This window comes from Wickerhamomyces ciferrii, contig 00097 (genome assembly GCF_000313485.1).
Source record: "Wickerhamomyces ciferrii WGS project CAIF00000000 data, strain NRRL Y-1031 F-60-10, contig 00097, whole genome shotgun sequence".
NCBI classification, from domain to species: domain Eukaryota; kingdom Fungi; phylum Ascomycota; class Saccharomycetes; order Phaffomycetales; family Wickerhamomycetaceae; genus Hansenula; species Hansenula ciferrii.
The window spans coordinates 1-137705 of record NW_011887643.1 but is presented as its reverse complement, the minus strand read 5'-3'; the positions used below and the strand labels follow the sequence as shown (position 1 = coordinate 137705).

At 32.0% G+C, this 137705-nt stretch overlaps 61 protein-coding genes across 61 annotated transcripts; 36 read left to right on the top strand and 25 right to left on the bottom strand.

The window, feature by feature from the left end:
• Positions 1 to 89: 89 nt before the first annotated feature.
• Positions 90 to 773, bottom strand: TLG1 (Tlg1p; the record flags this gene model as incomplete). Its single annotated transcript, XM_011275924.1, has 1 exon — positions 90 to 773. One exon carries the CDS (start codon positions 771 to 773, stop codon positions 90 to 92), a length of 684 nt encoding a protein of 227 aa, XP_011274226.1.
• A 304-nt stretch (positions 774 to 1077) lies between these two features.
• SDC1 (Sdc1p) lies at positions 1078 to 1482 on the top strand (the record flags this gene model as incomplete). The annotated part of the gene is made up of 1 exon (XM_011275923.1): positions 1078 to 1482. The coding sequence occupies one exon, from the start codon at positions 1078 to 1080 to the stop codon at positions 1480 to 1482; it is 405 nt and encodes a 134-aa protein (XP_011274225.1).
• Positions 1483 to 1761: 279 nt separating this feature from the next.
• On the bottom strand, positions 1762 to 3294 carry UGO1 (mitofusin complex protein UGO1; the record flags this gene model as incomplete). Its single annotated transcript, XM_011275922.1, has 1 exon — positions 1762 to 3294. One exon carries the CDS (start codon positions 3292 to 3294, stop codon positions 1762 to 1764), a length of 1533 nt encoding a protein of 510 aa, XP_011274224.1.
• A 326-nt stretch (positions 3295 to 3620) lies between these two features.
• Positions 3621 to 5396, bottom strand: BN7_3529 (Laminin subunit beta-4; the record flags this gene model as incomplete). Its single annotated transcript, XM_011275921.1, has 1 exon — positions 3621 to 5396. The coding sequence occupies one exon, from the start codon at positions 5394 to 5396 to the stop codon at positions 3621 to 3623; it is 1776 nt and encodes a 591-aa protein (XP_011274223.1).
• A 423-nt stretch (positions 5397 to 5819) lies between these two features.
• On the top strand, positions 5820 to 6636 carry BN7_3528 (60S ribosomal protein eL27; the record flags this gene model as incomplete). Its single annotated transcript, XM_011275920.1, has 2 exons — positions 5820 to 5850; positions 6233 to 6636. The coding sequence occupies 2 exons, from the start codon at positions 5820 to 5822 to the stop codon at positions 6634 to 6636; spliced, it is 435 nt and encodes a 144-aa protein (XP_011274222.1).
• Positions 6637 to 6908: 272 nt separating this feature from the next.
• On the top strand, positions 6909 to 8321 carry DIA4 (putative serine--tRNA ligase DIA4; the record flags this gene model as incomplete). The annotated part of the gene is made up of 1 exon (XM_011275919.1): positions 6909 to 8321. One exon carries the CDS (start codon positions 6909 to 6911, stop codon positions 8319 to 8321), a length of 1413 nt encoding a protein of 470 aa, XP_011274221.1.
• A 575-nt stretch (positions 8322 to 8896) lies between these two features.
• Positions 8897 to 18931, top strand: TOM1 (E3 ubiquitin-protein ligase TOM1; the record flags this gene model as incomplete). Its single annotated transcript, XM_011275918.1, has 1 exon — positions 8897 to 18931. One exon carries the CDS (start codon positions 8897 to 8899, stop codon positions 18929 to 18931), a length of 10035 nt encoding a protein of 3344 aa, XP_011274220.1.
• A 366-nt stretch (positions 18932 to 19297) lies between these two features.
• Positions 19298 to 20770, top strand: PRP3 (U4/U6-U5 snRNP complex subunit PRP3; the record flags this gene model as incomplete). Its single annotated transcript, XM_011275917.1, has 1 exon — positions 19298 to 20770. One exon carries the CDS (start codon positions 19298 to 19300, stop codon positions 20768 to 20770), a length of 1473 nt encoding a protein of 490 aa, XP_011274219.1.
• Positions 20771 to 20888: 118 nt separating this feature from the next.
• HSP10 (Hsp10p) lies at positions 20889 to 21343 on the bottom strand (the record flags this gene model as incomplete). The annotated part of the gene is made up of 2 exons (XM_011275916.1): positions 20889 to 21190; positions 21337 to 21343. The coding sequence occupies 2 exons, from the start codon at positions 21341 to 21343 to the stop codon at positions 20889 to 20891; spliced, it is 309 nt and encodes a 102-aa protein (XP_011274218.1).
• Positions 21344 to 22835: 1492 nt separating this feature from the next.
• Positions 22836 to 23459, top strand: SFM1 (protein-arginine N-methyltransferase SFM1; the record flags this gene model as incomplete). The annotated part of the gene is made up of 1 exon (XM_011275915.1): positions 22836 to 23459. The coding sequence occupies one exon, from the start codon at positions 22836 to 22838 to the stop codon at positions 23457 to 23459; it is 624 nt and encodes a 207-aa protein (XP_011274217.1).
• Positions 23460 to 23559: 100 nt separating this feature from the next.
• Positions 23560 to 25917, bottom strand: DDL1 (putative carboxylic ester hydrolase; the record flags this gene model as incomplete). Its single annotated transcript, XM_011275914.1, has 1 exon — positions 23560 to 25917. The coding sequence occupies one exon, from the start codon at positions 25915 to 25917 to the stop codon at positions 23560 to 23562; it is 2358 nt and encodes a 785-aa protein (XP_011274216.1).
• Positions 25918 to 26594: 677 nt separating this feature from the next.
• Positions 26595 to 26930, top strand: GRX8 (glutathione-disulfide reductase GRX8; the record flags this gene model as incomplete). The annotated part of the gene is made up of 1 exon (XM_011275913.1): positions 26595 to 26930. One exon carries the CDS (start codon positions 26595 to 26597, stop codon positions 26928 to 26930), a length of 336 nt encoding a protein of 111 aa, XP_011274215.1.
• Positions 26931 to 27039: 109 nt separating this feature from the next.
• AHC1 (Ahc1p) lies at positions 27040 to 28407 on the bottom strand (the record flags this gene model as incomplete). The annotated part of the gene is made up of 1 exon (XM_011275912.1): positions 27040 to 28407. The coding sequence occupies one exon, from the start codon at positions 28405 to 28407 to the stop codon at positions 27040 to 27042; it is 1368 nt and encodes a 455-aa protein (XP_011274214.1).
• Positions 28408 to 28845: 438 nt separating this feature from the next.
• RCF1 (respiratory supercomplex assembly factor RCF1) lies at positions 28846 to 29451 on the top strand (the record flags this gene model as incomplete). Its single annotated transcript, XM_011275911.1, has 2 exons — positions 28846 to 28886; positions 28950 to 29451. 2 exons carry the CDS (start codon positions 28846 to 28848, stop codon positions 29449 to 29451), a joined length of 543 nt encoding a protein of 180 aa, XP_011274213.1.
• Positions 29452 to 30901: 1450 nt separating this feature from the next.
• VPS29 (retromer subunit VPS29) lies at positions 30902 to 31827 on the top strand (the record flags this gene model as incomplete). Its single annotated transcript, XM_011275910.1, has 2 exons — positions 30902 to 30949; positions 31096 to 31827. The coding sequence occupies 2 exons, from the start codon at positions 30902 to 30904 to the stop codon at positions 31825 to 31827; spliced, it is 780 nt and encodes a 259-aa protein (XP_011274212.1).
• A 726-nt stretch (positions 31828 to 32553) lies between these two features.
• ARD1 (peptide alpha-N-acetyltransferase complex A subunit ARD1) lies at positions 32554 to 33201 on the bottom strand (the record flags this gene model as incomplete). The annotated part of the gene is made up of 1 exon (XM_011275909.1): positions 32554 to 33201. The coding sequence occupies one exon, from the start codon at positions 33199 to 33201 to the stop codon at positions 32554 to 32556; it is 648 nt and encodes a 215-aa protein (XP_011274211.1).
• Positions 33202 to 33705: 504 nt separating this feature from the next.
• On the bottom strand, positions 33706 to 34454 carry TRS31 (TRAPP subunit TRS31; the record flags this gene model as incomplete). Its single annotated transcript, XM_011275908.1, has 2 exons — positions 33706 to 33947; positions 34010 to 34454. 2 exons carry the CDS (start codon positions 34452 to 34454, stop codon positions 33706 to 33708), a joined length of 687 nt encoding a protein of 228 aa, XP_011274210.1.
• Positions 34455 to 34811: 357 nt separating this feature from the next.
• BN7_3515 (uncharacterized protein) lies at positions 34812 to 35903 on the bottom strand (the record flags this gene model as incomplete). Its single annotated transcript, XM_011275907.1, has 1 exon — positions 34812 to 35903. The coding sequence occupies one exon, from the start codon at positions 35901 to 35903 to the stop codon at positions 34812 to 34814; it is 1092 nt and encodes a 363-aa protein (XP_011274209.1).
• A 289-nt stretch (positions 35904 to 36192) lies between these two features.
• Positions 36193 to 37647, top strand: BN7_3514 (uncharacterized protein; the record flags this gene model as incomplete). The annotated part of the gene is made up of 2 exons (XM_011275906.1): positions 36193 to 36247; positions 36317 to 37647. The coding sequence occupies 2 exons, from the start codon at positions 36193 to 36195 to the stop codon at positions 37645 to 37647; spliced, it is 1386 nt and encodes a 461-aa protein (XP_011274208.1).
• A 96-nt stretch (positions 37648 to 37743) lies between these two features.
• On the bottom strand, positions 37744 to 38709 carry GUK1 (guanylate kinase; the record flags this gene model as incomplete). The annotated part of the gene is made up of 3 exons (XM_011275905.1): positions 37744 to 38162; positions 38246 to 38326; positions 38703 to 38709. 3 exons carry the CDS (start codon positions 38707 to 38709, stop codon positions 37744 to 37746), a joined length of 507 nt encoding a protein of 168 aa, XP_011274207.1.
• Positions 38710 to 39255: 546 nt separating this feature from the next.
• Positions 39256 to 41055, top strand: NHX1 (bifunctional K:H/Na:H antiporter NHX1; the record flags this gene model as incomplete). Its single annotated transcript, XM_011275904.1, has 1 exon — positions 39256 to 41055. One exon carries the CDS (start codon positions 39256 to 39258, stop codon positions 41053 to 41055), a length of 1800 nt encoding a protein of 599 aa, XP_011274206.1.
• Positions 41056 to 41176: 121 nt separating this feature from the next.
• NDC1 (Ndc1p) lies at positions 41177 to 42988 on the bottom strand (the record flags this gene model as incomplete). The annotated part of the gene is made up of 1 exon (XM_011275903.1): positions 41177 to 42988. The coding sequence occupies one exon, from the start codon at positions 42986 to 42988 to the stop codon at positions 41177 to 41179; it is 1812 nt and encodes a 603-aa protein (XP_011274205.1).
• Positions 42989 to 43438: 450 nt separating this feature from the next.
• Positions 43439 to 44866, top strand: RAD52 (recombinase RAD52; the record flags this gene model as incomplete). The annotated part of the gene is made up of 1 exon (XM_011275902.1): positions 43439 to 44866. One exon carries the CDS (start codon positions 43439 to 43441, stop codon positions 44864 to 44866), a length of 1428 nt encoding a protein of 475 aa, XP_011274204.1.
• Positions 44867 to 45086: 220 nt separating this feature from the next.
• Positions 45087 to 46190, top strand: UBA3 (NEDD8-activating protein UBA3; the record flags this gene model as incomplete). Its single annotated transcript, XM_011275901.1, has 2 exons — positions 45087 to 45097; positions 45317 to 46190. The coding sequence occupies 2 exons, from the start codon at positions 45087 to 45089 to the stop codon at positions 46188 to 46190; spliced, it is 885 nt and encodes a 294-aa protein (XP_011274203.1).
• A 182-nt stretch (positions 46191 to 46372) lies between these two features.
• BN7_3508 (uncharacterized protein) lies at positions 46373 to 48964 on the bottom strand (the record flags this gene model as incomplete). Its single annotated transcript, XM_011275900.1, has 1 exon — positions 46373 to 48964. One exon carries the CDS (start codon positions 48962 to 48964, stop codon positions 46373 to 46375), a length of 2592 nt encoding a protein of 863 aa, XP_011274202.1.
• Positions 48965 to 50037: 1073 nt separating this feature from the next.
• USA1 (Usa1p) lies at positions 50038 to 52497 on the top strand (the record flags this gene model as incomplete). The annotated part of the gene is made up of 1 exon (XM_011275899.1): positions 50038 to 52497. One exon carries the CDS (start codon positions 50038 to 50040, stop codon positions 52495 to 52497), a length of 2460 nt encoding a protein of 819 aa, XP_011274201.1.
• A 1181-nt stretch (positions 52498 to 53678) lies between these two features.
• On the top strand, positions 53679 to 54275 carry BN7_3506 (peroxiredoxin; the record flags this gene model as incomplete). Its single annotated transcript, XM_011275898.1, has 1 exon — positions 53679 to 54275. One exon carries the CDS (start codon positions 53679 to 53681, stop codon positions 54273 to 54275), a length of 597 nt encoding a protein of 198 aa, XP_011274200.1.
• A 283-nt stretch (positions 54276 to 54558) lies between these two features.
• Positions 54559 to 55197, top strand: HNT2 (bis(5'-adenosyl)-triphosphatase; the record flags this gene model as incomplete). The annotated part of the gene is made up of 2 exons (XM_011275897.1): positions 54559 to 54612; positions 54733 to 55197. 2 exons carry the CDS (start codon positions 54559 to 54561, stop codon positions 55195 to 55197), a joined length of 519 nt encoding a protein of 172 aa, XP_011274199.1.
• Positions 55198 to 55388: 191 nt separating this feature from the next.
• On the bottom strand, positions 55389 to 55820 carry FYV4 (mitochondrial 37S ribosomal protein mS41; the record flags this gene model as incomplete). The annotated part of the gene is made up of 1 exon (XM_011275896.1): positions 55389 to 55820. One exon carries the CDS (start codon positions 55818 to 55820, stop codon positions 55389 to 55391), a length of 432 nt encoding a protein of 143 aa, XP_011274198.1.
• A 250-nt stretch (positions 55821 to 56070) lies between these two features.
• On the top strand, positions 56071 to 56908 carry MED6 (mediator complex subunit MED6; the record flags this gene model as incomplete). Its single annotated transcript, XM_011275895.1, has 2 exons — positions 56071 to 56451; positions 56516 to 56908. The coding sequence occupies 2 exons, from the start codon at positions 56071 to 56073 to the stop codon at positions 56906 to 56908; spliced, it is 774 nt and encodes a 257-aa protein (XP_011274197.1).
• A 299-nt stretch (positions 56909 to 57207) lies between these two features.
• Positions 57208 to 57980, top strand: CPR5 (peptidylprolyl isomerase family protein CPR5; the record flags this gene model as incomplete). Its single annotated transcript, XM_011275894.1, has 2 exons — positions 57208 to 57529; positions 57637 to 57980. The coding sequence occupies 2 exons, from the start codon at positions 57208 to 57210 to the stop codon at positions 57978 to 57980; spliced, it is 666 nt and encodes a 221-aa protein (XP_011274196.1).
• Positions 57981 to 58292: 312 nt separating this feature from the next.
• Positions 58293 to 58795, top strand: TAF9 (chromatin modification protein; the record flags this gene model as incomplete). Its single annotated transcript, XM_011275893.1, has 2 exons — positions 58293 to 58482; positions 58563 to 58795. 2 exons carry the CDS (start codon positions 58293 to 58295, stop codon positions 58793 to 58795), a joined length of 423 nt encoding a protein of 140 aa, XP_011274195.1.
• A 453-nt stretch (positions 58796 to 59248) lies between these two features.
• BN7_3500 (uncharacterized protein) lies at positions 59249 to 61436 on the top strand (the record flags this gene model as incomplete). The annotated part of the gene is made up of 3 exons (XM_011275892.1): positions 59249 to 59277; positions 59381 to 59507; positions 59574 to 61436. The coding sequence occupies 3 exons, from the start codon at positions 59249 to 59251 to the stop codon at positions 61434 to 61436; spliced, it is 2019 nt and encodes a 672-aa protein (XP_011274194.1).
• Positions 61437 to 61535: 99 nt separating this feature from the next.
• BN7_3499 (glycoside hydrolase family 76 protein) lies at positions 61536 to 62882 on the bottom strand (the record flags this gene model as incomplete). The annotated part of the gene is made up of 1 exon (XM_011275891.1): positions 61536 to 62882. One exon carries the CDS (start codon positions 62880 to 62882, stop codon positions 61536 to 61538), a length of 1347 nt encoding a protein of 448 aa, XP_011274193.1.
• Positions 62883 to 63999: 1117 nt separating this feature from the next.
• BN7_3498 (amino acid permease) lies at positions 64000 to 65673 on the bottom strand (the record flags this gene model as incomplete). The annotated part of the gene is made up of 1 exon (XM_011275890.1): positions 64000 to 65673. One exon carries the CDS (start codon positions 65671 to 65673, stop codon positions 64000 to 64002), a length of 1674 nt encoding a protein of 557 aa, XP_011274192.1.
• A 5890-nt stretch (positions 65674 to 71563) lies between these two features.
• ALS3 (putative agglutinin-like protein) lies at positions 71564 to 73048 on the top strand (the record flags this gene model as incomplete). Its single annotated transcript, XM_011275889.1, has 2 exons — positions 71564 to 72568; positions 72791 to 73048. 2 exons carry the CDS (start codon positions 71564 to 71566, stop codon positions 73046 to 73048), a joined length of 1263 nt encoding a protein of 420 aa, XP_011274191.1.
• Positions 73049 to 73387: 339 nt separating this feature from the next.
• On the bottom strand, positions 73388 to 75844 carry BN7_3496 (putative threonine-rich GPI-anchored glycoprotein; the record flags this gene model as incomplete). Its single annotated transcript, XM_011275888.1, has 4 exons — positions 73388 to 74047; positions 74180 to 75375; positions 75475 to 75673; positions 75737 to 75844. 4 exons carry the CDS (start codon positions 75842 to 75844, stop codon positions 73388 to 73390), a joined length of 2163 nt encoding a protein of 720 aa, XP_011274190.1.
• A 463-nt stretch (positions 75845 to 76307) lies between these two features.
• BN7_3495 (uncharacterized protein) lies at positions 76308 to 78791 on the top strand (the record flags this gene model as incomplete). Its single annotated transcript, XM_011275887.1, has 1 exon — positions 76308 to 78791. One exon carries the CDS (start codon positions 76308 to 76310, stop codon positions 78789 to 78791), a length of 2484 nt encoding a protein of 827 aa, XP_011274189.1.
• Positions 78792 to 79440: 649 nt separating this feature from the next.
• BN7_3494 (uncharacterized protein) lies at positions 79441 to 80028 on the top strand (the record flags this gene model as incomplete). The annotated part of the gene is made up of 2 exons (XM_011275886.1): positions 79441 to 79615; positions 79691 to 80028. 2 exons carry the CDS (start codon positions 79441 to 79443, stop codon positions 80026 to 80028), a joined length of 513 nt encoding a protein of 170 aa, XP_011274188.1.
• Positions 80029 to 80458: 430 nt separating this feature from the next.
• On the top strand, positions 80459 to 81976 carry BN7_3493 (putative monooxygenase; the record flags this gene model as incomplete). Its single annotated transcript, XM_011275885.1, has 1 exon — positions 80459 to 81976. One exon carries the CDS (start codon positions 80459 to 80461, stop codon positions 81974 to 81976), a length of 1518 nt encoding a protein of 505 aa, XP_011274187.1.
• A 630-nt stretch (positions 81977 to 82606) lies between these two features.
• BN7_3492 (Alkanesulfonate monooxygenase) lies at positions 82607 to 84106 on the top strand (the record flags this gene model as incomplete). Its single annotated transcript, XM_011275884.1, has 1 exon — positions 82607 to 84106. The coding sequence occupies one exon, from the start codon at positions 82607 to 82609 to the stop codon at positions 84104 to 84106; it is 1500 nt and encodes a 499-aa protein (XP_011274186.1).
• Positions 84107 to 84395: 289 nt separating this feature from the next.
• On the top strand, positions 84396 to 85919 carry BN7_3491 (Flavin-containing monooxygenase; the record flags this gene model as incomplete). Its single annotated transcript, XM_011275883.1, has 1 exon — positions 84396 to 85919. The coding sequence occupies one exon, from the start codon at positions 84396 to 84398 to the stop codon at positions 85917 to 85919; it is 1524 nt and encodes a 507-aa protein (XP_011274185.1).
• Positions 85920 to 86023: 104 nt separating this feature from the next.
• On the bottom strand, positions 86024 to 87100 carry RNQ1 (prion domain-containing protein RNQ1; the record flags this gene model as incomplete). Its single annotated transcript, XM_011275882.1, has 1 exon — positions 86024 to 87100. The coding sequence occupies one exon, from the start codon at positions 87098 to 87100 to the stop codon at positions 86024 to 86026; it is 1077 nt and encodes a 358-aa protein (XP_011274184.1).
• A 609-nt stretch (positions 87101 to 87709) lies between these two features.
• Positions 87710 to 89128, top strand: MIC60 (Mic60p; the record flags this gene model as incomplete). The annotated part of the gene is made up of 1 exon (XM_011275881.1): positions 87710 to 89128. One exon carries the CDS (start codon positions 87710 to 87712, stop codon positions 89126 to 89128), a length of 1419 nt encoding a protein of 472 aa, XP_011274183.1.
• Positions 89129 to 89527: 399 nt separating this feature from the next.
• On the bottom strand, positions 89528 to 90460 carry BN7_3488 (Rab family GTPase YPT52; the record flags this gene model as incomplete). Its single annotated transcript, XM_011275880.1, has 2 exons — positions 89528 to 90187; positions 90401 to 90460. 2 exons carry the CDS (start codon positions 90458 to 90460, stop codon positions 89528 to 89530), a joined length of 720 nt encoding a protein of 239 aa, XP_011274182.1.
• Positions 90461 to 90717: 257 nt separating this feature from the next.
• Positions 90718 to 94350, top strand: SCP160 (Scp160p; the record flags this gene model as incomplete). Its single annotated transcript, XM_011275879.1, has 1 exon — positions 90718 to 94350. One exon carries the CDS (start codon positions 90718 to 90720, stop codon positions 94348 to 94350), a length of 3633 nt encoding a protein of 1210 aa, XP_011274181.1.
• Positions 94351 to 94749: 399 nt separating this feature from the next.
• On the top strand, positions 94750 to 98496 carry AIP5 (Aip5p; the record flags this gene model as incomplete). The annotated part of the gene is made up of 1 exon (XM_011275878.1): positions 94750 to 98496. The coding sequence occupies one exon, from the start codon at positions 94750 to 94752 to the stop codon at positions 98494 to 98496; it is 3747 nt and encodes a 1248-aa protein (XP_011274180.1).
• Positions 98497 to 98720: 224 nt separating this feature from the next.
• On the top strand, positions 98721 to 99179 carry SLM4 (Slm4p; the record flags this gene model as incomplete). The annotated part of the gene is made up of 1 exon (XM_011275877.1): positions 98721 to 99179. One exon carries the CDS (start codon positions 98721 to 98723, stop codon positions 99177 to 99179), a length of 459 nt encoding a protein of 152 aa, XP_011274179.1.
• Positions 99180 to 99939: 760 nt separating this feature from the next.
• On the bottom strand, positions 99940 to 100650 carry CDC34 (SCF E2 ubiquitin-protein ligase catalytic subunit CDC34; the record flags this gene model as incomplete). Its single annotated transcript, XM_011275876.1, has 1 exon — positions 99940 to 100650. The coding sequence occupies one exon, from the start codon at positions 100648 to 100650 to the stop codon at positions 99940 to 99942; it is 711 nt and encodes a 236-aa protein (XP_011274178.1).
• Positions 100651 to 101450: 800 nt separating this feature from the next.
• Positions 101451 to 103054, top strand: ARP4 (Arp4p; the record flags this gene model as incomplete). Its single annotated transcript, XM_011275875.1, has 2 exons — positions 101451 to 101490; positions 101565 to 103054. 2 exons carry the CDS (start codon positions 101451 to 101453, stop codon positions 103052 to 103054), a joined length of 1530 nt encoding a protein of 509 aa, XP_011274177.1.
• Positions 103055 to 104049: 995 nt separating this feature from the next.
• HEL1 (E3 ubiquitin-protein ligase HEL1) lies at positions 104050 to 105705 on the bottom strand (the record flags this gene model as incomplete). The annotated part of the gene is made up of 1 exon (XM_011275874.1): positions 104050 to 105705. The coding sequence occupies one exon, from the start codon at positions 105703 to 105705 to the stop codon at positions 104050 to 104052; it is 1656 nt and encodes a 551-aa protein (XP_011274176.1).
• A 412-nt stretch (positions 105706 to 106117) lies between these two features.
• Positions 106118 to 108358, bottom strand: IML2 (Iml2p; the record flags this gene model as incomplete). Its single annotated transcript, XM_011275873.1, has 1 exon — positions 106118 to 108358. One exon carries the CDS (start codon positions 108356 to 108358, stop codon positions 106118 to 106120), a length of 2241 nt encoding a protein of 746 aa, XP_011274175.1.
• A 670-nt stretch (positions 108359 to 109028) lies between these two features.
• BN7_3480 (Increased rDNA silencing protein 4) lies at positions 109029 to 111206 on the bottom strand (the record flags this gene model as incomplete). Its single annotated transcript, XM_011275872.1, has 1 exon — positions 109029 to 111206. The coding sequence occupies one exon, from the start codon at positions 111204 to 111206 to the stop codon at positions 109029 to 109031; it is 2178 nt and encodes a 725-aa protein (XP_011274174.1).
• Positions 111207 to 111819: 613 nt separating this feature from the next.
• On the bottom strand, positions 111820 to 112587 carry BN7_3479 (CAP domain-containing protein; the record flags this gene model as incomplete). The annotated part of the gene is made up of 1 exon (XM_011275871.1): positions 111820 to 112587. One exon carries the CDS (start codon positions 112585 to 112587, stop codon positions 111820 to 111822), a length of 768 nt encoding a protein of 255 aa, XP_011274173.1.
• Positions 112588 to 113522: 935 nt separating this feature from the next.
• On the bottom strand, positions 113523 to 114488 carry BN7_3478 (CAP domain-containing protein; the record flags this gene model as incomplete). The annotated part of the gene is made up of 1 exon (XM_011275870.1): positions 113523 to 114488. One exon carries the CDS (start codon positions 114486 to 114488, stop codon positions 113523 to 113525), a length of 966 nt encoding a protein of 321 aa, XP_011274172.1.
• A 9243-nt stretch (positions 114489 to 123731) lies between these two features.
• On the bottom strand, positions 123732 to 125222 carry DBP5 (ATP-dependent RNA helicase DBP5; the record flags this gene model as incomplete). The annotated part of the gene is made up of 1 exon (XM_011275869.1): positions 123732 to 125222. The coding sequence occupies one exon, from the start codon at positions 125220 to 125222 to the stop codon at positions 123732 to 123734; it is 1491 nt and encodes a 496-aa protein (XP_011274171.1).
• Positions 125223 to 126288: 1066 nt separating this feature from the next.
• Positions 126289 to 128220, top strand: BN7_3476 (Toll-like receptor 13; the record flags this gene model as incomplete). The annotated part of the gene is made up of 1 exon (XM_011275868.1): positions 126289 to 128220. One exon carries the CDS (start codon positions 126289 to 126291, stop codon positions 128218 to 128220), a length of 1932 nt encoding a protein of 643 aa, XP_011274170.1.
• Positions 128221 to 128473: 253 nt separating this feature from the next.
• On the top strand, positions 128474 to 130417 carry BN7_3475 (uncharacterized protein; the record flags this gene model as incomplete). Its single annotated transcript, XM_011275867.1, has 1 exon — positions 128474 to 130417. The coding sequence occupies one exon, from the start codon at positions 128474 to 128476 to the stop codon at positions 130415 to 130417; it is 1944 nt and encodes a 647-aa protein (XP_011274169.1).
• A 514-nt stretch (positions 130418 to 130931) lies between these two features.
• On the top strand, positions 130932 to 132860 carry BN7_3474 (uncharacterized protein; the record flags this gene model as incomplete). The annotated part of the gene is made up of 1 exon (XM_011275866.1): positions 130932 to 132860. One exon carries the CDS (start codon positions 130932 to 130934, stop codon positions 132858 to 132860), a length of 1929 nt encoding a protein of 642 aa, XP_011274168.1.
• Positions 132861 to 133171: 311 nt separating this feature from the next.
• Positions 133172 to 135112, top strand: BN7_3473 (uncharacterized protein; the record flags this gene model as incomplete). The annotated part of the gene is made up of 1 exon (XM_011275865.1): positions 133172 to 135112. The coding sequence occupies one exon, from the start codon at positions 133172 to 133174 to the stop codon at positions 135110 to 135112; it is 1941 nt and encodes a 646-aa protein (XP_011274167.1).
• Positions 135113 to 135604: 492 nt separating this feature from the next.
• Positions 135605 to 137497, top strand: BN7_3472 (uncharacterized protein; the record flags this gene model as incomplete). The annotated part of the gene is made up of 1 exon (XM_011275864.1): positions 135605 to 137497. The coding sequence occupies one exon, from the start codon at positions 135605 to 135607 to the stop codon at positions 137495 to 137497; it is 1893 nt and encodes a 630-aa protein (XP_011274166.1).
• Positions 137498 to 137705: the final 208 nt, after the last annotated feature.

Genomic DNA, 137705 nt, shown 5'->3' with positions numbered 1-137705 from the left:
GATTACAAAGCAGTATACCTATATTATTTAAATTACTATTAAATTACTATTTATTTCTCTAAAGTTCATACATTTCATACATTTATATATCACACGACAATCACTAGCACCAGAAGCACAATCAATGCTACAATGAGAACACCAATACAACAATCACCAGCTCTTTCTTGATTCTTTCTTATAACGTGTTCAACTTGTCTCATTCCACGTCCTAATTTACCTCCAACTCTATCCAATTCAGAATCAACTTCATCAATAATATATGCCTGATCTTCTAATTCTTCACCCATGGTTCTAGCTTGTAAGTTAATGTTTTGCATTGTGGTATATACACCATCTAATTGATCATCTTGTTCTCTCATCATTTCTTCTTGTTGTAATTGACTAAATTTATTATAATCTTCATCAACAACACCATTTGCTTCACCTGATTTCCCGTTTTCATCTGTTTCATCATACCTTATAAAAGGATTATTACTATTCCCATTTTTACTTGACCATTGTAATTGTAATTGTTGTATTGAATCTTCTAATTTTTTAACAATTGATTCTCTTTTATTTATTTCTGTATTGCTAATTTGGAAAAATTCTGGATCTTCTTTACTTGATTGAATAGATTCTTTTAAATCTGATATAGTTTCTTCAAGTTCACTTATATTATTATTGAAATCTGATCTATTATTTTCATTCACTATTGTAATTTTTTTTAGAAATTCTTCTAAATTTGTAATTTGATGTTGAGCATCTTCAAGTACTTCAACGAATGGATCCATATTTATATATTTATAGTTGAGAAGTGGATTGAATTTGGTAATATAATTATTATGATCTTGAAAAGAATGTATTTATATTGAAATAGACCTGTTTTACTAGCTTGAACTACCCTTTCTTAGTAATTTTGTTTTCTTCTTTGTTGTTGAAATTCCCTTTAAAATTGAATTTCGTGGAGTTTTAAAAATAACAATTCGCGATTTTTTTTTGACTTTTCGCGCTTTTATAGTTTATAATTTGATAAAGTAAACAATAATTTTGACATAAACATTTTTGTGAAGAATAGACATATTTTACTAGGGAAAGATGAGTACAAGCGGTGATATCGAGGTCAAGGATGCTCCAGTAGAGGATAGGGCTAGTAGAGAATCAACAGTTTCTGCACCAATCGAACAAACACCAACACCAGGTCCAGCTCCAATACAGAATGAAAAATCTCAAAATCAAGAATTACAACAACAAGATCAAATTCCTCAAATATCAGTTCCTCAACCTAAATCAAATACACAATCACCACAGATAAAAAGTGAGGAAATCTCATCAAGAAATACACCTGTACCTCAAGTACTTCAATTCCAAGTACCTAATGATCAAAAAGTTTCAGATATAGTTGGTGGTGCACCAGTAAGACAATGGTTAAATGAACATGTTACACCAACTTTATTACAAGGTGTTCGTAAAATTTCAACTGAAAGGTATGTTATAGAGTGAATTTTAACTGTTTGGGGGAACGTTACTAACAATTAATAGACCTGAAGATCCATTGAAAGTTCTTGGTGAATATTTAATAGAACAAAGTAAAAATAAAACTAATGATTCATGATCAATCTTTTTTTCATATATAGGAACAATCAATTAAATGTGCTATAGATTTTCAATCAAATTAAATCATCTTGTATTATAAATTATATATATATATATAATAGTTAAACTCCAAAAACAAATTAAAAGCAAATTCAAAATAAATCAATTAATGAACGTTATAATCTTTTAAAACTTCTCTTCTTTAAAACTTTGATCATCATAATTTTGTTGTAAGAAATTTAATCCTAAACTTCCAAAAAGGTTTAATAAACCAACTCTCCAACCTCTAAATAATGCTTCAATACCACCATTTGGACCTGGATGATGATAAATATCAAATAATGTTTTGAAAAGACCTGAATAACCACCAAATCCAACAATTAATTGGTCTTCATTTCTAATCTTTAATGTATTACCATCTTCTGATTTTTTCAATAAAAATGCAACTTGAGCTCTTCTATATAATGTTTCAATTGGTAATCTAACAAATAACTCTAAAACAGATGAAACAACACCAATTGTACTATTTAAAACTGGTGAAGCATATGAATCAATACCAAATTTAACAACAATTAAATATGGTGTAAATTTCTTAAAAATTGTATTTGCTAAAGTATTCAAAATATTTGGTATAATTAAAGAAATTGGACATGTGAAATATTTTAAATCCCTGATAGAATTTCTAATACTTCTTTCATTATTATTAATTGAAGAAACAATCAGTTTAGTCTTGATCAAATCTAATGGTGCTAGTAATAAACCTGTTAAAATTGAAGCTGTAATTGATAATGCTAAGGTTGTAGTAGGTTCTGGTGAATGGGCAACATCAACGAAAAATGGATCAGGAATTTGTAAAAAAGGTGAAATAAATCCTGTAATCCATGCTTCTAAAGTTGATGATAATGCATTGAATATAAAAGTTGCATTAGTTGCTCTCCATAATCCTCTTGTTCCTTCTTTTGATAATAAACTTGACATAACATCAACAGTATTTAATGAAACTGGTGTGATATGATTTGGATTTTTTTTACGTAAAGGTATTGGTGATGGTGTTTTTTGACTTCTTATTGGAGATGTTTCCACTTTACGTTTAATTGTTCTTGTTCTTCTTGATGGTTCTGGTTCATCATCTTCATGTTTAGAACGGAAATAATAAACTTCATCATCATGTTCATCATCATCATCATCGTCATCATCATCATCAGCTTCGTTATTATCATTATTATTTGTAGTATTAAAGTTTTTCTTAGTTCCATTGGATTGTGAATTAACGCTTTGAGAACCCGTTGTTTGTATATCACCAATTTGTAATAATAATCTAGCAACTTCAAAAGGTTGAGCAATTAAACATCTTAAATAACTTTTAATCAATGAATTTATTAAAGATTTGATTAATTCACTAACATTTTGTAATTCAAAATATTCTGAAAATTCTAAATCTGAATACATATTTTTTTTAATATTTTCATTATATTGATTTATCCGTATTAGATTCTTCATTGATGATTTACCATTCCCACTAAACCCTTTAGAGACACTTCCTATACCCAATGAATTATTGATTGATCTTTTCAAATTGGAAGAACTGACGATTTTGGAAGCAATAGTATTCCCATGTTCATCAACAACACCAATTCCTGGTCTATAAATTGCAGGACCTCCAGCATGGAAGGTTTCTGAATCATAATATGGTCTTAAATTCTTTGTTGATTCAGCCATTTCTTAAGATTCAAATCTAAAGCATATAACAAAATAATATGTCAGAAAAATCCAACTTTTAAAATCAATTCTAGTCAATATATTTGGCTTAATTCTAAGGGGGGCAATTTTTGCTTTATCAAGTGTAGTATTGTGATTTTTTTTATTTACCTAAAAAATTCAAAATCAAGACCAAAAAAATTCCGTAGGACATAAAGTGTTATATTCGCGAACATTAACGTCAATTATTAACAACAAATTTACAATTAGATTTAATACAAACAAATAATATTTATTAAACTCATTAAATCATTAAAATGGTAAGCAAACATTGGATCAAGTGCAGTTTATAAGTTTTCTTTTTCTTCAAATTGGTCAAGTGTATCAAATTCGTACTTCTTTTTGGATCTTGGTGTCAAGTTCCCTTCGTTAGTATTTAAATATGAATTTGTACTCATGACTCTAGTTGATAATGGATTCTTACGTGGACTATTTGCTTTTGACGGTGAAGGTTGCTCATTGGCCAATTTCGTTATAGCAGCAGCACCGTATATGTTTTTAATTTTATTCAGATTTAAATTTGATAATTTGGATTGGAACTCTTCATAATCAGAAGTTAATTCTTTGAACTCATTAAATCTTTGAATATAAGCTTTATTCAATGCTTCTAATTGAGTTTCAACTTTGACTTTCTGTTTTGTCAGGTCCAATAACTCACTTTGGGTTTCATTTTTGGATTTTTCAGTTTCAAGTTTTGATATCAACTCTGAAATTTCTTTATCTTTTAACTCTAGTTGTAATTTTTGATTTTCTTGTATTTGAGATTCTTTCTCTGATAAAGATTTGGATTCAAAATGTTGCTTCAACTCATTGTGTTTGGTATCATAATTTTCAAGTGATTTCTGGAAAGCTTCTTTTAAGAAGGAAGTTGATGTATCGATACCTTTATAATTTGTAGACATTTGGTCATGCGTGCTTTGAATTTGTTCCAATAACTTCTCAAATGATTGTGTGCTATTATCTGTCAATTTCTTTATTATAGAATATTCAAATTCTTTGAACTGTGTGGTGTCGATATTTAATGACTTTTGTGACTCTTGAATCTCAGCAAACTTAACTGAATGAAGTTTATTTATTTCTTCAATTTTCTCTTGTAATGAATCAACTATTTTGCTATTATCAGATTTCAAATCTTTAACATCCTTTTCTAACTGATCCATGGATGGGAACTTCAAGTCTTTTAACTCTTTGGATAAGTCATCAGTTCTTTGAGCGCCTTCTTTCACAAGTTCAGCGACTGGACTTTCTTGAATCCTTGTCTCAATTTTATTAACTGAATCAATCAATGTATCCTTTAAACTATCAATCGATAGATTTAATTTATTAACATCTGGGCCGCGTTCAAGTCTCGATTCTAAGCCTTGAACAATCTTTAGTTGGTCTGATTGATATGATTTGATTAATTCTAAAGTCTTGGTTAAAGCATCTATGTTGGTATGTAATTCTTTGGTGAATTCTTCATTTTTCGACTGTGAGTCATCTTCAAGTTTCAGCTTCAAATGATCAAGTTTTTCTATTATACCACCATTATGTTCCAAATGTTTTTTATGTTGAGCCTGAATAGATTCTAAAGCATCAGAAACCAATTTTTCTACTTTATCATTATTATTACTCTTCTCTCCAACAACTGGTAATGTGGACTTGACATTTTGTACCAAATCTTTTAAATGCGTATTATTATTTGAAGATCTTTCAACTAAGCTTTCTAGGTCTAATTGTGTTTGCTTCACCGAAGTATCAACACCAACAACAAGACTTCTCAAATTACTTTGACCATTGATTATTCTTTCCAACTGATGTTCAATCTCTGTATTATCTGGGATTGTTGCAAATTGTAATTTACCAACGGAGTTTGGACTCAGATTATTCTTGTTCTTGTTACCTGTTATCCTTATCATTTGAGGTGATGCTGGTAATGGCGGAGGATTTCTGCGAGGATCACCACTATCCCACATACTCTTGCTAGTTGGAGAACCATTCAAGGACTTGGTTGGTGAGCGAGGTGGTGGAGTCAAGTTTGGATCTTGGTTTTCTGAGTTATCAATTTCAATCTTATCAGTCATTTTCACGATGTGGCTTGTACTTCTATATTGAGCTTTATATCATTCAACAGAAAGTATACCGTTTTAAGTTATCCTAGCACTTGACGCTGTGTTATAAATCTGTAGTTTTCCTTGACTTATTTTGCATTTGTTGATGATTTTTCTGAAATGTAAATAAAACGATTCGAAACGTAAACAAACAAATTCGCGAAGGTTCACGAAAACCGACCATAATAATCACGTGAAAGAAATTTTAAACCTCGGAAATTCTCAAGCGGTCGGGTCACACTTGACTGAAATTTTTCATGCGTAAATCTGAACACCAGCGAAAAACTCAGAATGGTTAAATTTTTCGACGCACTTTTGATATTTTTCACTAGTGTTAAAGGTATAGCTGTTTGGTGCTAGTGTTTGAAAGAAGTATACAAAACTCAACAAGTAAAGATGGCTAAATTCATTAAATCTGGTAAAGTTGGTAAGTAGAAGCCAGGTATCACTATTGAACACCCATATTCCCAAATCCATAAGCAAAGTGTGATGTTTGAAGGGCAGAATGTTATATTGAAGATAATTTTTTTTCACCATCATAATGAAAAATTTATTAAAAGAACCTATGGAGACAGTCAAATCACAACAACTCAAAAGTAATGATTGTAATGTGCAATGTTTAATACTCATGAACCAAGAGAGTCTACTAAGGGAAAAGAGAGACCAAGTTTGGAAAATTTTGTTGTAGATCTAGGTTGTGACTAGTAAAAGTATTTATAATATGGTAAATCAACAAACAATCATGAAGATACAGTAATAGGAATTAAATAATCATAGCTATAGGATTGGAGAATGGTGAAGTTTATCAGAACTCTATACTAACAAAATATTAGCCATTGTTGTCCGTGGTCGTTACGCTGGTAAAAAAGTCGTTATCGTCAAAGCTCACGATGAAGGTTCAAAAGCTCACAAATTCGGTCACGCTTTAGTTGCTGGTGTTGAAAGATACCCAACCAAAGTCTCAAAAAGAGCTGGTGCTAAAAAAGCTGCTAAAGCTTCAAAAGTTAAACCATTTATCAAAACCGTTAACTACAACCATTTATTACCAACTCGTTACACTGTTGATGTTGAAGAATTCAAATCAGCCATCACCACTGAAACTTTCGATGAACCATCCCAACGTGAAGAAGCTAAAAAAGTTGTTAAAAAAGCTTTCGAAGAAAAATACCAATCTGGTAAAAACAAATGGTTCTTCACTAAATTAAACTTCTAAGTTGAGTTTTGTTTCGTGTGAAATAGAAAAAAAAAATCATCATAATACAATTTAAAAGTTCTAATGAGTTTCTTTGAAGCATAACATTGTAGATATACTGTAATTTGTACGATTAATGAAAGCTGTATTGCGCTTTGGTTTTGGAGTACTAGGGTATTGGAAAGTTCACCCGCGAAAATTTAAAATATTACGATGCCCTAAAATTTTGGAATATATAGGTGCAACTCCATACTTGAGTATTAGATCTTGTATATCTTATTACAGTGTCGACAATGCTCGGAAGAAGATTGATTCCTAGAATTGAAAGAAGGAACCTACTGAGGTGGAGTTCATCTAACACCAACTCTGAAGTCAAAATTGCAAATTCTGTGATTTTGAAGAAACCAGCCTATGATCTTAAAGGTATAAGTGAGAATCTCGATCAATATATTGAAAGTTCACAAAGAAGAGAATTACCAGAAAATACTCTACAAGAAATTAAAAAAACAAAAGATTATTATGTAAAAGTCAAAGAATTAACCAATCAGTTAAAAAAGCTACAAGCTGAAAAGAATATTTCTCAAGTGGCTTTGAAAGAGTTAAGAACCAAGAACGAAATTGGAACTTCTAAATATGAAGAGCAGTTAAAAATACAATCAATGTTGAAGAAACTTGAAAAGGAAACAAATGAGAAAATCAAATCAGAAGAGCTAACATTATACTCATTAATGGAAAATTTCCCAAATAAAATTCATGAATCAGTCAAAGATGAACAAGAATTAATCAAATACCTTAATCCTAAAGAAAAGTATGACCAAATAGAAGCTTTAGAACATAGCAAAATAGCACAGGATTTAGGGATACTGAACCTGAAAGCTGCCTCAAATGTTAGTGGTGCTTCATGGTATTATTTGATTGGTGATGGTGCATTATTAGAACAAGCATTAGTCCAGTATTCATTGAGTCTTGCCAGAAAAAAAGGTTATAAAATGGTCACTCCTCCATCCATTGTTAGAACAGAAGTTTCAAATGCATGTGGATTCAAACCAAGAGATCAAAACGGCGAAGTTCAAACTTATGAATTGAAACATGATAATTTGGTATTAACAGGTACTGCTGAGATCCCATTAGCTGGTTTAGCCATTGAAAAAGTCTACAAAGAAGAAGAATTACCTGATAGAGTTGCTGGTGTGAGTCGAAGTTATAGAGCTGAGGCAGGTGCTAGAGGTAAAGATACAAAAGGTTTGTATCGTGTTCATGAATTTACTAAAGTCGAGTTGTTTGTTTGGGCTACAGATAAACAATCAGAAGCTGAACTTGAAAAACTGAGAGAGTTTCAAGAAGAGTTGATTCATTCATTAGGTCTTTCTGCTAGAGTATTGAGTATGCCAGCTAATGATCTTGGAGCCCCAGCTATCAAAAAGTATGATATCGAAGCATGGATGCCAGGAAGAGGTAATTGGGGTGAGTTGACATCCACATCAAACTGTACAGATTATCAGTCAAGAAGAACACATACAAAATACAAAAACAAAGAATTGAAGAAAAACTTGTTTGTCCATACTTTGAACGGTACTGCTTTAGCTGTTCCAAGAGTTATTGTCGCAATAATTGAAAATTTCTATGATCCTTCCACAAACAGGGTTTCCATCCCAAAAGTTTTACAAAAATACATGGATGACAAAGAGCACATAGAATTACAATAGTATCACCTTATATATAGCCCCTTCAAAGCATTTAATTTGTATATAACAATAAAAATTCATTAGAAAGATCAGTTAAGTATGTACCGGCAAATGGTGATGTTGCTCGGACCACCTCGCAGATTTTAACCCTGAAAATATGCTTAATATTTTTTATATAGGAATTTAGTAATGCTATAGTAGAGCAACAGCAAAAAGCTAATACAAATCAAACAATTGACATCAAAAGAGTTCACGATTGCATTATCACTAGTTTAATCACAAGATACTCTCCATATTCAGAGAAATCATTAAGAATAACTGTGAATTTTCTGTTTTCATTGAAAGCGCTTCATTTCTTGTTAAATAGTGTTTGAAGGAGCTAACAGAATAACTTTTGCCATCGTTACGTATTGATTCAATACCAACACATACTTTAACTCAATTATTTATTATTAAAACATTTGAACTGATCCAAATAACCTATTCCTTTATTTAAACTATTACCTTTTGTGCTTCTTAAAGTTTTAGATTAGATTAGGTGTTGCTTGGTTTGCTGAGGAATTTTTGATCTTGTGTTAGGTACATTATATGAAAATATGTTGATCACTAAAAGACAGGAGAAATCCATTCAAGACATTTCCAAACCTTTGGAAAGCATCATCAAATCAATCAAAGACGCTTCAAATGATGAACTACCGAAGGTTTTGCGTGCTAATTTGACTTGGGATACATCAAAAGGTACATTGTTAACTTGGATTGATATCTTGAACAAATTTGATTCCATTTTAGAATCAGTCGTCAATAAATACAAATTAGGGGAAGAACAAGCTAAGCTAGTTGTTATGGATAATAAAGATACTGAATTGGTCGTATCAATTCTTGACTTCACTTACATGTTATTAGATAACTCTTCACATAAATCTGCTTATTCAAGTTCACACAGACTTTATGACCTTTTACAATCACCAACTATTCCAGTCATTAAAGCTGTTTTGAGATGTTTTGTCATTTTAGGTAAGAAGTATTCAATTAAATCAATGAGAAGAGGATTTGTTGCTACTAGAAAAGTTTCAGATAGAGTTTATCCTTTGGCTTTACTTTTACCAGCTTCAACCGTCGCAACAAGTACAACTAATGAAGAGAATCGTTCATTGATTGATTTCATCAAGGAGACTGCAGTGGTTCCAAAGAAATGGAGAAACATTGAACATACCTATTTTCCAGAAACTGAATACAAAGAGTCTGTCCATACAGAACCATCTCCAGTTCAGAACTCACCATCAGTTAAGAAGGTTAGAAATCAACAACAACAACAAATCTCACCTACTAAAGGGAAGAAACAACAACAGCAAAAAGGTTCAGATAAAGATCAAAAGAACGGAGGTGGTGCCGCTGTATACTATTTACCAGAGTCTGAAATTCGCAAGTTATCATTGGAGCAAATCTTTGATAAAGGTGTTGAAAGATTACCAAGTAAAACATGGTATAAATTTGCCCTTAAAGCAATTATGACCAAGTCATTCAACACAAACTCATATGAAAATATAAAGTTACGTCAAGATTTAGTTATCATCAAACTTTTGGCTATTTCATTATTAGTTTCTGTTAATAGTGAATTTGAAGTTACATCAAGAATCTTTGAAGCTGATCCAAACTTATTACAGTCTGCTATTGAATTAACCAACTTACAAAATCCAGTCCCATTAGAAATTAGAATGGCTGCTGTTATTTCATTAGACTGCATTTCGTCATTGAAGACTTGGTCAACTGAGATTCTAAAAAGTTATGGTGGTAGTATTTCCCATGGTCTTTTATTACAAAACGTCAGATACATCATTAAGCAGATTAAAAATAAAGATACAAATATCGATGAAGATTTTAACACTTATTATTTGACAGTTATTTCAAACTTGGCAGAAGTAAAATCATTAGGTGCAACTTTGGTATCTGCTGGGTTGATTCAAACACTCACTGAATTTTTACATTTGGAAACTGACTACAAGAAAACAGTTGCTGGTGCTACTCATTTATTAAATACTGTTATCTCAACATCATCAGATTATGTGACACTTTTCAGGGAACTCAATGGGTTCAATACCTTGATTGGTATTATTGGTTATGAAATTGAATTTGCTTTAAACAATCCAGGATACGGTGGTGGTCCTCCAAAAATCACAGCTGTGCATTATTCAATCAGTTTTAAACAAGCAAATTTGATAAGGTCTTTTTTGAAATTTGCACATAGTTTGATTCAATCAGAGAGTGGTGATAGAGTAAGAAACCTCTTTGACTCCCCATTATTAGGCCATTTAAATAACATTTTACAAAACACCAACGTTTTTGGATATACTTTGTTGACTTTGGCCATCAATACAATCTCTGCCATTATCCATAATGAACCAACTTCATATGGTATATTGAAAGAAGCTAACACAATTGATTTGATTGTTGATAATTTTGAAAAATACTTTGGTAAATCATCAGAACTTATAACCGCATTACCTAATGTTATTGGTGCCATTGCTTTGAATACTGAAGGTTTACAAAGAGTCAAAGAAAGTAATTTGATTCATAAATTATTCAAAATTTTCGATAATAATGATTACGCTAAAGCTTTGGTCGTGGATGATGCATCTGATTACTTCGGCTCTACAATTGATGAATTAGCGAGACATTATCCTGACTTGAAACCTATTATCATTAATGAAGTTGCAGAACTTATCAAGAAACTACCAGGATTTGCCAAGAGCCATTTACCAACTCCAAAGATTTACAAATCAGAAGCTGGATCTTTTTATCATTCCAAAGAGGACGAGGTTGTTGACAACGAAGAAGGTTCAAATCAAATTGATGCTTGGGAAACTTTAGATGAAGCTTATATTGTTGAAAATGCTATGGTTTTCATTGGAAATCTGATTCAATACAGTAATGCTTGGATCACTATAATGGATAAATTACCTTTCGAAGACTGGTTGCCATTGCTCACACTTCCAAACTCATCATATGACTACGTTTATTCCAACAGTATGTACCCAGTCAATGGTATATTGAAGTACTTTGATGATGAAAGAAGGGAATATGCTCCTAGAATCCTTATTAGTGAAATTCATAAACAAGTTTCGTCTTTTAAAGACTACATCGCTTCCAATGAATCAAAATCTTTGTTCCAAGTTTATGATGGAAATGCTGAAAAATCTGATGATCTTCTCAACAGAATGATTTCTGTTAACAATATTTTATTTGCATTTGTTGACGTTTATTGCAACCAAACTACACTTTCTCCAACTAGGGTTGGCCAATTGGCAAGATTTTTTAGTGATAAAGAAGGATTGGAATTGTTAGAATTGCTAGGACAACTTTTGAAGCGTGTTACATACGAAGAAGAGGTTATTCGCTCAACTTTACCTGAAATTACATCCAAAGAAACTATTCCAAATATTGCTGACGAAGGAATTCCACCTCTACGTATAGTGGCTGGTAAGGAGAAACCACAACCTGTATTCAACAAAACAAGTGCAAAGTTTAAAAATACACTTCAGGTAAGATTTTTGGGTAACAGAATTCATGGATCCATTGCTGTTATATTCAATACGCTTTTAAGCCTGACAAATTCAGGAAGACAAGAGACTACAGTGGATTCGTATAGAGGATTTAGTGTTTTGGTTACAACAACAGTTACTAAAATCTTGAGTGACTACTTGGTATTAGATACTAGCTTGACAGCATCCTATCAGTTGGTTTTGATAGATACCATATCATATGCTTTAATGGATGCAAGCTCTGGAAAGATTTTAACACTCCCTGCCATCACTTTTATGCAAAATGAAGGGTTCATAAGACAACGTGACATTCTATTACATATTTGGCCTCAATTAGGGAATTTAACTGAAACCCAAATCAAAGAACTCACAGAAGCCAAACATACAATAGATACTTCTGAAAGTATTGTTTTGGAAATTGTTACTCATATTTTGGATCTTTTCAACTTGATAACCAATTTTGAATTATTGACCTCTGTTAGCAATGGACCATTATACTATGAAGGTGATTTACAAGGTGCAGTTAATTTACCAGTACATAATTTATCTGTATCATTTTTGACACAATCAAAATTACTCGGATTTGGTGCACTTTCTGGTATCTTGGATGAAGACCAGTTTGCCTCTATCGATGAAGGAGTGAAATTACCACCATCAGTTGTTTCTGGATTGATCAAATTAGGAAAGCAGCTATACAGTACTGCTGGTGAAAAAAACTTAAACTATACAGATGGTTCGTTGTATAAATTGGATTGGAAGCAAGCTAAAGATTCTCATAATAGAGTGGAATATCTTCAATCTCTTGGGTTATCAGAGGAAGTTTCACTTAGAATTGTTAATCAACATGGTGGTGACTTAACAGTTTTAGAAGAAGAGAACTTACCCGAAGGCTTAGGATCTCCTGATGAATGGAAAACTGCCGTTGAAAAATCCAAGGAGTTGAAATATAATAGACCTACACCAGTGTTGGTTTTGCCTCAATATGCTGATAAACATACATTAACAGATCTTGAAGAGGCTCGTCAATCAAAGAGCGACTATTTGCTAGATCAATTTTTGTTGATTGCTCAAGTTTATCCAGAGACGGTACAAAGTGTTTCTGAATTTTTATTGTCTTCATTTTTGGGCTCATCAAAACATAACGTTGTAAATTTTGAAGCAAACATATTACGTACTGTACTTGATTACATCTATTCATTTGAAATCAAAAATGAAAATTCACAAGAATTATCATCAATGCTTAAATTATTTGGTCTATTACTAGAAAACGATACAGTTTATTTTGGTGCTTCATCAACTATGAAAAATTTCGCAAGCTTCATTATTGAGTCACTGAAACCTGAGTTTGCTGATTGTGATTGGTTTTCTGAGGCCATCTTTGCTCTACATAGAATAATTACTGTGACATTACTGCCTGATTATGAGAAAGTTGATAAAGATATTGCATTTGCTCTTCCAAAGCCTCCTCAAATCACATTTGAACTTGAGCCTACGCTGAGAGATGATTTGTTCAAAATTTTAATAAGTGTAAAGGATTTGACAAAATTCAAAAGTGCACTAGCTGTAACAAGGGCGCTACTTATCTTCTCAAGAAACCCTGAAAGATCTAAAGAAATTTTAAAATCAAATCTCATCCAGTTAATTGTCAAAGTCATTTCAAAAAGCAAGTATTCGGAGGATGAGAAACCATATTCACTTGAATTAGCATTCTCTTTACTTGTCAGAAGCTGCTATGAGACTAAAGACGTTATTTTATCTCTTATTCAAAGGGAAATCAACAGACAGTTCACTTCCAAGAGTCGTTCAGATAATAGTAAAGAAAAGATTAGAGATCTTGTCTCATTGGTTAAAGATCATGCTGGTGTGATTTTACGTTTCCCAGAACTTTACATCGATGAACTATCCAAAAACACCAGATTCAATGACTTTAGTATACCATTGAGAAATTTAAATGTTCGCTATCACCAAGAAAAAGAAGAGGACGTTCCAATGGTCGATGCTGTTACTGGTAATAAGGATGTAAATGAAAAGTCAACAACATTAGATGACCAAACCGGTATTGTTCATTTATTATTGACAGAATTAATGACAACAGCAAAAAAAGATTGGACAACAGAGCCACCTTTATCTGAAAAAGAGCTTGAAGAACAAAGAAAAGAAAAGGAAAAGAATGAAATGCCTAAGGCTCCTAAAGTGGACGTAAACAAGAATGAGAACTGCAGATATATGTTATATTTGTTGAAGGTTATTGTTGAGTTGTTGGCTTCATATAAACAATCGAAATTAGAGTTTTTGACATTTTCCAAGAAGCAATTGTTCCAAACAGAAGCAGATAATGATATATTCAAACCACGCTCAACATCTTTAAACTTTTTCCTCCACCAGTTGATTCAAGGTTCTGTTACAGATTTGACTAAGCCTGAAGACATTAGAAAAAGGGCAGTTTCTGAATTGGCATCAAAGGCTATCGTTGCATTCATTTCTAGTATTGATCAAAGTGACTTGAAGGCAGATGCAAAAAAGGTTGATCCTGATATGACTTTCATAAGAAAGTTCACTGTTGATTCCATATTGAAGGTTGTTAAAGACGTCACTCTTTCATCTCAAACAATGAATGTTAGATATAAAAAACTTATCTCTGTTAATAAAATAATTCCTTCGTTACTTTCTACTTCAAGAGAAAAACTAGTGGAGGAAGGTACTGTTGAGTTTGATGGATTTCATATGGCCAAGAGCATGATTGATGCAAGCATACCACAAGCATTGACAGGTGTTTTAACTGAAATTGATGTCAATTATCCGGAGTACTATTTTGTTCTAGATTCAATAGTCACATCACTACAAGTTATATCTAGTGCCAAATCAAAGTTCCAAGATTTATTCAAAGAATATCTTCCAAACACAGGTGCTGATGAAGAAGAACTAGAAGAAGATGAAAATGATTTCAAAGAGGAAACACCAGATTTATTCAGAAATTCTACATTAGGAATGTATGACGTTGATGAGATTGATTCCGAAGAGGATATGAGTGATTATGATGACGATTTTGATGAGGATGATCCAGATAGATCCTTAGAGATTGTTTATAGTGAGGATGATGATGAAGAGGATGAAGATAATGACGAGGAATTGATCGATTCTGACGGTGAGGAAGTCGCCGAAGTTGAAGATGCTGACGAGATCAATGAACATGGGTTTGAAGACTTTGAAATGGAAGATGATATGTCAGAAAGCGAAGATTCAGGATCTGGCTCAGAAAGTGGCTACTCAGATGATGATGAGCATATGGAAGATGGTTCTGATGTGGAGTTAATTGCTGATTACGATCATTCTGGTGTATCAGATGATGAATCAGAAGAGCCAAGAGCACATAGAAATTCAGCCGGTAGATTTATTGACGTTCTTGCTGAGCAATCTGATTTGGAGTCAGAACTTGACGAGATGGTAGGTGATGATGAAGATGGTGTTGACTTAGGAAGTAGTTCCCCTTCAGGTAATCATTTACACGAGGGTAATGGTAATCTTGGGTTATTTTTAGATGCAGATGATGATGATAGCAACGAGTCAGACCTTGACAGTGATGAAAATGATTTAGATCCTTTCAGTGCTCTTCTTTCAAATCCAAGAACTCACAGAAGATCAGCACGTCCACATGATCATAATATTCGCCCTGCAAGGGTTGTTATTAATGCTCAAGACCTTGGAAGCTTAGATCCTGCATCTATACGTGAAAGTATTCAGAGAGCCACCGCAAACCTCACATCACAACAAATGCGTGGAATGCCAGATCTTGGTCAGTTTGAAAGCTTGTTGAACCGTGAAAGTCTACGCAGAGTGCTACATCCTGGTGGTGTACTCAATAGATCTTCTGAGTCTGAGATGACCTTGAAGTCGACTAAAGAAAGATGGAATGAATTAAACACTTTGTTCTTCGGTAAATCACCTCAATCTTTGAGAGTTATTCCTTCTATTATCAACAGAATTTTTGATCCAAGTGAACAACTATTTCATAAGAAGAAAGCAGAGGAAGATGAACGCAGAAAGAAAGAAGAAGAAGAGTTGAAAAAGAAAAAGGAAGAAGAGGAGACTAAAAGAAAAGAAGAAGAAGCTGAACGCAGAGCTTCTAGAGCAGCTGCAGAAGATGATGAAATGGAAGTTCAAGATGCTCACAATGAAGAACGTGAACCTATTTATGTGATGATAGGGGATCGCCAAGTTGACATTGCTGGCACAGATATCGATCCTGAATTTTTCGAAGCATTACCAGATGATATGAGAGAGGAAGTTTTCACCCAGCATGTCAGAGAACGCCGTGCACAAGCTACTGATTTAGGAACTGGATCTCGTGAGATTGACCAAGACTTCCTTGAAGCGTTACCTGATGCTATCCGTGAGGAAATTTTGGCACATGAAGCCATAAATGCAAGAGTGGCACCTGTAATGGAGAGTCTTAATGCAAATGCTAATCGAGCACAAGAGGCTACAGGTGAAACTACAGAAAGAACTGATGAGCCTGCAGCACGTACAGGAAAGCAAAAGACTTTCTTCACGCCGCTTGTTGACAGATTTGGTATTGCGTCTTTAATTCGTTTTGTTTTTGTTCCACAATCATTTCAAGGTAGAAGATCTTTGTATGATCTTTTGGGTAAAATTTGTATTAATAAACAGAGTCGTGCTGAAGTTTTAGGTTACCTTATTGCTATTTTACAAGATGGTATCAATGATCAACAATCTTTAGAAAAGACTTTCCATCAAATATGCTCAAGAGCAAAGAATACAACAATCAACTTGAATACGGGTTCAAGTGCAAAACCTTCAACACCAAGAACCCCAAACACACCACAAGCAAAGGGTAATACAGCATTGAACCATTTCCCAATTAGGGCTACACCATTTATTGTTTCTGGTCAAGTTCTTGAGGCTTTACAGTACCTCTTGGAATCAGATCCTCATTTAAGATATTATTTTTTGAGTGAGCATGAACCGATCATTTTGGCTAAAAAGTCTTTGTCTGCTAAATTTAAAAAAGAGTTATTAGGAAAACATTCAAAATATCCATTGAACTCCCTTTTGAGTCTCTTAGATAGAAGTCTGGTCAAAGAGAAATCTGTTTTGATGGATTTGTTATCAAGAATAATCCAAATTACTACACGTCCATTGAATGCCCTCAAAAAGGCCCAAAATGAAAAGGCCAAATCTTCTGATGAAAATAATGAAAAGCAAAAGAAGAACATTGATCTTCCAAGCGTTGCAGATTCAAGTTTCAGTAATGTGGTTACTATTTTAACATCGGATGATTGTTCCAGTAGAACATTTCAACAAACTTTAAGCGCAATGCAAAACTTATTGGTTGTTGATTCCAGTCATAATATCTTTGCTTCAGAGCTTTCAGATTATGCATCAAAGCTTGGTAGAGTTATTATTTCAAACATTTCTGCACTTGTTGATGAACTCAAAGCATACACAGTTAATGATTTGGATGCCGAACTTATGTCAAAATTCACATCCTCAAGTTCTGACCAATCAAAACTTCTAAGAGTTTTAACAGCTTTGGATTATCTCTTTGGAAAATTAGAGGAGAACGATACAAATCTTAAGGAATTGACAGATTTATACAAGAAGCTAGCATTGGGTCCACTATGGGGTGCTTTGAGTGATTGCTTATACTTATTGGAGGAAAATAAAAATATAACGCATACAGCTACTGCTTTATTACCATTGATTGAAGCTTTGATGGTGGTTTGTAAACATAGCAAAGTGAAGGAGCTTCAAGCTAAGGATGCTATCAAGTATGAGAACAAGAAATGTGATTTCGCAAATGAACCAATAGAAAGTTTATTCTTTTCATTCACTGACACACATAAGAAAATCTTGAATCAAATGGTCAGGTCTAATCCTAAGTTAATGAGTGGTCCATTTTCTATGTTGGTGAGAAACCCAAGAGTTTTGGAGTTTGACAACAAGAAGAACTACTTTGATAGAAAGTTACATTCAAATGAGAATGAAAAGCAAACATTAGCTGTTTCTATTCGTCGAGACCAAGTGTTCTTAGATTCATATAGAGCTTTGTTTTTCAAATCTAAGGACGAGTTCCGTAATGCTAAATTGGATATCAGTTTCAAAGGTGAAGCAGGTGTTGATGCAGGTGGTGTTACAAGAGAATGGTTCCAAGTCTTATCACGTCAAATGTTCAATGCTGATTATGCGTTGTTTTTACCAGTTGCTTCTGATAAAACAACATTCCATCCAAATCGTACCTCATGGGTCAATCCAGAACATTTGTCATTCTTCAAATTCATCGGTCGTATTATTGGTAAAGCTATTTATGATAATTGTTTCTTGGACTGTCATTTCAGTAGGGATGTTTACAAAAGTATATTGGGACGTATTGTTTCGTTGAAAGATTTAGAAACCATTGACTTGGAGTATTTTAACTCATTGATGTGGATGTTGAATAATGATATTACTGACATCATCATTGAAACATTTGCTGTTGAAACTGATGACTATGGTGCTGTTCAAACTGTTGATTTGATCCCAGGTGGTAGAGATATTCCTGTTACAGAAGAAAATAAACAAGACTATGTTCGTTTGGTGGTTGAATATAGACTTCAAAAGAGTGTTCAAGAACAAATGGATAATTTCTTACAAGGTTTCCACGAAATCATTCCAAAAGAATTGATTTCCATTTTTGATGAGCAAGAATTAGAGTTATTGATTTCTGGATTACCAGATATTGATGTTGATGATTGGAAAAACAACACAACTTATGTTAATTATTCACCATCTTCTAAAGAAATTTCTTACTTCTGGAGAGCTGTTCGCTCATTTGATGCCGAAGAACGTGCTAAGCTACTTCAATTTGCTACTGGTACCAGTAAAGTTCCATTGAATGGGTTTAAAGAGCTTGGTGGGTCTGGTGATAATTCAAAATTCAGTATCCATAAAGATTTTGGTTCAACTGAACGTCTTCCATCATCTCATACTTGTTTCAATCAAATTGATCTTCCTGCATACGACTCATATGAAACTTTGAGAGGTTCGTTGTTACTGGCAATTACAGAAGGTCATGAAGGTTTTGGTCTAGCATGAACAAGAAAGAAAAAAAAAAGACTTAATTAATCATTGTATATTAAAGATTTATAAATAAGATATTGTAATGTGTATTTGATGTTGAAGTAGCTATCATTTGACAGATATAGACCCAGTACAGTGATCATGCATCGATAGGTGAATCATAGTTAGAGTATGTGATCTGACCTGCAAGATATTCACTCAATGGACTTATCATCAATAATAGTCTTTCTTTGATTTTGTATTGTTGTATTGTATTGGTATAGCGCGAACTTGGAGCTGTTATTTGTAGCGGCGTTAATTTTGAAAAAAGTATAAGCATACAAAATTATTTTGATGCGATATAAATATTTCCTATAGTCAACACAACTTGGTCCGTTGAAGATGCCACCTAAAAGACCACTTTCAACCTATATCAATGAAGAAGAAGATAATGCGAAGAAGCAGAAGAATGATCGTGAAGATAGTCCCAAATCTGAAGCTATAAGAAGAGCAAAAGAAAGAATTGCACAGTTAAGAGAACAAAGAAACACTCAAACAACAAGTCCCACTTCAAAACCAGAAACTACTACTGCCTCACATCCAAAACCCGAGAAGCCTGCAAAGTTATCATTAAGTGAAAGAATTGCTATAGCTAAAGCTCAATCTCAAGCTAAAGTCAAAAAAGATGAACCATCAAATAATGTTGAAAAAGGTCGTGGTTTAAATGTTGAATTACATCCACTTTTACAAGGAAAAGAAGATGTTCCAGTGAAGCCAGTAGATAATCCTAATATCAATAAAGTTAACAAAAGAGGTTATAAAGTGAATCCTTATCTTGCTGATCTTGATACTTCTAGGAGAAAACGTGAATTGAAATTTAATGAATCAGGTAAATATATTCAACAGGCAAATGAAGTTAGAAAGGAACAAAGATTAGCTGAATTAAAGAAAAAGATTGAAGCAAGTACAAAGAAAGCTGGTTTAGAACCTGATCTAGCTCTTGGTGAAGATAAATATAAAATTGAAAAACCTCCACAAGTTGAATGGTGGGATATTCCATTACTTATTGAAGGTGATTATAATAAGATAAATTATGAAGCCATTTCACCATATATACAACATCCAGTTCCTTTAAATGCACCATGGGAACGTCATTTACCTCCATCCAAACCAATGTATTTAACAAAGAAGGAAATGAAGAGAATACGAAGAAATGATAGAAGTGAAAGGTATAAAGAACAACAAGACCGTATAAAATTAGGATTAGAACCAGCACCACCGCCAAAAGTCAAATTGAGTAATCTAATGAGTGCCTTAACAAATGAAGCTATAAAAGATCCAACTGCAGTGGAAAAAAGAGTTCGTAAAGAAGTTGAAGAAAGAAGATTACAACATATAGCTACAAATGAAGAAAGAAAATTAACTAAGGAACAAAGACATGAAAAAGAACAAATTAAGTATGAAAAAGATTTATCAAAAGGTTTCCACACTGCAGTTTTCATTATTGATCAGCTTGTACATCCATCTCATAGATTTAAATTGGATACAAATGCTAAACAATTAAATCTTGTGGGGACTATGTTATATAATAATCAATTTAATTTAATCATTGTGGAGGGAAGTGAAAAAAATATCAAATTTTATAAAAAATTAGTATTAAATAGAATAAAATGGACAGATGATGTTACAGTGGAAGGTATAGATTATAATTTATCACAAAACAAATGTGAATTATTATGGGAAGGTCAATTAAGAGATTTACATTTTAAGAAATGGTCACAATATCATGCAGATGATGAACAAACTGCAATTGATTACTTATCAAGATTTTCAGTTGAAAACTACTGGAGAGAAGCAAAGATTAAAAGACAATGATCTCCTCTTTTATTGTGTTTATACTCATGAATTCATGTTCTCATATATAAATTTATTAAAAAATAGTTATCTGAGTGCTATTTACATGTAGATTATTAATTAATATGGTTAGTTAAATTTAATTAGCTTCTTCTCTAATTTTAGCTAAGATTTCTGAATCTCTGAATAAGATAAATTCATCTTCACCAACTTTAATTGGAGAACCACCAAATGGAGGAATTAAAACAAAATCACCTTCAGCAACACTTGGAACAACTTTTTGACCATTTGGATCGGTGAAACCTGGACCGACAGCTAAAACTTTAGCTTGGTTTAATTTTTCAACATTTTTTTCTGGTAATAAAATACCTGAAGCAGTTTTAGCTTCAGCTTTAACACGTTGAACTAAGACACGGTCTAATAAAGGGACAATTGATTTAGCTGATTTTAAAAGGTTTGACTAAGCACATGTTAGTATGAACAATAATATAGAAACATATTAAGGGAGAGGATATAATATTGATTGATTCCCGAGAATTCTACCAGTATGTATCACCCCTCCATTATCAATTGAAATCTTGTAATACTCACCATTTTTGTATTTGTATGTGTATGTTTATCTGATGTAGATGATTCAAAAAGTCAAAGATCTAAAAGTAAATCTGGAGGTGATTCAGCATCTTTATATCAAAAGCACCAATTTTTCCAAAAAAATTCGAGAATAATCTAAGCAGACAGTATAAAAGAAACAGGGGCCCGTAACCACAAATCCGATTTCCGATTCCGATTCTTCATGTCAATTTTCACAGTGTCGATTGGCATTTTCGAAAAGCCGGGTAATGCTAACGGGATTACATAATCTTAAATTCGCGGGCTCGACTTTGGAACGGTAATAGGGTGAATTTATATGGGATTCAACAAGAGTGTGTCAATGATTGTGAGTTCAATTACACGAGAAACATAATAGAATAACACAATGGTTTCATATTACACTATCTTTGGTAAACAAGTTGCTTCTCACTGGGTAAGTGCTGTGAAAATTGGACTTCAATTGATGGAATTGTATCGTGTTGTGAAGTGGATTGTTTAAGGGTATTTATTATTATGGTATATTGGAAAAAATCTTAAATATTTTGATCAATTGAATGAGTTTAATGATAAACTGAAGTGATATACTAACAATTTTGAATCAGGTTGCTATCTCAACCTTAACTTTAGCAGGTGTTGGTGCTACTTTACCAGGTTATTTACCAAAATCTGAAAAAGCTGCTACTCCAGCTCCAGCTCCAGCTCCAGTTGCAAATAAAGAAGATGATTTAGATGTTGAAAAATTAGTAAAGTGAGTATTTAAGTTTATAATTTGGTGTTATTATCAAGTCTTAGTTACTAACCTTTTTCAAGTGACTTTTTAAAAGAACAAGATGCTGAAGCAAAGAAATAGACTTGGTTATCATATATATATTATATATTCACATTAATTCATACGAAAAACATACTTTTAAAATTTAAAGAAACAATCACAATAGAATTGTGAGAGATAAAATCATTAATTCAAAATTTACTATACCTGATATGACAAAAATTATATACACATTCATGATTATGTTTTAGACTAATTTTGATATATTGTAGGAGGAACCTTGTTTTCATAGGGCAAATATTCAAGAATAAACCAACACAATGAAACATGATTGTATATTTCGAGAATGATAATAGGCTTCGAAGAGCCAATGTGGATAAAGAGTTGGTATATATCAAACGTTTCGATTCCACATACCTATTTCTTGATCGTGTAACCAATGATTAATACGCATCGAAATCAAACAGGGAAAGAGCCATGGTGTATTGTCATATGTCCAAAACAGTATTAAATTCAACGATCTTATATCTATATTAATTTCTTGACTTATACTAGATTAATTTGTTGATGTTCTAGTATTGACTATATTTTTATGTCACTGCACTTACGTAATTGTTGTAGAGATGAGCCCGAGCAGGAAAAAAATTATATCAAAACTATAAAGCTTTTAATCTCTTCAACGAAAACTTTTGCTATCTATCTATATTAATAAAATATAATCCTAAAATGAAGTACGTTATTGAACACATGGAAGCTGGTTTCACAGACTGGGTTATTTTAGAATATTCAACCATCATTAAAGAATTAGGTAAAGAAAATTTAATCTTAACTTCATTACCATCAGGAACTACAGATGCTGATATTCCACAACAATTAAAAGATCTTGGATTACAATGGACTACAAAAGAAGTTACTGACATTGGTACTGAATCATTACCTATTGTTAAAGAAAGAGTTTGTTTATTAGATCCATCTGCTGAAACTGATTTAGTTGTTGAAGATTCTAATAAATTTGATTATTTTGTATTTGGTGGTATCTTAGGTGATCATCCACCAAGAGATAGAACTGGTGAATTAAGAAAAAAATATGGTTTCGTTGGTAGAAGATTAGGTTATAAACAAATGACAACAGATACTGCTATAAGAACTACACAATTAATTATACAGAATAAAACACCATTTGAAGAAATTAAATTTATTGATTATCCAGAATTTAGATTTAATAAAATGGAAGCAACTGAAATGCCATTCCGTTATGTTTTAAATAAAGATGGGAAACCAATCTTACCAGATGGTATGTTAGATTTGATTAAAAAAGATTCAGAACAATCTTTAGATGATCTTCTATAGGTATTTGTATAGTAAAAAAATTACATGATTAGATGATTTAATATGGAGTACATTATTTTATCCGTATCTATTGTATTGTATTCTATATAATTTGTCTATATTATTGATCCTTGTTTTTATTTTTACCCTTTTCCACTAATATTTTTGCACTTTTTTCCTTAACCCTTTCATGTTTTGCTAAAATTTCCTTCAATATAAAACCTGCAACATTTTCATCTTCAAAATAACTTATATGAGCACTAATTGAAGAAATTATACTAACATCAAAATAACCTTGTTTTAATTCATAATCAACTCTACCATTATAGTTTAAACTTGATAATTTTGATAATTGTTCATCAGTTAATTTAATTTTTTTCAATTTTAAATTATGATCATCATCTTTCAAAATATCTGGAGTTGCTGATTCTGATGCTGTTTTTAACATTTTTTCAACATGTTTACTACCAACATTTGCAGTAACATTTGACCAAGCATCTGCAGCTGTTCCAATAAATTTATTACTTAAATTTTCACTTAATTCAGCAAATGATGATAATTGTTTATTAAAATTTTCAATTAAGAATGGAATTGATTCAGGTTGAAATTTTTTAAATTCTGGAGAAATTAATGGTTCAACTCTATAACCAACTGGATCACAAGGATGGAAAACATTATAAAAATTTTCACATCTTGGTACTGAAATTTTTTCATTTGAATTTTCATGTAATTCAACTGAACCGATGTTTTTTCTTTTTAATAAATTGAAAACACCAATTGGTGAACCAAGTGCAAAATAATTATCAACTTTAAAATCTAAATGCTTTGAAGTACGATCTTTATGATCTTTTGGGATTAAACTTTTTGGTTGTTGTGATAAAATATCAAATGAAATTGCCGAACCTAAAGAATGACCAATTATACTAATTTTACCATTAAATGAAGGATTTCTCTTTTTAAAAGTATGATATATTTGATTTGCTTCTTTAGTAACTTCATCCAAGATTTGATTAAAATATAATGGTTCATAATATAACAAGACATCCAAAATAACTGAACCTAATAAATTTCTTAAAGGTTTCATTTCTTCCATTGTAATATCATTTAATGTTGGTAATCTATAATTTCCCTGATCATCTCTATCTTCAAATGGTTCATGTGTTGAGAAATCAATCTTATGTCTCCAAGAAATTGGTAAAACTTGAATACGACAATTTTTATCATTATTTAATAATTTTTGAAAATCTTTATTTTCTTCATAAACTTTTTTAATATTTTTACGTAAAATATTTATAGTATGAATAAAATTAACACCTTGGAACCTTGTACCTAATGATTGACCAATTCCATGAACACAAAAAATTAAATGATCAATTTCTCTACCTTTATCAGTTGTACCATCTTCTTGATCAATATTATAATCTTCTTTTATTTCAATTTCCATAGCTTGTTTAGTATTATCAGAATCAGATTTATCAGTGGAAGTTTTAGTCTTTTCACCAAACATTTGAGATAATTCTAATTCAAACATATTTGAAAGACTTAAGGATGATGATTTTTCATCTTTAGAATTTTTTGATGAAAATTCTTGAAATCCTCTAATAACTCTATTTGCACCTAAAGCAGGACCATTTTGTAAACCTTTTAAATAACCAATTTGTAATTTCCCACCATATAATTCATTTAAGATATAAGCAGTTTTATCTTCACTATAAACAACTAATTTCCCTTCTTTAAAACCATGTAATTCATGAATATCTCTTTCACCATCTTCATTTTTAACTGATATATTATTATTTTCCGTGTCTTTAGGGTCAATTGTACGATTTTTTTCAGGAACTTTCTTATAATAAGGTTTAAATTTAGCATAACCTCTTTCTAATTCATCACTTAGTGATTCTCTTAGTGGGTGACCATCAGCATCAAACCAAACACCACGACGAACTTCATAAATAGCACCATCCCAATAAACGGGGTACATTTTCCTTGATACAAGATCAACTTCAAAAAGATAATCCTCATTAACGGGTATTTTGAATTTATCATTTTTTGTTAAAGTTTCATTATCACCATTATGTTTATTTAATAATTGAAATTGTTTTTCAATTCTATCAGAATCAAATTCTGTAAATGCTGCAAATTTTTTAGCTTCATCTTTTTGAACATAACGATATTCTTTTGGCATTGATATTGGATTATCTGTAGCATAGAACCAACGTGGTTTTAAACTTGGAATATCAGATTTGGGGAGTTTTGGTTTTGATTCTTCTGGTAATTTTGGTGATGATGATGATGATGGAGAATCATTTGTAGATACTTCACGGGTTCGTTTAGTCATTCCAGGACAATGTTTCTTCTTGATGAATGAGAAAGATCTTGTAGTTGTTTGATGATGTTTAAATTGATGAATTGTTGATACCTGGGGTAGCTTTACCGCCCTAATGATTGCTGTTTCTGTGAGCAGAGGTCTCAATAGCATGTCTTTTGATAGTTCAGTAGCAGACTTGATTGAAATGGTATCAGCAGTATGGGTATCCTTGCAATTGAGATTATCCGTTGTTTAAATAGCCGCGGTGATGTGTTGTTGATTAATTGTTTTGGTTTGAATTTATCTGTCAAAGTTGAATTTGAATTCTAGCCCAACCAGGAAACGTTGAACTCAACTCCCAACAATCAAGATCTAGACAGAACAGAACAGCAACAACGTGAGAGATGTGGACAGGGATTAGAAGGGAATCAATGGGAAACAACAAGTGATACTTGTAATTGTTCAATTGAAAGGTATCGTTCTTTATATATTCTTGGTCATTTACCTTTGACCTTTGTATTGAAAGTGATCATGGATGTAGAACGTGTTAATTATGTACTAGGTGAGGTTCCATGAGTTTCTGGAGTCAAAGTAAATATTTTCAACAAAGTAACAAGATTATAAACATCAAAGGGAGCGAATCAATCAAAACAAATAAACGATTAATATCTTAATTCTCCACGGTGTTTAGTGCTTTAGTGTTTAGTGTTTATCATCATCAGGTCCCAGCTTAGATCCAGCTTAGATATGACACATGAAAAATACTAAAATTACTTTGAAAGCCACAGGAAAAAACTTACACTTCAACACAAACATCTAATAAACTAACAACCCACAACTTATAAACAATGGCATCTCCTTCTAATTTAAAAAAAGCTCAACAATACATCGATTCAAATAAATTCTTTATGATTTCAAAATCATGGTGTCCTGATTGTCATTATACTTATAAAATTTGGAATAAATATGGTGTTTCATCAAAAGTTGAAGTTTTAGAATTAGATAAATTACAAGATCAAAAAGCTGCTATAGAATTAGAAAAAGCATTTACTGAAATTTCAGGTAGAAAATGGGTTCCAACTATTTGGTTTAATGGTAAAAAATTTGGTACTGAACAAGATTTAAAAAGATTTGAAAGTGAAGATAAAACTGAACAAATTTTTAAAAATGAAGGTTTACTATGAATACACTACTACATGTCTATGCCTGACTAAGATTAACTGCAAAAACGTCTCTTTAAATAATAAATAATAAAAAATATAGCAAAAACATTAAAATAAAATCATAACTTCATTAATTTGAATTCTCTCTTGAAGATCTACTTCTAGTTCTTAAAGGATTCGGAATTGTAGGTACTCTTCTTCTTTGAGCTGGTGTTAAATCATTCCCATTTAACCCACCACCACCAAATATTGGATCTGAACCAAATGTATAATTTTGTTCTGAAAATCTAACTGAATTTGAACTTGTAATGGAATCTTCTAAAATATATTCACTTATACCTTCATCTTTTGATGGTGATCTTGAATGTGAATATTCAATTGAATTTGATGATATTAATTGATCTTCAAATTTAACTGCTGATAATCCACCACGACTTTTCCTTCTATTATGACCTTTCTTAAATGAACTTTCAATTGTTGAATCTTGAGAAATTGGTGGGGTTGATATATCATCATCAATAATATCAAATTCTAATTCTGTTCTTGTGGTAACATCTTTATATAAATCTTTAAAATTTTGATCACCTTCATTCCCATTTTTATTATTATTATATAATTTTTCTAAATAACCTGAATTTAATGATGGTTTAGAAATTGATAAAGATCTCTTCAATTTTTTCTTTTGTGGGGCATTAAGATCATCAGAATTTAAATTATTTAAAATTTCAGGATTTAAATTATTATCAGGATCTAAACCCAGTTCTTTTAATTTCTTAACAGATTGTAATCCAATTTCATCTTGTTCATCATCTGGTAATACACTACCACAAACTAATGCAGCATGATCTTGAGATTTATATTCAACTTGATGTGATAATCTTGCATGATTTAAAAACCCTTGAGCTGAACCAAAATCACACCTTGCACAATTTGGACATTCAACTTTAACTATAACACCATCTGATCTTTTATGAACACAAATTTTATTACCATTTGAATCCAGAACAGGTCTTAATCCACCATATGAAGTTCTATGTGGAATATTTGGTTTATTATCATATTCATCACCATAATTTTTCCTTATACCATAATTTGATTGTCTTCTTGTAATCATTTCTGATTGATCATAAGGATTTATTGAAGATTGATATTGTTTTTGAGTATTTTTTTTCAAATCAATTAAATTTTCAATATATTTAACATATGAAGGATCACTATGTAATTTTTTCATTGTATCTAATTGAGTTTGTATCTTGGATATTTCATTATTAACCAAATTATATTCTCTATGCTTTAGCAATATTTCAATATCTATTTGATTTGAAAGATTTGTCTTTAATTCATGACCTAATGAATCAATTTGATGATCATCTCTTATTTCAGTTGGTGAAAACCCATCAGAATTTGGTGATTTCGGAGTTGCTATTTGTAAATGGATATTATGTTTATTTTGATCATCATTATCATCAACTATGAAATGTTGTTCTCCTTGTGACATTATAATTTAATATATTGATCAACAAGTGGTATAAAAATGCTATGTTTTGCCTTCGGATGTTATTTTTGTTTTTGTTTTTGGAAACGTCCCCCTGCTTTTGAACTCCATGAAAATTAAAAAATGTGTTGAAGAAATCAGATTGTTGCACGGACCGAGTGATGGTGTACTACAAATTGGTGTTGTTATACTATAGTTCTATAATAAAATGTATAATAATCTCTTTCAAACTCATATTTAGATATAATCAGATCATCCCCAGTTTCAGCCATTCAATCATTTTTAATATCAAATCCAAACCCCGTTAGATCGTAGCTCAATATCTCTTTCTATTAAAAGTCGCGATTTTTTCAAAGCAATTTTCATTTTTCAATCATGGGATTTAATGAACTTGTTAACAATAAATAGTGTTATTTGATACAAACAATATTCAGAATAAAAATGTCAAAGATTCCTTCAAGTTTTGATAACAGAGACGTTGCGTATGTCATGTCAGAAATTCATTAAAAAAATGGGATGTTTTTTTGCTAACAATTACATTATAGTGAAGTTGATTTCATAGATAAATGTATCAAAAATTGTAAAGAACAACCATTTGTTCCATTAGGTACTTTAGCTACATGTGTTGCTGTTGGATTAGCTGCTCATTCAATTCGTATTGGTAATAAGCAAGGTGCACAAAAATGGTTTAGATATAGGGTTGCATTTCAAGGTTTTACTATTGCAGCTTTAGTTGTTGGTGGGTTAGTTTATGGTAAAGATAATTATGAAAGAAAGAAATCTAGGGAAGAAGCTATACATGAAAAGGCTAAATTAAGAGAAAAATTATGGATTGAAGAATTAGAACGTCGTGATTTTGAAGCTAAACAAAGAAAACAAAGAGCTGAATGGGCAAGACAAAAAGCTAAAGAAATGGAAGAACAAGAAAAAGCTGGTATTTCTGAATCCAAAATCCTTAAAGAAGTTCAAGAAGTTGAAACTAAATTACAACCAGAATCTTCAAATAATGAAGAAACATCTAAATCTGAATCTGGTGAAAAGGCATAAATGAGGAAATCTCAATTAAAACATAGATTTGATTAGACTTTTAGATACTATGATATTCCAACTTGTCACGAAGCATACGATTAAACTCATCATTATATATATTTTACTTGTATATAAAAACTAAAATTATACTAAAAAATTAAGATTTACTCGTACAAAAACGAAAATACATCAAAATGATATCATAAATTTAAATTTTTATGCAAAACTTACACGCGAAATTACCAAATTTGGAAGATTTTCACCATTTTTCAGGTTTTTCCCAAAAATTGGCGGATGGCGATCATGATTTATCCGAAATACAGAAATTAAGTATTTAAAAAGTCTAAGAAATCCAAAGTTTATAATTTTAAATCTAAAACAACTTTATTCAATTATCAATATCAATAAATTTATTACAAAATGTCAGATCCATTAGATCGTTTAGTTATGATTTCTCAACATGTTCATAATCAAACTATTATAAAAGAATCTATACCAAGAGGAATGCCAGATATTCCATCAAATTTACAATTTAATTTTTCTAGACCTGTACCAGGTGGGTCATTAAAGAATGTTACAAATGGTGTTAAAACAACTCAATAAATATAAACATGAAAACTATTATTCATTTCCAAACTGCTGGTTCAGTTTAAATTCAATTCAATTTGGTTTGATACTTGTAATGTTCTGACTTTGTTTATTGTGTTTGCTCAATTCTAGATACTTCATCATCATCAGTTACATATTTTGCTCTGTGAAAAAAAAGAGGAGTATTTTCAACAAAAAAGCAAAAAAAAAAATTAAATTGAAAAGCTTGTTGGTGTCAAGATAAATCAAATCTGTGTTATTATTAAATGGTTTGTGTTTGTTGAGCGCCCTAGAGCAGGGTTGGTTTAGTTCTAGGTTTATAGGTTTAGAGGTACACACGGATTAATTTTAATCAGCTTATCAAAAGTGCGATATGTAGATAATGGATCAGGCGTGTAAATATTGATCAGTTAGTGATTGATGCAGAAGAAAAAACTTAATATCATGATACCTCATGATCATCCGCTTACTTGGTATGATGTGATCTAAAATAGGTATACGACCATGGTTCTTGATCTAATTAGATCTCGTATCATCTGATCATTTGTTGCATTAGTTGATGACGTGAGCACCTTTAAATGGGATCATGTTAATCACTAATTCTTGAACAAAGTATAAGCCAGTGCGATCCGATGATTGAATCAATATCAAAACTTCAACAATTTTATCGAATTATTTTGTGTATCATGAATTATAGAATCTATCAGCTATCAGTAGTTTAGTGTATACTTCTGTGGTATGTACCATGTCTTTCATACAATAGCCATTACCCGGGATTGTCTTCTAAAGAGATCGTTAATTGTGACGTTTAATAGTATGGAGATTATGATACCAACTAATTAAACAAGTTACTAATATATTCATTTCGAACTTATACAAGATGTTAATTCTAGCTATTGGTGATCTTCATATACCACAAAGGGCAATCGTATGTATTATTTGGTGTCTATGATTGAAGTGAGATTCCGATTTACTAATTAAATAAAAGGACCTACCGGCTAAAGTGAGTTAAGATAAAAATACCATGATCAATTGATGAATATCTTTATATACTAACCAAGAATCTTTATTAAGTTCAAAAAATTATTAGTTCCAGGTAAAATATCACAAGTTTTATGTCTCGGTAATGCTACATCATCTCCATCAACTTTGGAATTCTTGAAAAATTTATCACCAGATTTCCAAATTGTTAAAGGTGAATTTGATGAAAATACATCATTACCATTATCATTAATTATAACTCATGGCTCATTAAGAATTGGATTTACAAATGGATTCACCATAGTACCAAAAGGTGATCCCTTATCATTATTAACTAGTGCAAGACAAATGAATGTTGATGTTTTAATATGGGGTGGTTCACATAAAGTTGAAGCTTATACTTTAGAAGGGAAATTTTTCATTAATCCAGGTAGTGCAACTGGTGCTTTTTCCACTGATTGGCCTGATATAGATTTACCTGAAGATGAAGAAGAAGTAGGTCATGAAACAATCTCACAAAAAGATGATACTAAAACTGAGAATGAAGAAGCTAAACAAGAGAATGAAGATAAACCAGAAGAAAATAAAGATTCAGAAGCGGAAAAAGATGATAAAGATGAAAAGAAAGAATCAAGCAAGCCAGAAGAAGTAAAAACTAATGAAGAGGAAGAAGAAAGTGAAGATGATTCTGATGATTTATATGATTCTGTACCAAGTTTTACATTATTAGATATTCAAGGTTCAGTTATAACGTTATATATTTATACTTATATCGGTGGTGAAATCAAAGTGGATAAAGTGAGTTATCGTAAAGATCAACAATGAAAATTCCAAAACCAATTAACCACTTCTCCTTGAAAAATAATAGAATTGAGTTTTGTATATTAAATTTTAAAAAAGATTCAAAAGTTAATGGAAATTATGTCGTATACCTAACTAAATATCTAAATTCCGACTTTGAGTAGTCGGATTTATCTCTTTGATTTTTCGCGAATTTATTCTTTTCCAAAGAATTTTTTTTTTCCTATAAAAATTTGGAAAGTTTTTTCAACTTTAACTTCTATGTATCACTTTTCTAAATACAACAACAAAAAATTGTAAGTTTTTTTTAACTTTAAAGAAGAATTAACTAAACAAAATGTTAAATTTAGATGATGACTAGAGTGCATTTGGCTCGAGACGTTTTTGTCGATGTGGAAAAACTCACGCTACCTTACTATTTTTTTCTGAAATTTTGTTTTAACTAAATTGTTAAACATTTTGTTTGTTAATTTTTTTCTAATTTATTAGAAGATTATTGAAGCTAATGCATATTCTAGATTAATAAGTTTATTGATATATCTTTTGTTAATACATATATTCCTATTGCTTTTGGATTACTTATAAACGTAGTAACATTGAACCTCAGTATCATTTTCAATAATAAAAGAGCTGCCTACGCTTCTTGATCTTATTCACAACATACAACTTTAAACGTTTCCTACGTTTATATGCACTGGAATTGTTTAAAACTTACGGCTCAAGATTTTCTATTAATATTTACACATTCATTTATTCATCATCTATACCATCTAATAAATCTTGTTCTAAATCATCAACAGCTTCAGCTTTTTGAAATGAACTTGGTAATAATTCATCTAATTTCAATAATTTCTTCATTGAATAAGCATCTTCACCATCAGCGTAATAAGATTTTTCAATACTCAAAACTTCAAATTGTAAAGTATCTCTATATAAATGTAATGCAGCTCTATTAGATTTTCTAACATGTAAACTAACATATTCAGCTTGGAAAGTTTCAGTTAATGCATATAAAGCTTGTCTCATTAATTTTTCAGCAATACCTTGTCTTCTATAAGTTCTCATAACGGATAATGAAGTAACATGTCCATGCGGAGTTTTATCTTCAGCATCTGGATCATCTTCCATTTTAGCAAGAGCATAACCGACAATTTTTTCATTGTGATTAACATAAGCTGGATCACCTTTGATATCTTTAACATATTTGATTTGAACATCTTCATTTTCATCAAATTGTTCAGGTCCATCAGTTGTAGTTGCAACATAACTTGCTTCAGGCCATGATAAAATATGATACATATAATATTTCAATTGATAATTTTCTGGTAAATTATTCAAATTGGCATTTTGCATAGCTTGAATATCTGAAATTTGAGCTTGTCTAATCGTTATAGCCATTATGTTGATAGTTTTTTGTTCTTTTCTGCCAGTTGGAAAAATATGATTATGCTATTAGGAGGGAAATGTGACTTTTTAATGTTGTTTGAAGTCAATGATTGAAAAGCTGTGATACCTCAAGATCACAATTATGATATTATATGAGTATTAAATATAAATATGAAATGAATGAACTGGGTATTAAAGAATCAAAAGGTTAAATTAGACGACTTGATTCTCGCTTTTTTCAAATGGATTGTTGAACTTTTTCGAGAAATTTGAAAAACTATTCTTATGTAAGCACATACATAAAAATCATGATCATGATCCAATCTATATACGTGATTTTAAAAAGAATAAATTAGTACACAAAATACTTAAGATTGAATTTGGATTTAAGAGGTTTTGGTGAATGATATATGGGACAACGATACTGTTTTTCACTGCAAAAAATTTAAGTTAAATATACCGTATTTCTAAACCCTTAAAATTTTATTGTAAATCAAATGCAAAACAAAAGTTCAACTATCTTGAGAATCTAATAGCTTCCCTTTCCAATACCCCATGGTCAAATTTGATCAAAAATACAGTCCTCAATGGATATCCATCAGCTGCCATTGTATGTGCGCTAACATTTGCTTGGAAATATGCAGAATCTAATATACCTTCTATTATACCAGCTGTAAATGCATTAACATTCAATTGATTAAAGTCTTTAGGTACTGATATAAATTGTGACATTAGTGGTAAGTTATCAATAATCATATCTATATGTGTTGTGTTAATATGGTTTTCTTTCAAGACTGGGAATAATTAAATTAAAACTTACATTCATCTTCTGAATCTTGTGATTTTTCCAAACCATCAGCAGGTCTCCCAAATAATGTTTTCCATACTTGTGAATGTATAAATTGTAATACCTCTACTATTCTTGTTTCTCTTTTAGCAGATTTACCTTCTCTTAAAGTGATCAATTCTAGAAATTTATTACCAACACCGTAACCATAAGAATTTAATTTGGCTTCTAACTGTTGTACACCTTTTGAAGTTTGTTGCGTTTGTTCGATCATAGCACTAAAAAGGAAGGATAAAGATGATAAGTTGACCTCTGGTGTTCTTCTAAATACACTATGATCATAAATATTTCTTGATTTTGATGCTATTTGACTTTGGTATGAAGATGGTAATTGAATTGGACCTAATGAAGGATTATAACCTGCTTTCAAGCCTGTTGGTTTTGATGTTGATGGATTTATGATATTCTGGGAAGACATTGCGGCCTTGATTCTCTATAAGTTCCTAGTTTAATTATAGTGTGCTTCCTCTGTTTGTTTTGTTGACTATCTTTCACGTCAATTTTGAATTTGAGTCTTCTGCTATTTTGGTGTACTTTATTTCGCGGGTTGATTCCTCAATATTTGGTGCCATACCCAAGCTTAAGCAATACAATTAGGATGATTTGAAAGCGAAATATTTTCGTTTGTTAACCTTATTTGATCAAAATGGCCTGTGCTAGTTATTATTGTACCGAATATATACAAACATCTACACATTCGCGTGTATAGTATAATAAATATAAACCAAATGACTGTTATAAGCGTACTATATAAATTACTTTAAAACTATAGAGACTATAACAACTTTTCATATGAACTAATTCTTTGTCTCCCTAACCAAATCTCATCACCCACTTTTACAGAGTATCCATATTCTTTATGAATCCCATAATTTCCTAAGAAACTCCCGTTAATATCACCAGTATCAATTCTCCTATACTGTCTCAATGATCTAGTAACTATATTAGTTTTATCAAATTGACCTGCTGATAAAATGACATTTCCAATATTACAACGTGGTGTTTTTTGAACTATATAGATTTGTTTTCCGTTGAGTTTAATATCATACCAATAATCCATATCTATTTTTTGATCTGTTATAACAATATTTGGTCTGAATTGTTTTGCTTCTACTTGTCTAGTGGAACCTTGTTCTGAGATACGGTGGTTTAATTCATCAACTAGAGTTTGTGAAAGAAAATGTAAGGGATAGTAATCATGAAATAATGTTGATTTTTGCTCTTTCAATTCCTGGGGATGAGCTGAGATCACTTTTTTGGAAAGAGAAGTTAATAAAGTTGTACCTGGTCTGTTTAACCCCATTGCAATTTTAAAATCATCTGGAAGAGCTTTCCCAATATTTATTGATTGGAATTTTACTCCCCACAAATCAGTTTTCAAATGTTCATCAGAGATTGAATTTTGTGCAATCCAATCTTGGGTTATATTCATTGGTAATTTAAATGAAGTAAGTTTACCTCCATCTGTTGGATATGTGAATTTAAACCAATTCTCCTCTTTATTGAAGTCAATTTCAACCAATGATAACTTTGGTGCGTTTCTTTGTGTATATGGTTGATATAATGCTTGAGTAGAATCCCAAAATGCCAACATGTATTGTCTATCATGTTTGAACCCAAATTCATCAAGTTCCCAACTGGATGGGGAGATATATGAAACTGATTTTATTGGATATACATAAAGTTTTGATATTTTGCCAGTGAATTTTCGACGTTGAATAAATGAAATCAAATAAAGTCTCAAGTTTATCAAGTTAATAATAGATTGTGGTATTTGTTGATTAGGGGATGCTAATAGAGCTAAGAATTGTGGTAAGAAGATGAAAGCTGTTGTTGAGGTGAATAATAGAAAATAAATTATGATCATTGTGCCTAGGTATAGATAATATTGAATTGACTATACTGGGTCTTATGTTTTGTATTAGTTTATTAGAAAGATATCTCTTTTATATTTCATTTTTTCTGATTATCAAGATGAGCCATAATTATTTTCACAATTTGAGCGCGCCCGCGGTAACTTTTGCAGTATGGGGCAGACTCAAAAAGGTGAAGATAAGAACGTCCCAGAAATATAAACAGACTTTTTTTTTGAATTTACTTCTTGTGCTTGGATAATACTGTCAACCAATTTAATCTTCCTAAAGATCCACTGGGAAATGTTTTATAGCAGAAGGAAGAAGTTCAGTGTCTACAAGGACTACTTTGCCAACGGTATCTAGAGACCCAGTTTACTTCAAATTGTCTTTTTAAGCGCTGGGTATTAATATGTTGTTTTGTCAGATGTATTGTTGAGTGATGTTACATTTAATCAACAGGAAAGCACTCCAAAACAAAGGGGATCAAAAGTGAAAACTGCTGGTAGAGATGGTGACGAAGAGATTGAAGATATATTCACTCTTGGGGATATAACGAATGTTGCTGATCATGTTGTTACTACTAGAAATCAATCACCGTTAAAGAAAGTTGATGAAAAGGATAAGAAGAAAATAGAGGATCCACCATATAAAGTTGTTAAACCACAGCGGTCCAAGTCTAGGTCAAGATCTGGCTCGAGATCAACTTCCAGAGGTAAGAAGGATAAGAAACTGTCCACTAAATCAAGAAAGAAGAAGGAAAAGAAGAAACTAGAACCAAGACCCACTGTATTTGATACCATGCCCAAGGCTAAAGCCAAATCAGTACTGGATACTAATGTTGAACTGGAAGTAACTAAAGATGGTTTAAATGATACACTTATGGAAGAATTTGAAGATGATGCACATGCTTTTGAAATCGGACCTAAATCAAATTCATCTTTAGAGATTGAAGACGTTCCTTTTATATTGACCAAAAGTTCCATCCCATCATTACAATTATCAGAATTTTATCAACCACCACAGTCAACTTCAACTCCATTTAATAATACTTTCCAAGGATTTGGTACCCTGAAACCTCTTACCCCAAGAACAAGTACCCCATTACCAGTGAGACCATTAGGATATTCCACTCCACTATTCCATTTCAGCCCTGATGATATTGATCTTGATGAAAATTCATTATCAGATCTGAGTATATATGGTGGATCAATTTCCAGAATCATAGGTAATGATAGCCCTTTAAGCAATAAGAATACTGGGGATGATGGATTATTTGGTAATATCAATTCTTTATCATATAAGTTGAAGAATAGCATCTCATTGAAAGAATCAGATAAAGTATATAATGATGTTGATATGTCTGATCCACCAAGAGATGATATGGATGAAGATGAATCAATCAATGACTTTAATATATCAGAAGATAAACATATGGATTCATCACATAATTCTTCAAATGTTACTGAAGCTGGTACAATAAGCACATTACCAAACAAGAGTATACTAAAACCTCCAAATTCATCTTCAGATAAACCCAAGAAAAATGTCCGTATCGATGAGAGTACATTATATACTTCACTGCATGATGATTCAAAGCCACAGGTGACTAGATTCAAGAGGAAGGCCGAGAATGATGTGGGTAATTCAAAATCTAATAAGAAAGAAAAAAATCATAATAAAGCTCAATTTAAATATGATGAGCTTTTGGCATTATGTGGGAAAGGTAAAGATCCATTAGATTTGATTTCAAAATAGATATGTCAATACAATTTGATTTTTACTACAATTATAAGTTCCATCTTTTCATGATTCATTCATTTAATCTATAAATTATTTTTACGTTGACAAGCTCTATTGCAAAATGAATTCTTTTAATTCAGCATAAGCTTTATCTAAATCATCATTAACAATTATTTTATCATGAGCACCAGTTTTAGAATATTCAATTTCAGCAGTTGCAGCAGCAATTCTTTTTTCAACACTTTCTTGAGTTTCAGTACCTCTACCTTCTAATCTTTGTCTTAAAATTTCAACAGATGGTGGAGCTAAGAATAAGAATCTAGCATTCAAGTTTGTGTTTTTAACAGATTTAACACCTTGCATATCAATATCTAAAATACAAGTTCTACCAACGGTTGCAACATCTTCAACAGCTTTAATTGTAGTACCGTAATAGTTACCTGAGAATTGAGCCCATTCAATAAAAGCTTTTTCATCAATCAATTTTTTGAAATCATCAACAGTTGTGAAGTGATAATCTTTACCATTAACTTCACCAGCTCTTGGTTGACGAGTAGTGTCTTATTATTGTTAGTAATTCAATTTATGGATAAAAAAATATATTTATACATACTTGAAACTGAGAAACCAAATTTATCTGGGAATTCAGCAAATAATTTCTTCAATAAAGTGGATTTACCGGTACCTGATGGACCTGAGATAACGACTGGACGGTCTAATTAACAAGAAAGTTAGTACTTATTCTTCATAAATAAATAAATAACTTGACACATGTATCAAGACCAAAAAAAGACATTCATATTCATTCAAAACGCATATTCCACACCTATTACTGATTTTCCTTAGGAAAAAAAGACAGAGCAGAATATGACAAATTGAATGAATGCACAAACTCACACAGTTGACTTAACATACTTGACATTATGATCTATGGCTTAACGAAAGAATGGTTCCCTTTGAATTAATAGTATACTCAATCGTGTTCAAAATGTAAACACAATTGTTTTTTTATTTTATTTTCTTTTTCTTTCTCAAATTTTTCCTCGACGCGCATATTCTGAGATTGATACTAGACATCTTTTGACAGGAAAGTAACTATGAAAACTCAGTGTAAAAGAATAGAGTGACGCTGGTTTCGAGGGATAATGAACACATTTGTTAACTCAATCCTTCACAACAATACTACCTTTCCTTGTTGGCTAATACGTGTCTTTTCCCGTTAAATGGTGCCATTTCCGCTGTTTGTAGTGTCCCTTACCAGTCTAGATCTAAATTTCTCTGCTTTTTTGATTTTGATTATCGTTTTGGAAAAAAACACATATCAAGAAAATCAAATTCATTATTGAACGGTTATATTGTGACAACTCAATTGAGGTTTAACTGGGTTTCATCAACAATTGTACTGTTATTCATCCAGGAAAACTTGAGGAGAATTTTATTGATATTATTGTGCATTTTTGAAGACCTGTTGTTTATTAATTATTGTGCTTTTACTTGTTTGCTGGTAATAGGAGAGAGAGGTTTTTGATAACAAAATCAAGTACTACAATAGAGAACCAAAAAAAAAATCATAAATCCAATCATTGAAGTTACTATACACTAGATAGCTCATTAAACAAAGTTATGTCAAACTTGATCATAGGAGCTTCTAATTACCTACTTAAAAGAGCATTATCTGAAGATGATCCAGATTTAACCATACCTGGAGATGGTGAAGAAGGTACAAATCCTGTTACTGAAGAAATATTCAGTTCATGGGCATTATTCATCTTATTATTATTATTGATCTCTGCCTTGTGGAGTAGTTATTATTTACAACAAAAGAGAATTCAAGCAGTTCATGAAACTGTTCTTTCAATTTTTTATGGTATGATTGTGGGACTGATTATTAGAATATCACCAGGTCATTACATTCAAGACACTGTGACTTTCAATTCTTCATATTTCTTTAATGTTTTACTTCCGCCAATCATCTTGAACTCAGGTTATGAATTACACCAAGCTAATTTTTTCAGAAATATTGGTTCAATTTTAACTTTCGCCATACCCGGAACTTTCATCTCTGCTTGTGTATTGGGTACAATTTTATACATTTGGACTTCTTTAGGCTTAGAAAGTGTTAATATTTCATTTGTTGATGCTCTTTCTGTGGGTGCTACATTGTCCGCTACAGATCCAGTTACAATTTTATCAATTTTCAATGCTTATAAAGTTGATCCAAAATTATATACAATTATCTTTGGGGAATCTTTGTTAAACGATGCTATTTCCATTGTTATGTTTGAAACTTGTCAACAATTCCATGGTAGAGATGCCAAGTTCACTTCTTTTTTCGAAGGTATTGGATTATTTTTGATGACTTTTATAATTTCATTATTAATTGGTGTTATTTTTGGATTTTTAATTGCATTAATTTTAAAACATTCTCATATTAGAAGATATCCACAAATTGAAAGTTGTTTTGTTCTTTTAATGGCTTATCAATCATATTTCTTCTCTAATGGTTGCCATATGTCTGGTATTGTATCATTATTATTTTGTGGTATTACATTAAAACATTATGCATATTATAATATGTCTAGAAGAACTCAAATTTCAACAAAATATATTTTCCAATTATTAGCAAGATTATCAGAAAATTTTATTTTTGTTTATTTAGGTCTTGCTTTATTTACAGAAGTTGAATTAGTTTATAAACCAATGTTGATCATTGTTACAACAATTTCCATTTGTATTGCACGTTGGGCTGCAGTTTTCCCATTATCAAGATTAGTTAACTGGGTTCATAGAATTCGTTCAAATGGTCAATCATTACCAGATGAAATCCCATATCAATATCAAATGATGACTTTCTGGGCTGGATTAAGAGGTGCAGTTGGTGTTGCCTTAGCTATGGGTCTTCAAGGTGAACATAAAAGTACATTAGTTGCAACTGTTTTAGTTGTTGTTGTTTTAACTGTCATCTTATTTGGTGGTACTACAGCTGGTATGTTGGAAGTCTTGAATATTAAAACTGGATGTGTTGATGAAGATGTTTCAGATGATGAATTTGATATTGAAGCACCAAAACTTCCATCAACTAATGCAATTTTATCAAATAGACGTTTTAATAAAGCCGTACCAATTCAACCTTATTCAGATAATATGAGAAATAGATCTAGTCCCAACATTGATGATCAACAAGATTTATTAAAAGATGATGATGTCCCTGCTGGTATTGATGAAATTCCTCCATTGGTTGCTAATAGTGCAAATCCTATTGAACGTGTTGGTTCTCCATCTATTGTGGGGACTGTACAAAGTATGTTACATACAGATGATAGAGCTAGATGGTTTCAAAATTTTGATGAACAAGTTTTAAAACCTGTTTTATTAGACTCTGATACACAATTCAATAATAAAAATGGTGGTTCACATGTTTAGAGTTCTATATGTCACAACAATTCTGTGTATACAACTACAATTAAAAAGGTAATTTGGTGTTTTAAATGATACAAGTATTTTTTATTTTATATTAATTTATATGTAGCTAACATATTGGAGTTCATATATTATCCATTTCAGCTTCTTCTCTAAGAGCAGTTTCAATAGTCCAATTAGCCAAACGGAAAACATCAGGTGGTAATACAATATCATTTAAAACATCACTATATTTCAATGTAACTTCAACAAATGCATTTAATGATAATTGATGTAATAAAGTAATTGGATTTTCGTCATCTTTACCTGTTAAATATGCAGGTGGATTTTGTGCAAATTCACCACAAGTTGCAACTGATTTTTCTAAAATATCTAAGATTTCAGTGATTGTAGATGAAACGGTTCCCTTTTTATCTTCATCATATGCATGTGTTGCCATCAATGAAATTGCAATGATTGCATTACTAACAGTGATTGCATTTGGTGACAATCTTTTGGATTCTCTAAGTAATGTATATCTAAATGGTGCACCTATATCTGATGTAACAAATTGTGTGTAATATTCTTTTGATAATTCAACTGCATTTTTGATATTTGATGTAACAATTTTCCATAACGTACCATCGAAATATAAAGGTTCATTTAATTCATTTGTGATTTTGGTTGGTCTTGGTAAATAATCATATTTACGTTCTGATTCTGTTGAATGATATTCACGACCGAATAAGTTTTGAGAATCTGATGATTTATAAGATGGTTGTGGATCATTTGAAGTGACTATTGATGTTGATTTAATGCTTTCAACAAGTGAAATATTGATATTTGAATTGTTTCTATTAATTACATCAGTACATTCTTGTAAAATTTCACCCCAGATGAATTCTTTTCTATTGTTTCTATGATATATTTGTTGTCTTCTATCTGAATCTTCTGACTTAGCAATAAATGCTAATTCTTGAAATGCAGTCATTCTGGTGAATTGTTTATCAGATTTCAAACCTGTTAACAAAGTACCTAATGGATCAGTTGATAATTCTGATAATGTATTACCACGATGTAAACAACCGATGGATAGATAAGCGTTAAACGCAATATTAACAATTTCCCAACTGTACAAAAGAACAAAGGATATTATTGACAATTTGAATAAAAATCCAAATGAAATACCTAGTGCTGGTTGATTATGATTTAACGAATGGAATAACCCAACAGTGTTGAGGATGAAGGCATATATATACTCTCTGACAAATAAGTATGCAAATGGTGATGATGATATAACAATGATAGTCAATAAGATACTATTGCTAACAGCTTTTGGAATATTTTTTATTAATGATTCTTTTGGATGAGAATGGAATTTGTGTTGTGGTATAATCAATCTATCGTAATCAAAAATTGAATGTTGAATAGCATAAATGAATGCACTGTATGCAGATAAGAAGTAATAAAACACATATTGGTCATTGACTGGAGGGTATTGATGTTTCTTTGGGATTGCTTTGAATGTTAATGAGGTGAATTGTAAATGTAAAACCCAAAAGAACAGGTATGATGAAATTGAGTAAATACCCAATGTTATCAAGAACTTCTTAGAGATCAACTGACCTATGTATTGGTTTGCCAATGTTTTATAGCCCAAATAGTCAACATGTAAGTTGTTTTTCTTTAAGCATGCTATTAGAAATAATCCAAATGCCAAAACAGCAGCCCTCAAAGGAAGTATTATGTTCCACCAGGCTAATCCTGAAGGTAAAGCAATGGCAAATGAAATAGCCCATGAGTATGTAAATATGGCTTTTGCCAGTTTCTGAAATCTAGTGGCACAAACGTCACCAAATATTGAATGGTAGTGGTATGCTGTACTTGATGATGATGTTCTTTCTCTAACACTTGAAGTGAGACCTATAGGCGCTCTCGTCGTATATGTTGTGCTCATGATCAATCTTTTGAACTACTCCTGAGACTTTGAGTCACTGTATTCACTATACCGGACGTTCTTCGTAGTATCAATTCCAATGGAAAGTAGTAGACTCCTCAGAGATGAATTCTTTTAGATCAAAAGCTTTGTTTATGGTTTAATAGAATTTTAACTTTTTCTTTGATGGATCTTGTGGTGTCCGGATGTTAATATGGATCTGAAAAGTAAACAAAACGAATCGCGATAGATCAAATTCGAAATGAGTGCAATCAAAGTTGCAAGTGTGTTACTCCAGACGATAAAGGACAAATTGGTGGCTTTTTCCCTAGCTTGTTATATATTAGCCTGATCGTTCTTATCCACACCTGATAACTACGCGTTTCATTTGATCGTTTTTCCCGCTAAGTTAACGTGTTTCCTTCAGGATCTATTCGATTGGAAGGCAAATTATCATTAAGAAAAACAAACATGGGTAGTAATGGATGGCATCAAGGTCATCTGATGGGAAGTCACATGAAGAATAAAGTCAAGAGTGAAGATGCACCACTAGTTCCATTTGAAGATCAAGAGACTGAAGAGATCCAAACAAAATTGGACAAACAACTTGGTCCTGAATATGTTTCTACGCGTCCTGGTGCTGGTGGTATTAGAGTTTCATATATTGAAGGTTGGAAAGCCATCAATTTGGCTAATCAAGTTTTCGGATTCAATGGCTGGAGGTCTGAGATAAAGGATGTTCATTTAGATTATATTGAAGAAAGAAATGGTAAGACAAATTTATCTGTTTCAGTTATTGTTAGGGTTACATTGAAAGATGGTACATATCGTGAAGATATTGGTTGTGGAAGTATAGAAAATTCCAGAACAAGAGCAGCGGCTTTCGAGAAAGCCAGAAAGGAAGCTATGACAGATGGTTTGAAAAGAGCACTTAGATGTTTTGGGAACGCAATGGGGAACTGTCTTTATGATAAAGAATATTTAAGTAAAATTTCAAAAGTTAAATGTGCTCCACCAGACTTTGATGAAACTAATTTGATGCGTTTCACAGATAATATGAGTGTTCCGCATAGTAGAGCTTCCACAATACCCCCAAATGTTGCGTTGAATGTCCCAGTGCAACAACCAGCTCAACCACAGGCACAACAGTCAAATATTCCTCATGAACCCGCAACTTCAAATACCAATTTCATAGCACCACAACCACGTCCTATTCCTAATCCAAGAAATCAACCAATACCTAAACCAAATCAAATACCTCCAAGAACAACTAGTCATGCTACTCCGAACAACAAACACAATAAGAAATCAGCTGAAAAGGACAATGATGATTTTGATGACTCGATTACATTTAGTGATGATATAAATCTGGAGTCGGAAGATTTTAACGATGAATTAAATGATATGTTAAATACAAAAATGAAAACACCAGCTCCTGGTGAACATGGTGAGCAACAACATGAAAACCCTACAGATGAATCTATATCACAAGAAGCAACAACTAATGATACACCATCTACACAACCTACTAAAGAAAATGAAATACGGCCATCACAAGTAAGCTTCGTTAAAGCAAGAGTGGCTGAAGATTTACAAAAGAATGGAGATGTTGCCAAAACACATGCTTTCAATCCAGCTTTTATTAGTCCTTCAATAAGAAGAACTGTTGATCCAACCAAGTCAACACCTATAAAGAGAACATCTGCTCATGAGCTAAAAACTGTGCGCTATGATAATCCAAAATTAATGCCAAATAGACAAATTGGTAAACCAAGATATCCACCACCCAAAAGAGCTAGAGTTGATTCTGGTAAAGAGAATAATGTTATTGATAATAACGGCAAACAGCCATCTCAGGAGAACACTAATACTGCTAGCCAGCAACAAACCTCGTCATAGTAAGATTTTTTTAATACATTTTTATTCAAAGTAATCGCTGTAGATATTATTGTTCTAACTTCTGTATTACATTAATGTACGTAAATGATGGTTGGTCGGCCCTGGTTCGCGTACATAAAAATTATGTCAATACTTAAAAATTGATCCACTACATCAAACATTACTTGACACAAAACATACTAAACTATTATATTTTTGCTCAAAAGCACCATCAATTACAATGTCTAGAAGGTATGCTGATCTATTGATATCATTTTTTACCAATCGCTTACTAACATGATAAAGTGACGTTTCCATTAAACCATTTTTATTTCAAAAAGGACCTTATGCTGACGAGGAGTTTGAACCAGGACAGGCCGTCCTAGATACTATACATAGTGCTAAAATATTGTGAGTACAAAGTCAAAATTTCAAACAGTATTTATAGCTGTCACTAACACTGATCATTAGAGTTTTAGGAGCTGGTGGTTTAGGGTGTGAAATACTCAAAAATTTAGCATGTTCAGGATTTAAAGACATTCACGTTATTGATATGGATACAATTGATCTATCGAACTTAAATAGACAATTTTTATTCAGACATTCAGATATAGGAAGATCAAAGGCTGAAGTAGCCGCAGAATTTGTGATGAAAAGAGTCAAATCAGTGAAAATAACTCCATATTTTGGAAAATTACAAGATAAGGATGAAGAATACTATAAACAATTTACATTAGTCATATCAGGGTTAGATAGCATAGAGGCAAGAAGATGGATTAATGCTAAATTAGTACATCTTGTGGATCCAGATAATTTTGAAACTGTTAAACCCTTGATTGATGGTGGTACTGAAGGCTTTAGAGGTCAGGCCAAAGTCATTTTTCCAACATTTTCTGCTTGTTATGAATGCTCTCTTGACACATTAAGTGGACAAACAACATATCCATTGTGTACAATTGCTAACAACCCAAGGTTACCTGAGCACTGTATTGAATTTGCAAGTCAAATTGAGTGGCCAAAGGCACATCCTGGTGAAAAGATTGACACTGATGTTCCTGAGCATGTTACATTTTTATATGAAGCCAGTTTGAAGAGGGCAGAAGAATTTAATATCACAGGTATAACAAGAAGCTTAGTTCTTGGTGTTGTTAAAAATATCATCCCGGCTATTGCGTCCACAAATGCTATTATAGCAGCTTCATGTTGTAATGAAGCTTTCAAGATTGTCTCAAGTTCAAATCCAACCTTGGATAATTTCATGATGTATTCAGGTACTGATAGCGTTTTCACCTACAGTTTTGCTTATGAACGTAAACCTGATTGTCAAGTTTGCGGTGGTTTATGATTCTTTTGGTGTATATCAATGTTACGTATAATTAAGAACAAATCTATATACAGAATATACGCCTATAAAATAAATCTTGTAAACTTTGTACGAGCAGAAAATAGAAACCAAAACTCATCATAACAAACACAAAGCATTAAAAACATCAAAGTAAAAAAAACCAAAGCTATAGTAAAAATCACTTATAACCACTGTTGGTTATTGCTACCAGAGCCACCAAACATTGAACGAGCAACTTGCATTGCCAAATCATGATCATTTAATTCAGGTACAACATTTTTGAGAATTCCATCGGTTTCATGTAACAGATCATTACCAGGGTAATTACTGTTAATATCATCTTTCATTTTATCCGCTGGGTCACTTGTAATACTTTGAGGAGAGACTTCATCAGTATGAACAGAATTTGTAGACTTTGAAGCAACGCCATTGAGATCGCTCATTAAATAATCAAAATCTTGAAAGTTAAGTTCACCTGAAAATAATGCATCACTCATGAATGGATCATCGATACCGTCATATTTATTTAAATCTGGTGCCAAATAATCAAACTGTGATTGATTTGCAGAGTCTGTGAATTGATTCCAGTATGCACCGGCAGACGCATCATTTGATGTTGTTAAACCTAGTTCAATATCAAGATCTGTGTTCAGTGTTTCATAAGCCTTCTTCACTTTATTATTGACCTCCGCAATACGACCAGGATGTTGATATTCTAAATAATCATGAACCATTTTTTGCATGAATGTAATTCTCCAACATACGAAATACTTCTTAGATAGTTTACCACAAAACTGTGTAAATTCCTCAACACGGAATAATAATTGTTCACCGACTGTGATACTTGTAGATAACGGTTCAAGCCAATGAACTAGATCTTTGGAATCTGGTAATTGGTAATGTTGGACAGATATTTGAAAATTGAACAAATTTGATAAATCCCTGACACATAATGAACAAATTGCTTGTAGTGTTCTTTTAGATATATCAAATAAAGTGGCTGAAAAGAAAGATTCAAAATTCAAAGGATGATTGAACTTTGTTGGATTTTGAGCATAATCGTGAACAAGTTTGAATAAAGTCAAAGCAGATTCACTGGTTGCATTTGAAAATCTTTGGATCATTGCAATCTCACCTTCTTCACATGACAACAGCAAGATGTAATAAGTAATATAATGAACATTCAAAAGCATCACTTTATTAACTAAATCCCGAACTTTGATTGTTTTAGTTATAAAATCATCATTTGGATCATCAAATGTACACAACTCTTTTATAGTTCTATATTTCATTAACAAGAACTCGATGTTTTTGACTTTCATCTCCAGCTCTGATCTCTTAGGATGAACTTTAATCTTTGAACATGATTGTATAATATCTCTAATTGCCAATGTAACTTCATGCTGTTTTTTAATATTGTCAATACATGATTTCTCTAACGGGGAGTCGTTGAAATTTGCAGATGGTAACAATGTGTCATATTCATCATCTATCAATAGTGGGCAGCCAAAAGCTAACGCTTGCAAAGCATCTAAATACATCAATTGAGCCCAAATCTTTCTCCACATATTAATAGTGGCGTGACTTGATATCATGGAGAATCTTGTAGCATCCCTATGTAACCCATGGACTTTGGCCATTTGAACGATCAATGATAACAAAATTGTTGAATCAGTACCTTCATCTCCATCTTCTGGTGCATAATATCTGTATAATCTTAGGATCAACAAGGCGTTTATATGTTTCAACGTTGGTTTTCTCATGACACTTGCATTACCCATACAAGCTTTGGCATATTCAATGTAAGAAGGGCCTATATGGACACCACTTTTCAAAACTTTTTCACCAGCTGAGGATGGTTTTGCATCTTGTTTATGAACTGGTAATGAAATAAATGCTAATCTTAAGACACAAAGTAAAACAGCAACTGTGGTTAATAACAGAAAATTTTCCATTTGAATTTTTGCCTTACCATTTTCATCAACAACTAATAAATCATCAACATTCTTTCTAAATGAGACTTCATCGACAAATGGGATGAAAACATAAGTTTCTGTAAAGAAATAATCAATAAGTATTCTTATAACGTGAATTGAGGGTAATATTCCATTAATAGAATCGATCAATTCTTGATGATTCTTGCGAACATCACTTTCAAAAACACTTGTACCATCGGTTACAGTTTTACCAACTATGGTACAATTCTCATCGGCATGAAGAGGTCTTTTTTGATCATAAAGGAAAAATTTATCAAAATTAACTCCCAATTTCTGTTGATCCATATAATTTTTCATTACACCTCTTAAAATTGGGTCTCTTGAAACAGCAGCCATATAACTTGTTGACCCATAATGTGCCATTTTATTTTCTTTCAACATTAACACATCAAAATCTTCTGTAAGCTCCATAACAGGATCATTTATAGGTTGATCGGGTAAGATAAAATTGAAGTTTGCACTGAAGGGGCTATCCATAAAGCTTCCACTTGAAGTTGATGAGCTAAAACTTTGACTGTTCTTAACATTGAAACTCAACAACTTTTTCAATTCATTATTTTGTTGTTGTAATTGAAAGATTTGATCTTTCAACTTTTGTTGCTCATTACTAGCAGCCCATGGTTGTTCTTCGTAAGAACAAAGGTTTGTAGTGTTATTCTTAACACATGATGAACAATGTGGTTTGGCTTTGTCACATTTCATTTTACGACGGCGACATACCGTACAAACAGTTGGGACTCTATATCTTGTCTTTTTAGCTTTTGAAGCTGGATCCATCTTGTTAAGTTATGCTATTTGAATTTTATTGCGATGTATATGGATATTGGATGATCAAAGTAAACTGGGTGTAGGTGGCAAACTTATATTCAATTGATATGAAATAACACCAATCTGAGCCAGAAAGAAGTTCACGTCTATATTAATTAACAGTAGAAGAACTTGGTTAAATTGTACGGAGAATAATATTTATATTGGAATGTCTGATAGTGTTTGGTGGTGATAAGTTTTGAAGATGAGTGACTTCAGCTCTTTCTAGTTGTGATAGTTGTCAATCTACTTGGTATAGCCTTAATAAAGAGCTGCCAAAACACTTTAAATGTACAACATAGTGTCAAAAATTTGATTAAATTTGGACTTCCTCATTAACATGAGTATAAAATATGATTATCAGATACAGTGAGACTTTAGCCCAAGCCCCGGTGCTCAAATGTTCGTAGCATGTGAATAATGAATTGGTGGTTGAGTCTCTAGTTTGGCGTAATTCTTAGAACGCTTTCATAAGCTGCAGCGGGTTTAAGGGATGTAAGGCCCTAAATACGCTGAGTTTCACAAAACTGTATATGATGTTACTATAGTAACCATAGAAGCCAGGCCCCCAGACTTTAAAATTCACCTAGAAGAAACAATAGTGATTAAATTTCTATCTTCATTCTAGTTACTATCAATCCACATTGATATAACTGAAAGGTCAGGAAATTAATCCATACTTCGCGTTGAATAAGTAATACTTGTCAATAGCTCTTAGCTCAGGGTGAAAATCTGCTACAAAATTAACTGTAAACTGAATTCTAGCTACAGTAGGCCGCAAATCAAAGTTCTTTATCACAAATTACAATGTTATTATATAATCAATTCTCGCGAGTCGCGACCCGCGAACAAATTATTGGAGAAAACTGAAAACTAATTTATAATTCGCGATCTTTTAATCGTCAACACATCGCGAATTTCTGTCTAGTTAGGTGTCATTCCTATAGATCAGTTGAGTATAGGTGTCATTAATAATTGTAATTAATCGATTCATTATCCAATACTCTAACATAAAACACTATTGTGAAAACAAGGGGATAAATATGGCAACTAGAGAACCTGATATATCTCATGAACTTTCAAATATCGCTGTGAAATTACAAGTGTGGTCGTCAGATGCTATAAACTTCAAACTTGAAGATAATGTTATCCGAACAACATTGAAAAACAATGTCTATGATATCAAAGAAATTATTAGCAAAAGATCAGTTGGTCATTCTCCCCTTCACTTGAATCCTAGGGCGCTTACATTCATTTATAAAAATCATGAACATAGGGACCATGAAGAGTTGGGACAATTCTTAGTACAAGAACAAGACCCTATCAGAATAAGGTTGGAAATTATACATGCTAATGTTGGATCTTTGGATTTAAGAGAATCGTTCCTGACAATAAACTTGAAATATAGTAATGGAAAGAAACTAGTCCTAAGAGAATCTTTAAAGACAACTATAAGATCTTTGAAATATTCAATTATTGATGATTTAAAATTAAGTGGGTTACATGATATAACAACTTTGGAATATAACTCTGGGAAGGATTTTCAAGAGCAGGATGAATTGAACATTGGTCAACTACTTGACTTGGATACTGTTCCACCATATGACTTGAACATTTATGTTAGAACTAAAGATGATTTTATAATTAGATTATCTTCACCAAATCAAGAAGTTTTAAGATTGAATAAAGTTATTGTTTCATTAGACACGTCAATAGGTGACATCAAACAATTCATGATCGATCAATACACTGGTAATAATGATATCACATCCTCACAAATTAAATTAATATACTCTGGTAGAGTCTTGGGTAATGATCAAGAATTGAGTGACATATTAAATGGTGCCTCTCTATCAGTCACTATGATAACTTTCCATTTTGTCATAAATGAACCAGAGCCTCCAAAACCTTCAGGTGGATTCTGGAGTGATTTAAGAAATGGTCGTTCATTGTTTGAGTTTCTTCCAGTAGAACCTAATCCAAATTTTGAAGCTGATTTAGAAAGAGATCGTTTATTAAGAGAAAGACTGAGTGGAGGTGTTGAGCCTCAACAAGAACAAGGAACACAATCTATTAATGATCATTCACCCTCACAAGCTGAGAATCATCGAGACCAAGAGCAAGAGCAGCCACATTTGGATCATATATCACAGCAACCACAACAACCACAACAACCACAACAACCACAACAACCGACTTCATCATCAACAACATCTATATTCAGAGATCAACATCATAGCTACAAGAAAGTCCCAAATCACCCACCAGAAATAACAAACCTTGAACTAACAGGTAATTCTTATTACAGTGTCACTAAAGATGGAAATGACGAAGAAGTTTTGGTTGATCAATTAGAAGTTTCACAGTGCAATTTTGAAATTACACTAAATACAATTGATGGACCACAATCTGTTCAATTATCAAGCTCAGACGTTATTATTAATGACTCAGATCCTCAAAATCCCTATTTAATGGCTTCACCATCAGGTTTTGCTAAATTGAAGAAATTGGGTATTAGTATTGAACCTCCAAATCTTTTAATTGAAACTAATGAACAGCCAACAACTACTACTTCTAGCCACGCAACTCCTTCTTTCTATTCAAGACCAACAATTACAAGAAACACAGTTCCAAACATTGCATCTTCCACAACAGTTCCCTTAACAGCTACACAACCACGAACAGGAACAATTCAAAATCAACAACAACCAGGGAATAGACGCAATGTGTTTCCAAGGGTACGGAGAGAAGGTAGTAATTTAATTGTTAACTTAAGAAGATTTAGTGGACAATTGAATTCTGAGAATTTCACAAGACCTTTAAGACTATTGGGGAAATTATTATATCATTTAATTAAAATTTCATTATTTTATCACTTGATTGTTGCACCAATCCAAGATAATTTTCAAAGATATTTCGCTATGGGATTATTAGGGCTATATTTATATACAAACCAGACATTGAGATCATTATTAACTGAAATTCATACTTTATTACCAAATTCCACAAGAGAATGGATTTCAAGATATATCATAACTCCCGAGTCATGGATCTCATCAAGAATTTCATATCTAAGGTTCAATTTAATCAGTTCAATTTTGAATATGTTACCATCAACCAGTTCTGATAATACTTGGACAAATATGATTGATAGATTCATTAGAAATGTTACTGTTTCATTTATTTTATTTTTCACCAGTTTTGATCCAACTTTACATAGATCATTCCATGAAAATTGGCATCATAGAAGAAGAGCAAACCAAGCTGCTGAAGCAGCAGCTCAAACACTTCAGGAGTCACAAGATGCTCAAGGTACTTCAGATGTTCATGAAGAAGAAGCTCAGGAATCTCAAGAACATGAAGGAAATGATATAGATCAAGAAGCTGAAGTCCAAGCATCATCAACTGGGCATGTTTTAGGAACGTCTGATGATACTGTTGAAGAACAAATTACCAGGGGTCCTGATAATGCAACTGGTGTGCAAGTTCATCATGAAAATTAGATTAGAATCATCAAATGGCTTTTTTAAATATTTAGTTCTATATTTATATTAAAAATAATGTCATCTTACGGTATATATCTGAATGATACGTAGCGTGCGAAAATTAGATCGATTATACTCAAATTTAATTGTCTGGCAACATGTATTGATTCATGTTCATCAGATCTCTGTTCATCATATACTACAGCGCGCGCGCTAATCAAAGTGGGTTACATCAGTGCTTACATAACTCAAGCACTAAAAAAAAAATTCTGCACCAAACTCCAAAATAGGAGGCATTCCTTACAGAACGATTTTTGTGTCACTTTTGTACTTGATTTCTTTACCAATTGAAGCATAACACTATATATTCACACTGATTATAGTGACCAGCCAATAAGTAGACTCTTCTTGATTATTATACACCTTCCACTCTTTAAAATTACCAAACTTTCCACCCTTTTGGATAAAAAATCCAACGAAAAAACTGTGGCGTTTCGTTTAGGTTCTACGGTTTGTGCAACATATTTTTTTATTCCCTTTGGGGCATTCGTGGCCTTTGGTTTTTCTGGAATCTTTAGTAATTTAGATAAGGCTAGACAGATCGAATTATTAGATTTTTTGTAACGTATTGAATCGAATGAATTGCACTAGATTGAGCTGATATGTAATCTAAATGTATTGTTAATCAAATATGACATCGGGCGGCGATATAGGAGCTCCCACTTTGTAATCAGTAACTCTCGAACCAGAAATCTGGTTCAAATCTAAATTACCTTGAATCGAGCTTACGCGTTGAATCTAAACTCTGAAGAGCTGAGGAGTAAAAGAGGGAAAATTTAAGCTACAAATTTTGTTAAGTAGATCCAAAAGATAACTCAATTGTATTATTATACTACTCTAGATAGTATTCCATTCATTATCTGTGTATTCTGATACTCAATTGACCAATATTCACTGTAGTTTATAACCTCATGTGTTAATCGGTGCCCTCGGTGGTTTTTCCAAAACGGTGTTGCTTATACTTTTTTGTCAGCTTTGGCATTTCTGGACTTTTGGATCCGTATCTCACTATGGATATAAATATAGTAGGAAATCCCCTATAATTTTCAAAAATCTCAAGAAACACGTTTATATAAAACATCAAGTTATAGATTCAATTGATCTTATACATATACAAAAACACATTATAGATATACACAATGGTCGCCCAAGTTCAAAAACCAGCTCCAGAATTCAAAAAAACTGCCGTCGTTGATGGTTTATTCGAAGAAGTTTCTTTAGAAAAATACACTTCTCAAGGTAAATGGGTTGTTTTAGCTTTCATTCCATTAGCTTTCACTTTCGTTTGTCCAACTGAAATCATTGCTTACTCTGAAGCTGCTAAGAAATTCTCTGAAAAAGGTGCTCAAGTTTTATTCGCTTCAACTGATTCAGAATACTCATTATTAGCTTGGACTAACATTGCTAGAAAAGATGGTGGTTTAGGTCCAGTTGATATCCCATTAGTTGCTGACACTAACCACACTTTATCAAAAGATTACGGTGTTTTAATTGAAGAAGAAGGTGTTGCTTTAAGAGGTATTTTCTTAATTGATCCAAAAGGTAACTTAAGACAATCAACCATCAATGATTTACCAGTCGGTAGAAACGTTGAAGAAACCTACAGATTATTAGAAGCTTTCCAATGGACTGAAGAACATGGTGAAGTTTTACCATGTAACTGGCAACCAGGTTCCGCCACCATCAAACCAGGTGTCGAAGAATCAAAAGAATACTTTGCCAAAGCTAACAAATAAGTTTATAAATAATGTTTAGAAAAAATGGTTTGAAACTGTTTTAATGTTAATGAGTTAAATATTTAATAATTGAAATTGTAGTTTTGTAAAAACTTTTGAAATACTTGATCAAAAGCAGAGAGATCCAGAAAGGTTGGTTAAAACTCAATCGCGAATCTATTAAGGTTTTCAGAATTCAAGTGTTGGAGTAATTTATCGTACCACCATCTATTGAAGTTCTATGATCTATCGATCTATCCCATTAAATCAATAAGAGGTTTCATCAATTAACTACTCAGATAATATGACTAAAGCCCAAAGTATAATTCATTTTTCAAAGTTCGTTGTTAATGAACAAGTAAGTCACATAGCATAACAATTTGAATCTTCCTTTACTAACAATTTCTGGTAGGTCTTTTACGTATGTTATTCAAAATAGGAAATTAGATCTCCACACATTTACTAACCGCTATGGTAGAAAACAAAATACACATATGCTCTTGTTAATTTAAAACCAATTGTTCCTGGTCATGTCCTTGTTGTCCCATTAAGAATTGTTCCAAGATTAAAAGATTTAACAGATGAAGAAAGTATAGATTATATGAGAACTCTTCAAAAAGTTCATAAATTCATTGAATATATCTATAAAGCTGGATCATTAAACATAGCAATCCAAGACGGTCCAGAAGCTGGTCAATCTATTCCTCATTTACATGCACATTTGATTCCAAGAACTCAAAAAAACAATATAGGCGATAAGATTTATGAAAAATTAAATAAAGAAGATCTAGAAGATGAATTTCATAAAAGAAAACAATATCAGAGAGAACACGATGATTTTGTTGTTAAACCTGATTCAGAAAGATTTGATAGAACTGCTGAAGAAATGAAGAAAGAAGCGCTTTGGTTAAGTGAAGAAATTACAAAATATTACAATGAATAATTTTGAGCTTTTTCAAATTATTTTGACTTTATGACTTTAATTTATTTATTTACTAATGTTGTGTGTTTTTGAAACTATAGACATGATTTGTATAATTTTATATTCTCAATACTTGAAAAATAGCATGATTATGATGTTGATCCAAACTTTTAAAATGTTAATCTTTTTGTTTTACATGATATGAAACAGATTTATTCTCCTCTGTTTGCTTTATCTTCGGCTTCTAATAATTCATAACGTTGTTTACGTTGTTCAGCCCATATCTTAGCAGTAACTTCTTTTCTCTTATATTCACCACCAAAGTAAGATTTTTTACCTTTTTTGAACTCTTTAATTGGTTCACCACATCTATATTTTTCCAACATGTTTATAATATATCTTCTACTTTGTACATCAATACCTTTTTCTTTCATTTGTCTTGATGTGGTATTGAATAGTGCGTGCCATGATGGGAAATGTTCTAAATGTTCTATAGTATTACGTCCTATTTTATTTAAGAAAGCTTCTGGTGTTGGAATTTCTGCTGATGGTTTAGGTTGGGCATTTCTCAAAAGAGCTGATTGTGTGGAAAATGAAGCACGCTGTATTAGTGCATTATTTGATCTTATGATTCTAGAAAACATGGCCGATGGAAAACGATCTATATATGATCTTTTAATTATACGCTTTTTAATATTTACCATTAATATCGTTGAATTTTTCAAAAATTTTGTTCCAACAGTGAAGGAAAATTCGCGAAATTTTATTAATGCTGCTCGAAACAATAACTTCCTTAACAAAATCTCGAAACTTGTATATGAAGCTTTAAATTATCAACAAAAGACGATTCAAATAAAACATTAATACTTGATTTATTGAGCATTGGATTTCACGATGACAGATAGCACACCTTTAGACGAGCTTCAATGGAAATCACCAGAGTGGATCCAAGCATTTGGACTACGAACAGATAATGTTCTAGAGTATTTTTCACAGTCACCATTTTTCGATCGAACATCAAATAATCAAGTTGTCAAGATGCAATCACAATTCAATGAGAATATCCAATTACATAGTTTAAATATTGAATTTGAACTGAAGAAAATGAAAGGTATTGAATTTGTCATATTACATCGCCGTGAACCTGATTTTTGGATTATTAGAAAACAATATAGAACAGGTCCAGAACAAGTTGAATCATTATCTGATTATTACATTATAGGTGCAAATGTTTATATGGCACCAACTGTGAAAGATGTTGTTTCAACAAGATTAGTATGTGTAATGTTTTGCTTGTTTTGGATAATCGTAACAATTTATTAACAATTCACTTTTATAGCTCAGTTCTGCATTATCACTAAAAAATTCATTAGATAAACTACAATCACTAGCACAATTCACACCATCAGATGGTCATACATATAGACTCGAAGCTAGTGAAACTCAACCACCATCAAGATCGAGAACTTTGGGGAATACACCTTACAGTCCTGCAACTCCCACAGTACAAGGTTCAAGTCCAATAACCAAAAATGAATCACTTTCGACTGCAACAATAGATAACCTTTTCAATATTTCATTAAAAGGGAATATACAGTACTTGGAAGAAACACCTACACAAAGTACACCACAGATTCCTGCACAAAAATTACCAACAAAGCCTATACCTGTACTTGATGGTGATCAACAAAATATTCAATATTTAAAAAAGGGTAAGAAACCATTGAGATAGACAGAGAGAAAAAGAATTAATGATTATGAGATGAAATATGATTCATATTTGTAGATTCTATAGGAAGACCCACAAATCAAGCACCCTTTTCTGGGTTGTCTGATTTTAATTATAATAATAATTCTTCAGTAATTAGCTACCCTCTTGGAAAACATTTTTGTACCAGACACGTAAAAATTCAACGTAGTCAATTTCCCGATCCACACAATTCATCATCACTTCTTTCAACACCCACTTAAAATCAATTCAAAAGATACGAATCATCGTGGAATTTCAATTGACCAGATATTAACTCAAAGATGCAATTATTTGGGTCTGTTTTCGCATTTGTTGCGACTTTTTCTTTATTTATTAGCGCTGTTTTAGCCGCTGATCCCCCAGTTACTCATAAAGTTTACTTTGATATTAAACAAGGTGAAGAAGATTTAGGTCGTGTTATTTTTGGTCTTTATGGTTCTGTTGTTCCAAAAACTGCTGAAAACTTCCGTCAATTAACAGTTTCTAGTGATCCTAAATTTGGTTACATTAATTCAATTTTCCATAGAGTTATTCCACAATTTATGATTCAAGGTGGTGATTTCACTGATAGAAGAGGTACTGGTGGTAAATCAATTTATGGATGTAAGTATCAAGACTTTTTTAAGGGATTAGTGACCATTTGACAATATTTTGTTCTCGCTTCAATAATCTTTATTTGTTTCATATATACTAACAAAATATCACTTTAGCAAAATTCAAAGATGAAAACTTCTTAGTCAAACACGACAAAAAAGGTAAATTATCAATGGCTAACGTTGGTAAAGATACCAATGGATCTCAATTCTTCATCACTACTGTCGTCACCCCATGGTTAGATGGTAAGCATGTTGTTTTCGGTGAAGTTTTAGAAGGTTTTGATATTATTGAAAAAATTGAAAAAACCAAGACCAACTGGTCAAACAAACCAGATGAAGATGTTGTCATTGCTGGTACTGGTGAAATTGATGAATCTGGTAACATTGTCACTTCTGTTACTTTAGATTCCATCAAAACTGATGCTGCTAAAGAAACTATCAAACATGATGAGCTGTAATCAATTGAATTAGTAGACTACTATTCAAAACGAAAAAATGGAAATGAAAAATCATACCATATATATATAATATTATATAAGAAATGAGATAGTTTTCACAAAAGTAATAACCTCATTATCTTGAGTTCTGTTAGTATTCGAAAGTTCTTGGGTTACTCTTTCCGATTTATAGAATTAATTCGCGGTGTCAATATTTGGGAAATTCGCGTGTTGATTTTGGATAGAAAAGCTTATAGAAGAACTATATAATCAAGTTTTGAAAGCCCAATATCAACGACAAAAATCGACTAATCGTTTTCAGTTGATACCGCAATGAGTGAAAACGGGGTTTCTGGAAATCCTGATGAACCAGTTGTTCCAAGAGATGTCAGAATTTTGCATCTTATATTGGCATCTCAGTCAATCCAAAGTTATGAAGATCATGTACCATTACAACTAATGGATTTTGCACACAGTGAGTTTGAGAGAACTAGACTTCCCGTCAATTTTATACTAACGTTAAGTAAGGATACACCGCTGGTATATTAAAGGATGCAGTTATTTATAACGATCATTCACGCTCTTCAAATGGATCTACTACAGTACCGGGATCTAAAATAACAACAGATGATATAAGATTAGCCATTGCAGCAAGAACAAATTACCAATTCAAACCAGTCACTCCAAAAGAATTATTATTAGAATTAGCTGCAGAAAGAAATAAGAAAACGTTGCCACCAATCATGCCTGGTTATGGTATTAGACTACCCCCAGAAAAGTATTGTTTAACTGCTAGAGATTGGTCTTTGAGTGATGAAGAAGACGTAAGTAGATGATTATTAAAATTACATGTTTTCTGGATCAAATATTAACTTTCAATTATAGGATGAAGATGAAAAAATGACTGATGCAAAATGATTTAACTTCTGTTGTGTATTTTTAATGTATATTATTGTTTTTTATTTATCATAGAGTAGCCGAAAAAAGATAAAAAACTAAATCATATAAAATTGGTCGTCTCAGATGATGTAACAAGTTCTTTCGATGCCGAATCTTCCAAAATGACATTGTTATCTTTAATTTACAACCTTTGTCATTGTTCGGTATATTTTGTTCTTGAAATTTCAAGCAATAATATTCGCGAACATTTTTTCTTGATTTTGCAATTTGTGAACGACCTGTTGTTAATTGAGGAAAGGAATTCTAAAACTTTACCATTCAAGAGAATTTGAACTAATTGAATTGGTGATAGCCGCCTCTTAGATTGAAAAGAACTCATAAGCACAATCATGATTACCTCTCAAGGTTCAATTCCTGAGTATGTTTGGACTATGTTCTGTTTTTTGTGCCATGTTGACAATTGTCGATTGTTTTGGGCATAAGCCTCGAAATACCATTGAGTACTAACAATAGCGCTATAGAGTTAAAGAAGATATACCAGGTGCTTCAATTGATGAAAGATCACACCGCTTGAAAACATTTGTTGATCTTGGTCCACCAGATCTAGTCGCATTGACCAAACAAGTCCCAAATTCAAAATCACCTGAAGTAAGTAACTTTCAAACATTTAACAGTCATCAAGATTCAATATACTAACATACACATCAATTATAGATCGGTACATATTTATATTATACAGGTCTAGAAAACACAAGTACTTCTTCAGTGGCTGCCCATTTGAATTCATTGGCCAATGTTATCGGATCATCCCCACAACATTGGTTTGGTAAATCAAAACCATGGAAAGTTACAAAAGCTGTCTATGTTTCATATAACGCTTTTTCAAGAGTTGACGTTGTTGTCACAGCACATATACCAGGTGCTGTTAGCTCCTATGTCATTGATGGGTATAGAGAAAGAATTCAAGAAAATGATAGAATATGGTTAGAAACATTCGCAAGTGGTATAATTAGATCTTTATTAACTAGTGAAGAAGATGAAGAGCAAGTCAATGCAGTTGTTGAATCAAGAAATTTAAATCCTTTCCAAAATGTTGAAACTGCCAAACAATTTTTTGTGGCCTTTGAAGAATTATTTGAACAAGGTCCAGATGTAGGTTCAGCTCCTGAGATCCAAACACCAACAATTATTTCTAACTATTTAGTTGACGCATTCTTGAAGGCTGTTGAACTTACCGGTCTTTACGATGATGCATTGAGTATTCTCGAAAGATTAAGAGAAAAGGAAGAGTTAGTTGTTAGTCTGATTGTCAAAGTCTTACTTTTGAAAGACGAAGAAATCAAAGCTGTTAAATTATTACATGAAGGTATCAAGAGAAACCCAAGAGATGCAAATCTATTGACTATTCAATCTCAATTTTTGCTAGAGAAAAATAGATTAGATCTTGCTTTACCATCTGCAGTCCAAGCTGTTAACTCTGCTCCATCAGAATTCAACCCATGGGCAAATTTAGCTAAGGTTTATCTGGAATCAGGAAATGTTGAGCAAGCTTTATTGGCTTTAAACTCATGCCCAATGGCTGCTTATAAAGAAAAATTCCACCTGAAGAGAATAATTCCAACAACCGCTGAGAAGCTGCACTTACCATTACCAGTTGATGTTACCTTAGATGATGTTTCAAGCCTGGATTCTGCTCGTGTCGCCCAAGAACATAACTCTGTTGACCAGGCTTTAGTCAATCTTCAAGCTGCCAATCTAAAATCAACATTTGCCAAAGCTTATGATATTTTGACCGAAATTGTTCATAGAACAGGCTGGGAATCACTATTGAAATATAGAGCTAAAATATTTGTTATGGAAGAAGAATATAGATCTAAATCTTCATCACAAACCAACGTTTTAGAAACTGCTGCTAACGGCAAAGCAACTGATGGTGAAAATAGTTTCAAAAAGAAAAGATTATGTGAGAGATGGTTGGATAACCTATTCATGTTGTTATATGATGACTTAAGAACATACACAATGTGGCAAGCAGAAATGATACATTTCCAAGCTCAAAAGACACAATATGAAAAATTACCAGTTGAATGGGAACTTTTGGGTATGGTAGCTTTTAGATTACATCACTACAAAGAAGCTGCTAATGCTTTCCAAAGAGCATTGGAAATTAGATTTGCACCAACATCAACTAGAAACTTACTTAAATATTATCAACTTGAAATTAAAAATTTGAAACAGAAAGCTGATAAGTCACACCAACTCAATGGACATAATAACAAATCAACAACTTCATTGGATCATGGAAATCTATCACCTCAACAATTATCCAAAAAAATTGCTAAATTAGATGAAAATATATTAGATACAGTTGTTAGATTATCGGCTTGGAACCATAGATGGTACTGTGAATTTGCTCCATATTTATTAACAGCTTTAGCTAAAGTTATTGGAAGAGAAGGTCTTGTCAAGATACAGAATGAAGTTAGAGCAAATTATCCAGATACGGGAGTTAATGAATTATTAGATGATTCATTTGAATTCTTTAGGCACTTTGAAGTGTTTGGATCAGAAACATAGATTTTTTTACAAATTGGACGAACATATGAACTACAAATCTAATATAAAACTCTTATCATTACACTTGAATGTATCTAAACATGTAAGAAATTTTTTGCCTCATAATATTAACCATATTAATGCTGATATGATTGATCCTCCAATTACTATTGTAATGAATGATGCACCAGCTTTGCTACCTGGTGTTATATTTAAGTGGGATTGTTCCTCTTCCTCAAAATGATACCCTGCCATATCACTTCCTTCTGAAGAGCCACCATCTTGTGCTGTAAATGGTGGTGGTTTGTCCTTGTACCTCAAATTTTGTATTACCTCCAAAGCTGTGATCTGCTCCCCCAGACCATACATACCATCCCATCCCCCTTGCTGCCAGTTGAGGCCACATGTTACACCATCAGTTCCACCTGAACATGATTGGGCTGCAGCTTTTGCCGATTCCAAAAGATACCAATCTATTATATCTCTTGTACCAGGTACGAGTTGTGCAGTTAAACCTAAAAACCTTGAGAAAAAAGCCTTGAATGATCTTTGATCATTATTGCAATTCATGGAACTTTGACAGGCGGCTTCATACATGATCCCATCCCTGAAGTAGACACTTATACCCTGTAATAGTAAAAAGAGTCTTTCTTCCCAGTGTGGATTTCCTGTAACATTATAAAGGAAAGCAGCACCACTTAACATTAAACCAGCATTATAAGTCCACTGGACTGCTATCACTTTTGAACAGTCATCATTTGTAGACGTACCATCAAATACCACAAGATAATTAGAGTTACCATCTATGAGATTAGTTACATTCATCCAATCCCAGACACGTTCGGCCCATTCAACATATGTACTATTCCCAGTATATCTTGCAAGGCGAGCAGCAAGCTGAAAGAAACATCCATTGGATACCGAATTTTTGTAGTCATATCCAGAGTTCCATTGGAATATTTGCCATCTTAATCCTCCTCCACACTCTTGCTCATCCCATCTATAAGACATTGTATTAAATACCGATTGTGCTAGATAGAGCCATTGCGGTTCATGTTTCTCAGGATTAGTGAAGTTTCTCTCAGCTGCAGACATTACTGCAAGTCCCCAAAATGCTTGATCATCATTACCTTCTGTTGTCGATTGATTAAGTGGTACATAGTCCCATTTTTCTCCAACTTGAGCCAGCAGTGATTGTTTTATCAAATCATCATATTGTTTGTCTTCAGTATAGAATGAATAGTCTAGCATCGAGCCCCAAACTCCCCCTGACTCCCACCAATAATAAGGTGGCTGAAAAAGACCAATAGGTTTTCCATAGTTATATCCATCATAGTAATCTAGTACACCTTTTGCTATTGAGCCAGTGGCACTTTTTATTGATTCGAAGTCGTAAGGATCCAATTCTAGACATGATATGCACAGTAAATTCAAAAAAATACTATATAACACTATACCAACAATCATTTTAGCTCATTTAGCTATATTTGTGATGCTATTTGTCTGCTTTTTAGGTCGATATTAAAAACTTTCAAGTGAGAATATTAGCTGATTTACTCAAATTGTGACACTACAGATAAAATTTGAGAAGAAAATGATTAGAGATTATAAAGCATAAGTCCAAAGAGACTAACCAGTGACTGAACAGTATGTGAAAATAGTTCTAGATGAGCTCCCCGTGTTTTGGATTGCTTGATTCATATGAGGTTAAGCTTGTTTGAAATTTAAAGAATCAAATTGCTTGATTAAGCATAACTGTTGCACTAGGTACGGATTCCATAGCAACCATCTATAAGTTACCGCGGACCGTTATTGAATTTGCTTAGGTAAGCGACAATATATTATAACCTCTACAATTTGAATTCCACATTATATATTTTGGAATAATACTATTCTTAATATGTATCTTTTTGCTTATTATTTCTTATTCTTACACTGGATTAGCATAAACAAGCTAAAAAAATTTTCGTTTTTTGGGGATTCGCCTAATTTGAATTCTATTTTGAAGTGTCATGATCCACAATCTGAAAAATCCAAAAATTTTAATTACCATATATTCGATATCTCTATTATAGTTGCAAATAGAGCAGCAATAAGATTCATTTGAAACATATTTTCGCTATATTTATAAGAAAAAACTCGAGGATTTCTCTTGGGTATCATAATCATTGACAATTCATTGTTGTGTTGTCCCTACCATTTTACATAGACGTATAAATTGTAATAATAAATATTAAATACACTCTCAAATTTCATTTCATTACTATGAACTGTTTTAAACTATGAAAATATTCCAACCAACCAAATTGTAATACATAAAAAGGGCTTAAAGCTATAAAAGTATGGTAAAGTTTACGTTCATGTGAGAGATATACGGCTAATAAAAAGGGCAGGCATGTTGGAAAGTACTGGAAATAAAAAAAGGGTACATAATGTATTACACGATAAAAATATTAGATTAGCTGTTATATTATAATGAAATTGTATTGAAGCTGAACTACAGTAAGATTTTGTTTTCAAATACAGAAGAATATATAAATATTTGAATTACGACTATATACTTGTGAGTTTTAAATTCAGTCAATCAAGCTGCAACAGCCCAAAATTTCTCCCACATATTCTTTGGGGTTTCATCTTCCCAAACTATCGCATCTATTTCTCTTCTGTCAGAGTCAAGATCGAGGTCTTCTAATTTTATTAGTATTCTACCTCTGAAGTAAACGAATTGAAAGAATAACCACAATGAAACGAACAAAATGACGGATATATAAGCTGTGAAAAATGAGCTAACATTAAAACCTTTAATGAAAGCATCAAACCCATTGATTAAAATGATCAACGCAATGAAAAATGAAGCATAATAAGCAGCCCATGGCATGAAGTGTGCTTTAAAGGGTAGCTCATCTCTAGAGATACCACGAGCAGATAATGATTGCATAAATCTGATATGAGATAAGGAGATGCATAACCATAAAAATAGTCCAGCAATTGCTGTACTATTTAATAGCCAGTTGAAGACAGTCCATGCATCATTAGATACCACCATGAAGCCCAAAAATCCTACCGAAGCTGTAGAAAAGACACCAACAATTGGAACACCATACTTGTTTGTTGATTTGAAAAGTTTTGGTGCTAGACCATTTTGAGCAATTGAATATAGGATACGTGAGCTAATATAAATATTTGAGTTTGCAGCTGAAACAATTGTCATCAAAATAACAGCATTGAAAATGTGTGGTAATATTGGTGTACCTGAGTTCTGAATGGCAATAATGAATGGAGATGAAGCCACATAAGAAGCATTTGAGCCTAATTTTGGGTCATCATATGGAACTAATAGCCCAATGAAGAATAATGATAATAAATAAAAGAATAATATTCTAAAAAAAACCTTGTTGATGGCTTTTGGAACTGATCTTCTTGGATTTTTAGCCTCACCTGCTGAGACAGCCACCAATTCAGTACCTTGGAATGTAAAAGCTGCATTGACTAAAGAAGAAACCCAGCCCAAAAATCTACCTTTCGCAGTACCAGGAAACAGATAACCTGGACCCCAGGGACCTGGATTTCTCCAGTATCTAAATCCAATTGGACCTTCTTTACCACCACCACAAACCATTATGAATGAATAAATAATAAAACCAACAATTGCGATAATTTTAATTCCTGCAACCCAAAATTCAACCTCACCATAATATTTGACAGGAAACATATTTGCTCCTACTAAGATCACCCAGAATATAGCTATCCAAGCGGGTAAAGGAACTGCAAAAGTCCAATATTGAATAATTTGTCCAATTACTGATAGTTCCAAAGCAAAGTTCACACACCAAGAAGCCAAATATAGATAACCACTCGTAACGCCTAAAGCTGGTGATAAAAATCTTTGAGTAAAGACAGTAAATGATGAGGTAACTGGTATATATGTTGTCATTTCTCCTAAGGATTGAGTAACTGAATAAGCTATGGTGGCCATGAATAAATATGCAATGAATGCGTTGACTGGACCCGCATTTGTCAAGGGGGTTGCAATACCAATGAATAAACCTGTACCGATGGTACCTCCAAGTGCAATCATAGTAACATGACGAGGCTTCAGTGTTCTTTTGACTTGTGTGTCTTTCACGCTTCCTACCTCCTCTTCTGATATATATATTGGTACTTCAGATTCGGATTCATTTGCTGGATTCACATAAACACTAGCATAGTTATTCTTTGACGAAGAGTCATTCTCTAAATTCTGCTGTTCATAAGCCATGTGGAATGGATTCTTCGAAGACTGTGTTGAATATGGACTAAGCAAATTCAGCAAATCGATGGTTGATGTATTAAACAATAGTAATGATGGAGAATCAAATAAATTTGACAGCCATCAAAGTTTTCAATCGGTGTTATAATTATCATCCATTTGTGTGCGAGCCGACGCCGGTTGAATGCAACCAAAGTATGACTCGAGAAGCAGCACTTTTTTGGCATTTGTGGAGGACAGTATCAAAGTAAGTCCATTGTATCTGAAGAAAGAGTACTTTCATTATTCATTAATAGGGAATTTGGGATCTTCAATAGTAGACCCAACCGAAGAGTTTAAACTTTACGAATTTAATCTCGGTTTGGTGTTAAAGTAGTATCAGTAGCACACCGATGCAGCAAGACACGCGGGCGGCGGGGGTATATGGAGAAACGCGAAATTTGAATAAAGCTTACTTTATTTAAAGTTTGATTGTATTCAATTCAAGTACAAAAATTCGTCATTACCTCAACTTTCAACAACATACGAGTATGCTTTTAAGTTAATATTTGACAGAAAAAATAAGATAAGACAAAGATATTTAACTCAAGTAGTGATATTGGGCCCACCGCTAATAAGGAAACACAATATCCAAACATGTCTTCTGCAAGTTTTGTATAAGTACCAGCTCCTGATAAACCTACTATAAAACTATACTATTGCATGATTTTAGAGTATTACTGGGGGAGTAAAGCTCCTATTCAGAAAACGAATGATTTTCATTTATGTTCATGGTACAAATTCCCAGTTCATAGTCCATATAGTGATTATGTATGTAATAAATCATGTACATGGTGCTAAACTATTTAAATTATAACTGTCAATTACTCTACTCAAGAGTCGAAGCTAAATTAATCAAAGTTGAACTCAAATTTCACTAGAAATCTCTAAAGTAATTTTAATTGACATTTGCCAACAACGTCGAAGTCTTTGTGTCTCAAAAATTTATCAAAAGTTGAAATCTCCTAAAACCAAAGAGGAATATTATCATTGATCAAGCATATTGTAAAACTATCAGCAGAGTTTGGATTGAGAAAGCTTGGGTAATTATGCAGATTGAGAGCTATTTTATGATGCATCCCAAAACATTTAAGAAGACTTACATAGCATTTTAATAAAATATATTTGGGTAAATGAAAGGAAATGTCTTATTAAAAGGGTTGGTGCCAACTTCTCTCAAGCTCCACTAGCAATGAAACTGGAACTCATCACGCACCCCAAATAATTACCATATTATTATAGCATATAACAGAATAGCTAGTATGAACAAATGAACTTTCGTATATAGCTCGACTTCAAGATATATACTCTCGTACAGTTCGATTGTGATGCATCTCATATTATTATATTTAACAATAATATGCTTCCTCCATCTCAATCACAGTACTTCACACAATATATAACTAAACGAATTTTAGTGTAAATAAATATTTACAGCTACTCGTACAAATGCTTGAGCAGAGCCAGCTTGAATGAAGCACACGTCTCTGCTATAGGATGGTATATCGTCGCAACAGCTGGATCGAAAGGACAATTGATATATATGTAATTAGCTTTTTATATAATACAATTTATATAATATAATATATCATAGCAGATTAAAACAAATGTATGTCTCATGAGGCTTACCCATGTTAACCGCTCTCATTAAAGTTCAGTGATTAAGAACTACGATACTTCATCATGGCTCCATCCCTCACCTGTAGTTACGATACTAATTCAAAAAGAAAGTTCATGAGCTCGTTTTCACACAGCTCGCCTAGCACAGCTGTCTAGCAGCTAGAGATTCGAGATCCTACATGGAAGCTTTACGCACATGAGAGCACATAGGTGTACACTGTACAGCATGATCTCTGTATTTAAATTTTATGTACTTAATAATATTATATTAAATTTATTATGCTTTAGCGACTGGAGCCTAGCCTTTTTGGTGAACGTTAACCGCCTGAGCCCTTAAGGGTTTAATGCACGCGTATATCAAGATTTAAACTTCGACTTACGAAAGTTAATTTTGAATCTCAATCGATGGATTTCCATGGGAGACGACGATCGGTAATATAGGTATATATGAAAAAAGCTCTATTAAAGAGATTAATTATTCAGGGCCGTATGGTTTTGCATGCGGGGCCTTGATGATCATTTTTACACTGCAAGCTGCATTACTTTTTATATTACTTATATTAATTATATATTAATATATGAAATCAACTGACCATTCGATCTATCCTAGCTGGTACTGTTTTATAGATCTCGAGTTTCTAGTCTTTAAATAATATTGTTGAATTATTTTAACGGTTCATACATAATTAACGTCGACTAATTTACTATAGTATTAAATTTTAATTATTAATGTTCGCAGGCTATAACAGCTACCCACCGCACAGCTTTCAAGTGCAACAACCAAATATTAATTAATATTAAATTATATAAAAATTATAATGCTAGTAGTACAGCTGCCTAACTTAATTTTTAACCATATAATGCAGTATTGGCATTAACATATTTATAACTTATTGGCTGAATGATCTGAGTTTCGAAACAGCCTGAAAACTGTTAATATAGGAGCATAATTTGGCTTAAATGCTTACATACATACAATATATACAATAATACATAAACAATGTATGCAAGCATATCAATATAACTGTATAAGCATAGAAATATATAATATAGAGTTTAAGACGAATAAAGCTGGTTCAGGTGATAAATATATTAGCTATATTATATATGTGACTACTAAGTTGCACTTTGATTAATTTAGGGAGCTAAGCTGTATGTAAATTTACTTGATTAGTTTAACTCTTCTCTAGACTATAGAGTATACTTATATAATTATGAAAAATACATGATCGATATTTCAAACGTTTGTGGTCTTAAGAATTATAAGCTCCATCGCCATATCAATAATTAGATCTCGAAATTAGAAGAAGCAAGATCTAGTATAAACTATATCGAAACTCATATTGGCTATTAAGCTGATGGATTCAACCTGAACCTGACATAGAAGACTCCTGACTTCTAAGCTTTTCTGATCCCTAACTTCTAAGTCCGCAAGTGACCACATTTAAAATCCCAATAATATTATTATTGTCCATAATATAATTTGTGACGCAGAGTCCAGAGTCCAGCGCCAACTTCCAAAAGCCGAAACTCATTCGAGAATCATGTATTTACACTTCACTTGCAGTAAATTGCATAAACTTGGTTATATTTCAAGTTGTAGGCCCAAAATACGTTAGATGCTGCTATATTAATTAAAAATTAAAAGAATCAATTAGATTGTACGTTCTTAGGCTAGTTTATTTTTGACATTGAAGTAATATATTTGCACAGCTCTTTCATTTACTACATTTCAGAGAACATAGGCTGGATAAACACCGAGTTGAAATGTTTCCTGCTTGAAGTAGCTGATCATATCCTGATTCGTTGATAAAGTCAGTAGCCTGCTAAAGGCTTTCGGTACTTTCTATTACCTTCACGCTGATCCCTTATACATCAGGGTTATTACAGGCAAGTCATGAAACCTATTATAGAGTGACAAAGTATCATATCCTCGTAACGAATCTGTATAGCTCGTACTTCATTCAAGGCTTTAATTTTGAAACGCATGTTTGCGGACTCACACAATTTAATGCTTGATACTTCAACAGTACTTTTCGTTAGAGCTTAGAGGTTAGAACCATGTTAGCTATATGTAAGGCAGGGAAAGTCGAGAATCATAATTTACAAATCTTGATTCTTTAGATAGATCTGAGTTATCTGCTTGGTGGACCTCAAGTCGTATGATGTAAACACTTCACTAGTTGATCAGTAGCCACAATTACTATGCTCAATTATGATGCAAGTCTTCACACATTGAAGTATCATGGTCCTCTTCAAAACTCCAGCTTCGAGATATATTATATAGCAGAAAGAAAAAGCCTTAGTCGTGGTGCTCTTACTCCAATCAATAAGTTAAATTGGCAAAGATGTATGGCTCAACTAATTATTACCTATATTATAAAATATTGACTGATCACACGCTAGTACCCGCGATTAACTTTACAATTGAAGTAAGTAGGTGCTTATACACAAGGTTTCAAATTAATATACATATAATGATGTACATTGCTGATTATTAATGAAGTCAATTTAAGGTATATAATACACCTATAACAGTAAAAGCCTGCTGATATTTGAGATCTGAGATCAGCTAAGGCGCGACTCACTGCGAGCGTATTTGAATTAGCTAAGCAATTTACACAAATGCTCGTAAGCGAGACAGCAACTTGCATAACGTGCGCAGATCCATGAAAACTTAACGCATATACCTACGTATTATAAAGAGTAATAAAATTAAAAAAGCTGTTGGTAGAAAATATCGAAATTATTAATGGTGAATGTGGTACCATTTCATGCTATGAGTGGTTAAGCGGAAACACTAAATTGGAGCCTTAAGGGGGATTCTGATCTGAATTGTAAGTGACACCTAGGCGTCTATATGTCTAGATGTGAATGTCAATTCCTGAAGAAGGATGTTTATAATGTACGGGGGTGTTCTAGAGCCCATATACGCGAGCTACTCGTATTCATGAGTTGAGTGACCTCCTACGGTAAAAAGCATTCAAATTGAAACGGTTTATCAAAAAACAGCTACTACAATATTTTATTATGAGCTTCTAGAATCCTATACTAGAACAGAACTAGAAAGATCATAGTATAGCCTATACTATAAGACGTACAAATTTGAAAAGTCGCCTATCCAATGGACACAAGAAATGAATTCATCGATATATTAATATTTAATATGGTAAAAATTAGTAAGGCTAATTACTCCACGTATAGTTGATCATGGTCGAAATAAGTTAGACTAGCTGTATCGCTAATTATTAAATCATATAATTATTACAAAGTATAATTTCTGAAGCTATATATTATTGTACACATTAATGTTTCGTATTGATTTCCTGTTATAACTATATTATATAATATTACCTTACACAATATATCATGATGGGTTACAAATGTTAATATATAATATATAATATTATTAAATTTTGTAGTATATAATTCAATCATAATATTAATGCATTCAATCATAATGATATATACAGCTCCCCAGCGCACTAATTCTTAATATAATATTATAGCTGGTTAATTATTATGAGTAATATAGTACGTAGATGTACCAAATATTAACCGTACTTAAAATTTCAGCGTATATAGCAGTAACCTTGAAGGTTTTGAATTATTATTTGTACGACATAATTATAGCGCTACAACGAATTGTGGTTAGACATTCAAATTAGCTTATAGTACGGCACCAGCTAGTTGATGTGTATGTGCATATTTATCTGCTCGCACTTTAGCTGGAGTCAATGTTGAATAATTAAATAGACGGAGTATTAGCGCAGTACAGATCATAAAATTATTCTGAACTGTATGGTAGACGTTTTATGCTCAATGTATGCACTTTCCATGAACGAAGCCTGAAAGCTGATATGCAGGTCAGCGCCGTTTATGTACAAGATGCTGAGATCTTGATCAAGGCATCTATCTAGCGACTAGTATCTACGTAAAGTCTGCGCTTCAGGCTTCAGCTTCACGTCGTATTTATCAGACGATGAAGCAGTTTCTTTTTGCATTTTTGACTATGGAGTACTACATAGGTACCACACATAGAGTGATCTTTCGTTTCTAAAAAATCCAATTAAACACTCTCATACAGAATTTCCAGCTGCAAATTATATAGGTGTTAATGTATAAATGTTTATCTGTTCCCACAAAATTATTATAATGTCTAATTAACAGCTCTTTTCATATTCTAGATTAAATCATTAAGCTTTATCAAATTAATTGCAATTTCATTTCATAATCAGATATGATTCATTCAGGCCATAAATCCATTTGGATATGGTTATCACTCCTATTGACTATATTAAAGCCTTCAATTGCCGCTGAAGTCACTGGTGTGTTCACTGCTATCAACTCAATTATCAAATATGCTGGTGACTATCATGATTCTCCAATGGATTTTTTCAACACAACAGTTCAGTGGAAAATTGATACATCAAAAGTTTCCACAGGTGATACCTTTAAGTTAAATATGCCTGATGTTTTTGAGGTTAGAATTCCAGGCCCAGTTTCAGGAACATATGTCAATTATTTTGATTTAAAATTAGGATCAACAACAATTGCAAGTTGTAATGTTGATCAAGCTAGTGGTCGTGCTCTTCAATCCGTTGCAAGCTGTCAAGTTACAGCAGACCTTTCAAAGTACAAACAAGTTGATGGTACTATCAGTTTGGGGCTTGTGTTTGATGCTGGTGCCAGAGATCTAACAAGAGCAGCTGCCAGTAGATGGGTTATTGGTACCAATACCGTTACATTCAATGGTGATATTTCAGGTAAATTTACTCTTACCACAGCACCAACTTCACCACCACAAGGTTATGATCATTTCTCCAGATACAGATTGACAATGAAAGGTGACCAATATGTTTATTTTATGCAAACTGATAATATTTGTTCTGGAAAAGGTATCCAAAAAGGGACTCTTCAATATGATACCTCAACCAATAAGGATGGTGATGGTGTTATTAATACAGCAACACCAGAGTTTAGAATCACTAAAAAATCTGATTTAAGTACTTTCTTGTTTCCAAAAGTTGCAAGCCAGGTTTCAGGTTCTTCATTTACATATGCTTTGAACAATCAACAATTGACTTATACTTTTGGTGCTGTACCAGCTGATTCAAGACTTTCACTATCTCTTTATACAGCTGTTAGCACACAGCAGTCCCTCCATGTGAGCCATTGGCGTATGAAAGGTACTTGTGCTGATGGTTCCTCATTCAACTATGATTTTCAAGATAACATTTCAGCAGTAAAAGGTATCAATGATGGTTCAGGTACAGGTGTGGGTGAGTATTTTTCTGTTTCGCGTTGGATTATGAAAAAAAAGAGGATCTTAATTACTAACAAATAATCCAGATGTTCCAAAAACAACTACAATAACAAAAACCGGTACAGCATGTTCAACTGTCTATGCTTTCAACACCGGGTCAGACTCAACTATTACACAGGTGGTTAATGTTCCTGCTGCAAGCTGTTCAAGCTCAACCACATCAACGAAACCAAGTTCAACGACAAGTTCAACGACAAGTTCAACTACAAGTTCAACTACAAGTTCAACCACAAGTTCAACCACAAGTTCAACCATAAGCTCAACCACAAGTTCAACCATAAGTTCAACAACAAGTTCAACAACAAGTTCAACAACAAGTTCAACAACAAGTTCAACAACAAGTTCAACAACAAGCTCAACCACGAGTTCAACAATAAGCTCAACCACGAGTTTAACTAGTTCAAGCACAAGCTCAAGCACAAGTTTAACTAGCTCAACAACAAGTTCAACAACAAGTTCAACCACAAGTTCAAGCACAAGCTCAGCAACTAGTTCAAGCCCAAGCTCAACTACAAGTTCAAGCACAAGCTCAGCAACTAGTTCAAGCCCAAGCTCAACTACAAGTTCAATTAGTTCAACCACTAGTTTAAGCGTAAGCTCAACAGATAGTTTTGCCTTAAGTTCAAGCTCAGGCTCGAGCGCAGGTACAAAATCAAATGAAGGCTCAGGCACTACATCAGCTTCACAGGATATAAGCTCATCATTACTTCAACCAAGTGTATCGAACTCATCATCAGATTATGGTTCATCGTCAAAATCTAGCTCATCATCAGAGTATAGTTCATCATCAGAAGCTAGTTCAAGTTCACCTTTAGATTCTAGTTCATCATCAGAAGCTAGTTCATCATCAGGATTTAGTTCATCATCAGAAGCTATTTTATCATCAGACTCTAGCTCATCTTTAGACTCGACTTCATCGTCAGACTCTAGCTCATCTTTAGATCCTAGTTTATCATCAGAAACTAGCTCATCATCAGAAGCTAGTTTATCATCAGAAGCCAGTTCATCATCAGGTGCTAGTTCATCATCAGACGCTAGCTCATCATCAGAATTTAGCTCATCATCAGAAGCTATTTCATCATCAGGATCTAGCACAGAATCAGGAGCTAGTTCCAGTTTATCATCTGACTCTAACTCATCATCTGAATCTAGTTCATTACCTGACTCTAGTTCATCTTCTGATTTTAGTTCATCATCAGAAGCTAGCTCATCATCAGAAGCTATTTCATCATCAGGAGCTAGATCAGAAGCCAGTTCATCATCAGGTGCTAGCTCATCATCAGAAGCTAGCTCATCTTTAGATTCTAGCTTATCACCAGAAGCTAGTTCAAGTTCATCTTTAGATTCTACTTTATCATCAGAAGCTAATTCATCATCTGAATCAAGTTCATTTCCTGACTATAGCTCATCTTCTGATATTGGTTCATCATCAAAAGCTAGCTCATCATCAGAAGCTAGTTCATCATCAGGTGCTCGTTCATCGTCAGACGCTAGCTCATCATCAGAATTCAGCTCATCATCAGAAGCTACTTTATCATCAGAAGCTAGCTCAAGCTTATCACCAGAATCTAGCGCAGAATCAGGAGCTAGTTCAAGTTTATTATCTGACTCTAGATCATTGTCTGAATCTAGTTCATTACCTGACGCTAGCTCATCTTCTGATTTTAGTTCATCATCAGAAGCTAGCTCATCATCAGAAGCTAGTTTATCATCAGAAGTCAGTTCATCATCAGGTGCTAGCTCATCATCAGACGCTAGCTCATCATCAGAATTTAGTTCATCATCAGAAGCTATTTCATCATCAGGATCTAGCACAGAATCAGGAGCTAGTTCCAGTTTATCATCTGACTCTAACTCATCATCTGAATCTAGTTCATTACCTGACTCTAGTTCATCTTCTGATTTTAGTTCATCATCAGAAGCTAGCTCATCATCAGAAGCTAGTTCATCATCAGAAGCTAAACCATCATCAGAATTTAGCTCATTATCAGAAGCTAGTTCATCTTTAGATCCGAGCTTCTCATCTGACTCTAGTTTATCTTCAGATTCCAGCTCATCAGCAGAAGCTAGTTTATCATCAGAAGCTAGTTCAAGTTCGTCTTTAAATTCTTGGCTCTCATCAGAAGCTAGATCATCATCAGAATTTAGTTCATCATCAGAAGCTAGCTCGTCATCAAAAGCTAGCTCATCATCTGAAGCTAGTTTATCATCTGAATCTGGTTCATTACCTGACTCTAGCTCATCGTCAGAATTTAGTTCATCATCAGAGGCTATTTCATCATCAGAGTCTAGCACAGAATCAGTAGCTAGTTCAAGTTTATTATCTGACTCTAACTCATCGTCTGAATCTAGTTCATTACCTGACGCTAGTTCATCTTCTGATTTTAGTTCATCATCAGAAGCTAGTTCATCATCAGAAGCTAGTTCATCATCAGAAGCTAGTTTATCATCAGAAGCCAGTTCATCATCAGGTGCTAGCTCATCATCAGAAGCTATTTCATCATCTAACTCTAGCTCATCTCCAGATTCTAGCTCATCATCAGAAGCTAGTCTCTCAACAGAAGCTAGTTTATCATCAGAAGCCAGTTCATCATCAGGTGCTAGCTCATCATCTGAAGCTATTTCATCATCTGACTCTAGCTCATCTCCAGATTCTAGCTCATCATCAGAAGCTAGTCTCTCAACAGAAGCTAGCTCACTATCAGAAGCTAGTTCATCAACAGAGTCTAGTTTATCATCAGAAGGTAGTTCATCATCAGATTATAGTTCATCATCAGATTTTAGTTCATCATCAGAAGGTAGTTCAACATTAGAAGCTAGTTCACCAACAAAGTCTAATTTATCATCAGAAGCTAGTTCATCAACAGATTCTAGTCTATCAACAGATTCTAGCTTATCATCAGAAGCTAACTCAATATCACAAGCTAGTTCATCATCAGAAGCTAGTTTATCATCATCATTTAGCTTGTTGAGTTCGTCTTCAGATACTAGTTCTTTCAACCAACTTCGTTCGTCATCAGGCCTCTCACTAGACAGTCATTTAGCATCTGAATCAAGCTCAAACCTAAATTCAATATCGCTTAGTACCACTGTCTCTGCGTCAGTTTCTTCGTGGTCTTTATCAGAAATTTCAAGTTTGATCCCATCAGAAACAATATCATTATCATCACTACCAGCAGAATCCACTGGATCCATATTTTCTTCGGTGTCATCTCTTAGTGCAAGCTCTTCAACTGGTACTATTTCTTCTAGTAATTTTTCACATTCAACTTCAAAGTCCTTTTTTGACTCATCAAAGGCTCTGGAATCTTCCTGGTCATCACCATTTAATGGATACTTTAACAGCTCCTCGGATTCAAGCAGTTTGATCTCAACAGTTGTCAGCACCTATATTCCAGACTCTAGCTCATCTTCCATTGTTACTTTGGCTTCTGACTCATTTATTTACTCTTTTACCCAAAGTTCTGATATTTCTTTAGAATCATCAACAGGTTCCACTTATAAGTCAAGTCAGCTCTCTCTATCAGAATCCCAAACAACTGTTTCACAGAGCTCACTGGGTGCTGACCCCTCAAGTTCAGGGTTGTCAACTAAAACAGACTCTGATACAGTCTTATATTCAAGTGATTTAGCATCATCAATCGGATCAAGCTCTGGTATGGTAGGTTCTAGTTCCGCTTATACTTCTTCAGGTTCATCATCATCATCGTCTGTTGTTTTATCAAGCTTGAACTCATTGGTTTCATCATCATCATCATCTGTTGTTACATCAAGCTTAAACTCCTTGGTTCCATCCTCATCATCCTCATCATCATCATCATCATTATCGTCATCTGGAACATCCTTATTGGCATCATATCTTTCTGGAAGTTCAATCACAAAATCATCGTTTACACTGGCACCAGGGCGTACATCCACCAGCATAGCGTCTTCCTCTGTCTCCAAATCTAATGATTATTCAAACTTGAGCAGTGGTACAGCATCGGGATCATTATTGTCAAGCTCGATTTATTTTTCCAGTCGAAGTTCTAATAAGCCAGAAGCATCTTCAGTTAGTTCACTTGCTTCACTGTCATTGCCTGATACATCATTAAGCACTGATATCCCAGGATCCAGTGTTATAAGTAATAGCATTATTACTGAAGCTGAATCATCTTCATCTGTTACTGTCTCCATTTCAAATCCAGGCTTCACCTCTTCAGAGTCGTCCACATACGTTTCTGTTTCTGAATCAACTTCACCATCATTTGAATCAAATCCATCATCATCAAATACTCAAGTCTCGTTTGCATCAGATGCTCAATCCTCATCAGTTTCTAACATCCAAATGTCATCAGTTTCAGATATCCATCCAGAATCTTCATCATCAATGTCAGATTACCAAACATCTACATTATTGTTACTTTCATCTACAAGTTCACCTGCTCTGTCAACTACAAAATCTACGGAAATTTCACAACTTTCATCTTCATTAAATGTTTTGAGTTCAACAAGTCATATCGCTTCATCAATTACTACAATTACGATTGCTCCTATCAAGACATTTACATCAACTGTGAAATCATCTAATACATCATCTGCTAAAGCAAGTGAAAATGATGTTTCATCAACATCCGATGTTGTTCACTCAAGTTATTCAACTGCTTCTCAATCTGAACCAAAATCTGCTGATTCCTCATCAGATCAATTGTCATTATCAAATTCAATTAGTATTGAATCCACATCATCAAGTTACGTTAGAACAGGAACTGAGTCAGAGATTATTGCTTCTTCATCAAGCCCATTACTTTCAGATATATCATCAATGACTCAAATATCGTCCATGGCTTCCAGCATTGAATACCCTACTTCCACCAACAACAATGGAAGTAAATCATCATCTTCATCCTCATCCGATGAAGCTTACTGCTCAACATGTGTTTATACCCCAGATCCTTCTAACACAGGTGTTTCCGAAACATCAAGAGATTTCTCTTCAGGAACATTATCTGGTGTTAATTCAGAAAGCTGTTCCACATGCTCCACTGACGTTGTTACTGCTTCATCTTACATGGCATCCACTGGCTCAACACTTTCATCTTCTACAGATTCCGCTTCATCATCTTTATACTCTAAAGGGACACCTGGTACCTCTTCAAGAAAATCTGGAGCTGCTTTCACTGCTCATCCATCAAGCACAAATGATATTTCAGAACATAGTACTGAAAGTATTTCCAATACATTGGTCTCCAGTAAAATTGCTTCACAAGTGTCAACTGACTCTCATAGTGGAATTCCAAGTGTTTCTCAAGACTTCTCAACAGATTTAAAATCTACAAAATCACTTGAAACCAAATCAGATGGCTCTTTGATAACTGTTACTTCAACTATTACCATTCTTCCAAATTCCTCAAAACATACCAATACAGATACCAGTTCAAGTGTCAATATAGTCCAAGGATCCAATACAATGGTCTCCACAATTACTATTACAACAGTTGTATCCCCATCCCAGACAACAGCCGTTGATATACCCGCTGCTACTACAAACACACCACCATCGGGCACCAATATTGTTCCACATGCTACAGGTTACACTAATTCAAACGGTGGTATTGATAATGGTACTGGTAATGGTAATAATTCAAAGCCTAATGAAAGCAATAGTGATTCAAACAATCATCTCTATACACAATCAACTCCAGCTACCTCAACGTCAACACCTTCCAATGATAGTCTCAACAATGGTTCCAACAATAGTTCCAACAATGGTTCGAACAATAGCTCTAACAATGGTTCCAACAATAGTTCCAACAATAGTTTTAACAATGGTTCCAACAATAGTTCCAACAACGATTTTAATAATGTCTCGAATGGTGGTTCAAATCTCAATAATTTGGGACACCAATCCTCTACATTCACTGAAACATTACAATCACAAGTTATCAACACTCCAAGTCCTCAAACCTCATCAAGTAGCTCAAATACACCTTCCACTACAATCACAGCTATTCCAACCACATTGTCCACTTCAGTCTCACAACAAACATCAACTTTTGGCTCAGGTGAAAAAACCATTGTTTCTGTCAGTTCATTTGAAGGCTCAGCATCTACATTTAATATCTCTAAGTTCTTCTTCTTAGTTTTGCTCTTTTTAATTTAAACACGACCTTTTCATTTGGTTTTGAACTTTCAACTAATTTTATTTTACTTTTCTTCTTTTGCACGCTAATTATAATTATAGATTTGTTTTTTTTTGATTCATAATTCATCTCTTTGACCATATGTTTTTTTCTGATTTCACCTTTACATTTTGCACTATTGTGGTGCACATCTTATTATATATTATATTATTATACATGATTACTTTTAATGACACAAATAACATATATGTTCAAAGTATTTTACCTCCTCTTTTACATCAGATCATCGGTTTAGAAAGTAGATATATATAGCTAATTCACGTACTAGAGTTTGGCATTACCTTTCTTCACTTGGTACAAATTTATTGTTAGACGTACGTATTCTACTTCTACCTAGGAATTTTATACCTGTCAAAAGCGCATATATTTTTACTTACGTACGGCCATTTCAATTAAACGCTATTTATCTTGAGAACTAGGCTCTTTCCTGTTATACTGTTAGTATATTGGTGGTTAGGCAGAAGTACTTCGGTCAAAGCTCCTTGCTCGTGCATAAACCATATTCGTACAACATCCCGAACAAAAATAACAAAAATGTCAACTAACTATGATCAACTCTTCCCCTATAAAGCAAATATTCTTAGACGGTAATCAATTAATTCAGTCAGGATGGATTTCAGAAATGATGATTTACACATAGTCACTTATCTCTCAAGGTGTTTAAGCGAAGCGCTTCAAAACTCAAAGAATAGAACTTCTAAAATTGAAGAGTCGTTAAAGAAAATTTCCAAATATACAGATTCTAATACAGATCAACTATTCAGACAAGAACCTGATAAAGACCGTCTTCAGGATGAATCAAACATTGAAAAGCTTAGGGTGGAGAATTTGGAGTTAATGCTTGAGATTGAATGACAAGACTACATCTCTAAGAAATGGGAGCAAGTTCTTCAACAAAATGAGAATGTGCTTGAAACAGTCAAGGAATGGATCAATGAAAACCCTGAACTACTTACGAAAAATGTTCTTGACCTAGAAGATCAATTGAATGACCTAAAGCTCCAATATAGAAACAGCAGAATAGGTGTATTGAATGATGTCAAAATCTCTGAACATAAAATTGAGCTAGTCTATGGTGCTTTGCAAAGCATTTTAAAAGAAATGGAATCCAGTGAAAGCACCAAGCAACAATACATTAACAAAAGAGATGAATTGGTCAAGGCTATAGCAAAATTAGACCGTCAGCTGAACATATAAATGAACTATACCACTGGCTTCTCATTAAACCTTTGGAGTTGTTGCTAACGGATCAGAATGGTACCATTGACATTGAAGGATATAGAGGATTATTAAGGGATTAACATTAACAAGAGTTCAATTAACTTTTTGCATCATTAGTGGAGATTCAAATGGAATTGATTTGATGCATAGTTATAAGATCTCATGATTAATAAGGCTTTCTTTAAGATTCTTCTGATATCTATCTACTATTACTATTTTGAGACGCGAACGCCACATATATGAGCCATAGTCAAAGATTAATATTCCCTTCTCGAGGTACACACCCAATTGATGAAACATTGATAAAGAAGATATTTCCCAGAATTTAACATTGAGTGCCCATTTTATCTTAAATGGAAACTTTCTACTGTGACAAATTGTGTTTACTTCAAATACTCATTTCAAAATGTCAGAACCACCAACAAAGAAAGCTAGAAGAACCAAACGAACAGAACCATTGATTATAAACTTCTTTGAAGCTTTAACACCTGTTTTACATGCACCAGGTCAATGGAGAAACCCAATAGATCAATCAAGAAACTATACCAAACCTGAATACTGGATAAAGATTGCTCAATTAGCAGAACGTGGTAAATTACATGGTCTTTTCTTTGGTGATAGTTTAGCTGTTTACGGTGGTTATAAATCACAAGGTCTTGGTGGTCCATATAATTATGAAGAAGCTGCTAAAAGTGGTAACAATTTTCCAAAAAATGATCCAACAGCTTATATATCAGCTCTTGCAATTAGCACCAAGAACATCTCCTTTGGAATCACTTGTTCCACATTGAGTGAACATCCTTATCATTTTGCCAGAAGATATTCAACATTAGATCACATCACTGGTGGTAGAATGGGTTGGAATGTTGTTACTTCTTTCTTACCATCAGCAGGAAGACAATTAGCACCAGATGGTAAATTGGCTCAAAAGGAACTTAGATATGAAAAGGCTGATGAATACTTGCAAGTTTTTTATGAATTATTGTTATCATCGTGGAGAGATGATGGTGTTGTCTTTGATAGGGAACGTGGTGTCTTCTCAGACCCAGAAGCGATTAGAGAAATCAATTTTGACGGTACTCATTATAGAGTTCCTGGTCCCCAAATCTCTGAACCATCACCTCAAAGAATCCCTGTTATCATCCAAGCTGGTGCTTCACCAAAAGGGTTGTTATTAGGTGCTAAACATGCTGAATTGATTTATGTTGGTGCTAGACAACCAGAAGTTGTTAAAGAGAAAATCGACGCTACAAAAAAATTAGCCAAAGAAAAATTTGGTAGAGATCCAAGCCATATCAAATTCGTAACAAGAGCTTCCGTTGTTTTAGGCAAAACTCATGAAGAAGCCATTGGTAAATATGAAGAGATAAAAAAATACAATGACCCAGAAGGCATTTATGTTCAGATGGGTGGTGGAGGTTTAGATATTTCTAAATTTTCTGATGATGAAGATTTGACTACAGTTGATGACCCACAAGCAAAGTCCACTGCTTTAAGTTTTCATTCAATTTTTCCAGGAGAAACCATTACTAAAAAATTTATTGCTGAGCATTATCATGATCATAATACCTTATTTGTTGATACAGCAGAAGAAGTTGCGGATCAAATTGAAGATTTTGTTGAGAAATCAGGAATTGATGGATTCAATTTCACTAATCTTGTTCTACCACAAACTTTTGAAGATATTGTGGATTTATTAATTCCAGAATTACAAGAAAGAGGTTTAGCCCAAAAAGAATATGCTGTCGATGGTGGTACATACAGAGAACAAATATATAGAGAAAAAGGACATACATTTGTTCCAGAAGATCATTATGCTTATCCATTAAGATGGAAAGCTGGTGTTTCTAAAGAAGAATTTGAAGAACATGTTGCGAAACTAAAAGAAGCCCAAAAGAAGTATGCTATCAAGGCCGATGAGTAACTTGTGTACACATATACTAATTCTATATAATCCTTAAAAATCAACGAATAGACGTGTTTCTCATACAAAGTTTCATTCGTAAATTGAGCTTTATTCGATCTGTCGTTCTATCGGGTGTATACACAAAAATGGAAACTTTCCGTATTTGGAAATATCATGAAGTTTTTTTTTTTCAAATCCACATCAACTATTAATATGAATTGGAATTCGTAGTACTTGAACAAACTCAGAGATATCTTACCAGTAGCTAGCTTGAAGTTGAATCGAATACAAGTTCTCAACTGATATCAGGGGATATCACGCAAATGCAGCTTCCTTAACCACAGTTTATGAACTGATAAATAAATTGATAGATGTTGTTCTATACTGCTGATTAATTACAAAAATGCCACAGTTCTGACATTATTAGGTTTTAAAATCCACAGTTAGATCAGACTATGATAAGTTTCTGGTGAAGGTTCGATTTACAACGTTATTTCGGTTTCGGGACTGACATCTGAATTATTGTTGAAATTTTATAAGCTTGAAATGTTTTCTTACTTGGAAACAGTTAAATACGTCTTAAGCTGCTATTTTCATTCAATTGACCATTACAAACAAGTTGAGATAAAATAGACACAACACCACACGATGACTGAACCACAATCAAAAAAACTAAAGAAGACCAAAAGAACAGAGCCTTTGATTCTCAACTTCTTTCAAGCTTTGACACCTGTCTTACATGCTCCAGGTCAATGGAGGAATCCAAGAGATCAATCAAGAGATTATACAAAACCTGAATACTGGATCAAAATTGCCCAATTGGCTGAAAAGGGTAAACTTCACGGTATTTTCTTTGGTGATAGTTTAGCAATTTATGGTGGGTATAAATCCCAAGGTCTTGGTGGTGCATATAACTATGAAGAAGCTGCTAAAAGTGGTAACAATTTTCCAAAAAATGACCCAACAGCTTATATCTCAGCTTTAGCCATAACTACAAAGAATGTTTCATTTGGTATTACTTGCTCTACATTAACTGAACATCCTTATCATTTTGCTAGAAGATACTCAACCCTAGACCATATCACTGGTGGTAGAATGGGTTGGAACGTTGTCACTTCTTTCTTACCTTCCGCTGGTAGACAATTATCCCCAGATAATAAATTACCAGAAAAGGATTTGAGATATGAAAAAGCTGATGAGTATTTACAAGTCTTCTATGAATTGTTGTTATCCTCATGGAGAGATGATGGTGTTGTTTTCGATAGAGAAAATGGTGTCTTTTCAGATCCAGAGGCCATCAGAGAAATTAACTTTGATGGTAAATTTTTCAAAGTTCCAGGTCCTCAAATTTCAGAACCATCACCACAAAGGATTCCATTGATTATTCAAGCTGGTTCTTCACCAAAAGGTCAAAGATTAGGTGCAAAACATGGTGAATTAATTTTCCTTGGAAGTCCAACCCCAGAAGAAACCAAGAAGAAGATTGAGTTTACTAAGAAATTAGCAAAAGAGGAATTTGGTAGAAATCCTGATAATTTGAAATTCGTCACTATTGCATCAGCTGTCTTAGGTAGAACACATGAAGAAGCTGTTACAAAATATAAAGAGTTAGATTTATACAAAGATGCTGAAGGAATATATACTCAATTGGGTGGTGGTGGTTTTGACTTCTCCAAATTTGATGACGATGAAGATTTGAGCAAAGTTGATGACCCATCAATTAAGGGGTTTGCAGCAAGTTATGCTACAAAATACCCAGGTGAGATTATCACAAAAAAATTTATTGTTGACAATTACCATACTGGAGCTTTCGTTGGTACTCCTCAAGAAGTTGCAGACCAAATTGAAGATTATGTTGAAAGATCTGGTGTTGATGGTTTCAATTTTACAAACATTGTTTTCCCTGAAAATTTTGAAGATCTTGTTGAACTTTTAATTCCTGAATTACAAGAAAGAGGCTTGGCTCAAAAGGAGTATGCAGTTGATGGTGGTACTTATAGGGAACAAGTCTATAGACAAAAAGGTCATACGTTTGTTCCAGAAGACCATTATGCTTATGATTTGAGATGGAAGGCTGGTGTTTCCAAAGAAGAGTTTGAAGAACATGTTGCCAAAGTCAAGAAGGAACAAGAAAAGTATGCGATTTAATGAGCCAATATCTTGTCATTTAATCAAATTATAATTAATAAAACAATACGAAATGGATAACTCACAAAAAATTGTAGTTTTTTCTTTTTTATATCTGATAGATCTGAATTGATTTATAATACTCGTGTATGTTGTTGCCTAGGTTTCGGATTTAAATATGATCTATATCGAACGATCATTAATTATATAAATGGTAAGCCACATTCATGATATTTAAAACACTTACAAAGGGTTTATTTCTACCCTTTATAAAGCAGAACTAATTAAAGACTTGGAGGCCAATAAATAAATGGCATTTAAAGAGATTGCAGTGATAGGGGCAGGTGGTATTGCAGGCTTAGCTAGTATATTCGAGCTACTTCATGTCGACAACAATGGGACATCAACAATAGGAAAAGGGCGAGCTCAAGATCCAGCGTTTACTAAGATTGTTGGGTTCGAGCAAAAGGGTGATGTTGGTGGTGTTTGGAATGTGGAAGGTTATAAAACTGATTCAGAGCTTTCTTCTCAAGACATTTTAGATACTGAACATTATAATGATGTTAATACTTTAAGGCCGAAGCATAAACTTCAACCTTCATTTGATAAATTGATCAATACAAGTGTTGATAATTGGGTAGAAACTGAAAAGGATGAGTCTTACCTACAATGGAAAGGTAGTGCAGTATATCCCAGATTATACACCAATACACCTGAATTCTCGTTGAGATATTCAACAATGGAGAAAGCGAATGATAGGGTTAAGGATCTAGATCCCTTTTTAACTCATCAAGCCTTACATCAAAGACTTCAAACATTTGCTGATCAAAATGATCTGAAGCAAAATATAAGATTCAATAGTGAAGTGGTCAAAGCTGATAAGATAGACGGTAAGTGGAGATTGTTAATAAGAGTAGAGAAAGACGCTAAAGATTATTGGTATACTGAATTTTTCGATGCTGTTATTGTTTCACAAGGTTTCTTCTCTGTACCATTCATACCACTTATCAAAGGCCTTTCTGAGTATAATAAAAGATATCCAGGCGCTATATTACACTCAAAATCTTATAGAGACCCACAAAGGTTTAAAGATAAGAAAGTCGTAATTTTGGGTGGTAATATTTCCACAATTGATATTGGACAATATTTAGCACCAGTTGCAAAAGAAGTAATCATAAGTAGAAATACATCAAAATCGGCACCAGCACCATGGATGGATCGATGTGTTCAAAGTTTTCCAAATGTGTCAAGAATTAAAGAATTTTTACCAGATACTAAAGAAATTGTTCTACAAAGTGGTCATAGATTACAAAATGTTGATAATGTAATCTTAGCAACTGGGTATCATGTTAAATCACCAATATTTGATGATGATGTCTTGGAGTATTCAATCCCATCAGGTCAAGACAGTGCAACTTCAAGATCAAGAGCAAGAAATAATTACCTTCATACATTCAATATTGAAGATCCTTCAATAGCATTTGTTGGACGATTAGTTGTTCAAGCTGCTTGTAGAAATGCTGAAGCTGAAGCTGCAGCTATTGCAGGTGTATGGAGTGGATATAGTAAGTTACCTTCTAAAGAGGAACAATATGAATGGGAACTTCAAAAAATCATTAGTGCAGGTGGTGAAGAATATTTTCATTGGGAAGATTTTTACACTGTGAAGGAAACTTTTTATGATGTTATAAAGCAATATTACCCTAAAGATAGGCCAGATCCTATTGGTAATGAACTTGATGATTTCAAAGATTATGAATATTCTCTGAATTCTTTTGAAAGACTGTTCAATGATTTCAAAAATGGTAAAATAGAAGTTGATCATGAATTTTAAGTATTGCATTATTATGTACATTTGATTCATTTTAATTAGAACTTAAAAATTAGACATTAATATACAATAGATTTTAAAAAATGGCACTGTGACATAATGTCCGATTAATATCTACCACCATAACCACCTTGATTATTACCATAACCACCTTGGCCTCCATAACCACCTTGACCACCTTGGTTACCACCATGGTTACCACCTTGAGATCCACCAGCAAATTGGTTTATAATACCACCTAATCCACCTAATCCAGATCCACCAGATGATGATCCACCATAACCACCTTGTTGACCACCATAACCACCTTGATTACCATGTTGACCACCACTTGAACCACCAGCAAGTGAACCTAGTAAGCCGCCAAGGCCTGAACCACCTGAAGAACCACCACCGTAGCCACCACCGTAACTACCTTGTTGGCCTCCATAACCACCTTGACTACCATGTTGACCACCACTTGAACCACCAGCAAGAGAGCCTAATAAACCACCTAATCCTGATCCACCACTTTGAGAGTTACCTGAACCTCCATAGTAATCACCGGCACCGTTACCACCTTGATTTGGTCTACCACCACTTGAACCACCAGCTAAACCAGATAATAACCTACCTAACCCACCAGAACTTTGTTGTTGTTGTTGAGGTCTACCACCACTACCAAATTGTGAAATTAAAGAACTCAATCCACCTGATGAACCACCACCACTACTACCACCTAATAAGCCTGCTAATGATGAAGCACTGAACCCACCAGAACCTGTTTTAGAGCCACCCATAACAGAGGCTAGAAGTGCTAATTTACCAAATTGACTTGATCCACCTGAAGAACCACCACTTAATAATCCATTTAATAAAGTACCTGAAATATCTCTTGAATTTGAATCACCTAAATCTCTTGAATTTGTTGAATCCAAGTTATTAACAACATGATGTGAAATGTATTCAATTAATTCATCAATCTTGGAACTTTCTTGAGGTGATGGGTTTTGATTTGAAGCTTCTTTCAAATCTTCAACAGCTCTTTCATGATCATTATTACCGATATGAGCAACTGCACGAGTAATTAACGCTCTTGGAGATGATCCTGAACCTAAAGCTTGACTTAAAACACCAACTGCTTGGTTATGTTGACCTTGATCAATCAATTGTTCAGCTTGTCCAATGGCTTGTTCTAATGACATTTTGGTATATTACTTTGAATTTATCAATTGGATTTTAATTTGAAAGTTGTTGAAACTATTTTAATTTGAAACGAATTCACTTGGTGATATTTCATCTTTGATCAAAGCGTATGCGCAACAAAATGTCAACAAATTGCACATAATATTTGAGCATTTCCAATTTCAAAGGGGAACTTGAATAGAAGTGAACAATTTAAATAAGATATTATCACAGTATTGAACTAATAGTTAATCGTTAAAGTCTTCTCATAACTTTATTGTCATTTTCCACTTTTTTATACTAAATTTCAATCATTATGTCTCGTGAAACCTTGTAATTACACCATGAATTTCGATAAAACACCACAGTAAAATTTGGAAAATACCATAATTTTTCCAATAAACAGCATCAAATAACCCCATTTCAACTATAAAACCTCGATAATAACAATCTTTATACATAATACTACACAATATCACCACTTATTACCCCTTTAGGAAATCAAGCCTCTGCTCCGAAACAATCAAATTGATTGGATTTTGGAAAAAAAGCGAAATTTGGAAGCTTTAATCCATAGTAAATAAAACAAAGAGGTGAATTAGATCTCAGTTGAAATAACAAATAAAATCATGTTCCGTACCACTGTTGGGAAGACTGTGCTCAACTTAACCTTGGCCACCAGTGCTATTTATGGTGGTGGTGTTGCTCTTTCACTTAAAAATGATGCTTTTAATGAATTGTTTACTGATAATGTCCCATTAGCTGAAGATATTGTTGATTATATTCAATCATTTGAAACAACTAAAAAAGATTATAATATTCAAAATTTTAAAGAAAAATTTGGTGAATTAGAGAAAACTCTTGATGTTCCAAAATCTGGTTTAATTGCACAAAAAGTTGATAGTATTAAAGAAAATTTAACTAAAAAAGTTTCAAAAGATGATGAAAAATCATCAACAAAACAAGTTGAAAATGTTATTCAACCAAAGATTCAATTAAAACCAATAGAATTAAAAGCTCAAGATCCAAAATTACAAAAAGTTATTACTGAATTCAATTCATTGATTGGTAAAATCAATAATGGTTCCACATCAAATGATGATTCATTTGTTAAAATTGTAGAATCAATTGGTGATTTAGATAAAAATTTAAATGTTTTACAACAAAAACAAAATGAAGAATTAACTAGTCAAATTAAAGAAGCTATTGCTAAAAAGGAAAAAGAAGTTTTAAATTCATTTACTGATGAATTCAATTCAATTACCAAGAGAATTGAAAAACAACATCAAGATAAATTAATTGAAGAAATTTCTCAAAAAACTAAAGTTATTTCAGCTCATTATGAAAACATTGTTAAGACAAATCAAATCAATGCAACAAGACAATTTACCGAATTAATTGAAAAAACTATTGAAAATGAACGTGAAGGTAAATATTCAAAATTTAATGAATTAAATTCAAAATTAGAAAATTTACAAAAATTAGTTTTAACAATTGATTCACATTTAAATAATTCAGAATTAAAATCAAAATTACAATTATCATTAAATAAATTGAAAAATAAATTAAATTCAAATAAAAATGAAAATTTTACTGTGGAAATTGCAGAATTAAATAAATTAGCTAAAGAATCTGAGAATAAAGTTATTGCATCAGCAATTAATTCAATTGATCCAGAAACTATAAAGACTGGATTATTAACAAATTCACAAATTATTTCAAGATTTCATTTATTAATTCCTGAATTAAGATCTGCATCATTATTACCACCAAATGCTGGATTATTAGGTCATTTATCATCATTATTATTTTCAAAATTTTTATTAAGTAAAGAAGGTCATGTTGAAGGTAAAGATATTGAAAGTGTTATTTCAAGAGTTGATAATTATTTAATTTCAAATCAATTAGATGATGCAGTGGAGGAAATTGCAAATTTAAAAGGTTGGAATAGAAAATTAGCAGATGATTGGTTAATTGAAAGTAGAAAAAGATTAGAAGTTGAATTTTTAGTTAATTTGATTGATTTAGAAAGTAGAACTTTATTCTAGATCTAGATAAATATATAAAAATAGATATTCATTCATATAGCATATGAGAAAATTAAAAACAAAAAACAAAAAAGAAAACAACTAGCTTTATATAGTATTTAATATAAATAAAACTTTGATATTATGGAAATCATTTTTGTAGATGACAGCTACATGTATATATGTTTATGCATATTGTAAAAAAAATTGATTAAATACCGATAAAATACGTTATAAACACCATATGAAACACAAACTATTATAAAAAAAAAATTGAAACGCAAAATTATTGAATGAAAAATTGTATATATCCGTTATCATGACTTAACCTATACTATATTTAGCTATTGGTATTTAATATACTTAGCTATTTTATGAGATGAGGTTTTTGATGGCAAAATAAAATATAGTTTATCTTGATTAAGAACAACATGAATTTTTTTGATTATTTGTACTTGGTCTTTGTAAATCAACACCTTTATTTTGTAATCTATTTGGTTTTAATTGAGATTCTAATGGTAATTTTTCAGCAATTTTAGTGAAAATTTCTTTAATACCTTCACCAGATTTTGCACTAACTTCAAAAAATAATAAACCTTCTTCTGATGCAAAAGTTTCAGCAATTTCTTTTGGAACTTGTCTTTGAGATTCTAAATCTACCTTGTTACCAGCTAATGCAATAACAATATCTTGGTTTGCTTGTCTTTGTAATTCTTTAGTCCAAGCTTTTGCTCTTTCTAATGAAGATTCTTGAGTAATATCATATACAACAATAGCAGCATTTGCATTTCTATAATACATTGGAGCTAATGATTTATAACGTTCTTGACCAGCAGTATCCCAAATTTCAAATTTTATGGTGGTAGTATCATCTAATTGGATTGTTTGTGTTAAAAAGGCAGCACCAATAGTTGATTCTCTAAAATCATCAAATGAATCTTTAACAAATCTATGAACCACAGAGGATTTACCCACTGCCGATTCTCCCAAAAGAACTAGTTTGAACTGGGCAAAGCGTGTTTCTGGAGATGTGTTGGTGGCCATTATTCTGTTGTATTCAGTCTGTATCTCTGTGATGATCTATATCAATAACCTGATCAATATGAATCTAATCAAATGGTAAAAAGCATTCAAAAGTTCACAATTTTGATACAACAACTCATTAATTTTAAAATCAACAATTCCAAATTACGTAATCACTTCGCGAATTGTTTTGATTTCCATGAAAAACATCTTTTATTTAAACAAAATCCACACATTTCAAGAAAAGTTCACCATTTTAACAAACCATACGCTTTTATTTCCTCGTTTGAATTCACTGTTTGTGTGCTGTCTGATTGAATTGCTGCTCATTGTTTTGCTTGCTTTCTCTTTTACCGCCAAAGTGTGTTTTTGTGAGTATTCTTTTTTTTTGAGATCTTAAACGATCTCAATAGCACCACGTCATTGATTATGATATTTCAACAACATAATTGAGTCTTGAACAAGATATACTAACAATTACGTGTTTCCAGTATCCATCAGAGCTGCTTATACTATCAAAACTCCAAGAAGTTCTGTTTTTCTCTCCTGTTTGAACGTCGTTGCTATCTCTCTCTGTTTGTCCAAGAATGTCTGCTGAATTAGATCAAGCTCATGTCGAGCCATCCGTTGATGCTCAAGAATTGAACGGTAACAATGCTGTTTCTGATGCTGTTGATCCTACTGAAACTGCTGCTACCTCTACTACTGATGCTGGCGACGCTACCGTTGATGCTGATGCCAGTGATGCTGAAGTTGATGCTGAAGAATCAACCAATACCGAATGGGTTCCAAAAAAGGAAGAAGTTCCACCTCCATCAATCAATGATGAAACTGCATTCCCTGCCCTTGGTGGTTCTTCTGGTGCTTCTGCTTCTCCAATCTCTTGGGGTCCTTCCATGAAAACTAGTCCTGTTCCAGCTTTAGCCAAAAAATCAGCTACAAGAGCTAAAGGTTCTACTATTCAAGATGCTTTTAATATTGTTTCTGAATTAAGTTTAAACGTTTCTAAAATTGAATTTTCCAAAATTATTAATGAATTGAAAAAAAATTATGGTGTTTCAATTGAATCAACTTTATCTTCAATTACCAAAACTAGATCTTTTATTGTTAGTGGTAAACCAAAAGATGTTCCAGTTGTTAAAAAGGAATTAATTCGTCGTTTAACTAAACCAGTTCAAGTTCGTTTCAAAATCCCTTCAAGAACTAGATCTGCTGTTATTGGTTCTTCTGGTAAAAATTTAAAACCAATCATTGAATCTACTCAAACAAGAATCAACATTGAAAGAAATTCATCACCAGCTCCAGGTCAATCAAATGATAATGATGAAGATGATGAAATCGAAGTTACTATCGATGGTGATGTTGAAGGTGTTGAAGATGCTAAATCACGTATCTTACATATTGTTAATGAAGAAACTAAAAATTTAACAACAAGAATTAATGTTCCTGAAGAAATTGTTAAATTTGTTGAAAATTTTAATGTTAATGAAGATAATTTAAAAATTTCAGGTCCAAATAAAAATAATGTTATTTCTTTACAAGGTCTTAGAGATGATGTTTTAATTAAAAAAGCTGAAATTTTATCACAATTGGAAACTTTAAAAATTAAAGTTAAATCTGAAGTTAAAATCATTCCAAAACAATTCCATGATGCTATTTTACCAAATGAAATCTTGAAACAGTTTAACGTTGTTGTTGAATTACCAGATCGTGATGCTGATGATGAATCTGTTTCATTTATTGGTTTACAATCAAACATTGAAAAAGCTATTGCTTTTGCTAAATCTGAAACTGGTAAAGTTTCAATTGAAATTTTAGATATTTCAAAAGCTCATGGTGGTAATGTTCATCATGCTGCTTCTTTAGCTGCTTATTTTGCTTATTCAGGTTTAATTAATAAAATTGGTACTGAAAATGATACTAAAATTTCAATTCCAAGTTATAAAAAATTAAGTACTCAAGGTTTAAGATCTGTTGGTATTACATTAACTTCATCAACTGATAAATTAGATTCTAAAAAAATTGCAAGAAAACAAATTGTTGAACAAGTTAACAAATTACCACCATCTCGTGTTCAATATATCACTGATATTAGCTCATTCTTTAGTAAACAAGTTGGTTCAGCTGTGGAAACTTCTTCTAAAGCTCAAAATGTTGCAGTTGTTCCATTCTCTCATTTATCTCAAGGTAATACTAATGAAATTATCTTAATCGCCTTAGATAATGAAGATGATGAATTTGCTCCATCTCAAGATGAAATTAATGAAAGATTATCAAAAGTTAATGAATCATTAAATGAATTAAGAAAACTTCAAGCTGATTTGAAAACTACCACCTTAGATGTTTCAAATGATAAACAACAATTTATTGAAGGTCCAAAAGGTACAACTTTAAAAGCCCTATTAAAATCATTTGAAGAAGCTTCATCTTCAATCATTATTAAATTACATTCAAATGGTGAATCTGAATCATTAGATCAAGTTTATTTACAAGGTAATAAATCAGATGTCGCTAAAGCTGAAAAGGAAATTAATAACTTATTAAAAGATGCTGAAAATGTTAAAGATATTTATAGTTATTCAAATGAAGTTTCAGTTCCAGCTAATGTTTTATCAAGATTAATTGGTAAAAACGGTGCTAATTTAAATGCTTTAAGAGATCAATTTAGTGTTTCTATTGATGTTGAAGATAATGCATCTGGTGAAAAAGCTTCATTAAAAATTACCGGTTATAAATATAATGTTGAAGAAGCTAAAACTCATATTCAACAATCATCAAAAAGATGGGCTGATGAAATTACTAAAACTTTACATATCCAACAAAAATACCATGGTTCTTTAATTGGTGCTGGTGGTCAATACGCCAAAAGATTACAAGATAAATATCATGTTAGAATTATCTTTACTCAAGGTTCAGATGATGTTGTCATTAGAGGTCCATCAAGAGGTGCTGTTAAAGCTGAAGAAGAAATTAAAGAATTATTAGATTATTTAATTGATAATGGTTATACCAAAGAATTACAAGTTCCAACCAAATCTTTATCAAGAGTTATTGGTAAAAGTGGTGAAACTATTAGAGGTATTGCTACTGATGCTGGTATTGAAATTGATGTTCAAAACCAAGGTGATAAAGCTGGTGAATATACCACTATTTTATTAACTGGTACTAGAAAAGGTTTGAAAGAAGCGGAATCAAGTATCTTAGCTATTGTTAAAGAAGTTGAAGACACCATTACTGTTGAATTAGAAGTTGAACCAAAATACTATAGAGATATTTTAGGTCCAAAAGGTGTTACCAAGAATGCTATTATTGCTAAGGCTGGTGGTTCTGAAGATCAACAAAGACGTCTATTACAAATTCCAGATCAAGGTTCTTCAGATAAAAAAATTTCATCAACTGGTTCTAAAAAAATTGTTGAATCAATTATTGAACAAGTTAAAGCATTAGTTGCTGAAAAAGAACGTTCAATTGTTGAAACATTATCAGTTCCAAAAGATAAACATAGAGTTATCATTGGTCAAGGTGGTTCAGTTCGTCGTTCATTAGAAACTGAATTTAACGTTAATGTTAACATTCCAAACTCTCAATCTGATTCAACTGATGTTAAAATTACTGGTTTACCAGAAAATGTTGAAAAAGTTAAAGCTAAAATTAATGAATTAACTGCTGATGACTGGAAAGCTTCAGTTGATGTTCCAGCTTATTTACATGCTGCTGTCAGTGAAAGAGGTGCATTTACAAGAAAAGTTAGATTAGATAACAATGTTGAAATTGAACATGGTAATTTATCAGGTCGTGCTCATAAATTATCATCACAATTCCCAACTCCACCAAAAACTGTTATTGGTTCTGATGAAGAAACTATTAAATTCACAATTGATGAAGAATCTGAAGTTAAGAAAGATGATGTTGTTATTCCATGGAGATTAAAAGGTGAAGCTGAAGATGTTGCTAAAGTTGAATCTCAAATTAAATCAAGATTAGAAAAAGTTTCCAAAGATGATACCTCAGCTTTCTTATGGGTTAAAAATCCACAAGTTTTCCGTAAAGTTGTTGGTCCTCAAGGTTCTCGTTTGAATAACATTAGAAGTAAATCAGGTTCTCAAATTTACGTTCCAAGAAATTCTGATAAAGTTAATGATGTTATTTATTTAAGAGGTACTAAAGAATCTTTAGAAAAAGCATATGCTTTATTGAAATCTGAAATTGAAAAGAAATAGAAAGATTTAATCATTTCTTTGATGTAGATGATTCAGTACCATTTTTAAAAGAAAAAAAAAAGATATCCCTGAATTTTTGCATTTCCGTCATATACATACATAGTTATTTAATAATAATTTAGTTAAAATAAAAGAAAATAGTTTGTTGTTTAAAAGTTAAATTCCTTGTAGTTCATTTGATATTTGTGAATCTAGAATGAATCCTGAAATATTTCCTATTTGGGATATTACTCCTTTAGGCTTTTATTATTTTTATTTTGATTTCGTGGAGCTGCCACCAAAATGTTTCATTTTGATGCCAAATTTCCAATAAAGCATCACGAGATAAAGAATTTATTGAAGATATCAACCATCCACATCCAATCACATATATCCTGAAAAGCTACAATCAATTACATCATGTCTGATTCTGGAAGAGAAGAAACTCCATCATTAATTGGTGGAAGTGTCATATCAGGTCAAGATCAAGAATCCACACCAATCTCATCATCAAGATCCCCATCAAAATCTAATGTTAAGAAGGAAAACTCTCATAACAAGGACTATACTTCTGTTAGTGAGTTAAATGATGAAGGGGTATTGCTTCAAGACGATAAAGAGTATGACGATCTGCTTGATGAAACTGGAAAATTGAAACCTTCCGTATCACAGACCTCTACACCAACTACTGAAAAGCCAAAGAAGAAGACTAAAGCAAAACGTAAACCTCCTGCTGCTGAACCAAAAGAGTCTACTGGTGAAAGACCTCAAGATGCTGAAATTTCCTTAGAAGATTTAATTGACTCCCAAATTGCATCAATTTCAGAATTATCAATTGATTTTCAAAAAAGAATTAGTGATAAGAAATCAAAACCAAGAGCTTTAAATTCCTCAAGATCGAGATCAAATAAAAGGAACTCAAAAGTTCCTGAATCAGTTATTGAAAATGATTCATTGCATCAAGTTCCAGCAGGTGCTCCAGAAGGTTCAGATTCACCATTGATTCAATCAAGATCAACTTCAACTGCTCCTAAAGAAAAGAAAAAATCTACCAAAACTTCAGCAGAAAGACCAAATCTTGCCGGAGGTGAATCATATAAAGGTATTAGTTCAGAATATAGACCTGGTAGAAAAGCAGCTCGTGATGATAAAGAAGATGTCTCCTCACCATTAGCTCATACTTCTGAAGATTATTTACGCTCAGTTTCAACATCAAGATCAAGAGTTGCAGATCATCAACCAGATAACAATGAATTATATGATGAGGGTGCCTTACTTCATGATCCTGAACATAAACATGAATTAGATGTTGCTCGTGATGATGCCATTGATAAACTTACTGAGAAGCCAACGAAGGCCACAGCTGTCACTGATGTCACTAAAGATGATGTTCAAGAACAAAAGGAAGAACCTAAATTACCAGTCAGTAAAGATAAAAAGAATGTTGATGATGCTAAAGAGAGGTTAAGAAAACTTTCACAAAATATGCAAAATAAATCTAGAAAATCAAGTGGTAAAGGTCCTGTATCTGGTTCAAGTGAAGGTTCTAAGAAAGCAACTGAACCTGTGCAAGATCCAAAATCTACTGAATCAAATAAGAAACCAACAGATTCTGTTGAAGATGTCGAACCAGAAATTAAATCTATTGTCAAAGATGAAAAAGTTGATGCTGATGCTGATGAAGATTATGATTTTGATGATTCTGTCGTTATTGTTGATGAAAGAACTATCCCTAGTCAAAAGTCACTTGAAGATTTGTCCAAAACATCTGCAAAGCCAAAATCGAAATCAAAATCAAAAGCTAAATCTAAATCTAATTCTAAATCTGAAAATGCTGAACCTAAAGATAGTCATAAAACTAGTACCGCAGAAGCAGAAAGTGATAAAGAAGTTAAACAAAGTGTTGAAGCTAAAGATACTATCGATGAGACTGCTGAAAAGGATATCAAAGTAGAAGAGCCAGTCGTTTCAAAAGATGAGGATTTATTAGAAGCGAAAACTGAACCTGAACAATCAAGTAATGAAAGTGTTACTGATCCAGCAATTGTTCCAGAGATTGAGGATTTGAAAATAGAAGATGTCAAATCCAAAGATCACAAAGCTACTTCAGACTTTGAAAAGGATGATGAATCAAAAGTTTCTAAAGATCTAAATACCGAAAAGCATCAAAAAGATACCAAACCAGTTGAGGTTGAAGAAAAGGATTTGGCCAGTGAAAAATCAACAACTGAGAAAGAACCATCTTCTGATGTTGATTCCACCTCAAAGGCATCAGCTAGTACTGAAAAACAAGAATTAACCAACGAATCACCTGTTGAAAAGAAAACATCTGAATCTGAATCATCTCCATCATCTAAAGATGTGAAGAAAGAAGATTCAAAATCCAAAACTGAAGAATCAAAGACGGTTGAAACACAAACTGGTGATGAAACTGAAGTTCCTAAAGATGTTGCTACTGTTGCCGATGTCAAACCTGTTGAAAAACACTCTGATGTATCTCAAAACGATAAAGACTCTGAACCATCTGAGTTAATCAAGAATGATGTTGTTGAAAAAGAAGCTGAAGAAGCCAAAAAGGATGATGTCAAAGCCGCTGATATTAAAACTCCAGAATCTATTGATAATGAAACAACTTTAGATCAACAGCTAGAAACTGTTGAAGCTTTGGATGCAAACATTAATAAGACTGCTAAAGCTGAAGATGCTGAAGGGTTGAAAGCTACAAAAGAGATCGAAGATAATGATGGCTCAGATGAGGCTCAAGGTCCTAGTGTGACAGAATCTGTAAAAGAAGAAGCTACTAAAGGTGGTGATAATGAAACCATTGAAACTGCTTCTGCTGAAAAGTCATTATCAAAAGATGACAGTGAATCAGTGAAAGATGATCCAGAAGTCAAATCCAAAGTTGAATCAGAATCAGAAACTTTGTCGAAGGATGCTCCAGGTAAAATTCAAAAAGAATCTACTGCTAAAGAGGAAATTGAACAAGAGCTCAAAGATATTACCAAAGATACCAAAGCAACTCTTCCAGATGTCTCTACTTCAAAAGAAGCTGATTCAGAAGATACAAATCTTACTGGCGACACTGATAATACTGGTGTTTCATCTAAAGAAAAAGCTTTAAAGGATTCAAATACAACATTAGAAATCAAGGATAAAAAAACTGAAAAGAATGATAATAAGGATGAAGAAAAGGATGAAGTTGAAGATAATGCTCCTAAATCTGAAACCACAAAGGAATCAGATGATAACAAACCTGCTGACGAAGTTCATGATGATGACGACGATAAAGCTGATGAATCTCATGAAGCTGATGTATCAGCTATTGAAAGTATTTCAAGAGGTGTCAAAGATTTAAATCTAGAACCAAAATTTAAAGAAACTGAAGATGATATCAAAGTTAAGGATCAAAAATCTGAACCAGAATCTTTGAATGTTACAGCTGAAGAGAATTCCGAATCAATAAAAGAACCTGAGGTTCCAAAAGTTGCTGATCCAGCTTCTGAAGCTGAAAGATTAATCAAAGAACTTGAAGATGCTATTGAAGGTGATATTTCTACCGACTCTATTATCAAAGATGAACCAGAATCTTCAACTAATGTGGAAAAAGATGTTGAAAAAGTATCTAAAGATATTATTCCAGAATCTAAACAAGAATCTGATGTCAAGGCTAAAGATCTTGGTCATATTATTGAAAATGATAAAGCTACATCTGAAGTTAATGTTATCCAAGATGATCCCCCAAAAGAAGTTAAACCAGATACCCCAATAACAAAAGAAGTTGAACCTGAAACTCCAAAAATTGAAACCAAACCAGAAGTTCCTTCTGATGATATTGATATTGACCATGAACCAACAAAAGAAGAAATCATGGAATTATTAAAAGATGAACCTGTATATTTATACACTTCATTAGCCGGTGGTGGGTTCCATATGCCACATAGAACAAATAGATTAGCCACAATCCTTACAGGTAATCAAATACCATTCACATATAGAGATTTAGGTACAGATGAAGAAGCCAGAAATGTTTGGCGTCGTTATAGTAGAGGTCGTTTATTACCTGCTGTTGTTAGAGGTAAAGATGATATTATTGGGAATTTCCAAGAGATTGATGAAGCAAATGAGGAATATAGAGTTAGAGAACTTATTTATGAAACATTATAGTTTGATATTTATATAGTTTAATTAAATTATTATTAATTTGATGTTGATTTATTTGAATTTTTATCATGTAAAAGTTGAAAATCACTCTGTCATTGACCCGGTTCAATAACATCTCGACATTATCATCATAAGTAAACATGAAAAGTAAATTGTAACCTCATACTATCAAGATTATACTAGACTTAGATCTAAACACACCAACTCCACATTCTTTTCACCAAAAAATGACAATGCTCCACTCCAGAAATATCCAAGATGTCCTTGAACAAGGACTCAGACCAGTACGAACCACAAATAAATCCCTATTGGCAGTTTCATTAATCTTACCATCAGGAGCACCATTATCATCATATATAAATCCTTTAAAACAATCAGAAATAAGTATAACACAATTGAAAATGTATTCCTTGTATGCTGCTAATGCTCTTTCTGGACAATTTGGTAAAGCGGATGAAGAAGATGCTGGTGATGATGATAAAGATGATGATGAAATTGATAAAGATGTTGTTAAAGTTGAAACTGATGATAATACAATTTATTTGAAAACTATAAAAGAAACTTCATTTAGTGTTGTATTAGTTTGTGAAAAAAATTATCCAAAACAAATAATAAAGTTGAAATTAGATAATTTAGTTGAAGCTTTTGAAGAATTAAAAGATTATGAATATTCACAAGATGATTAAATTTTACTACAGACTTCAAGATATTTTTTTTTTGCAATTAATTTATTGATGATTCATTAAAACTAGATATGTTGCAATAATAATGTTGATTTTTATAATATATATATATATATAAGCTTCTTTTTTCACTAGCTTCAACAAAAATTTGACCCAAAAGGAATAAAACACATATTAAACCGAACTCAACAAAACTTTAAAAAACTAACAAAATTGATATCAAAAAGAGTTGTAATATAATAATCAAATATGAATATTCAAAAGTATTATTGCTATTTATATAATTCCATCAATGATATTGATAAAAGTTGCTCATGATTATATTTCCAAAATTATAAATTATTTGTATATGTGTATAATAAATGATAAAAAATGATGTTAAAAAACAAACTCCATAATGTAAAAAAATAATAAAACCCAAGTGTTATTCATATGATTACTTTATATATTGTTGATATGTTGATAAAAAAAACTATGACGATTCAAAATGGAAATAATCTGAGACTTTTTGAAAATATAAATTGATGAAACTTTGAAATTAAATTTGACACTATAAAACAACAGAATAAAAAGGAATGATTTGGGATAAAAAAAGTCGTTATGCTGTAAAAATGGACATTATAAAATTCTTTGCTCATAATGAAGATTATTAATATGATTATGAGCTTTAAAAATAAAAATTGATGATTGATTAAAAATTGGTGAAAGGAAAAAAAAAAATTGATGCAAATGAAAAGAGAGTTGATATGAATGATTTCATTCATCATTTATCTTCATCATCAGATAATTCTTCTTCTTCATCTTCATCTTCTTCATCGTTACCTTCAGCGTCATCCATTATGCTATCATCATCATAACTTTCTTCTTCTGAATCATACCAAAAATTTTCATCAACAACTTCATCTTCCATTGGAGTTGCATTTGAAGAAACATAAGCACTTTCAGAAGTTGGCATGATAAATCCTGGTGGGATATCTTGTTTTGATCTTTCAACTTCTAATGCAACTTTTTTTCTATATTGATCTTGTTTTTTTCTCCAATCAACAGCAGCATCAACATTAGCAGGAGATGAAGGATTTGGATCTTCTAATAAGGAAACAATAGAAATCAAAACAGTTTCCACAGTTTGAGCAGGAGACCAAGTTTCAGCATCTGGTTCATCAGAAGTTGGATCACCACCTTGATGTAAGATTGAAATACATAATCTACCATCACGATAAACATTTGGATGATAAATAGCTGGAGTAAATCTAAAAGTTGGTGGCGAGAATGGATAATCAGCAGGGAACTTCATTTGAGCTCTAAAGTAACCGCCATGATATGCAGATTCTTCATTCAACACCATGACCCCGATATTCCACAGAAAGATGTTATCTTCTTCCAGTTCAATATGAAATGATGGAATGGCCTTTTTAGGGTCTGTGAGTTCACGAAATTGCCGTAAGAGTAAAGCAGCAGCACTTGATGAGGACATTTTTGTTGTGGATGTTGTTCTTGTTGTGTTTCTTAAAATAACTATGGGACTATGGAAAGAATCAAAAAGTTTTGTTGATGTGGCGGATTCCTTTCTTTATATAATGGAAGGGGGACGGTCTTTTGAATTCCTTATAAACAGAAAACAAGGTCTGGAGACTGAGGGAAAACTGGATCTGAGTGGTTTTCAAGCGTAGATATGAGAGAACTTGTGAGTGTATATTCCCTTCTTCCTCTGTGAAAAGTTGGTTGTAGTCGTAGTGGTTCTTATTTGTGATTTGTGGTTTTCCAACCCTTTCAGTTGTAATCTGGTGAACTTTTTACTTTTTGCTACAAAACAAAATCAAAGTCGAAACCTTTTTTACAAATACAAAAAGATTCCCAAAAAGATTCCACTTGTTTTCCGCGCTTTTCTTTTGATTTTTAGTGGGCTCAGAACTCAGAACTCAAAACAGATACACTGCGCTGGTTTTGGTGACCAAAGACGTCTCAAGTAGAAGATAAGTAGACATTTATAAAGACATGACAATGTATTACTTGTCCTTTTAAATCATATCTAGATCTCTTCTTTTATAGTTTATTCTTTGGTTTTGTATTCGATTTTATGATCTTTAACTAGTTTGTATGGTGTGCCTCTTACCACTTTCCAGTTTTTTTTGCAAAAGTTCACGAAATTCACGAAATTCACGAAAAGGTCAAAATTGTAGCGCCAAATTGTAGATTTGTATGGTGAATTAAAGCGTATTCGAATAAGTTTTGTATTGAACGATTGTGGTGTCAAAAGCTCAAAGTATCATCAACATGGCCAATTCAAACTCCATTTTGCAAGTCTACGGTGGTGGTAAGTAAAGGTCTAATCTTGATGTGTGTGTGAGGATAGATACTAACAACTGACAATTATAGATGAGGTTGCAGCTATAGTGCTAGATCCAGGTTCTCAATCAACAAAAGTCGGTTACGCAGGTGAAGATTATCCTAGAATAATCACTCCTTCCTATGCCAGATTCGATACTCAAACTGAAGATGCTGTTGCTGCTAAGAAAAACATTGATGCGGATGGTGATATAGATTTGGAAAATAATAATAATACTAATGATGATGATAATAATAATAATAATGATAATGATGATGATACTTCTTTTAAACCAAATATTCCCAAGAAAAGATCTTATACATATTATTCAGAAAATTCAATAAACTTCCCAAAACCTCATTCTGAAATAAAACCAATATTAGAAGATGGAATAATATCTGATTGGGATACCGCTGTGGAACAATGGAATTATCTTTTTGAATCATTAAATGTTGATTATAAACAACAACCTTTATTATTAACTGAACCTGTATGGAATACAGCTGAAAATAGAACAAAATCATTAGAAATTGCTTTAGAACAATTTGAATTTCCAGGTTTTTATTTAGCTTCTACTCCAACTTGTGTTTCATTTGCCCTTGGTAGACCTTCTGCTCTTGTTGTTGATATAGGACATGATATAACAAGTGTAACACCGGTGGTTGATGGTATGTGTTTAACCAAAACAACTTTGAAAACTCATTATGGTGGTAGATATCTTTCAACTCAATTACAACATAGTCTTCATTCAGTTAATGAAGATATTATACCATTATATAAAGTTAAATCTAAAGTTTTAACAAAACAAAATGAATCACCAAATTGGGTACCAAAACAATTTGAAAATATTACAAAATCTTTTGAAGAATATCAAATTGAAAATTTATATAAACAAATTAAAGAATCTATAATTAAAGTACCTATAGATCCAATTGATCATAAGGCAAATTATGAAAATGAAGATGAATTATTCCCTAAAAGACCTTATGAATTACCAAATGGTCATACTTTTGAATATGGTAAAAAAAGATTTGAAATTGGTGATTCATTATTTGAACCAAAAAATTATTTATTAGATGAATTCCCTGCTGAAAGTGGTGAACCAGAAATTAATTCTAAAATTGATTATGTCCCATTGAAAAGAGCTAAAAAACCAACTGAAGAAGAAGAAGAAGAATCAACTAAAACTACAGGTAGTAAAAGACAAAAAAAAGAAATTCCAAAATATAGAGGTCTTGGTGACTTAACTGCTCATGCATTATCATTAGTTGATGTTGATTTAAGAGCCCAATTAGCACATAACATTATAGTTACAGGTTCATCATCTTTAATACCTGGTTTAAATGATAGATTAATGTCTGAATTACAAAAAGCTCATCCTGGATTAAAAATCAGAATTCATGCTTCTGGTAATACAGCAGAAAGAAAATTCCAATCTTGGATTGGTGGTTCTGTTTTATCAAGTTTAGGTACTTTCCATCAATTATGGGTTAGTAAAAAAGAATTTGAAGAAGTTGGTGCTGAAAAATTATTAACTGAAAGATTTAGATGATTTTAATTTAAATATTTTGTATAATATTATTGTATATTAATAGACCAAAAAAATGAACTTTTATATAATTTTAGTTTGCGTATAATTAATGATCTTTAGTATGAGTATACGAAGAGATGTTGAGTTACGAAATTACAGCTTGGTCTGGATCTCAGTACACGAGATATGAACACACTACCAGTCTATATCGAAACTTCAGGAGTATTTATATAACTTCACATTAGGCATCGTGTATCACATAATATAATTCAACTAATAAATATATGTTCTAATTTAATGTTTAACTTCATGAGACAAGCTGTATATTGTATTTTTCAAATTATGTACAACTCGTTATTAATGTTCGGAAATCTTCGTACATTTATCCGAAATTACAAAAGACTATAACTACTCTAAAATTGAGTAAATTTATAATAGAAAGATAATTATAAATCATAAAAATTATCAGAGATTACAATGGTACTAAATGCTTGTCATAAATCGAATAAAAAAAAAATTGTCATTTTCAAAAATTCTAATTTCGAAAGAAATTTTAGCAAGTATACATCGTTAGATTAAAAAGTTGAAAAAAATTCAAAAATTCAAACCAGCTAATATGAAGCTTTTGAGGCTTCAAAGGATGAATATCATTCAAATATAAGCAAAAACATCTTCAATTTCAACACAATATTTGAATATGGCTCGAATTATATATTTTATTAAAAACAGTCGGAAAATTGGGCCGGGCCGCGGCAAAATATATATAATTTTACATGTTTTGAAATCAATACATTGTTAAGGAATTAAGCTGAAGTTTCAGATGAGACAGTTGACCACTCATATGCTATTATAACGAGCTTTCATGTACATTTTTGCCGAAAACTGATCACGAAATACTAATATACCCACTATATAATCTACAGCTGTACATTATATACGTGAATTGTTCATTATAATCTTCATTCATAAAACATAATAAATAAGTTAATATATAGTAATACCCAGCTTAAATTAGCTTAATCTTTACCTGAAAGGCATCCATAATCAATAGATTCCAATGTACAAGAAATCATAGCTTTTTGACGTTCTTGTAAAAAATGACTCTTATTTAAAAATTCTAATTTATTTCGTACAATTTCCAAAGGATCTTCAATTTCAAATAATTTACTTAAATTTTCAACAGATTCTGCTAATTTTGCTTGAACTTCTTCAAAAATATCTAAGAGACCTGTTCTGTCACAATAATAGGCAAATGCATAAGACCATTTAAGTACTTTTCTAGCTTTCAATAATGCTTCTGCACTTTCAACAAGAAATTGAGCTTCAATCCATGATATACCTGAAGTTTCTTGTAATTCACGAACTTTTTCTTCAACAAATTTACATCTTTTATCATCTAATTTTGTTGAAGATTCATGAACTGCATATAAATTATAATAATGTAAATATTTTTTCAATGAATTTTTTGTTAGATTTCTTAATTTTTGTTTAGCAGTTAATTCTTCTTTTTCTTTATTCTTAGCTTTGTCATTTGGATTATCTCTAAAAGCTGTACATTGATAATAAGAGGTACCATGACTTGTCCAATCTTGTGAACAAATCCAACAAAACTCATAACGACATTTTTTACAAGTCATATGATTACAACCACCATTTTTTTCAATTGATGAATCACATTTTGGACATTGTTGAGTATTGGACATTATCCAATTTGCAGTTTCTGAATCATCTTTACATTTTGTTACCCATTGTTTGGCAATTCCACAAGGGACAGGTGTATGATTTTCAAATGAGCATGAAACACAAAATTGATGATTATGGTTACATGTAACAACTGGGACATGGTTTTCAGAAACAATATTGGGTATATCTGCAAAGTTTAATATTTCAACAACATTTGGACAATCAACGGATGGACACCATTTATAACTTCGATGTCTTTCAACATATTCCTTAATTGAACTTTCAATTAATTTGAAACTTTCACCTTCACCAGCTATAAAATCTAAATCTTGTGAATTTAATGCAACATCACAGTTTGGACATTTAATAACTTTACCAGATGATGTTTTGTCTTTAATATATTTACTATAACAATCTAAGCAGTATTCATCACCACATGATAATTGATATGTTTGAGTCTTTTCATCACAACAGATAAAACACATGAATTCACCTTTATTATATTTTTTAAACGTTGAACCAGCTTTGGTAGAACCATCTACTATAACACCAGCAGCTGTTTTAACTCTATCAGGATCATCCATATATTCTTCCATAAGTCTTTCAGAGTTCCATGAATAAAATTGTAGCAACGTTAGAGCATTATCATCTGTCAATTCCAAAACGCTTGAAATGTTTTTTGTTTGAGCGCTTAACTTAGCTACCAAATCCTTTGTTGAATGAGCTTTATATTCCACCAAGTCTTTCTTTGTTGATAATGTATCTTCTTGTTTGAAATCACTGGCATCACCAGCATTGTCATTTTCATAATCTCCTTCTTCAAATTCTCCATCTCCTTCATCATCATCATAATCATCATCAACCACCCCATCATCTGACTGAGATGCAGAAGCGACTTCCACCACTTCATCATCGTCTTCATATTCAAACTCAGCGTCCGACTCAAACTCATCAGGGGAATAGTTCATAAAGCTCTGATCATCAGACATTTCTTTTGACTTTAGTTGTTATTTATTTCTCTTTTGCTATTGTAATAATATTAAAAGACTTCTCGTTATTATAAATATATGAAGCTTTCTTTTTGTACTTTTGCCACTTTTAAAAGATAATTAATTGTTCTTGAAGAAATATTAAACTATTTATATGAAATTCCCAAACAGATAAAGTCAAATTCCTTGTTTCTCAACTAAATGCAAAACAACTCAAATCAACTCAATCAGTTCACGCACTTTATCTTATTCAATTCACGCTTTCTCTTCTAGAACCGCAGACGCGGATATGACATAATCGCTGACAAAGACATATAAGCTACAAAATCATTTGAGAGATTTATAAGAGAAAATAAAAAAGTTTGAAAGGAACTCATTTCAAGTCTCAAAAGATCTCTTTATATGAGGATATTTATAAACCTTCTAATCTATCTAATGCTGCTTTAATCTTCATACCAACTCTAGTACTTAGCTCATAATCATCAGAATAAGCTTGTGCTCTTTTCAACCATTCTTTAGCTTCTTCTAAACCATCAGTTCCATATTCTTTCCAAAGAAATAATGCCTTTTCATATAGTGCAGTTGGATATAGCCATGGATCTTCAGCATGTCTAATAAATCTATATGGTTCTCTTGGATTTGACTCATCCAATTCGATAATGTTGAGTAATACTTTTTCATCTAATAATTGAACACCTTCTTCAATTCCACCTAATCTTCTTAATGTAATTGATTGTAATAAATTACGTAGCATTGATTGATTTTCAACTTCTGGAATTTTAGCATGTTCTGAAACACTATAATCCAACAATTGTTGTGCTAATAATAAATGATCTTCTGGCATTCTATTATATCCATTCCAAAAATATGCTAATTCATGAACAGGTGATGTACCGATAGCATCAATAAAATCAACATTGTATTTTTGTGCTGAATGTTGGAAATGTGAAATTTTTCTCAATAAGAATTTATCAAATGGCATTTGTTTTGAAGTTTTACCATATTTAGCAGATACTGGTGCTTTTAAAATTAATTTTTCAGCTTTATTTCTAAATTCTTCTTCACGTTTCAATTCTTTAGGATCTTTAATTAATCCTAATTTGCACATACGATATAATTCTAAATAACATGAACCTGCAGTATATGTATAAAGACCTGGTGACCAACTATTAATTTCCACTAATTTCATGAAATCATTAGCTGCTCTTTCATATTTATGTAAAAAGATTAAAATCATTGCACGATCGAAAACCAACAATGCTTCAACTTGTTTCATTTCAATCTTTCTATCTAATGAATCCATTAAATTTAAAGCTTCTTCTAGACGACCTCTTGATGCTAACATACGAGATTCTTGTAATAACCAAAGTGCTGAATGTGGGAAAAGAGCTCTTGCATATAATAACGCATCTTCTAATTTTTTACCAGGATGTAATAAAGTTGGTTTCCCAACTCCTTGGTATGCATTTGATTCAGATCTCATTCTTCTTTCACTCTTAGTTTTTGTTAATGATAAATTAGTTAATTCAGAATTCACAGTGGAAGTTCTTGTATGTTGTGGAGAATGAGTAGAAGAAACATCTGGAATATCAAAATCTGCATCAGTAAATTGGAAAGGACCATCATAGAAAACCAATAAAGCTAAAAGACCAATACAGCCATGAACATTTCTACCTTCAACTGATTTCCAAATTTTTCTTAAACCATCTTCTCTTGAACCTCTAAAACCAACAACTGAAAGAACTTTACCAATAGCTGGTGGAATTAATGATAAAACTAATTGTAAAATACCAAAGCATAAATTAGCACCTGATATTATATATTCATCAATTGTTGATTGTGATTCATCAATTTCCTTAGTCTTAATACTAGAACTTGAATCTGGATCAATTAAACCTTCTTTAGAATACCCCAATTCTGATCTTAATCGATCATTAGCAGGCGAATTACCAATATGAGCACCATTCAATCTTGAAGATCTCATTGATGCAACATCATCAGCAATATTTGATAATTTTGGATCTTTTATTAAATCTGGATTTATTGAAAATGGAACATCTGCCCATATTGAACTTGTATTTGAATTTAATGTTGAAGTACTTTGGTTCGGTAGATTATTTAAACTTCTTTGTTGTTGTTTTTGCTTTTTTTCATATTCTTTTATTAATGTGAAAACTTCATCTAATGTATGATATGCTTTTCTTAATTTATATAATGCTTTAGCACTTTCAATCATACTTTCAGATAATAACATGATCAATGCATTTAATAAATTAGCTTCAGCATAAATAACTGCATATTCAGTACCAGGAGGGAAATTAGCAGAAGTTGTTAATTTTAATCTTTGATGTTTTGAACGATCTCTTGATGATAAATTTTCAGCTTTTGTTAAAGATTCACCAGCTTTTTTCATAACTTCAGCTTCAAAACCTAAAGTTGCTTCCAAAAATCTAATAACACCAACAGCCATTACTTTAATTGTACAATCTGGTTCATTTTCAATCAAGTGAAGACCTTCTTGAGTACGATCATCAAGTAAGAAATCCATAGCTTGTAATGCTAATTCGAAATCATGAGCTTGTTTCAAAATCAATGGGGTTGCTTCATCTTTGGTGATTGTTTCTTGTTTCTTGAACCCTAAAGCACGTAACATATTGTGGGTATTCTGTAGTTATATTTTTGATTCAAAGAGTATCAAGTATAAGCGATGATACTTCAAGATATATTAATATTTGTTGATCAAAAGCAAAAAAAAGACTGGATCTCTATATGTTTTGATGTGATGTAAATTTAGACTGTCTCCTATCTTTCCAAGCAAAAAAGAAATGGCACACTGCAAAAATAACAAATTAAGGGGAAAGGGGGTTAAGTGAAATGACAAGTCACCAGAAATGATCTGAAAGCACGGTAGTTAATCAAATTGTAGAAAATAATTGTTTTGTGGTAAGTTTCTTTAAAAATAGATTGACTTTTATAAACTTTTTAAATTCTGATGATGAGCTTAAAAGCCAAGTGTTGATAATTCTCAAATGATTTTCAAATTCATACTTTGACATTCCACAGTTCATTCCAGTGAAGATAGGCAGGGGACAGGCTGAAGCTAGGCAGATACTAGACTGAAGCTGGGGAGAGACAGAGAGACTAGGCAGAGATACGTCAGTGTTTCATATTGGGGAAACTCTACCCTCAGACTAGCACCGGCAAAGGCGGAGCCCAGGAGATAACAAATCCCAGCCTAGAGAATCGAGATCAGATATTCCTTCTACAAGATTACAAAAGACACACAACTTCATGACGATATATTCATTAATTAAAACCACATTCTATCTCTTTTTGGGTTTGATTACAACATTCACACCCAGTTGACTAACACTATTCCAAACAGATTCATCCAACACTTTAGGTAATTTACGTCCATAAAGACATTGGTCAACAAGCCACATTCCAATAATGAAAGATTTCCTTTCAATTGTACCATCTTTCCTAGTATCAACAAGATCCCATATCTGTCTAAGAATAATTGGTGATAATTGAGATCTTGACCAAAGATCCCTAGCTACTAAATTCAACATTAAATTAGTTTCTTGTGATGGTGTTAATTCAGAATTTGTAGAAAGTTTTGATGCTTTCAATGCTGAATGATGACGTTCTGGAATATCTTCAACTTGTACTAATGTTGCAGGGTCAACAAGATCCATATACAGGCCTTTATTTGCAACCCAAACACCATCATATCTTTTACGTTCTTGTTCTGTAATGTATTCACGATCATTATGATGTTTCCATGGTTTATCTTCATTGAAAATTGTAGATTTTTTCTCTTTTCTCATTGTTGTTTTAAAATGAACAGGTCTTGAATCTTCATCATTAACTAAATGATTTGAAGGATTTGATGATGATGTTGTTGCAGATTTAAGACCTTTCTTAAATATATTTTTAGCATTTTTCCTAAATCCATGATGATGACGATGTCTTCTTCTTCTTTCTTGATCTTCAATTGATAATGGATATTGAGGTAATGCATCTTCATCTTCATCAACAAATGAATTTTGATTATTATAATCACCAGGATCTATAGGATCTAATTCTTGTGAAATACTACTACCTGGTGGTGGTTTCCTTTTTGGTGAAGTATTTCTTCTTGATAATGATGGTGTATATCCCCCAGAAGTAATAGATCCACTATATGAGTTCAGATGTTGCATTGATGTTTGCTGTAATGGTGGTGAACTTGATGGAGGTGGTTTCCTTATTGGTACTTTAGAAGAACGAGTTGATGTGGAACCTGGTGTATCAAATACCCTTTCACTAAATTCAATTTTGGAACTACTAACTCCATAATTATTATTAGTATTACCACTGTTAATACCACGAGAATTAAAATAATCAACTTCATCATCATTATACTCATCAGGTTCAGATTCATATTCATATTCATGTTCATCTATTCTTGATGGAATTGTATCTAATGCTAAATGAGATGAAGAACCACCTGAAGCTCTTGCAGATTTTGGTGCTAATGAAGAAAACTCAGAGCCTGCTGAATTTGATCTAAAACTACTTGCTTTATCTTCAATTTCTAAATCTGAATAATTTTGATCAGAATCGAAAAAAAATCTTGGTGATATTGATTGTTGAATATGTGGAACTTGTATCGTATCACCATTTGTTGTTGATTCCATAGATTTATTGAAATTTGGATTAAAATTTGGTGGTTTTAATGAAAACGGTGCTGAATCTATTGAATTTGATGAGCCTTGTGAAATTGATGGTGAAGATGGATATACTTTATTATTAACATGTGCAGTTGGTGGTGGTGCCAGCAGTTCAGCAGATGAAGTAGCAGCAGAACGTGCAGCTATACTTGCAATGGATTGTGTTGTATTTATATTATTAATATTATCTGGTGATGATGTATCAGTTCCTGTTCTTAATGGAGGTAAAGGTGATCGACTTCTTGCTCTTATTCTAGGTTTATCATCTATTGAAGAATTATCACGAACGTTTAAAGAGTCAATTTTGGGTAATGGTGTCCTACTTCTTGATTGAGGAGCTGAATGTTGAACTATAGGTGTGATGGGAGTCTTTGGAGCTGGATGTTGAACAACAACTGATGGTTTATGACTTGTTGGAGTCGTGCTGATTGATTGTGGTCTTATACTTGGTGCATGTTCTTTCTTTGTTAAAATCACCGGTGGATTCCCAGAGTTACCAGCACTGACACTTTGTTGTTTGGTTCTAACTGTAGATGCACTTGATGTGGAAACAGACCTTCTAACTTGTACATGTGGTGGTTGTGGTCTTTTGTCATAAGTTGGTGTTTGTAAAGGAGTATGTTGATTATTTGCAGTTGTTTGTGAACTATTTGAATTTTGAAACAAATTAGCAGCAGCTTGAGCAGCTAATAATGAAGATTGTGATGGTGCATTATTCAGTTGGTTATCCTGCTTACCTATAGTTGGTATCTGGTTATTTGTATGTCGTCTTCCTAGTAATCCCATTCTCAATCATTGGTGAGATGGTGCTATGAATTATATGGGAATTATATGAATAGAATAACAAACCGGCAAGTCCCCTTTTCAGTGTAAATAAAATGAAGTATAGTTATAATAAATATTATATATCAGAGTTAATGACCTGATAAAATCTAAAATAAAAGCGTGTTTTTCCAATAATCACTAAAAATGTAACTCGTTTAATATCTTTATCAGATTTGTATGACAATTGCTCAAAAAGTTCAAATGTATTTTTGGATCGTGCGCGTTAAGAAGCCATGCGCGAATGTTCTCAAAATGTCAGGTACTAGAAGATCTTGAGGCAGTGAATATCAGAGTCCAGACGACCTTTAAAGCTGGTTTTGAAGGAGAGTTGGCTGGGAATTAGAAGCTGGTGATCTTGAGATGTCTAATAACAGGAGGAGTAGAATATGGCTGGTGTTTTTTTTGTCCATTCAGCCCCAATGATTGTGTTTTTATATAGCTTCTGTGTTAATAATTGTGTAGAAACCATACAATAATCTATTAATATCAACAGAAAACCAATTTTAAACCTTTACTATTATTTAATTATACAAAATATTAATACATAAAACCAAATTAAACAGCTATAAATTATTCACCCTGCAAATACATTATCATCATACTGCCCTTGAATATTCCCAGCAGGATCATATTCACAAACTAAATATTCACCAAAATAATCACCACAATCTTTAACAGCACAACCAACTTTAGTTGTACTATTCCAAACTAATTGTGTGAAATGTCCCGTAGCTTCACTGAATCCTGGATTATTAAAATTATATTTCTGTACTTCATCATACCATGCTTCAATTGCAGCTGATGTATTATAACCAATGGCTAAATTTTCTCCATATTCAAAAGTTGAATGGATAAGAGTACCATTACAATTATATTGATTTGCATATGATGTTGCTACATCTGTTAGTTTTTGATCCCACTTTAAAGGTGTTGCTGAATGCTTTGATCTTTTGTCATTATGTAGTTGTACAACTTCTGATGGGAATGAAAGTGTACTTGAACTTGAACTTGAACTAGATGTTGATGTTGAGCTTTGTGTAGAAGATGAACTTGGGCTCGAACTTGAGCTTGGTTTAGCAGTTGAACTTGATGAAGCTGAAGTTATTGGGCGTTTCTTATCTTGTGTTTCAGTTGATGAAGTTGTTGTGGTAGTTAAAGTTGTAGTTCTCGTACTTGTCAATGTTGTTGTAATATCTTCAGTACCATCGGGTAGTAAGTTATTCATAGGGTCATCTGAATGATTTATAGTTGTCCATTCTGTTATTAATGTTGTAGCATATTGAGTCTTTATTTCTTGAACAGTATGAATGTTTGTAATTGTAACTAAATCAGCTATAGCCATTGTTAAAAAGATGAATATAGCACACCGTATTATGATCATTTCACAACCTTCAAGGGGGAAACTAAAATTTCAATATGAATAACCATTATTAGGGAATATTTTTGTTTAAATAGCAGACGTGATAGTTATATATCACATTTTGTTTTAGAGATCTAGACCTTCTTGGACCTTTTTTGATGCTGATTCAAGGTTGTATTGAAATCCGATTCATAGATGTTTTAGATTTTACCCATAATAAAAAATGAGAAAAACTTCTAGAAATCAACAAATTTAGAGCAAATTACGGGAGTTGAATCTTGATTTTGGACATGATCTAGCTAGTGAGTACTTTGACCATCATTGTATCATCCTTGCTTGAGTTTTGACCATGACTAGGCTTCATATTTTAGCTCATGTAATTAGAAGTGTTCCTTTCAGAGTTTTACTTGATATTTCAAGAATCGCGGGTATATTGTTGGTATAATACAAATTTAAATTTAACGTACAAATATAATATGTGCATAACAACCTATGTAATAAGATTCCATAACCAATATAAAAAAAATATAGAAAAAAAAGTATACATAACAATATTAACAAATATAAATATTAAAAAAAAAACGAAGAATAAAAAACACTGTTCAATATTTGAAAAAAACTTTATTAATGTCCAATCACCTATAAATTGGGAGAACAATTCATAAAGTTCTTTCAAAATTGAAAAGATCGAAATAAAAAAAGGTTTTTGTTTGAACTGATGAATTTCATTCATGGTTCTCAAAATCCAGAAAAGGGGGAATGAAGAAATAAGTGAAAAGATAAGTGTTGATTATAATATAATCATGTGCAATTTTTTGATATGAATAATGGGATCATTTTTTTAAATGATCAATATTGGGAAAGTAACCTAAATGTCCTTTAAGTAAAAATGATTTAAAAATTAAATTTCATAAAATTTAAACTTTAACATTTTGACCATATTGACCAGCAACATTACCAGCTGGATCATAAGAACAAATGATATAAGCACCCCAATAATCACCACATTCTTTTTTAGCACAACCTAATTTAGTAGTAGAACCCCAGACAACTTGAGTGAAATGAGAAGCAACTGGTGATGAAGCAGAGTAATCACTCTTTTCATTGAACCAAGCATCAACAACACCAGTGTCAGAGTAACCAAGACCTAAGTTTTCACCATATTTACCACCTGAATGGGTTAATGAACCTGAGCATGAGTATTGATCAGCATAGTTTTGAGCGTATTCTTCTAAATCTTTAGACCAAGATAAAGCTGAAACACCAACTTGAGAACGTTTTTCGTTATGAGCGTTTAAGATTGCATTAGCGAAATCTGAATCACCACCTGAAGTTGATGATTGAGCTGGAGCAGTTGATGAAGTTGAAGTTTGAGTATCTTGTTTTGAAGTTGATGATTGTAAAGTGGTGGTTTGTTTAGTTGATGATGGAGTATAAGTTTGACTAACACTAGCTGGGACGTTAGCACTAGTTGAAGAACCGTTATCAACGATTGAAGTAACAGCTCTATCAGCAGCTTGTAAACCTTGTTCACCTTGTTGAGAAACAGCTTGAGTTGATGAAGGAGCATTGTTATCTGAAACAGTAGCAGTTGATGATTGAGCACCAGCTTCAGTTGATGAACCACCAACTTCTCTAGTGAATGTAGTTAATGAAGTTTTAGTGTTATCACCATTGATTTCAACTAATTGAGAGACAACAACTTCATGAACTTTACCAACGGCTGGAGCAGCAGCTGAAGAAGATGGAGCTTCAGTTGGTTGAGGTTGAGCATTACCTGCACCATCAGTAACCCAAACGACTGAAGTTTGAGTAACAACAGCTGGAGCAGCTAAGACTTGAGAAGCCAAAGTTAATAAAGGTAAGACAAATTGATATTTCATTGTTGATAATAGTAAGGAAAGAATGAATCTAATGAATGAGAGCTAATATTGATAGAATAATTTGGTAAACACGGATATGAAGTGTAAAATAATGATTGAATTGAAACGATTTAATGAGCGTGTTTCGTGTATAACCTTTTTGATTTAAATGAATGTAAGTGTTTGATTAAACTTGTTTAATGAAAGACTTTGATTTTGAATGAAAGTTTAAAGATCAAACGGTGCTCTTTTTATATCAAATTGTTGAAAGGAAAGTTACTCTAAGGACTCAAAAACCAGAAGGTATCAACATCAATAACAAGTTGAAACGAAGGAATTCTGGACTGTTTTATAAGATGGGAATTGGAAATGTGTGCCTGTGAATCTGCATTTGAGTCGCGCTTTCCGGTATGCTGGTGATTTTTTTCTTTTGCACTTTGAAGTGCGTTGGTTTGCAGGGGAAAATCAATTTTGAATCTGATTTTGAAACTTGAGAAAATCAAATCTGTTGTCAATTTGCTTGAAGGGGAACTTGAAAATAGAAGGGAAGTTGGAGAGAAATATGACGAGAAGAGAGAGAATCGAGGACCAAATTGACCTAGGGAAGTGATGTAGTATAGTAGTATTATGGTGGATATAATCTTATCCAAAAGACCTCGTTCAAGAGAGATTCAGGGTGTATCAGGTTGATGCATCGCTATTCACCTCAGAACTTTAATACTGCAAAAATTTCAACAGATTACTCTAAAGAGACAGAACCGAGATACAACTACTGAGATCTAGTTAACATATCAGCTAACGAAATAGCCCTAGAGATCTCATATAAATTACTTTTTTTTGCTACGTAATGTTCTGATTATTATGTTAGCTATAATTATACGTAGACAGTTAACACTCAACAATTATCATCTTTTCAGTCTTGATGTCTATAACCATGAACTGATTAAGATGAAAATAAGGTATGTCATTAACCCTTGTAGAGTATTTCTTTTGATAAGCTTGCGGTTCTTGATCCATAATATTTTATACCCAGAAGGTGTTGAACTTTAAATGCTGTTGAACTTGTTCTCGTTTTGTTCTTCATCAGTACATATCGGATTGATAAATCAGGTGTTTGTTCTAAAGGTTACTACGGATGGAAAGGAAGAATATACACTGAATATAGAGCACTAGAACAGTTGATGATGTGTTATTTTGATCAGCTCTCATCGATATATCCTTTATTGCAATCAAATGACTCTCCCAACACCCAACATCGACTTCTCTTCCAATAGATCGAATCATGATTCATCCTCGTGTTGTTTCAATTTAATTAATCATGCCTCAAATCAGATATCTCCTGAACATAATCCTTGGTATGTGGCTCTTTTAAGATCCATCTCTACTACGATCCATGCGATGCCAGTAATCTATCTCACGAACAATGATGATTTGTGATTAAGCTCTACTCTTTGTGTCAACTAGAGCTGTAGTCTGTCTGCTTATCACTTGAATAGGATTAATTAGTTGCAGTTGTTCACCAGTCAACTTCATGTATGGAAAGTCGCGATCAAAATTTTTAGTTTCTGCACATTTTCAGTTTTTTTGCAGTTTTAGCGAAAAATTTCAACATGTTACATGATATTACTCGTACTAGTTTGTAAAGGGGTTTAATTTTTTTTTGTGTTGAATTTGGTCTGAAACAGAATGAAAGTTCTTCTTTATTGTGTAATATTATTCATGTTTGCTATGACTTCCAGCTTGAATTACCAAATTCTTTATTTCTTGATTCGTGATTCGTAACTCGTTGTTTACTTTTTACTTTAACCAGGTGATCATCTAGATTCAAATTGTCAATCGGTGAATCCTATGAAAATCTATTGAAATTTCCAACATCAAGAAAACACCTAATCAGGTTAAACATAAACAACAGAACTCATCAAGATATATGTAAATCCTCTTGTTACCATGCTTTGTTTATTAACAATTTTTATTCAACCAGCGTAAAGATAATTGATTTTTACCCTCTTTCGTACCTTTGCAGTTTGATAAAAGCATTAAAGGCCTGGAAGTTTTGAAGTCTCTACGTCATTGAAATTGTTAGACAGTTGAATATATCAACCAGCCAGATTCACTTAATTTGATTCGAATCTAGCCATATACCAAGATGATAGTGCTCAGTATATGAAATAGGGTCTTGAAAGGGTTTAACTTTATTTTCATTTGATCAAAGATTCAAAGGTAAACAATGAACATGACATGATGTGTACCCCTTAAATTCATAGATCAATTTGATATTTGAACTTTCTTCTATTACTTACATTGCTGGAAAATTGAGATGTTGACCATTTGACACGTATTTATTAAGTTGATTGAAGTTTGAACACGTTGAAGTTATAAGATATCGCTTATGCTACAGAAGGGTCCATTGTTATTTGATGATCATTAAATTGTTGGCAGTTGTTTGTTTGTTATGAATCTTGTGTAAGTTGTGTTGATTTCAAGATCAAGCACAATTCAACGTTCCAGCCAAATCATACATCAATGATCATCCTCATATCCTCATCATCATCAACATTCCAGATTCTAAAAATACCCCAGCATTTCACATACTATTTGAAATTAGTACGACATTCCATAGCTATAGGCTTCAAGCTTCAAGTCAAGAATCTATAATTTAACCAAGTGTAAGGTACAATGCATTGATTTAATTAAATGCCGATGAATAGATGAAGCGTTATGATGTTATGACTTATTATTAATGTATATTTTAGATTAGAAGCATTAAGATCATGAGATGTTGATTTTATTGTCAGGTATAATGGGTTGGGGGTTGAATACATTCATTATGGAATGAAATTAATCATGAAATCTGAAAGAAACATTTCAACATTATTGGATGTTCTAGAGCATTTTAGTAACATGGAATGTTGGTATGAGGTATGAGTGCTTATTAAAAAGTATATTGATTCATGAATGAAATTTAGAATTTAATCTAGACAACTGAGGACAGGAATGTTTAGTTATATTGACTTGGCTTAGAGAGCTAGACCATATATATTCATGAGTCGGTGCTCCTGTGGAATGCTTGCTATAGGTACTCTGATCTTCAAAGTTTTTAGAATTGAATTGAATTATTGATTTCGTAAAGGATTATCAGTTGATAATGATTATGAAACATCTTTGGAGTAAATTTCAATATCTTTTTGATGTTGATTTCACCGTGTGATTGTTGATTTCAAGTTTTCGAAGCTGATAGAACTGACATCGTGATAGGTAAGCGTTAAACTTTAACTACTAATTGACGTTTTATAATGGTATAATACATTTCCATTTATCAGTTAGTTGCTAGTTGTGAATAATAGGATAGAAATTGAAATTCCACAGGTAGCTATAATACATAGACAATATATTAATAGATCATTCGATCAGTTCAAAGAATACACTACAAATAAGTTGTATACTGTTAAAATAGGTCCAATAAAAAATCTTTTGTAGTTCATATATTAAATAGCTAAGTCATGACACTTAGACGTATAAAACACTGAAACAACGTGGAAGTCATACCTTTATTATGAGGTATTGGATAAATATTTATGAGCAAATGATATATTAATTGCCTCTAATATATTTTTCCAAAATATAATTAGCTTTTTCCAAATCATTGCCTAATCATGATAAATTAAAAATGATATGATCCACTTAATGTTAATATTCATACAGGAAATAATTTCCATACCATGCTGGAACAAAGTAATGCGATAAAACACACAAGAAAGGGCAATAAAAACATCTTATTACATAATGAAAGAAAATTATTTTAACTGTCCAATGAACAATTTTTACAAGTAAATTTGTTGAATTGTTTATTCAAACATTTTGTTTTTCTTTCGACATATTCAATATTCGCGGTGATGTTAAGGATTTGTTTACTTTTTGTTTACATATCACCACTACTTCAGGTTTAACAAACTTGATTAACAGCTAGTCTTCAATACATCAACCAGCATGGCACCATTGACAAGAAATACAGTTAAAAAACTAATCAAAGAAAAAACTCAATTAAAAATGGCAAATGATTCATCTGATTTATTAGTAAGTACACCAACAACTACAATACCCAATAATGAAGAATACTAACAATTATATGTAAAGATTGGATTAGATTATATGTTATTTATTAAACAATTAATGTGTGAAGCTGAAAAATTAGCAGATGATAATGGATCAAGTGAAATATTACCTACACATATAAGAAAAGCAAGAATTGTGAGTATTGATTAATATATTTTCAAGATATTGATATTAATATTGCTTATTAGAATGTTTTAAAGGCATATAGAGGTTAAACATTAGTTTTTTGAAAGTGTATCCATCTACTTATACTCTTTGGTCCATTTGTTGGTGATGAGGCAAGAAGGTTCAAAAACAAAAGTTTTTTTAATGATTATGCTTTGTTATCAATTGAAAGTCATACAACATCAAACTTTCGTTATACAAGAAAAAATACAATCCTTGTCATAGTTATAACAAGCTTTAGATTTAACCAAGATGAAGCCAAATTTGTTTTATACCCAAATGTTTTCTACTCAGAAGTTATTAACCTCAAGTACTTTTTAATTAACCTTAAATTTACTTTCATAGATTTATGATAAGCTGGTTAAACTACCATATTTGTTATAAATTTGATTAAATTAGGTGATTTTGATAGACATTAATACATTTTATACATATGTTTATTTATGGGTTAGATGTTATCAATGCCTTGAAGATCAAAAAATGTTTGATGCAATAAGGTAAAACAAAAAAACAATACGTCTCAAAGTTTATTGTTTTATACTTACCATAAATGTGGGTTGATACGGATTCCTTATTTCCTTATCATATGTTTTTAATTTAAACAATGGAATAATGGTTATGATTGTTTGAGATTATGAGTACTAAGAGTTTTGGTTTAAGAAGGTTAAAAGGAGATGAAAATACAGTTGTTTATAGGAGATTAATGAACTAAAGTTATTATCATACTATCATACTACTATTGTTTAATATTATATGTAGTCAACTCTAGTCTATTATATATATGGATAAACATGGGATTAATTACTTTATTGTTTTGAATTATAACTTCTCCGGATTCGCAATTTAATAACATGGTTGCATACTGAAACTTAAATTTGATGCTCATTACGCTTGACTATTATAAGCAAAGCGAAAGTAGAATATCTGCTGTATAAAGTGCTTTATTAACCTTTCTAACTTTTCTCGATAACTTCTTTGTCTTTTAATAAAGTTTTGATCATCTATTAAAAGCATATTAAGCTTTGTAGAATCATCATATCATGTGTGGATTCTTAAGGAAACATGGTAACATGGACACGGAACTTTGGCAAGGATTCCGTGATCTTGTTAAAGATAAAGTTTGTGGGTTAAACTTTGTTTACAAACTTAGAAATAAGTATACACATATTATTTTATAAGCTGAATCCAGATGAGACAGGGAGGTTTTTTGAAATTTCTTGTGCTATACTCGTGGTTAACCGTGGTACAAATTATTCGTAACCGTGTTTTGACGTTGAATATAGATAATAATTATTAACAATCAACGTGTGGCAATCATAGTCTTTATTTACGATATTGTTTTAGTAGGTAAGTAGTAAAAGTTGATAAACAAGTTTGCTATTTTGTGTAAATTGTGGTACCTGTGTGGGACGTAAATAAAGTCAATTGATAAAGAAATCGATGATCTTTATAAACCTTCAACTGTCAAATTACAAAACAAATGTAACTTAACTATTAGTTATCTACGTATAATATGTAATTTAATACATGATGCAAATTAGGAGAATAGGAAGTTGTACATTTCTTAATCAATTATAGATATTGTTATACTATGATCTGTAATAATGTTAGTTAAAGGTACTAATAACAATAATGAAATCATGGCTATAATAAAGATAATAACACACAGTTGTTTTAATCAGATTGCAATTTTTCTTCCCTTGAAAATTCTCAGATAATGTAGATAAGTTTTGTGTATAGATTGAACATCATTTTAAAACCTGTGTGAATAACTCATATATAGCCTCAATTGGAAATAGTGAAAACACTCAAAACATACCTTAATTAATCACAGAAAAAGGGATACAATACCCATTTATCCACTGATCATGACTAGTACAACCACTAATCACCTAAATCATACAATTCTTTATCAAATTCTTGTTCTCTGTAAAATAATTTCTTGTTCACATGAAAATTTATAAAGTTAAGTTTTTTTTCTTACAGGGTGAAAAGTGAAAAAGTAAAAAAATCGCACTGGACAAACCAAAAAAATCGTCCTTTAAATTGTAAATTTCTTAGGGCCAAAAAGTCAAAATATGACAATTTAAATAAAAGGAGGAAACAATCCAGAATTAATGCAAAACAGAAAATACAAAACTTTAAATTAAACATTATATAAAACAAATGATTACTTCAAAAATCATGGATTTGAATAATTCATATCCTATACTGAATCATTTGATACATCTTTATTCAATCCAGTTAAATATGATTTATTACACTGTTTCCCTCATACAATACATTTCAGTATGTATCACATGTTGTTTGATAACCACGGGATTCAGATTTACTAACAACATATCAGTTCACAATAGCTTTACTTATGATTACACCAGTCTTGTTGATGTTGGCTTATGATTTCTTATTATACGTTACAAGAGTAATGAATTTATATTATTATGGAAGATGGTTTATTAAAGGTGTATTGAATCTAAAAGTTCAAGAATATCAAAAAGAACAATTAATTTATTCAAAGGGGGTAGATCATCATCAAGATGTTATTATTGATGGAAAAATCACATTTAAAGCGGTTGGTTTTAAAGAAGATTTAGATTCTTTACAACATTCTATTGTTTATGAACAAGTTGTATCAAATTAAATTCCAGCTGGTCTGGTATATCGCACAGGGGGTGAACAACTAAACAAGTAAACAACCATCATATTACAGGGAGGAAAAACAACAAGGGAAAAGATTAAGGTTAAAGGGTTTTCAAACAAAGGTTAGAACAAGGTATTACAAACTATTTATATATTCAATTTGCTATTCAATTCAGGGTTTTATTTTATTTCATTATTATTTTTTTTTTTTTTCATTATTATTATTATCACTGGCTAGGTTTCTTATATTATTATACTACTATACACTTTAAAGAATATTCTTTAACTATTCAGGTAAAGGTATGATTAAAATGTTGCTTAATTATTTACTATATTATTATTGCTTATTTTTATGATTGAAATGATTACAAAACAAAACAAAAAATAGGCATATTATGTATTAAAATTATTATTATTATTCATTAAACAACATTTATTTTTATACTGCATTAAATTAAATGAATATACAAACAAATGAATTCATTATTAAAACTATTTGTAATTGTATATACGAATCTGATTATGTATGTGCTTACATAATGGCATTTGTGGTTCTTACCAACTTTTTGGTTTTTTTCAAATTATCGATTTCGACAAAAATTGAAATCAAAATTGCCTATAATGATTGAATACTTAATATATTGATTCAAATACAATAAGTCAAATTATTATTAAAAATGTCATCAGTTTATGCTAGACCAGGTTCAGGTGCTCAACCAAAAAAACAAGAACAAGAATCATTCTATTCAAAAATTGTTAATAATCCAGTTTTCCCAATTGCTTTAAATGTTGGTTTCTTTATTGTATGTTGAATAACTATGAACTATAACTAGATTTGTGAAATCAATTACTAACTATTATTATTAGGCTGGTGTTACTTTCATCCAAAGTCCTTTAATGGAAGCTTTAGCTCCTCAGTAAGTTTTTTTATGTTTTTTTGTGTTTGGGAGATATATACTAACATAATATGTTTAGATTATAAGTTTTTGAAAAAAAAGGTTTATAAAGATTTAAAGAGTTGAGAAAAGGTTAATGAATATTTTGTACATATTAATGAAATTATAAAATTGTATTTTTTATGATGTTGAAATTTAAGTTATTTCATGTAGTTTAATTGAGATAATGTGGGTTTATTGGATAAGAATAGTATAAGATTTGGAACGTAGTCAAGAAATGGACTAGAATTTGTTGGGATGAATGTATTTGAAAATTGATATCTGTTAACATATATCTTTCTATCATGCTAAAATAGTCTATTATAGTTTTCTTACAACTGATTTCTTTCGATTCTTACCCCATATAATCACAAATCATTTGAACTTTGTAAAACATAATATCAATAATCATATATACTACAAAATGAATACAAAAAACGTCAGCATCAAGTATTATATTATATAACATTAAAATTAAGTAAAAAAAACACATAACTCATTATAAAAAAAGTTATACTAGACATAAATAAAAAAAAGTATAACCATCAAAGCTATAATAAGACAAAATAAAACTAGCTGTTAAAACAAAGAAAACACAATGAAGGATATTTAAATTAATTCTTTGAACATTTTAATATGATTTTATGGATATGAAAACGAAACTTATCATTCATCACCATATATCATAATCCTTGAAAAAGGACTTTAACACACACCTTGAATAAACTTATAAAACCTCAATCCATCAAAATAATCAATTTATTGTTCAATTTGTAGTCAATGCAACATAGAGAGCGTGTAAAATACCTGGGAACCAAATGAAAACTGAAAGCTCATTGTTAATATCATAATCTTTATGTTCAAGCGGTTAATTTCCATCTTCCGTCTCAAATTCTCATGAAACAAAACATCAACTAACCATTAAACCAATTCAATTTACTTACTACACAAGACAATATTAATAATTAAATCTCTACCAGCACCTCTTGCTAAGAAAACAGCTAATGGTGGTAAAATAAGCGCTATTGATTAATTGTTAGTATTTTGAAATATTTGTTATCGACGTGATCAAAACAAAAAAGAAACCAATCTCACGAAATAAATTGGTAATTTAATTGAATTGAAAGAATTTGCATTGTAACATACCAATAATAACATTAATGATTTTTGTAGAATCAACCATCTTTGAAAGTTTTTAATTAATGTTTGAATGTTAATTGAAGTTAAAGGAATTGTTTTCAATTGAGAATTTATTATTAGTCCTATTTATTTTACCAGAATTTTCCCTATTTTACCAAAAGACTGGATATTTCCGGATTGGGAAATTACCCGATATGGGTATTTTACAAATAAAACTAGTATAAACTATAACAAATTATTTTATATTAAAGAACGAGACTTCGTCTCTTATCTATTTTAAAACTTTTTTAACAATTTTTTCCACTTCTTCCCAATCATCAGTTGGAACTCTTGTTAATTCTATATCACCAAAATATGATCTAATAGCCATTAATTGTTGATAAGATTTTTTATCATGAACAAAACTAATTGCAACACCAACTCTACCAAATCTACCAGTTCTACCAATTCTATGTAAATAAGTTGAAGGATCTGGTTGTTTGTTTCTATCAACTGGTAAATCATAATTAACAACCATAGAAACACTTGGAATATCAATACCTCTTGATAAGACATTTGTTGTAATTAAAACTTTTGAACGACCAAATCTAAAATCATCAATTAATTTATCACGTTCTGAAGTTTCTAAATCACTATGTAAAATTGAAACTTGATGACCTTCCATTTTTAATTTTTTATATAAAATATTTGCTGTATCTTTTTTACCAACAAAAATGATTGAAGAACCAATTGTTAATAAACCATATAATTCATTCAAAACTTCAAATTTATGATTTTCAGAATCACAATCCATATATAATTGTTTAATAGCATCAACATTTAATTCTTCTTGTTTTAAAGTCAATTGATTTGCATTTGGAACGAATTTTTCAGCATAATTTTTAACTTGATCAGGGAATGTAGCACTAAATATAACTAATTGTGCAGTTTTTGGTAAAAATTTCTTAACACGAACACATTGATCACCTAAACCTTGTTGATCCAACATATTATCAGCTTCATCCAAGACAAATACTTTTAATTGAGAAACATCAATTTGTTTACGACGTATAAAATCCAATAAAGTACCTGGGGTACCAACAAGAACTTGTGCATTAATTTTAGCATTTCTTTCAACAACATTTGGAACAATTAATTGTGTTGTAATTCCAGTATATTTCCCCATTGTTTCCACAACATCTAAAGTTTGTCTTGCTAATTCTCTTGCTGGGGCAAGACATATAGCTTGGACATTATTTATTGAAGGATCAATTCTTGAAAGCATTGTTAATGAAAATGCAGCAGTTTTACCAGTACCTGATTGAGATTGACCAATCATATTTCTTGGAGGATTTGAAATTAATAATGGTAATGCCTTTTCTTGGATTTTGGAAGGTTTTTGATATTTCATTGCATAAAGACCTTTTAATAATTCATTTGATAAACCTAATTCTTCAAATGATTTAATTGAATATAATGGAGAATTTGGATCTGCTTGAAGATCAGCTAATTTAACTTTAACTTCATATGTTGATTTGATTAAGTTTGATTCTTGTTCTGGTGTGTCATTGGTTTGTTTTGATTCATCTTTTGATTCTGATTTTGGTTCTGATTTAACTTCATCTTTAACTTCTGGTTTAACCTCATCTTTTGATTCTTCTTTAACTTCTGGTTTTGATTCTGGTTTTGGTTCTTCTTTTGATTCAGTAGTTTTATTTTCAGCCTTGATTGTCAATGAAGACAAAAGATCTGAAGCATCAGCTGTTTCTCTCTTTTCAGTCATGATTGAATTATTTCTCTTAATTGAAATAGGAATCCTAGTATAACCAGATCAATAATCAAATCTTGATTATTTCTTCAATGTTTATGTTTACTCTTCACTATACTGAAAAAAAATAATAGCTGGGAGTTTGCGGGTAAAAAGCGCGAAATTCAGTTTTTTCTGACATTTTTTCACTGGTTTTTTAAATTGTATACATACTAATCAGGATTTCAATATTCAAATTCAACAAACTTCAACAATCTATTAACTTGTAAAAGCTGGTCGACAATAAAACTCGGTGAACTATGTCTGACTACTTTGGTTTTCAAGATACTTATGAGATGGTTACACCCAATGAAGTAATACCAATAGTCACACGTTGAGGCTCGGCCGAACTTTAAAGAGTCACTGCATACAATACTCATAGCCTAAAGAACCGAAGCAGAGCCCTTATATAAGCGGTTACACATAAGGAATTGATTAAGCTTAAGTTAAATTGTATTGTATTATGTATTATGTATAGTATATACTAGCTCCTGCTTTTAGCTTTGACTCTGCTCGTAAACTGGATATTAAGTTGGGAGTTGAACAAGTGCTACAACATGGGTTGTAAATGTAGCCAGTTACTTTAATGATGAAGTCAGGAACAGACAGGGCTGAATACAAGGGATAAATCGTGACAATAAGATGAGAGATCACTAGGATACGTTATTTGATCGTCAATCCTTGATACTAGTCTTCTATGCCTCGTTGGAAGTTGGAAGTGATAGTTGTTGATGTTGGTGATCTCGGATGTGGAAACGCCTATATATTAAGCATCTAAATGGGCTAGATCAGCAATCATTAATCCGATAACTCAACTAAAAACATCAATTTAAACACAATCTGAACCCGATTAATACCACTTAGATAAATAATACAATTATAACCTTTCAAAATCCTCATATAGCAAATGTTTTACCTATTTTAACCGTATTAATCTACGTATATTAATCTTTTCAAGCATATGTACGCGTTTCTGCGGATTGTCGATCTTTTCCATTATTATTTACCATTCAACTGAACAAAATTCTATTTAAAGGGTTCAATGCCAACGCAAACAGTTCCAAGAAGATTAGACAAGTATAAACAGAAACCATTGTACGTAATGACAAATATCACAGTTCCTCAAACAAGCCTGAATGACTTACCAATTCATATCATTGATAAAATTACATCAGATCTTGAATCAAATGATTTGATAAATTTATTGAATGCTGATCCAAGCTTACACTATTTATTCACTCAAGATTACAAATTAGTTACTGATCTAAGCCAGGATAGTTATGATTCATTACCTCAAGATTTCCTAGTCACCGTGGATAAGGCATTACATTCCCCTGAGGTCAGAAATTTCAAAGGTACACTATTATTAGAATGTCATGATACTGAATCTTCATGGGCTTATTTTTTTGAATTAATTAGTCTGTTATCAACAGAAACATCATGTGAAATTACAATTTATAACATTGAATCAATACCTTTTGAATTACAGGAAGAATTCCATAAACTTGTTTCAATTACTGCTTCAAATCCTGGTTTTATTAAAAAAATTCATTTACCTGATGTTACTACATTACATTTATTAATGATTGATTGGGATCCTTCAGTTTTCAAATTACCAAATGTAACATATCTAGGATTAGGTGATACAACAATAGTGGATAATAACGTGGATAAAGAACTATATATACCAAACTTAGAGCAATTATACATTGAAGGAAGTCTTAATGGTGATTTATCTAAATTAGAAAAAATTATACCAAGTACTTTACACTTGAATGAAATTGTTAAACCTATAGATTTTACAAAATTTAAATATAATAACTTGAAATTCTTGAAAATTGAATCATCTAATGGAATTGATAAGATTGATGATGTATTATTCCCTAATTTGCAACATTTAGAGATCATAAATACAAATATTCCATTAATCTCAAATATCAAAGCAAACAAACTAGAAAGTTTAATTTATAATTCAAGTTATTATAGTTCCATCTCATTAGAAAACTTCCAAGCTGAAAACTTACAACAAATTGATATAATTGCAAGTTCGATTGATCATATAACAAATGTTCAATTCCCACAATTGAAATATGTGAAAATCAAACTTTATGAACAACCAATACCTGATATCACAAACACAACTTTCAAATTCTTAGAATCAATAGAAATTTTAGAAACTGAACATTGTATTCAAATACTTGATAATTTAACTTTAAAAAAGCTCAAGATTTGGAATATTCATAATGATGTTAATTATAGATTATCACCTCAAACTCAATTCCCTATACTTGAAACATTATTAATAGCTCATAACGAAGCTATACAACAAGTCCCATTGATATATGCACCAAATTTGAAAAATATAACAGTTTTAGGATCTTTTAATTTTGTTAGTATAAATAATTTACCTAAAGATTATCCAACTTTAACAACTCTTGTGATTGATAATTGTCCAGTTTCATATATAAATGGACTTGAATTCCCAAATCTAGAAGTATTGGATATTCAAATTAGTTCTGATGTTTTTGAAATGAATTTTGAAAATAATAAGTTACCTCAATTGAAAGAATTAAATATAAGTCCCAAAGTTAATAATTCATTTTATTCAAATGGTAATGCTTCAATGACGCTTCAATGGGAAAATGTTGAGGCACCAAACTTAGAAATTGTTTCAATTAATGGTGTCCAATTCATTTCAAAATTTTCAACTTCACCTTACCCAAATTTGAAATCATTATCAATAGATAAGATATCAGATTTAGATATTGTTTCAAATAACTCATTAATTTTATTAAATTTATCACATAATGAATCAATACCTAATTTATCCTTGGGGAAATTACCAAATTTAGAAGAATTTTATCCACCAATACAAATTGATGATAACACTTTAAGATGGGTTGAAGACTTGAAAAAATCAATATCTGAAGAATTAAATAGTGTCTCGGATAATTTTGGTGATCTAAAAGTATGATCTTGTATTAAACGAAAATTAATTTATTTATTAGCTATGCATTTTATATATCGTACGTCGGTTTGCACTGACAAGGGTAGACGGGTTCACAAATTTTGAGAAGATTATCCCTATGTATAAATATTAGCTTTCAGTTGTTGAATTCACTCGAGAATGATCTTTATAGAAGTATACTTTCAATTTATATCAGCAAACATATCAGAAAAGATATATATCAACCACCTAGAGCTATACCCTTCATATCTTCTTCAATATGTATGAACAAAATGATTACCTTCAACTACTCAAGAATCTACCTTTTGAACTGTTCTTGCGAGTTCTTGATAATTTAAATCCGATGGATTTAAAAAATTATATTCAAATGCCAAATTTATACCATGAATTAAAACATCGTTACAAGATAATTCAGTGGCCTCCTGAGGAAATCCATCCAAATTATAAAGATGTTTTCATGAACTTAAAAGATATAATGGGTGATGATGATTCCATGACATGTCTATCTCGATTCAAAGGTCTGATTTTTATAATCATTAACAAATTTGGAGGAAATCCAGAGGATTTATTGTTTGATGAATTTGCACTTATGATGCAAGAGAAGGTTCTTAAATTTGAGGATTTGAAATTATATTTCAATATGGAGAATATTTTGGATCAATCCCCGTACGTGGATCAGTTGCTTATCAATCATTTTTGTACACGTATCTTGAAGTATAAACCAAATATATTTCAATATTGTTTACTACCTGGTCTGAAAAAGCTTGAAACGTTAAGTGGATTATGGAGACCTGATTTTATAAGCAAGCTTGATTTCACTCAATATAAATCAAATATTGATAAAGATGATAATGACCATACGGTGAAGTTTATGGGTGGCTTAGAAACATTATGTCTTGAAGGTGTCCTTAGAACTGATGTTTTGGAATCCAAAATCCCACTTTTCCCTCCAAAATTATTTTTATATCAGCTGTCAATTACGCCACCTATAACTAATAAATGTTTCCAAAATATTGTAAGATTAGAATTGAATGATATTACTGATGAGACTTTTGGGTTCATTGAACTTCCAAACCTTGTTCGTTTATTAATTTCAGGATCATTTTTATCTAAAGTATCAAATTTGAAAGCAATAAATTTAAAGTCCCTGGTGATTCGCTCATATCTTGAAAATGCATCCCTTGAATTATTACATATTGAAACACCACAGATTAAAAAGTTAGAACTATGTTGTGAAACATTTCATTCTGCACAATTTGTTACCTCCCTTGATACACTGGAAGAAGTTACAATTTATCAAGGTTGTTCCAATGATATCAGAATACCAATAATCAATCTGGAAAATTTATTGAATGACCAATCACCTAATCCTTTTACTTTTGCTAGCTCTGTGAAAAAGATAAGAGTTGGTAATACAATTCCTATATTCACAAACCTTCATTTCCCAAATCTTGAAAGTTTAACCATTTTAGGGGAGGAGTACGGTTATAATAGTTACAATAACCAGATTCATTATATCCCAGGTCCAGTTAATGAATTAATCTTTACTAGTGTTCCAGTATTTAACAATCTTTGTTATTTAGGAAGGCCTGGGATTAATAAGGTTCAAATTATAGTTGACTATATGCAATTTTCAGATAGGCAAGGCTTGAATTTTAAAGGGTTATCGAAATTTTACCCAAACGTTGAAACTTTGATCTTGAAAAATTGTTTGTTACCAGATATGTACCTTCAGGAGAATCACAGTATAAAGAAATTAGATATAAGTTTTTCAAATGAAATTCATAATATTATACATTTGAATTTCGAAAAGACAGTTCTAAGTCAATTGAGAAAGTTGAAGATAAGTCGTCTTTTAGGTGGGAAAGTACATCCATATTGTGATTCCATACTTTTCAGGCACTTTGAAGCAGCAAAGTTAGAAGACCTAATAATGGAGAATGTTTTCCTTCGAAATCATTTCAGTACATTGACACACCCTATGTTGAAGAAATTATACATTCCTCGTATACTAAGCTTGGATATTGCTAGTAGTGAAATATTGGAAGAAGTTTACCTTGATGGAGAGGGGATAAGTTGTTTTCGTGGCTTAACGATAGGTCAATTACCAAATATTGTTGAGTTTCATCCACCGAAAAATATGAAAAGTAGGACCATGGGTGAATACCAAATATATGAGTGTATTAATCCAGCTAGAGCCTAGAGGGTGTGCTATACATGATCTAATGTCTATTGATCTTTTTTTTTTGGTGTTGGTGTATAATATGTACATTTACTGCAATATAATTAGTACAATAGCTTCCATATACCTTTAAATTGTAAGAAGTACAAATTTGTATGGTCTTCATGGGTGCTTATATTGTAAATTTTATTAAACTCATATATGCTATAACACCTCACCTCAGAATTAATACATCTCAGACTTTCAAATATAGACCTACTGGTACAACAGTACACGATTTTGGTACCATAATGTAACTATGGTCTGGATTTTCTAGGCCATGAGAATATAATTCCTTTTTAAATCATATAAATAATTTACATACAATAAATGGTGTAGTTTACTTATATCGGTTGTATTCGGAAATGGTTATGACGTTATGGCCCATGTGAGTTAACATGAAAAATCGAAATCAAGGAGCTTATACACTAGTTACAAATTGTATGACCTAGCTACTAATGGTATCAACCACTTCAAATAATATTTTTAGCTGAAAATGGACACTGATTACCTACAGATGCTCAAAAACCTACCTTTAGAACTGTTTTTACGAGTTCTTGATAATTTAAATCCAATAGATTTAGAGAAATTTATTGAAATTATACCAGGTTTGTACAATCAAGTAAAGGATCGTTACAAGATAATTTATTGGCCTCCAAAAGTAAATGAATCACAATTTGAAGATGTTTTCGAAAATCTAGATGCTGCATATAAAAATTTGGAAAATATTTACCAATTCAAAGGTTTAATTTTACTAAATATTAAGGAGTTTGGGAAACCATCAAGAGATTTATTATTCAATTTTTTATTGGAAATTGAACCTGATATGAAGTTCAAAGCTTTTAAATTATATGTCAATATTGATAATTATCATTGGTACTACGAACATGAAGGATACCGTGTTACCGATGTTCTATTTCGAATTTTAAGAATTATACCAAATACATTTCAACGTTTTTCACTTCCTGGGTTGAAAAGAATTGAGTTGGAAAGTCAATATTGGAGCCCGGAAGCTTTTGAGTGCTTTGATTTCTCTGATGATAATTCATCTGCGAATCAACAAGCAGATGATGAGGTAAATTTTATGGGTGGTTTAGATTCATTATCTCTTGAAGGTGATCTTAGTTCTGATATTTTAGATTCAAAAATTGCAATTTTCCCACAACAATTGATCTTAAAAGAACAATCAATCTTACCACCTTTAGCTAGAAACTGTTTTCAGAATATCACGGAGCTGAAAATAGATAACGTGGATTATGATACCTTCGGATTTTTCGAGGTTCCAAACCTTGTTCATTTATCGATCACCACTTATAATGCAGGTTTATTCAAAGTTTCAAACTTCAAAGCAAAAAGTTTAGAAACACTTGAAATTGAGACATCTAATTATAACTTAGCACTTCAATCGAAAAGGATTAACTCATCACTTCAATTGATAAATATCGAAACGCCAAAAATTAAAAAATTGAAAATGGTTTGCGGAACTTTCCATTCTGCTCATTTTGTTACTTTTGATACATTGGAAGAAGTTACAATTTATCAATTTGATTTTAAGAACTCCACTTGGACGGCAAAGGATATGATAATTGATTTGGAAAGTTTGTCAACTGAGTCCTCACAACACCCATTTAATTTCATCAGCAAGGTAAAAAGAATAAGAGTCAGTAACACCATTCCTATCTTCACAAATATGCATTTCCCAAATCTTGAAAGTTTAACAATTTTAGATAAATTTTATGGTTATGATATTGATAGAAACCAAATCCATTATATTCCATCGTCAGTCAGTGAAATAATATTCACTAGTGATTCAATGTTGAATGAACTAATACATTTAGCTAGACCTGGTATTAAGAAAATCCAATTTCCTGATGAATATACTCCGGATAAAATTCGAATAATAGACTTGACAGTTTTATCAAGGTCATATCCAGATGTTGAGTGTTTAATTTTAGAAAATTGTCTCATCAAAGATTCAAATAATGTAAAGAATCACAATATCAAAAAACTGGATATAAGCTTCAGGGGATGGAATACTGAATTGAGTTTAAATTTTGAAGGGGCAGTTTTCAGCCAATTGAGGAAGTTTAGCCTTAGACATCCTGGTCCATTTAATAGAAAAGTCCACCAGAAGGACTACTTAAACCTCAAAAACTTTGAAGCACCAAATTTGAAAAAGCTAGTAATTGAAGATTTTCATATTGAACATCATCTTAGTACTTTAGCATTTCCAAAGTTGAAGAAATTAACTATAGATTATATATCAAGCTTGGAAATTGTTAGTAGTAAAATCTTGAAAACAGTTCATCTTGATTATGGAATTAAATCCTGTAATATTGGGAAGTTACAATTTGGTGAATTTCGCAAGTCTATTAAGTTTTATCCACCAAGTAATATCGAGAGAGAACCATGGATGAATACTTGATATTAGTTGTATATGTTTGTTAAATTATGTCTACAGCTGACTTGTTGATGTTTGATACAAGTTCTCGTAATAAGATGTTGTGTTACGCCCACGTAAGAATAATTATGTAAGAGTAATATTATTATGGCTCAGATTCACGACTGCAATTCAGTAGTAACTACGCACTTTTAATTGGGAAGCAAGGTGGGCACTAAGAAGATGCAACAGAGTACTGGCTCATATATGCTGAGAAGAAACTTTACACTAGTTAATTCAAATCCCCACATTACATGGTATCAAATCAATCTACTACAACCTTCAATTAATTCAATATGGAGAAGGATCATCTAACACTACTCAAAAATCTACCTTTTGAACTGTTCTTACGAGTTCTTGATAATTTGAATCCTATAGATTTAGAACACTTCATTGAAATTCCAGGTCTATACAATCAAATAAAAGATCGTTACAAGATAATTTATTGGCCTCCTGTGGAAATAAATTCCAAACATAAAGATATGTTCATGAAGTTACAAAATGCATTATTTTATGATTTCCAAACTGTTGTTGATTTCAAAGGCTTGATCTTACTAAATATTCAGGATTTTAAAAGAGAAACAAGACGTTTATTGTTCTATTTTTTATTGCAAGTTCAACATCGTTATGATGAGATGAAGTTTAAAGCTTTCAGAATGTATATAAACGTGAATAATATTATGGATTATGATAGATTGGATTGGTCAAAAAATGGGGGTACTGCATACTCGCTTATCATCTATTTGTTTTCAACGTTGGGGAATGAACCAAGTAATACAACTAAATATAAGTTTTTACTTCCTGGTTTGAACGATCTTGAATTGAATAGTAAATTTTGGGGTCCAGAAATTATTCAATGTTTTGACTTCACAAAGTATGAGTTAAGTGTTAATGAAGATCACAAAGAGGTGAAATTTATGGGTGGGTTAGAATCATTAACTATAAAAGGTGATATTAGGTCTGATGTTTTGAAATCAAAAATTCCACTTTTCCCAAGAAAATTAACTTTACATGATCAATTAAATACACCACCTTTAACTAATAAGTGTTTTGCAAATGTTACTAAGTTAGAATTATATGACTTTAAACATGATGTCTTCGGGTTTGTTGAACTTCCTAAATTAGTTCATTTATTCATCACCGGATCAAGTTTATTTAAAGTTTCAGATTTGAAAGCACCAATATTAGAATCACTTATAATTCACTCGTATGTTGATGGTTCTCCACTTGAATTATTCAATATTCAATCCCCACGAATTGAAACGTTAGAGTTGGTTTGTGAAAGTTTCCATTCTGCACAATCTGTTAGTTTTGATACACTGAAAGAGGTTACAATTCATCAACCACCACCATTTATAACCAAACCAACAATAATCAATTTGGAAAGTCTATCAAATAGCTCATTACCAAATCCATTTAATTTCATCAAATTTGTTAAAAAAATATCAGTTAGTAACACAATTCCAATATTTACAAATAATATGAATTTCAGAAATCTTAATATTAGTCTAACAATCTTAGGTGAACGCTATGGCCATAGTAGAGATAGAAACCAAATAAGCTGTATCCCATGGATGGTTAATGAATTGATATTCACTGATATTTCAATATTTAATGAGTTTAGTTGTATAATAAGACCTGGTATTAAAAAAATTCAAATTATAAATACTCATGTTCCTGATATTAAAGGAGATCCTCAACTGGATTTAAAAATTTTATCAAGGTTATATCCTAATGTTGAAATCTTGATTTTACAGAATTGTACTTTTAAAGATTTAAGGAATTTCAAGAATCTTAATATTAAAGAATTGGATATATCATTTTCCATAAGAAGGAGAACCAAATACTTAAATCTTGAAGGAATGGTATTAAGTGCATTGAAAAGGTTAAGAATAAGACGTCCTCGGGTGATACCAACGAGTGTAATATATCGTCCCGTACCAAAAGAGTACATAGATATCAAAGGCCTTCAAGCTCCAAATTTGGAAGAGCTAATAATAAAAGATGTTCAAATTTCGCATCATTTAAATACAATGACATACCCAAAACTGAAGAAACTAGCAATAGATCATATAGAAAGCTTGGAGATTGCTAGTAATGAAAACTTGGAAGAAGTTTATCTTGATGGAGGTGGAGATGGTGGTAATATTATCAGTTTAACCGTTGGTGAATTACCAAACTTTGTGAAGTTTTATCCACCAAAGAATATGGATGGTGAGCAATGGATGAATACCTAATTATAGGAGCATATTATTGAACTGTGGGAACAAAGATGATTGTTTAACGTCGGTGTCACATTGTGTATTATATACAGGCCTGTTCTTAGGCTCAAATTCATCATCCGCATTAATGTCACGGTTTAAAGTTCAATTATTCAAGATATTTGTAATGTTAAAGCTGCTCGTCACCTCTCAGTAATTCGTATTCATAATGCTCCTTTGCAACAGGTTGAGAATATTAGACTATAATAGTTTCTGTCTTCTGAATGGCAAATATACATGACAAATTCAATGAGCAAAATTCCTGGTGTATGGCCTCAACATTTTCATATTAAATAGCTAGTTTAGTCATCGGTTATATTCGGATATCTAGTATATGGTTATGGCGCTATGGTCTATGGGGGTTGAATAGCAAAAATTGTAATAACAAGAATGTTATATATTACTTACAAATTGTATGGATTAGCTATAAATGATATTAACCACTTGAAATTATATTGAAAACTGACTATGGAAACTGATTACCTTCAACTACTCAAGAATCTACCTTTTGAACTGTTCTTACGAGTTCTTGATAATTTGAATCCAATAGATTTAGAGAATTTTATTGAATTCATACCAGGTTTATACAATCAAATAAAAGATCGTTACAAGATAGTTCATTGGCCCCCTGTGGTGATCAATCCTAAACACAAGGATGTCTTTTTGAGCTTTGAAGATTTTGCGGATAATTCTGATGAGTTCCTTCAAAATATTTCCCAGTTCAAAGGTCTAATTCTATTAAATTTTAAGGATTTTGGAGAACATCAAACAGTGAAAGGTTTATTAAATGAATTTTTATCTTTAATTCCATATCAAAATATCAAATTTAAAGGTTTCAAAATGTATCTTAATGTGGATAATGTTTTGGCTCGTTCGTACTGGAAGCGTCATAGATCATCTATTCGACAGCCGTTTATGGACGATTTTTGCTCAGATATTTTGCGGTATACACCAGATGTATTCCAATATTGTTTACTACCTGGTTTAAAAAAGATTGGGACGTGTAGCAATTTTTGGTGTCCAAAGGTTATTGACTGCTTCAATTTCACACAACATGAATCAAGCATTAAAAAAGGTGAGAAAAATCATACAGGGAAGTTTATGGGTGGATTAGAATCATTAACGCTTAGGGGTGTTCTTAGAGCTGAAGTTTTAGAATCAAAAGTCCCACTTTTCCCTCAAGAATTAAAGTTAGATCTACAATCAACTTATACACCGTCTTTGACTAATAAATGTTTCCAAAATGTTACTGAATTGAAACTATATCATATTAATGATGATATTTTTGGATTTGTGGAACTTCCAGATCTTGTTCATCTTGAAATTGATGGAAAAAATTTATTCAAAGTATCAAATCTGAAAGCAACAAAATTAGAATCACTGGAAATTTATTCAAAACTTGAGGATCCATCCCTTGAACTGTATAATATTGAAACACCACAACTTAAGAAGCTAGTAATATGTTGTGAAACTTTCCATTCTGCTCAATTTGTTACTTTTGATAAATTGGAAGAAGCTTCAATTTATCAACCTTTAATCAGGCACAATTTACCAATGATCATTAATTTGGAAAATAAGGTTTCAAGTCCAATTAAGTTTGTTAACTCTGTGAAACGAATAAGTGTTTCTAGTATAATTCCTATATTCACAAATATTTTTTACCCAAATCTTGAAAGTTTAACAATTTTAGATGGCTCAGGATTTGCCGGGAATAGTAAGGATAAAACCCAAATACATTACTTCCCGTCATCGGTTCATGAATTGGTATTTTCTAGTAGTGTATCTTTTTATAAACTTTGTCATAGTTTAGGAAGACCTGGTATTAAAAAAATTCAAATCATAGATACATATTTTTGGCATTATGGTAATCAAATTCCAGATTTATCAAGTATATCAAGCTTGTATCCTGATGTTGAAATTTTGTTTTTACAAGACTGTCTTTTGAAAGATTTTAAAGATTCAAAAAATCATAATATTAAAGAATTAGATATAACTTTGACTGATGTTTCGGTTGATCGTGAAATTTTGTTTAACTTTGAAGGAGCAGTTTTCAGTAAATTGAGAAAGTTAAGGATAAGACGTCAAGAGAAACCCCATGATTGGTATGACTCCATAATTCTGAAAGGCTTTAAAGCACCAAATTTGGAAGAGTTAATAATGGAATATGTTTATATTCCACATTATTTCAGTACGTTGAAATTCCCAAAGTTAAGGAAGCTATCTATGTGTCATGTATCAGAATTAGAAATTGTTGATAGTGAAGTTTTAGAAGAAGTTAAGATTCATAGATACAGTCGATATAGTTTCAATCGCAAATTGAAAGCTGGTGAATTACGAAACGCTAGTGTGGAGTTTTATTAACCAATCATTATTAGCGATGAAGCACTTTGGATGAATAGTTATCTCTACAAAATGGATATCCATGTAGATCATAGTTACTCGATAATATGGAAGTAGGGTACTAGAAATGTGACGCTGTTTCTTGCCCTAGTACTCTATGAAAAGTATTTCACAAAACAAAAACTGATACACATTTTGCGGAGCTTGGGAATAATTAACAATGTTTAAT